At 43.7% G+C, this 121,896-nt stretch overlaps 4 protein-coding genes across 8 annotated transcripts; 2 read left to right on the top strand and 2 right to left on the bottom strand.

The window, feature by feature from the left end:
- Window positions 1-4,454: 4,454 nt before the first annotated feature.
- On the bottom strand, window positions 4,455-14,942 carry mlycd (malonyl-CoA decarboxylase). The gene is made up of 5 exons (XM_056417788.1): window positions 13,973-14,942; window positions 9,845-9,957; window positions 9,179-9,335; window positions 8,603-8,755; window positions 4,455-5,420 (listed from the first exon to the last, which is right to left on the bottom strand). The coding sequence occupies exons 1-5, from the start codon at window positions 14,633-14,635 to the stop codon at window positions 4,875-4,877; spliced, it is 1,632 nt and encodes a 543-aa protein (XP_056273763.1). The 5' UTR covers window positions 14,636-14,942; the 3' UTR covers window positions 4,455-4,874.
- Window positions 10,717-41,039, top strand: zgc:173742 (DNA topoisomerase I, mitochondrial). Of its 3 annotated transcripts, none has more exons than XM_056417786.1 (22): window positions 10,717-13,795; window positions 15,751-15,882; window positions 16,153-16,332; window positions 16,650-16,792; window positions 18,634-18,688; window positions 19,347-19,387; window positions 23,254-23,376; window positions 23,561-23,648; window positions 23,757-23,905; window positions 24,021-24,136; window positions 25,482-25,603; window positions 28,267-28,389; window positions 28,530-28,717; window positions 29,277-29,421; window positions 31,434-31,577; window positions 31,985-32,170; window positions 34,744-34,812; window positions 37,808-37,922; window positions 38,497-38,624; window positions 38,772-38,872; window positions 39,421-39,570; window positions 40,094-41,039. In XM_056417786.1, the coding sequence occupies exons 4-22, from the start codon at window positions 16,671-16,673 to the stop codon at window positions 40,194-40,196; spliced, it is 2,268 nt and encodes a 755-aa protein (XP_056273761.1). In that variant the 5' UTR covers window positions 10,717-13,795; window positions 15,751-15,882; window positions 16,153-16,332; window positions 16,650-16,670; the 3' UTR covers window positions 40,197-41,039. The 3 variants fall into 3 exon arrangements, with proteins under 3 accessions (XP_056273761.1, XP_056273762.1, XP_056273760.1); XM_056417787.1 differs by lacking the exon at window positions 10,717-13,795 and adding an exon at window positions 14,584-14,657 and having other exon boundaries at window positions 15,751-15,829; XM_056417785.1 differs by lacking the exon at window positions 10,717-13,795 and adding an exon at window positions 14,584-14,657.
- On the bottom strand, window positions 40,618-43,076 carry hsbp1b (heat shock factor binding protein 1b). The gene is made up of 4 exons (XM_056417793.1): window positions 42,933-43,076; window positions 41,768-41,834; window positions 41,492-41,618; window positions 40,618-41,149 (listed from the first exon to the last, which is right to left on the bottom strand). The coding sequence occupies exons 1-3, from the start codon at window positions 42,975-42,977 to the stop codon at window positions 41,497-41,499; spliced, it is 234 nt and encodes a 77-aa protein (XP_056273768.1). The 5' UTR covers window positions 42,978-43,076; the 3' UTR covers window positions 40,618-41,149; window positions 41,492-41,496.
- A 107-nt stretch (window positions 43,077-43,183) lies between these two features.
- On the top strand, window positions 43,184-117,956 carry si:dkey-246g23.2 (solute carrier family 66 member 2). Of its 3 annotated transcripts, XM_056417792.1 has the most exons (6): window positions 43,184-43,534; window positions 46,364-46,619; window positions 48,348-48,481; window positions 81,471-81,687; window positions 105,605-105,697; window positions 117,876-117,956. In XM_056417792.1, the coding sequence occupies exons 2-6, from the start codon at window positions 46,411-46,413 to the stop codon at window positions 117,883-117,885; spliced, it is 663 nt and encodes a 220-aa protein (XP_056273767.1). In that variant the 5' UTR covers window positions 43,184-43,534; window positions 46,364-46,410; the 3' UTR covers window positions 117,886-117,956. The 3 variants fall into 3 exon arrangements, with proteins under 3 accessions (XP_056273767.1, XP_056273765.1, XP_056273766.1); XM_056417790.1 differs by lacking the exon at window positions 117,876-117,956 and having other exon boundaries at window positions 105,605-109,771; XM_056417791.1 differs by lacking the exons at window positions 43,184-43,534; window positions 117,876-117,956 and adding an exon at window positions 43,570-44,133 and having other exon boundaries at window positions 105,605-109,771.
- The last annotated feature ends 3,940 nt before the right edge of the window (window positions 117,957-121,896 follow it).

Raw genomic sequence — 121,896 nt, 5'->3', positions numbered from 1 at the left:
TTCAATCATTTCATGCCTGGAGTGTCTTTCACCCTCGGGTGATGCCACCACTACTTCTGTCTGTTTACCTCTTTTTCATTCAATAACCTAATCCGATACAAGACGTCAGGTCAGCTAATACTGACTAATTGCAATGGATGAAGAGAAGGGGAGGGGGAGAGCGGAAAATGCCATCAGCAAGCCAAATTAGTTTTAATTATAGCCGATAACCAGATATAGCAGATCTGTCAATCTCCAACTCGCTCCGCAACTGAGACAGAATTTCGAAGAGGGGGAGAGGGGGGGGGCGGGGGGAGAAAATAAAGTTATGTTTGAGGTATCGGAATTAAGACAAGCAAGGAAAGTGTTTCTTTGTGTGTGTGTGTGTGTGTGTGCGTGTGTGTGTGTGTGTGTCTGAGTGAAACTCTGCTGCCCTCTTAAGGTTACATCTTGCATAAAAATGGGAAGATCTAAAAGGCAGCATGTGTCCCTGCAAGAGTGTGTGGCAATGCACATGTGGAATGTGTGTGTGTGTGTGTGTGTCCTGATTGCTCGTAAAACCGTGAAGCCCTTTGAAGACAGACCATGGGATTGGATGGGCCGTGGGTGCAGGGGCGGGTCACCAAGGGGCGGAGAAGGTGGAGAATGGTGATGATGTGAGGTGAGAAGCATGAAGGAGGGCCAGCGACAGCAACCAGGAAGAATGAATTCACACACACACACACAGATCAGTCAATGGCCTGCAGGTAAAACCAACCTTTGTGAAGTTTGTTTCCTCCCTCCAGTTTTAACTGAAAATCCCCCTTTCCACACATCATCACTTACCCGCAAACACGGCTGTGAATAGACCACACGATGACATTTAGAGAATGTGTGCAAAATTCCGCATCATAAAAAATGACTCATGCCAAAGAAGCGGGATGCATTGATTTCCCTCAAATGTCAGGAGAGAGGGTTACAATAAAATGCCTCACCCTATAACATTTCAGCGGACACATCCTTCAACCTGCACTCACGCCTTAAAAACCAGCAAGTGCTTTGACTTTGAACCACATAAATGACTCTTTCTTATTAACAACACACCACACACCCTTTACTGACTTTACGTTACTGAAAAGTAGGTCGGCCCGTCGTTAGTTATACGAGCTGTATTTAACATTTACCATTAATGTCAGCACTCTGTCTTGATTTAGTGGAGCATTGTCCATTCAACACGGACCCTTTTAACGTGTTGATGACCACTGGACTCGTAGAAAGGCTTGTGTTCGTAACACCCATTTTACAACTCAATAAACTCAACAATCAGAGTCTACATCTTATGGAATTAGACGTTCTATACGTGACCGCAGATAACATACATGCATATACCTGGCCACTCGATACTGGGCCACTTGTTACCGTATTCTACGCACAAAAAAGCACATAGATCTGGAAAGCCTGCGTCTACGTCCATCATCATTTATTCCAAACTGTTAAAGTGTCTATTATGCCGTTTAAAGGCCCCTACATCTTGTTTCTATAATCATCTGTCTGTGAGTGATTGGATCCTAACATCTTCTGCCAAAGTTGAAGCTCTTTTGGTTATTTCACAGAAGAAACTTCCATCCTCCTTACCAGGTTGAAGTTCAGGTTGAAGCTCTGGTGGGTATCAGGGGATGTCTCACACTGTTGATCACCAAACAGTATGTTTATAACTTTTAAATGAAAGTATGATGGCAGCTTCTTTCGTTGGCTAATCAAATCCCACGACACACACACAGTCCTGATGTAACAGATTGGCACATTTTAGGGTTGAATACTATTGTCAACAATATCAAAGCGTGTGTTTTCCCCCCCAAGCGTTATCTTTGATTGTTGCTCATTCATTCATAATTCTTTAATGTTACAAAACACATAAAATGTACGTTAAGCGTGGTTGAGGTTCGGTGGATTTTCTATCGCAATAAAAAGTCACAATTCCTCTTTCTCTCAGTACTTAGCAAAGGTCGCAGCTCACTGCACGTTGGCTGGAACAAGTTGATGGTTCCAAGAAAATGCAGCTGACGTGGAAGTTTTCCATCTAAAAAGTGAAACACATTCTCATGTTTTGTTTTCCTTCGTGACATTTATTTCCTGTCATATTTTCCTTTGAGGCCACCAAAGGTTTTCCAGATCACAGGGAATGTTGGACCCACTTGGTTTGCTTGTGTTCTGCGCCAATGTTTATTTTTTATACCAGTGGTTCTCAACCTTTTTTGAGTTATGTACCTCCTGTGAAATATTTCTTTCAGCCGAGTACCCCTGACCAGTGCAAAGCATTTTGGGTTGAAAGAAAATATGTAATACGCAGCATTTTGCATATAAAATAGAATATTTACATTTCCGTATATGAACTTACACTAATATGTTATTGAATATATATTAAATAACTATTTTCAAAGGATTTCTTTTAATGAATGCTCATTTTAAATATATTTAAAACAAAACTCACGTAAGGGCCTTCACGTACCCCCATTGGAGAACCACTGCTCTATCTATACCATGTAATACAGTCAAGTGCTTCAGGGCAATGACATGAGAAAGAAGCATTTCATTTGGGAGAAACACACAACTTTCTGAACTCTTTGATCAACAGCTCAGTGACTATGAATATATAGAAATCATTTTAAATAAATTAAAAAAATATAGTGGCCAATTAACTGTGTCAAATGTTTTTGGGAATACCGCATCTCACTCACTTAACGTTTTTGTATTATTGACACATTTCCAGTATATTATGAAATGCTAGTATATCAGTTTAACGATTCAGCTTAATAGCCGAAAGGTCTTTATGTCTCAGACCTTATCGGGGGGAATTAAACATGAAAATGCCACGGCCGCCACTCTCCCATCTCATTGCGGCCTGTCGGGCCGCTGGTAGGTAACAAATGGATTAGCTTTATTTGTAAGTCAATTTCCTCCAAATGAGACATAAAATGAAATGCACCACCGCCAGGCACACATGCACTCTCCTTAATAATTGGATCATCTGAATTACTGAATTATTCCAAGACCAGCCATGAATTTCCAGCTTCTAATCCATTGTAATCTGGTCTTGTGCTGCTTTTTGGAAAGTATTGGCTCAAAGACATGTCAGACAACAGAGCGCTAAAATATTGAGCGTGGCTGTGAATCCATTATCAGCATGTGCTGGGCTGGAAATGTGACAACTGCTATCTGATTAGATGAAAATGAAGACTGGTATAAGTACACGCTCCGCCAATAAGAAAACCATTGATCAGTGAATATGCGCCCGGACATGTCTCCACACAACGCTCTCACACGGCTCTCTCTTTTACTGCCATTTGATTACAGATCACCATTTTAAGTCCTTATTTGGATTCCATTCATTTTCAAATGGTCTGCATTCAACACAAGCAAAGTGGACCCGTCCTTGTAAGCATCCACAGAAGTTTGTTTTTATTTCATTTTGTGGGACCCCATGCATTCATAAATCATATGTCAGTGCTGAACGGCTCTCGCTGTGTGAGCAATTTGTCTTTTTACACTTCCGAAGGGAAACAGCTGACTTTCTACCATCAAAAAGTAATTACTTAAAGAATAGTTTTTAAAAGCTGCTGGACTTCTAACCCAAAGCACTCGGTCAACGCCATCGCTCGTTTCTAGGCAACGGTTACTCAAAACAAGCCAGCAGCGAGCGTGGCATAGATCATGGTTGTTTCCCTGGCAACCCACGGACGCATGCGCCATCCTCTGTGAGACGGTGTAGCGGTGTCGCTCTCTTATGTGTCCCCGGGCACACGGGGGGGGGTACGCGCCCCTTATCGTCTTCGATGTCTCCAGATACACGTTTAGTGTCTGTCAAGGGCATCCTTTAAACAACTCTCCTCTTTATTCTCCTCCCGCTTCCTACGGCCATCAATCTATCCATTTACTTCAGCTTTATTTCCCACTCCATTAGTTTCTAGGACACAGAGCAGCACAGGGGGAGAAAAAAAGGGTGGGGGGGGGGCGATACAGATGGTGTGGAGAGGGGAAAAAAAATAAAAGAAAGTTTGGCTCCTTGGAGAGATAAAATGTCATTTCACAGTCAACTTGCTCTGATATATTATTTCACAACAATGGCGTGTGGGCTGGGATAAGCGCTGCTTGGCACCTGAACAGAGCAGTGAGAACACCAGCGACGGCTCTCTGGAGACGTCGGAGGTGTGTGTGTGTGTGTGTAAAATTATCCCAAAAAAATGAAGCAATGTGAACGAGGCACCAGGAGGGTCCAGGCCAGTGGATCAGAACGAGGACAGTCGAAAATGCCGTTTCGTTTAGAGTTGTGTCAAATGAAATATCTCTTCTCTTTGATTTCACGCCTTGAGTGTATTGAGCTTTAATGGGAATAAGAAGGGGCCTATAAACCCTTTTCAAACCCTCCCTGAGAAAAAGAAGACACTCAAACTCTCTCCCCTTCAGCAACACGTTTGCAGTGAGACAGTTCAGCCAAATGAAAGAATCTAAACGTCATTTATTCCAGTAGCGGCACCCCCTCATTGCTCCGGTCTCACCATTACACACACTGTTATCCAGGAACATGGTAACGCGTTGATAGATGCCTCGTGCTTCGTTAGCTCCGGTTTCTCAGCCTGAGAGGCACTTACGCAATATCAAACAGCTCCCGCCAGAAACCCAATGAGGCAAGCAGCCTAACTTAAGCATTCAGAGGACGGGATGAGAGTCGTCATCTGAGAAATGTTCCAATTTAAATTTAAAAAGTAATGTGAGCTGACGTCCATTCAGTGTCTCTGAAGTTGTTTTAATAATATGCCAAATGTGAAATCAATACGTTTGTCAGTTGACGCAGACTGACGATAAAGTGCCAGCGAAGCGCACAGATTTGTATTCGAGGGTTCGTCCTCGTCTCCTTCTCAGAGTTTGCTGCTCTTCTGAAATTGGGACACCAGCCCGAGCACCTGCTCCGACGCCGCGATGACCTTGTTCTGCAGGTAGAGGGCGCTGTTTTTAGACGTGTCGTTCAGGAAGTACCGATAGTTCACCATGACGCCGCAGGAGTTTTCCACGCCCCTGGGGCTGGTGTCGGCGTTCCAGTTGAGCCGCCACATGGTGGCGCCGTTTTGCAGGTGGAAGTTGGCCACCGGGTTGAGAGCGTAGCCCCGCCTCTTCTCCCCGTAGAGGTACCAGGCGCACAGGCGCATCAGGACGGGCTCCAGGGCGCACGCCAGGCGCTCGGAGCGCGTCCACTCGCTGGTGGCGATCAGCTTGCGGAGGGCGTCGGCGGCCGCGGACCCCGGGGCCGCGCCGGTGGCCTGCTCCACCTCCTTCCACTCCTGCTCAGAGAGGAGGTCGGAGCCTCGGCCTTCCTTCTTGCACTGGCTGAGCAGACCCTGGAGCCAAGAGGAGAAACCCGGGATCGGAGACAGGCTGGAGAACTGGGCCATGTGAGGGAACTCGCTCTGGAAGACATGAGAGGGGAGAGAGAGAGGGGGGGGGGGGTCAGGGAGTTAACCCTCAAACGTATGCTTCAAGACATTGTGAGAGTATTCCCAGAGAACTCCGAACTTTGCCTGCAAATCCTGGTGAATTAGGAAATTTCTCAGAGCAGGCAGGGAGGGACAGAAGGTGCAATCGGTTCATCACACAACAAGCTATGTAATAAGAATAATGCACTCTTTGTGAAGAAGCTCAAAGCAACTATAGTGAAATGGATGGTCCTGATCCGAGGAGTTAGTCTCTAGTCACACATGGTGTAAACATCTCTGTTGAATAAGCGGTGAGCCACTTAAAAAGGAGCCCGCAGATACTCTGAAAGCAGACCTACTTGTGCCTATTGGACCTATTCACTTACTGATATGTATTTTATTCACCATGCTGGTAATTTTAGTACTTCACAAGGACCACCTCTGTCATAGGAAGCGTGATGGATACGGCCCTGTCTATTCCACTCGGCCCCCCAACTCCTGCATGTAGCCCAATCTGTGCTAAATATGGAACGGGTCTCTAAAGACATTCGTGCATTTCAGAGTTACAAATATTCTTTTTGAAATCCCCCATTTGGAAACACAAAGTCGCAGCATCATTTGCATGCATGCGGAGACGCTTCGACACAGAAGATCGCCTCAACTTGCTTTAAGCAGCTCGAAGAAGAGAGGAAAACAAAAGGGAAAGCAGGGAAAGGGACGAGAAGACATTTGATTTGATCTTCAGCAGAAGGCAGAGGGCACACGCTTTGCAACGCTGGAAGTCAGGGAGATGAACACTCCGCCTCAGTATCGGAACACAAAACAACATTTATTGTTGTTTGCGCTCAGTCTGCAGCCTTCAAATCAACTCCATTGCTTCACGACCATGCCTGGCTGATGGAGATGGATGATCCCTCCCTCCCTCCCCTTCTTATATCTCCTCAATCCCTTGCACTCTCACCTTTAATACCGGTCCTCTTCCCTCACTCGCCTCTCTGCCATGTCTCGACCACACAACACCCGCCCACACATCTCACGACCCCCCCCCCCCTTTCCTCTACCCATTGTTGCACTCAGCCGTCTGGGTTGATAAGTGACTCAGCGATGTGGCAGGCAGACGAGTGAAAGTCACGGCAGATAAAAGTGGAGGTGTCAGACAACCCCTGGAGGGACACGCTGCTTTGCAACATTGTTTTTTTTTCTTCATCATCCTTGATTTGGCCCTGCCTTGACTTCAGGATCCAGCTTTCTCACTTCCGACGGGACTGAGGATGAGGAGGATGGAAAAGGTGAGAAAGGATCATGGAGGAAAGGATACAGAGAAAAAGGAGGAGCATTGCCAGACGTGTGCTCGAGGATCCAATCTACAAAGACAAGCAAGACCTCTTCCCTTCACCTTAAATCACGGCTGTGACCTTTTCTTTTCCATTCTATCATCCATCCATCATCATAGTGGTCCCTCTGTGGCTGCGCCTCTGTCCTCTTCACCTTTACTTTAAGTCCCGTCGGAAAGCCCAGCCCTCTACAGAGTACACGTTTGTGTTGTGTTTTCGGCGAGAACCTTGTACTTACACTGTTGGGGCCAGCTGCTTGACTCCCGCTAGGGTCATGACATAATGACTTGAACTGATGGGAGTGCTTTGAATAAAAGAATCCAGAAAAAGGAAGACGCATTGAAAAGCACCAAACAGTATTTTATCCTGCATTAAAAAGCCAAAATCCTGTAGCAACATTTTACAAACAGAATCCGTTGTACAATGTTAACAATTCTTATGCTATAGAAATGTATGAATTCATCTTTTTTTAGCTGGCTCTGGCTTGGTACCAAGAAAGAGCTAGATCGTGAAAAAGCCTGTTAAAACTAAATTCACTGTGATTTAAAATGTCTCACTAGCTGTTAACAATAAGTACAAAATATCAACTTTGATGAATCGCCATCTTGGTTTTTCATTTTGAAACCAAAGACAATATAACCTACTTTCCACTGGACACAAATAGCCCCTCATACTAAAGCAGAAAATACAACATCTGCTGAGCTCACTGAACCGCATGCTGCTATTAATAAAAAGGGCAATGAGTGAAAAGCTGGCACCAATCAAAACAGCCCGTTGTTGGAATAACTAAAGTGGGAGCAGCTTAAAGCTTTGAAACCTTGTTTTCTTTTTTATGAGGATACACTGTAAAGAGCTACTTCCCATCTGTTGGAGTGGCTTCTGATGTTCCTTTCAATCATCCAATCGTTTAACCAGAGCTCGCTGGAGTGGCCCGACGTGAAGGGCTCTTCTGCGCTTATTGACAGGGATGGATGAGATTTCATTACTGCCCGTCTAGTGTATAAAGCTCTGTCTGTGTATACGCAATCATGCGTGTAAAAGCAAGTGCTGGAACAAGTGGGATATTTACGATTCAGCACTGGGACTCAAATGAAAACTTTTGAAAAGCAATCAAACAAAAGAAATCTTGCCTGGCACGGCTTCATTTCTCACTGGAATACCGCTGTGCCAGCTGTGCCGCACCTGAAGGCCACCGTAAAGCCTTTTAATTGAATTCCGCTTGCCAGTCGTACAGATGAAACATCCTGTGGAGGAGACTAACAACACTCTTTGCTACTACACCATAGGGGAGGAGCTGAGGAGCTGTGCAGGAGTTAACAGCTGTATCCATGCACTGTAAATGATAAGGAGGGATGGAGCTTCAACAGGAAAGGGTGGTGTAAGCGCTTCACAGATAAGTGTATTGTATTTAGAGATAACCAAGGTTTACACAACCTCACCTTGTGTTTTATCAGAGCCAAGTCTTCATAGGAATTCAAATAGAAGGGATTATATTACAGTATTTTACAATGGCTTTACTTTCAGCTACAAGCACAAAATATACGTATGAAACAAGCTGAAACTATCGGTATCAAATGAGGCAATATACAAAACGGGAACGTTATCAGAACATCGCAGTATTATTATGTTCACCATTGTTGCATTTTGAAATAAAAGGGTAATTTCAACAAAGATGACAGCATGTGCGGTTCATGCCGAGGTCGGGGTTTGAAACGATGGAGAGCAAGAATACATTTTGAAAACTTCAATTAGAATAATCAAATGCAGCAACATCCAATCCTCGTTCCACAGTTCTGTTCGCTACACTACATCCCCCCCCCCCCCCCACACACACACACTCACCTGTAGTCCACGGACCACCCTCTTGATGAGGTAGTTGCCCAGCTCCACCCCCTGAAGGCCAGCCTGGGTGGAGGAGATGGAGTAGAAGACGGCTGCATTTATCTTATTCACATCCTCCTCGGAGTCAAGAGTGGCAAACTCGCGGACGATACTCTGAGGGAAGAAAGACATTGCGGTCGGGTCACACGGGCAGGTTGTGCGTCGCTCATCCAGATACGCGCCTGTTCTCAGTGTGGCTACATCGCTGCAGTCTCCTGTCGCTGTGCCAGAGCTGCTGGAGCCAAACTGTGGGTGTGATGGCGGTACTTCACACCATGGAATATTCTCAAGCTGCAGGGTTGTCAAAACCACCTTTTCCTCACTGTAAATAACAAGTAAAGGAAGCCAGCGCCGTGGAGGCTGCTCCCAGAGGGGCTGTGCAGTTTAAAGGTCTCTGTATTGTTTTTTAACACAGCAATAATCCATTCGTCAGCTGAGAAGAGGAACACAGTCGTAAATCCCGGATGTTTAACTATCCCCCGGGGTGAGGTAAAGTGAGACAAACCGTTACGACAGCCTGCGGCTATTGATTCCCACCTGAATGTTGTCAGAGATGTCTTCAGTGAGGGCCACATAGAGAACAACCAGGGGCTCTCCTGGCATGGCGGCGTGGGTGAAGGCATAACAGCGGCGGTGCGGCCCGACTCTGCGCTTCAGGTCCGTCCAGTTCCGTATCGGATGCACTGCCTCATACCTGGGCAGAGGGCCGACGGAGAGTCTTTCAGGTTTCATTTCACTACTGTTGCTACACCGGTCAATCTCTTCATGTTGCATAGTACATGTGCAGTTTACAGTGAAAATTATTTGTACATTTTGAAAACACCGGATCCTTGATTTCAGACGAGATGACAGAAGCAGGATTTCAGATCGTTTTGCTCATGGAAAAACTATTGCTGGCAGATTAGGAGATTTAGTTTCAATGCCACCTCCGGAGGACTTTGTAATGTTTCCAGCTGAAACAGGCGGCGTAGAGCTAGTAGGATAACAGTTGGATCTTACATTTGTGTCATGTGTAATTCTAGATAACCCCTGTTTGGGTTGATCTACAAAAATATGGTATGGTCCGTTACAGTCTGATTGGACAATCGCTATTCAAGTGAGGAGTTTAGCAAATGGTCCGTTTTCAGTGCTGTGCTGTATGATTTCAGTGTCTGAGAAGAGGCTGCGATGAACCGAAGGAGGGGAACACATGACCGGCCTTACTGGCTGATCCTCTGCAGGATATCGCAGGGGGACTGCCAGGTGATTCTCTCCAGTCGGAGCAGACCTACGGAGAACCACTCGGACAACAAGCTCTTCAGCGTGCCGTTCAGGTCCTGGGGAAAAGCAAAAACAGTTGAGGGTTCATAATTAACATCCACACCCAGCAGATCATTGGAAAAAAACATCACATCATTTCCTTTGCGGCTCAGCAGCCGGTCTATCAGAAAAGAACCGCTGAATGGTGCATTTGTATTTAGTAATATAGGAACTAGATATTGTAAACAAATAAAACCGTTGTAAGCGGATACATCCTGTGATGAATTTGGAACATAATGTTATGATCTCTACATCAGCACTTTGCTTTTGTCATTCTTAACCATCTTATAAAGGAAATAAATGTGTTGAAATTACATATTTTGTAGGACTATTAAAAGAGGTGGAGGAACACAATCCAAACATCCTCTTTTATTGAGAGAACTTACAAGCGCCGTCATTTTGACTGGCTTCCAAGTTGCTTAAGTTTGTCCGTCAGCAATAAAAATTCCAGACCGCTATCTTACACACGGCCCCCCCGAGATGTTTGGATGCTGTTTTCACATTATGAGTAGTGATTTGTTTGAGCTCGCGATGGGTGTAGAGGAGGCACTTCAATAAACAACTTGCCATTTCAAGGCAGGCCTGTCCTCCTGCAAAAGGTCAGACTTCATTTAAAGGAAATCTCTTGCGAACACACAAACCAGCACACACACACACACACACACACACACACACACACACACACACACACACACACACACACACACACACACACACACACACACACACACACACACACACACACACACACACACACACACACACACACACACACACACACACACACACACCTTATATTGGCTATTCCTTTGGATGACTTCCCTTTGGGCTTACTTTAATGCCAGCTTGTCAGTCATAATAATTGATAATAAAAGCAAGCTGAAGTACAGTCATGGTGTACAAGCCATAACAACCCAAACTAACACAATTTGAAAAGTCTTCCCCTCATATTTGCATTCGTCCCTGCATTATTCATCTCTATGGTTCAGAGGTCTCAGGCTGGAACATTCTGTTGAGTGAGGAGCAAATCAAAAGTTTGAAACTACTTGTGTGTGTGTGTGTGTGTGTTTTTTCCTCTAACCTTAAACTACCAGAGGTGAAATAATCTAGAAAATGGCCAGTAATCCCAGCAGATAAACAACCCATGCGAGTGCAGCTGCTGCCTTGGTAGCCAATTCTCTCCCACACAAAAGGAAGGCCAGACTGAGATGTGTCTTCCTGTGACCTTGAGGAAAATGAAGTCTTTTGAAATGGAAGGGTCTAGCATTGGAAGCCTGGAGTAAGGAGAGACACGGAAGAAAGGAGGGAAGGGAAAATACAAAAATCCTGCACTCCATTTGAAAGAAAATAAAGCAATACGTTGTGACACTGGAGCAGTATACATGCAGTGAGTGCTGTTGCAAGCTGATACAGCCTCTGTTACCTTGAGCTACAGTTATATTGTGATCATACAGAGCGATGGAAACGACCGTGCCTGGAGGGAACAGTCCGTCTAACCTCGGCCAAACGACCACCGACTGCCAAAGTGTTTACCGGTCAAACTCAGAGTGCGCCAATACTTTTACTCCAGTAGGCTGCGTGCCACTTGTCAGCCGAGCAGTCTGTCAGTGGGGGAATAAATAGCTTCACTTATACTCTGTGAACTCCTGAGGAGCAAACTAAACCAACGTCTCAGACTTGTCTTTACATCTTTTATCCACTCAGTTTGGACAGATGAACAAGCATGAGCATCAAGAAATCAATGATCCAACCAGAAGAGACTAATCTGGAGTAGATGTCAACGCTCTTGCAAGAACCAAAGTATCTGCAACCTCGACAAAACTCTCAAACTTCCTTTCATTAGTTTGAAATTGTATAATGTGTCCATGTCTCTTTGTGCTACTTTGATTTTCTGAACCATTGTGGACAGAAAGTTGTGCTCTCCTTTGGTATGCACTTACAATCAATACGTAAATGTACTAAAAGCTTCATATTTATCCAGACCTTTTCCCTTTTTTTAGCTCAATCAATTGCGGCCGCAACAAGAAAAGATTGCTGTGCACCCCCAAGACCAAGGTGGCCGGCACTCAGTACGAGCACACTGTAGGTAGCATGGACCTTTTTAAAAGATACAAAAGGTCACAGTAGGCCTTGGTTATTGAGAATAAATGCATCTGAACCACATTTCAACAGGAATAAAAGAGGTATTGAGCTGCAGAGGAGAGGCCAGACGTCCTCTGGCGATGGTGCAGTCAGGGTCTTTGAAAATCATATCAAGCTCTATTCCAAAGCCCCAAAAAACATAAACATTGATTGCAACGTTGACAGAAAGCTGTTTTCTCTCAATGCCTAATAGGTATCCGAAGACGGCACATGTCATGGTGATCAGTGAGCTTGCTCTAAATGGTCCACGGATGATGTCAAGCAGGGTAGTTTTAGTTTGACCATTACAGCTTTTCTATGGCGAACACATCAGTTTTGTTATCTTGATTATTGCATCCCAGCACAACAACTTCACAAATCAGCAGTCTGCATTTATTCTAATGTGTTTCAGAAAAGTGGACACGGCATGTATGGCAGAAGCAGTATTTGCTTTGGATTAAGCTACTAAATCCCCAATTGTGTTTTCAAAATAGAAAACCAAAGTGTCTAACCTTCTCAACCTGAAAAAAGAAATTGATAAAAAGAAAATCCGGTTTCATCTCGAGGGCAACTTAATACGATGGGCTTCAACGACAAGCTGTACTCCTAATACATCTTTAAACAAGAACGGGCACTCGGTAGAGCGCATACCTTCGCATATCACAAGATTGGACATTGAATTATGAACATTTTGGCATTAGTTGCATGCCAATTGGATAAAAATTGACCGTGCTATGGTAAAAAGAAGATGTTGACCTTTTCATGACCTTGACCTTTGACCCGATTGATCCTAAAATCTAATCAAATGGTCCCCGGATAATAACCAATCATCCCACCTAATTTCATGCGATTCGGTTGAATACTTTTTGTGTTATGCGAATAACACGCATACAAAGAAATAAATAAATAAATACACGGCGATCAAAACATAACCTTCCGCATTTTCAATGCGAAGGTAAAAAGGGCCAGTCTTTCAAATTACTCTATTCACTGAGTGAGTGAGCATCTATTAATAGCAAAACATCTACAGTATATTTTCTTTTTTACTTTGTACTGTGCTTTGGGAAAAAGGAAATCTAGGCCGGTCTCCGGTGATTAACCTCCAGAGTTCATTTGTATTCATGAACAAACCCACACAAAAGAGCAACAAGCCTGCCATCTAAAATATACTCCACTTAGTCCAAGGTGCTCATAAAAACCTGTACATCCAAGTGCTGAACTGAATTATAAAATGTCCTGAACATGAATGACTGACGAATGAGACTCAAAATGGCCACAACATGTAGCTTTATAAGTTACGAATATAAATTGCCAAAAATGGGATATTGAGGGGGAAAGCCCATGGGGGCCATGTATGTGTGGTGGAATGATGTTTAATCACGTGTAATAAAAAAAATGTTTTAGCATATTAATTACATGCTTGAATTATATTGTCTCTTCATGTATAATATGACATATTAGTACAGAGTCTATTTTAACACCAGAGCATGAGTAGGTGGATCAGTTCAGCAAAGTGGAGAAACACACACGAAGGAAGCCATGAAATTGAGATTGGCATTGTCTTGTGACAAAAAGCTTGGTATTATCTATGTGTAAAGACGCCCTAAGCAATGAGGAAATAAATCAGATTGAGTTCCTCCAGTTGATTAGGACGGTAATCTGGGACAAAGTCGTTGACACAAACTGAGTAAATGTGAGCCATGTGATCGGAGCAGGTGTGCCTACGTGAGTTTTGTGAGTAGCTACACTCTCGCTTTCTATAATGCTGTTAAAATACAGCACGTACAATGGATCTAAATGTCTGAACAATACGGTTCAGCTGTTCAGGCCAGATACATCAAAATGTCTAAACGCGAACAGCACTTCTTGGCTCATGCGAGCACCCGTAGATAACGTAAACAAAAGAATTACCCTTATGTGCGGGCTCTCGCTAGCTTTGGTTGAGATTATTTCAAGCACGTCGGCTCGGAGGTCCACCAGGAATTTCACGCCCCCCTCGACTCTGCTTATATGGTTCAGCAACTGTTTGTAACGGGGAGTCAAGCCGTATCGCAGCCGGTCTTCAACTTGCAAAACAGTCGCCAAGTCTCGTAGCTGAGTGTCCAACAGCCTCAACGCGAGCTCCGAGACGCCCTTGTGGTCTACTCCGAAGTCTTGCGACAGCTTCGTCAGGAAGCCGAGTTTGTCTTCCTTGTTGAGACTTCCGTAGAAGTGCATGAACTCCAAGCTTTTTGACTCGGGGGGAGGCGGGTATTTGTCTCTCGTTTCGTATGTGGGTAACGGTGCGACGACCCGAGCCAGTATCTCCTCCATGCCCGTGACACCGCCACGAATTGGGGTCGAGTACAAACGGCAACTTTTGACGTCTGAGGCCTTTAGCGCTACTTTGAGGACAGCCCGGCTTCGCCAGCACCACACGCTGCTTCGAAAAGCCCAGTTCGTAGGTCGGAATATCATGCTCAGCTGTATAGGGACCCGCGGCCGCCCGTGACCAGTGAACACGCAGGAGGGAACCGTTTCCGGGTCTCTTAAAGAGACAGTACAGCTGTCATGACCACAAACCAGAAGGTTCATCACAGGTAGTTTGAACACAAAGGTAAAAGCTCCCTGGTGTAAAGAGGTGGAATTTACAGACTCAGAATGAAAGGAATCGACTACGTATCTGACACTGAATTTGTAACAATTTGCATATACAAAAAGTGTCTAGCAATTACGCTGGCAGTCAACACACAGTTGGACTCTTTCACATTCTTAGCCAATATATGTGACATGACTTTTATCCATGTAACAAATTAAATATAAAGATCAACGTTCCACTTGTTGTAAAAGTTGTTACTTCCAACATGATGGTCAGTTTTCCATTGTGTGTGTCTTTAGCAACTTATTTGTACTCATACTGACAACAGAGTTGATGGTTAAAGACTAAATACAACTTATTTATTGATTAGAAAAATATATTCAGAAATCATAAACAGTTTTTGTACTCATCGAATACTTCGTTGGGATTTTGTGGAATAAAGGCTAATTTCTAAATCTGATTCTGAATCTTTTTTTCATGTGGCCATGAATTATTGTTTATTTTGTGTTTATTTTGATCTATTTTATTTCAAGATCAGTAACCTCCGAATTAAACAACAGATAACAATTCATTTACCATAATATTAAAATCTAAATGTCTGAAGACAGCCTATGTGCAATACTTAACATCCAAACCCCAATTACCATTATAAATGGTACCCATAAGAATGGAATCAAGAGAGGATTTTAAAAAAGAAAAATGATCTCATCTTTTTTATAATCTGTCGCTGAGAAATGGGAGTCTGCTTAAAAGAAGGATAACAATATAAACATTAAACCTTTTAGAAAGAAAGGTATGTTCTTAGATCAGGCAAATAGCTTGTCAAGAATGTCTTCTGATTTCACAATTCAGCATTACATTCTTATTATTATACTGCCACCCCATATCATATAGTTTCCTCATTTTGGCTCATGGTTTGTTCCCCATCATCGACAGCCACTGTGAAATTATTTCTGGAGCTGATAGATAACTTTCTATTGGTCTGTGAAAATACAAAAGAGAAGTATACTGCACCGACAACCTTTTTCAGTCCGCTTTGAGTTTCAGAATAAAAGAACATATTTCAGAATTTCAAATGCTTAGAGTTTTACCACTGATGTCCCCTTTCCAGAATGTTTTGAGCAACAGTCAAGTGGAGCCTGACTGCAGTGATCCTCCTCTCTGTCTGGGATGAAGTGGGACTGATGGACGTAAGCACGGGCTACAGGAAGATAAAGTAATAGAGAGGATGTGCTACCATAAGGTAAACCAAATAACTGGAGTAAATAGGTTTGAAGGAGGTCAATACAATGTATTACTCCATTATTTAAAAGAAGCTATTTAATATTTTTCAAGACTGTTTTTTATCACACACGCTCACACAGTCACACAGGTAATAATGCATTCTACTTTTTAAATAATAAAAGGCCACGGAAAGGCAAAACAAACGATGATACACGTTTGGCCTCATCCAACTAATTTATATTTATAGTTTAAACTGAATATGCTTTTAAAACTTGACTCATGTCGGCAGGTAACAAAATACGGTGTAACACCACCTCGGGCACGCCCACCTCTCAACTCCCGGAACTTCTTCAACCAATCAGAGTACAGCTGTAGTCGACGCGTGCTCCGCTCAACCCCGGAGGTCAACGCCGGGAAACAACGGGCGAGTTTCCGCTGTGTCCTCCAAGTGAATTGAACCGCCAACAAAGTTTGTACTTTTACTCAATACAGTTTAGTATTTGTCGACACTACAAGTGGTGCGCGGATCCTACGTATTGCAACGTTAGTTTGTCGTTCGCTAGTTAGTCATGTGACGCTCCGCAAAAACGTGGCATAAGAAATGTGTTTTAGCTAAACTAACCTGGAAGTTAACGTTTGCTGTTGTTCTCTTCCGGTTTGCGAGCTAGCTAATTGGCTAACCTGGGGAACATTCAACGCTTTCCAGGCTGGTTCTGATTTTTACAATGTAGAGGTTAATGTTGTTGTATCTTTTGCGTTAACTGACTCATTGCCTGTGCCGTACAGAGGTAACACTCCACGTGAGAGATGGCTCGAGAGAAGGACGCTAAAGAAGAAGGAGAAGGAGGGGCCAAGCCAAAAGCAGTGAAGGTGAAAAGGCCGAGTGACAATGAAAGAGCTGGTAACCGGGGAGATGCGAGTAAGAACAGGTGAGGTGCGCGTGCACGTGAGAAAGAAAGTAAAGGTCGATATAAAAAAATATTTTCTGAAAGGCACCGTTTAGCCAGCACTTGAATCACAGGCCATCAAAAGCCATTTTCGAAAGTTATAGTTACCCCTGTCACAGTTGGCGAGTTAAAGCAGCTCTCTTCCGGTAAATGCTGACGAGCCAACGGCAGCACAGCCAACATCTGTTCAGCATCAGGCCACACACACACACACGAGCTGTGCTTTGCATGGTCCTTGTGAGGAGATTAAGCCTTTTGGGTTGTCGATATGTGTTAAAAAAATTGTTTTAGGTGAACATTGCATTCCTGCGATGGTGATAAATCATGTAAGAGTGAGGGGTGTGTGTGTGTGCTATTAAAGCACAGACACATTAAATAGTTGTGCAGGCCAGTGGCATTGAGCGCATGCATTGCATTCACGGAGTACAGTGGGTACTCCCATCTTCATATGAATATATTAATTTTTCCTTATCTGATGCATTCATTACCATGCACATGTGAGCAGACAAATGAATGTGGAGTGATCTGTCATTGGCTCGTGTAATTGATGGGAGCAGCGAGATGAAGAGACACCTGAAAGTGCCGCTGGCAGCCGAGCAGGCAGCTTTCTGTTGCAGCCAGCCTCATGTTATTTCATGGCACACTGACTGAATTACTGATTAAGTTTCAATTGATCCTCATCAGCTACAAGACTCACGGAGCACATTCTCCTGAGCATGAAAGGGCCTCTTTCTTTAAATGTCGTAACTGCCATAGTCTGATGTACAAAATGGGAAATGAATATAACTGGGGAATAATTGCTGCTCAACTCCATGTAACATGTGGACGTAAAAGTTGGAACGGTCAGAAGTAAAAGGGGAATAATCTTGAGACACTGCTTGTCTGATTGGTTGCATTTTATAATGTTGTCCTAAAAGGATACTAATCGTATACAGACATGAGTCTAACATCGAGCTCTCACCTTAGAGCTACAGCTGGTAACTTTAATGAAAATTACCTTTTGCCGACACTATATCTTGACAGTACTATATGAGAACAAGAAAACAAGTCTGCTGATCCGATATGAATCAAGATTCTGTTAATGTAGGATCGCTGTAAAAAATATCACATATGGTTCGTAGGTAATATGAACTTAAAACATAGTTTTTCCAATCTCTATTGGCATCTGAGGGCACATACCTACAGTGCTCGCGTGTGTTTTTCAGTCACTGTGAAGACGGCATTGCAAGATCCATGTGATGACCGAACGTGACACCGGTAATGGTGATGAAACCGGTAAACCACCCACCACTAGTACTGCTTATTTCTAATTTTACAGCCAGTAGCAGTACAATAAACTATCTGTCTGAAAACATATGACGCAAGAAAAAAGGCTATGCACTCCCATAATATAATATTGATTAATATTGGATCCACGCTGCCTAGTTTGACAGTGTGCTCGGCGTGTACGAGCCTCACGAGCAATGATTGACACTTTGCTCGATGGTTCTTGGCTCTGATTGGCTGTTTTTCATCAAGCCCCAGTGGAAACTTGTAAATACCATTAGGAGCCGTAAGAGGCAGAGAAACTTGTTTTTCTCCCACAGATTATCCGTCTCATGTATGACTTTCAAAATATAGTGACAGTTGGAGCAAATATGACATATTTCTTCTTTTTTTATGTTAGCAACTGGAGCTTGAAGTGCAGCTCAAACTATTGAAAGTGTAAAAGGGAAAGCAGCATCCTCACTAATTCCGCATTATTTCTCTTAATTGCTCATGTCATACAAATACTGAATCTGTAACGCGCCTTTTCTTTTTCTCATTTTCATCCTGATGAGCAGCTCAAAGTCAACTAAAGCTACAGAGAAAACTGAAAATGGAAAGTCTCTTAACAAGGTAAACCACTCATGTACTCTTCTGTTCTCAAAGCTGCACAGGGCTACATGTGGCTAAAATCTGCTCAGATGTTTAGGCGGAGGCCAATTTAGAAACCTCTCAATGGAAATTCAGTATGATCTTGGCCAGGGGAAGGATCGTGATGGACATGTGAGTCCGTCCATAACTCGTGGCCTGTCTGGAATTAGCACCAGGGGGAAGATTCCAGCCGCAGTTACCCACTGACCCCGGTGCAGACTGTCGCAGCTGCAGTATGTGCAACAGCTTGTCCCACCAGGCTACTACCTCGGTGCTGTTGGACTCCCACTTTATTGTCAGGGAATATTTGCAAGCATATCAACACTATATGCAACACACACCCATGGAAGTTATTATCTTCCTCGTGTCTTAATTCTGCCTGCTTGTAACCAAGAGCCTCAGATAAAGGGCCTTTGCATATCATGTGAACATGTTTCAAGATAGAAAATATGATATGCAACAGATGTGCATACATGTACTCGACAGAGGATACGACATGACCTCCTTTTGATTGTATGAATGTTTAAAGACGTTGTGCATACTTATTTTTATGGAAGCATGAACCGAGTTACTGTGCGTAGTTTCATAGGTCTTCTGTGTGCAGTGCGTTACACATCTGCTGTTGAACTCCTCCCCTCAGGTCAAGACACCTAAGACTGAAGCACTGGAGTCAGCCAGCAGGTAAGGATGAAGTCATAATGCAAGTAGACCGTACCTTTTTTAAGGCTGTGATAGTAAACTGACAAGTGGAGTTGGATTGATTTCTAGTTTTGCCGGTCCGCTGAACAAGCTTAAATCTGGAGCTCTCCTCCCTGCCCCTGTTTCCTACAGCAACCAGAGGGACACAATTAATAGGCAGTAACATGAAATCTGTTAAGTTTCTAAGTGATATGACAACGTTATTAGTATATTACTATGTTTTTTTATTAACATGACTAACGTAGCCACTAATGTCTGGAATTTAGTGCAAGGCAACATGAAGGGGATGAAATATGGAAGTTATGCACATAGCTCATGTTGTGGATGTTCACAAGAAAATTAATGTGTTTTTTAGTGGGGGCAGATGAGACGCAGCAGATAAGTCACAAAGAAAACTAAAACTGCCAATATGGCAACATTTTAGATTTGAAACTGGTGAGCTGAAAAACAAGTCCCTACAGTCTCAAGAGCGGGCTCTCACTCTTATGTAATGCTCGGAGCAGCTGCTGAGTGAAGTGTGTGGGATTTTTCTTCTGTATACCGGTCTGGACCGGTGTTTGGCTGACTATCTTACTGCTCTGAACATTTCTACACAGGCCCACACTTATTGAAAAGTTATCATGGAGCCAGAAAACCTATTTTTTCTCTTTCCCTCCTGAGGTGATGGAAATGAGTCCTTGTGTTTGGATGATGAAGGGCCCTGGATAGAAACCATTCAAATGTTTTCATTTTTATAAGAAATTGTTCTTTAATATCTGCATGGAAGACGCATGTCGGCGGCTTGTGAGGAAAGTAATCAATGCGATTGCATGTTTTGTGTCGTTTGGCACTCGGCGGGGATTTGCAGGCCAAAGACCTGCTGTGTCAAATCTGTCTCTCAGTTGGGTTTCTACAGAGTATTAATGGATTGTTCCCCAAATGTTGACTTAACCCGACCCAATATGGAAAGAGACTTTCCAAAGGAGACTATTTTGCTAAATTGTGCCATAATAATTCCCTTCAGGGTTTTCTTTTTATCCCGACAGAAAGGCTCAGGTGGCAACTGTGCAAGTTGAGTGGGTTTCATGCAGGGAGGAAATGTAAGGGCTCTCAGCAGAGTTAGGGAAGAAACATAAGGCTATTAGAACCACGGACCGTAAATGTCAATGGACGCAGTGACCCACCCTCCTTTTGTATAGCTTTTCATGGATTTTGCTCAGTGGTGCATGATACCAAAAGAAACATGATAAATTCTACTCGCACTGTTTTTCCTTTTCTCCACATTAAGCAGTTGAGCTGAACAGATTGGCAACAGCACATACTTAAGTTTGCAAAGTAAACAAAAAAGAGAACTAGGTCTTTACAACACTTAATTTGATGTGTTGTTCATAACATTTGAATCCTCCAGTCGTTTTAATTAGTTTGTACATGTCTTTTTATTCTGTCTAAATCCGGTATTTCTGCACTGTTACAGATAAAGATCAAATTAACATTATTAGTATTGCATTACTTGTGGAATTTGACTCCATTGGTGGCTGCATAGGAATGTTTCTAACTTGTGTGACTCAAACATTTCCAATAAACATTATTAACAATAATAACAAAAAGCAAATTTCACTGATGCCTAAAAACAGTTTGGCCACAAACGGGAAGCATGCGTCACATGACGAGTTATACTGATTAAATACAGTTGATTTTTTATAAATATATATAGATATACCTGATGAATAATTTTATTTGGCTAGGAGATTTCCTTTTTATTTTTGGTGATGTCATCAACTTTGATGACAGACATTTGAAGTTTCAATCGAAAAAATCCTAAATTCAAGCTTTCAATGTAAAAAAAATAAGAATAACCGAGTGGAGCCCTAAAGTAGTGATGTGCGTGATGTTAGTCGACTGGTTGATTAAACGCTCGTAAGCACCAGAAATACTTTTCGCTGTCTCAGCTGTAGCTGCAAAGGAGCCACCGGCTCCACTCTGATCTGAACGAGGATACTTCCGACTTCCTTCCTTCCTGCCTGTTTAAATTTTTTTTTTTACTATTTCAAATGGCTCTCGCAATCAATATTTAACCTTTTACATTTTAATTGTGCAACAATGTTGACCGTTTACTGAGTGTATGTATTATCTTTAACCAAATCGACTCGTGTGCAAGTTTAAAGTCGGGCACATTAGGCATCGGGACCATCCCTACCCCAAGCAGAAGAACAAGGACAGAGTTGGACGAAGCGTTCTCCCATATGTGTAATTTGTCGTGAATATAAATAAAGCTTCTGGCTCTCAAGTAGCTAACCTACTGCGGCGGTTAAGAGCGATGACTATCAGCATGAATGGGATTGTGACACCTGCAGGCAGGCAGTTGGGCAGTAACATTGACGTGTCATTCAAAATCCCTCCATCACTCATGGGAGCTGGCTCTATTATGCAAAGGTGACTTGCTGCAACCACTTTACCCCCTGCTTTAGTCCACATTCTCCCGTACTGGCTGTAAACAAAAAGGCAGTGCAGTTGAAAGGTTTGTTAATGGTTCGTCAGCATGACTGACGTCTTGATGGAGGACGTCGTGCCGTTGGGAACAATGGCTCTTTGCATGGGTGGACCTGTTGGCGTGCAGGTTCTGCCGTGGACAACATACGACTGAATATAACACGGTTGAGTTTGTATGACAGTTTAACCTGACAGGCTGTATAAATACAAGGGTAAAGCAAATGTAAGTAATGGTATGTTTGATTTAGAGACATCTATAAGAGTCAGTGATGGTATGAAAACAGTCAACTTGTTCAGTTTTCTGCGTTCCTTGAATATGTACGGATGCCATCATTCTTTGTATTCCTTACTCCTGCGCTTGTCCTACTGTAATACTGTCTATTGACGCTGTCTTTTCTTTTTAATCATTTTTTTCAGAAATGAAAACTAAATACTACTTATAGCTTCTATTTTAACTGTTGACGTCCAAAGATATATTTCCTCTCGAAGTAGAACAAAGGTCCCGTCTCATCTTTGCTCTGAACCCGAACACGTACAGAGCTTGCTGCAAAACCCAGATGGAGTCAGAGACCAGGGACGCACTGAGAGGGCTCATTACTCTCACTCAGGAGACATCAGGGGTCATACTGTAGAGAGAGAGTGCATTAGGCTCCTACTGTGTGGACAGGGTAGTTGCTATTATAGCGTCTTGTAATTAAGATTCAGTAAGCCAGTTTGACGATTACAAGCTTACCATTATTTACATTTCCCCCTTTACTCGTTTGTGGAAAAGAGAACACTGTCATTTATTCGCAGTGGGGACTCTTTGTTTTCTTAATCTGATAATTTCTCTACCCAGTATTTCCTTAACTCTGCAGGGAAACCCAAGCTAGCAGTTGTATAATTATTTTTTAGAATTTATAATTGCTGCAATCTTGTCATTATCATTACTGATTTTGAAAATGTAGCTTGATTACAATAATTATGTGTGATTTCTTGTGGTCATTGTGTGGTTGAGGATTCCCCCCCCCCCCTCTGTTTCGCTTGGCAGGTTGATTCTGTCCTCATCCTGTAGTAAGAAGTGTAGCAGACAGCAGTAAAGAAAAAAATACACATGTTTGAAAAGAGGAATCAAATGGGGTCAAATAAAGAGGGTTTTATAAACTGCTATTGCAATGAAAAACTCAGTCTTGTGAACGTGGGGAGGAAAGTGGTGAATGTTGCTTTGCTCAGCCTAACTACAGAGCGGAGGTCCACTCTGTGCATCGACATACGGAAATAATTGTACCTTCAAAAGACAACAAAGCCGACTTCTGATTGGGGCAATAAAGCAACGTAAAGATGGAAAGTTCACTCCACTTTATAATGACTGACCGTCCCCACTTCTTTTTGTGGTCTAGGGAGTCTCTGAAACAGGAACCAGAGGATGATGACTTCGCTGCAAAGGAAAAAGGATTGAAAAGGAAAAGAATTAAAGATGAGTCCATGGAAGGACCTTCACACTCTGCTTCTTCACCGACTACGTAAGTCAGCACTTTTACCCATGGATTGGCCAGAAAGGAGAGCAAGTAGGTTTTTACCTAATATTAGAGTACGGTTTACAAAGTCTTTCCTGTAAATCATGTCAAATGTGGACGTTTCTGCAAATTCTTTCCCCATATTGTGTTCGCTATAACTATTCTCTGCCCGTCCTCTGGGCCCCTGCAGCTCAAAGAAGAAAAATAAGCGACATGGGCAGGAAGAAGAAAATGACAGAGAAGCTCGGAAAAGGAAATCCAAGGAAAGAAGAGAAAAGGTAGATCTTTGTCTTCCATTACTCCTTTGATATAATATACGTTGGCTGGAAATGTGGTTTGTGATGGGACTGTTTGAATTAACATCTCACGTGATTTTCTCGGGACAGACGGTAAAGAAAGAGGAGCAGACGGTAAAGAAAGAGGAAGGAGAGCATCCAGTCTCAATAAAAGCAAAGAGGACAAAAGTGGAAATTGAGGAGGCAAGACAGTTGAAGATCAAAAAGAAGGAGGAGGAGGAGCAGAGCCGCTGGAGATGGTTTGGACATGCGCACACACACAATCAAACACAAACGACAGGAGGGAAACTAAGAGCAGCAAGCGTCCCTTTCTCAATTGTATCCTCATCTTTTCACTATCTTGCTTTCTGTCAGGTGGGAGGAAGAGAAGTATGAAGATGGGGTGAAATGGAAGTTTCTAGAACATAATGGACCATGCTTCCCGGCCGAGTACCAGCCTCTGCCAAGCAACGTTCACTTCCTCTATGACGGTCAGTTGAGCGGAGGAGTTGAATGTGTCGAAGAGGGGACGCAAATGGGTTTAAAAGAGGTTCTCGCGTATGTTTTCACTCGTGACTGTAATTAAACATAAAGGCGCCGTTTAGACCATTCAAAATAAATGAATACTGCGGCAGCGGGGTGTGGTTGGGCTCAGCTGCAGAGTGGATGGAGCGGGGATGCGGTTCAGGGTCGTGCAGCTGCCTCTGTACGGTCCGAGACTCACAGGGCTCCACTGTAACGCTGCGCCCCGAGCCTCGGACCGTACAGAGCAGGCAGCAACACTGGTGCTTAGGGTTCACAAAACCTTTTACTCTTGTATCACGCAATATGACAGCTGTATGGCAACCAACTGATTAGACCTCCATTCGCTCTGCAGCCGAGCCTAACCAGTAACCACAAATACATTTCAAGCACTAGTAACATCACCTTTTGACGTTTTCTGTCATTCTTCATTTTTACTTCTTCATGTGCTTTATATAACTTCCGCATGAAAGCAGAAGGCTGTAAAAACTAAAATACATATGGAAAGCTTTCAAATTAAACAAAACTGTTATTTAAATAAATTGTTTAGCCAGAAGTAGTGATCCAAAAAATAAAGATGTGTTGATGACAAATAATCAAAAAGATGGATAGCAGACATCAGGTCAATGCACCAAACATGTAATTTAGATTAGGTTTTTACAAACATGGGAAAGGTATCGTGTGTTTGAAGTTGAGGGAAATGTCTGGAGTGTTGGATTGCATTGGTGTCCACAACTAGTCAAAAGACCTTCTCCCTTTTGTACACATTTTAAAATGGAATTGGCAAACTATACGTTAACCTAAAAGTAAACTGCTTTTAAATTATTTTAGAATGATGTCGATTACAACGTTTCAGATGAAATGAAAGAGGTCTTTGAAGTGGGAAGATCTAACGGTTAAAGCTGTACAGGCACACCGACACACACAATTGGATCTTCTGGACATTTAAAGGTGTATTGGGTCAAACGCTGATTGATGACTGTGATTCCTTTTGCTTTGTTAAGCAGTCGAGCAGAAACGGTGTCCTACGGGGAGTTGGTTTGATCTATTAATTCCTGTGCTTCATGTACTTGTTTGTAGCTCTCTCTCAGTAGTGGGGCTGAAGGTAGCTCTGTGTCCTTGTCTCTATAAGTCATGCATTAGTCTGACAGGACTCTAGAGGAGCTGAAGTGGCTGTTAAACTGTGGGATGTAGATCTCAGCTTCTCAAGGTGTGTGTTTGAGTTTAATTTCGGACAAAGGGGCCATAGCGCTCATTGAGAGCCCCGCCGTGTGCTGTGGTGTTGAACTTGAGCTCCTGTCGGTCTGTGTGCAGGTAAGAAGGTGAAGCTGAGCCTGGAAGCTGAAGAGGTGGCGTTTTTCTTTGCCCAGATGTTGGACCACGAGTACACCACCAAGAAGGTGTTCCGGGAGAACTACTTCAAAGATTGGAGGAAGGTAAAGACAGACGGAGCCTTGGATATATTGTCAGTTTTGCGAGGGTAAAAAGCACCCCTAATAGTGTGGTGGTTAATGAAATTCCTCTACTGACAATATTACTGTAAGAAAATAATGCTTTGAAATTATCATCCCAAAAAAACCACATTCGAGACAAACGGATAAATATGTCGATGGACTGGATATGCAAATGTTGCGATACCCATAAGTAGTAAACTATATATAGGCAGTTAGGACTATTTTACGCAAAGGTGTGCTGAGATAAATCATTCAGATCAATCAACTAGAAGTGTGAATCTTCACTCGCGTCACAACAAGCGGTCAGAACCCTCGATAGTCTGAACTCCCTTTTTAAACAATTTTTTTTTTAGAAAGAGCTTTAGAATAAATCTCACTCCAACAGTCTGTAATGTAAAAAGTTGTATCTGTTCAATACCAGTACCTGTGTGACCCACCGTGGCACATAAACATTTAAAAAAGAAACTGCAGTGCTTCACGCGTGTGCTTTGGGGCGACACGAAGAAGGATTTCACCTCACAGCTCTAAGACGGGGCACTGAATGGCGTCTCACAATGCAGGAATTAGCTTAGCAGCTCGTTACTGAGTTACCTCTCTGTACTTATAGCTCTTCTACTGTCACGTGGTTCTCCCAACGGGTTAACATCAGCCCCTTTTTTTTAAACCTTATTAAATCAGATGATCTAACATTGGGAGCAAGAACGACAAGCCAGCAGAAACAGAAGAGGGGAAAGGAGAGGAACAAGTGGACAGGCACAATGCAGTAAAGACTTGACCTGAATTGAAATAACACTAAACTCCTGGTTATGTAAACACTTATTTTCTCAGTTCTTGCAGCAAAAGTCAATATTTAATATGTAATAATTTCCCAAATTCACATGTTTTTATCTAACAGAATGTCCTGCTACTTGTTGGTGTCAAGTCTTTAGAAAACAACATTTCAATGGGGTCATGAGCTATTTACTCTCCTGCACGCATCTGTAGCTTCACAGGTTGGATAAGTTAGCAATCTGACGGCAACATAAATTACATTTATATAACCACAACACCATCATATTGCTGCTTTTTTGTTTAGTTTTTTTGATACACTACAACAATGCAATGAGGCAACTGCCAACATGTTTACATTCGTAAATTCATATACGTTTCTGTTCTCATGGACACTATTGCCGAAGCCTAACCCCTCACTAACCCTCGAAGCTGACACCTCTAGCTCATAAGTTTATCCATATTAATTCAAATTAAATCAAGTAAAATTGACATTTGCATGAAACCAAGCCCCTTTGAAAAGTTTCAAACAAAAGAGTCCCGTGCTTTACAGAGTTTTGTCAGATTTCTAAATGTCAGCCGTCGTGTCCTTTGTCTGCATCTCTACTGATGCTGCTATTTGACTCAAAAAAAAACGTAAACTACAGATGACTTCTAAGTGCAGTGTTGGTTGTTTATATTCCAGCTTGTAAAGTGTGACAGGTACCCTGGCGTCTGTACCCTGGCGTCTGTACCCTGGCGTCTGTACCCTGGCATCTGTACCCTGGCGTCTGTACCCTGGCGTCTGTACCCTGGCGTCTGTACCCTGGCGTCTGTACCCTGGCGTCTGTAACCCTGGCGTCTGTCAGGATGTCTGTCCTGCGTGGAGAGAGAACTCCGTGCCAAGCCCCAAGTCCTATCATGCAGAATTAATTTTGCGCTGCTTAGTGCTCAATGCACTTGAAAACACGATTTGTGTGAAGGCATTGATATGCTAATCCATACAAGTAGCTCCCCTGCATATGAACAAATCCAATTAAACTGTTATTATAGCCGGAAAACCTCTCCCTCGCTCCACTGCCCTCAGTGCCCGCCCACAGTTGGGTGTCAGTCATCCTTAGACACGGAGACTGACTGCGTGTCTGTTCTGTCAAGAGTGTTTCTGAGAGGTGCGTTTGGTGCATGTGCATAAATTGGTTGTTTAAGCCACTGGTGTTGTCATGACATTTTGGTCCCGGAAACTTCCAAGATAAAACCATAAAGTCTCCAATGAATTCCTGCATATCGCTGCAATGTTCGTGACCTCGCTTGTGCAATAACTTTTAGAAAGTTGACGAGTTAAAACTCAGCTGCCCTTCAATTAACTGCTTGTCCCGCCTTCTCTATGCGCTGGCCTTTCATAACAATGCCACTTCTCTTCTGTCCACTCCGCCTCTGTAAAGATGAGTAATTAATCGTACGGTCACTAATCTGCTTTTAACGCGCTTTTCTCGTTTGTTTATTTTATGATGCTTTATTGTGTGATCTGCTATTTGACAGACAAAGATTATGTACTCTATTAATAGCTCTTAGCAAATATAATAAAGCAGCACTGTGTGCAGACCCTTTGTCTATTCTGCCTTCAGTTCAATATGTTCCCTCTGCACAGAAGACATTTTTTAATCTGCACACCTTTTCTGATCAATATGGAAGACTTCCATTAAACTTTGGATAAGTAGTGGAAGAAAGATGGATCTTTAAAATGGTGAAAATGCTCATTACCAAAAGCTTTTGACTGAATACATTTGTTATTGATTAAAATGTGTCTTCTTATCACGGAAAGCTATCCATGTTTTTATGCAGATACAATTTACTCAAGAAGGGATCATCACACTTGGGATTTGTTTGTGTCTGTTTAGGAAATGACCAATGAGGAGAGGTCGCTGATTAAAGATCTCGACAAGTGTGACTTTGGAGAGATCCATGCCATGCACAAAGCCAAAGTGGAGGCCAGGAAGAATATGACCAAAGAGGAGAAACTGGTAACGTACCGCCGTCTTCTTTTCTTCTCCTCGTCTGCTATATCATTCGATTCTTCCTGTTCGCGTCTCAAATTCAGCTTGGATCATTTTGGTTCAAAAGATGAAATTATGAAATTTAAGTTGTTTGATTTCTGTTGCAGGTTTTGAAAGAAGCCAACCAGAAGGTTGTGGATGAATATGGCTACTGTCTGCTGGACCACCACAAAGAGCGTATTGGCAACTTTAAGATTGAGCCTCCGGGGCTGTTCCGGGGTCGGGGCGAGCATCCGAAACAGGGCATGCTGAAGAAGAGGATCCAACCAGAGTATGTCATCATCAACTGCAGCAAGTGAGTGTGAGGGGCCCAAACTGTACGCACAGATGTGTGACCACGTAGTGATGCACAAGTAATGGCTGCAGGATCTACTCAAACTCCCATCCCCGTTGCTGCTAAAAACCCAGTGATAACACCTCCAGAGGTGACCGAGCTGGAAGAGCACCGTGCACTAAGTGTTTTTAAAAGCTGCAAGTTATAAAGAAATCTTTTCAATCTCTTGAAAATGTGCATCACCACGTTTCCTAGTACGAAGCAATGAGTATCCATATTGAAAGCCGCTCAGTCGATTGTGGCGCCCTGCTGCAGATGGTGCGGGGTTTGGATTTTGACTGAATGTTTGCTTTAGTAACTTCAGAAATCCGCTTTGTTAAAGCAACATAAAAAAATGAAAGTTTGTACTTGAATTCATATCACACAGCTGTAGATTTCAAACGTATCCATTTCTGGCGCTGGTGTCATTCGTTTATGTTTATGTAGCATCTACTCCAATGCTGTGACTGCTCACACACACACACACACACACACACACACACACACATATTCTGTCCTGTAATCTCTCTTTAATTGACAGAGAAGCCCGCATCCCTGAGCCGCCTGCTGGCCACCGTTGGAAGGAGGTTCGACGTGACAACTCTGTGACATGGCTGGCCAGCTGGACTGAGAACATCCAGGGCTCCATTAAATACATCATGCTGAATGCCAACTCCAAACTCAAGGTAGCTAAAGTAGTAGTCTGCTACTGTTTAAGTTTCACAGACACACACGCCATAGCCAGTTCTGGGCTCAATGCACACTTTATTTTAAACCGTAGTTTTAGTTTCTAAGTTGTTAGAGCTCAGGCCCAGGCTGTGTTGCTTGTGGCTTTATTCAACTCGCCTTAATGCACCACCAGTCAAAGGTTGCCATAGCAGCCTCTGTTCTCAGCTGCTTGCCACACAACAACAATTTAATATTGACAAAAGTGTCAACGGCTTATGTCTCTCAAGGCAACTTTTACTAGGAATTTAAGTAGATTAGATTTAAGTAGATTGTTTTTATACCACGCTGACATGAATGTAACCCAATCACCTACTGAAAGGTAGAAAAGAAAAAAACACACTTATAGTCAACCTTGAAAAATGGTCAACATGGGTTGTGTTTCAGATGTAAAATGTTACGTGCTTTTTCAACACTACTGAGCCTTCTCTGCACTGTTCTTGTCCTATTCCATGCGCAAAGCACCATGGGCAAACAACACCAATAACAAGAGAACACGTGTGTATGTAGGCGCCAGGTTTGGTTGAGAAACCAGAAGTAAAATGAAATACAAATTTTTTTCGGTCTGCAGACTCCGTTTTGATCCTTTGTTATCTTCATCTAAGCGACTCAAAGCATCTGATCATCTTGCCATTGTTGGAGCTAATTCTTTTAGTTCTGCGTGTTGTCTGCAATTTGGCAAACAGAATTGTGTGGCGGCCTCGAGCACACTGAAATGAATGATGCTGAGACAGCCTGCAATCCAACGGAAATTAAAGAGATATATTCAGTTAGAATATAAACTTCAAAATTGAATCCGTCAAAATGGGCAGTGCACGCGCAGATGGTTTGTTAGACAGCACCGTCTTAGACTCCGTCATTGGAAACGGATTGGAAATGAGAAGGGACTTTCAAAAACACACTTGTCGGCTGATTGTCTGTCAATCAAACTCTTGCTGGAGACGGTCGAGAGACGAGCAAAAACATCCTCTTTTTTTCCCTCTCAATTCAGAAATAGTCGCCAGCGACGTATAACTGATGCTATTGCAGCGTCCGCCCTTAACCTCTTCAGCAGCCGCCATCCTCGGTGTAAACGAACGGTTGCCTCTGTCATTCCACCCCCGCGGCTCCTCGCAGGATGCTAATCGGTCTGAAACACTGAAGTTTATACACTCAGGCAATTACTTTACGGCTGAAAAGATGGATTTTTTTTGTGCGATCCTGGGATATTATGAGAATCTAGCTGCCATGAAGGATTCGTATTGTGAATGTGGTTCTTTTACACACAAAGAAAGTTCAGTATATATTTTTACAAAATGTTAAGCAACAGTTTGTCAATCAAATTCAGAGGCTTGTTGTTCCTCTACCGGACACCGTCGCCCTCAGACCTCAGATCTGTGTTGTTTACCTTTTAACTGTTTTTGTAGGAGATTTGCAGTCCTATTATTGTTTTGGTTTCTAAAATATGAAAATGCCATCATGGCATTGTTTGGAGAGTAAATTAAAAATGTGACATCCTGTCATTATTCCCCCTCCATTTATTCGCTCTTCTTTCGTTCAGTCTTTCACATGTAAAGGTTAAGTTATTCCACTGTTGGTCCCCATGACAATATGTGCGTGTGTTCACTGATGGTGGGTTTAATTGTGTCTTAGTCCCATCGCCCAATCGACAATATAGACTGTGCCAAACGGGCAAAGAACATGTCGCCAATAGAGTTGTGTCGTTGTGTGATATTGAGGCCTGCATTCATGTCATGATTACCATTTTGATTACTGTTTTAATCGGAGGCCTTTCAAGCAAAATGTTACATTTAGTTTCTTTAGCTCTTTGTTTCATGTTGGCTTTTCTCCTCTTCCCTCTCTCTGCCGTTTCCACTATTGTTTTCCCTCCTTCTCATTGTCTCATTTTCTGTATGTTGGCCCCCTCCTGCTGTATCTTTTGTTGACGCCGCCCTTCTTTCTGCCTTCTCTCCATACTTCTCATCCTACCAAGGGGGAGAAGGACTGGGAGAAATACGAGATTGCCCGAAAACTGAAGTTGTGCGTCGACGACATCCGTAACCAGTACGGCCAGGACCTCAAGTCCAAACAGATGGTGACGCGACAAAGAGCAGTGGCCCTCTACTTCATAGACAAGGTCTGGGTCCCAGCAGCTGGTCGAGGAAAAAGGTTGACGTAAAGATGCAGGAATTAGCGGACCGAGTTTTTAACACGTTTGCACACCAGTGCTAGAAATGAACTGCTGTCAGTTAAACAGATTCTCATTAGTGCTCAGGTCTGATGCCAAGAGCCATGTGAACGTGTTGGAAATCAATGGCATGCGTCTTGCTTGCCTTTTATTGTCTTCTCACATAGCTGGATGGAAGATCTTTTGCAATGAAATAGGATGTTATGTCGGCACTCCACGCTAATTATCTGCATCTAGTAAGATTATAGGTCGTGAACTCTGTGACCTGGAAGGATGACGGTCAAAGTACCGGCAGAGTGCGTGTCGATTTGTGCATTCATCTGTTTATTTATCTATTTTCTGATCCCCAAACAAAGCTGGCACTGAGAGCTGGTAATGAGAAGGAGGAAGGAGAGACGGCCGACACGGTTGGTTGCTGCTCGCTACGCGTGGAGCACATCACCCTCCACGAGAAACTGGAAGGCAACGAGTGTGTGGTGGAATTTGACTTCCTCGGTAAAGACTCCATTCGCTACTACAACAAGGTCCCCGTCATCACCAAGGTAACGGAACAACGACACCAGAAGCACTTCCGCACCCCGCTTCCATGTCTTCGCTTTGACCGGAAGAAATCGGTTCTGGAAATACAAATAGTTGATCAAAGTCAACGGTTTATTTGCAGAGGTTTGCTTCTGCCAACATGAGGGCCGTTCATTGCAGAACAAAACCAAATTATTTCATTATGATAATCTAGGTTTTGCCCTTTTGGGTCACGTCCGTGCGTATCGACATGCACACAACCTGCAGCAGAGGAAACGGACATCTCCTCTGGGCACAGTCGTACATCGGATTCCTGTTTTATTTGTCTGTTAGAACTGTTGATCTGTCCCTCTGCTCCCGTCGGCGCCTCTTGGATCACATGTTGGTGACCAACATGAGGTCACTTTGCGTTGGCCTGTACATCTGAGCGTCATAAAATGCTTCTACTCCATAAGCAGTACTTTGTTGTCCTATTGGAGTCATCAGTTCGTGTTAGACGTTCACTTTGTCGCGTCTCTTATGACACGACGGTTGGGAACAGTTTGTCGAATCTCAGAATCCGCTTTAATCCGCTATTTTCACTGTTACCTCTTCAAGTTGTTTTATAGGTTTTTTACATTGATGGTAAGACGACGTAGGTTTTGGCTGACAAACTTGTGATCGGCATTGTTTATATTTCTGGATTGATCCAAATAATTAGCAAAGAAATGGATAATAATGATGATGGGAAACAAACTTAGAGTTAAACAACACAGACGTGTCACCATGCATGTGTCGCCTTCAGAGGAATAACACAGGCCTCACCCCGACTCCATGACATCACAATGGCCGAGCACGGCACGAGTGCGACAGAATCCAACTCTTCAAGTAAACTCAGTGTTTTACATAAACGCACTTAGTTTTAAAATTTGTAGCCGTTGAAGGGCGGTATTCACAGTGCACATACTGTTATAACAGAAAGCCATAGACTTTTCACAGTGCTCTCTCTTTTCTGCAGTAAAGTATACGGTTAGGATGTTACAGTTCAGGTTCATGGCTACGTTCTAATTGTGATTGGTCATTAATTTATAGAAAATATGTTTTTTTTGCCAAAAATATTTATTTTCACAGTCTTTGATGGTAAAACGTGTGGCAAGTTCAGGTCAGTAATCTTCCTCGGCTTGTGTGGCACAGTGTGTGTCGTAGCTTCAGTAATAATAGTTAAATGATCAAGTAGGGTGTATGTATGTATGTATATATATATATATATATATATTATAGGTTACAATACAAGAGAACCAAATATGTCTGGAAACAAACAGCTGTCGTGTGTGTGCATTATGTAAATGTCCATCCCCTCCTCTGGCCTCCGCTATCTTCTCTTCCAGAGATTGGGGGGAAAAGAAATGTTCGCACCTGACAACCAAAGTGTTTTCTTTCTTGGCAGACTGTATAATTATTCAAATGAGTGCATTCAAAAGCAACACATTAGCTAGAAATAATTAGTCCCTTGCATATTTTAGCATCAATTCCCAAGGAAATCAGTGGGATTGCTGCTAAATGTCACTTGGAATGTCATAATGAAACGAGCATGGACGGAAAGGGATTTCCATTTCTAACCATCATTTAATCTAATAATTGTGGCTTATATGTACTGTTTAATGCTATTTGCTGCTTCTGACAAACATCATCCTGCATGCAGCGAGCATCGGGCACGACGGGGGAGGAGTACAAAAGAACGTCGATGACGGGGAGCAAAGCTATGCATACTGTGGGGTGCCAAAACTGTATGCCCCATTTGTAGTTCATTGAAAGAAAAAGTAAAGTCATTGATTCGGAGCTGGAATGGGGAGTAGCTATTCCTGCTGCAGGAAGGGAGCCATTGCTAATGCGCCTTTCCCAACCATCGATGCCTCTATAAAGACTGATTAGCACCTCAGTGCATCGCTATTGTTGCGAAACAAATCCCTACTCATCACTCAATTTGTAAGCCGGTTACAGCATTGAATGACTTTATGGAATAGAGGGACACCTGCAGATGCATAAACACATTGTGTTGGGTTCATTCAGCCTGCTGAGCATTTCTGTATGCATGTGTTTCCATTCTAAACACACGCTTACTTTGGGGTCTCTCCTGCTCTGAAACACTGATGAACATTTCCATCCCCAAAACACGTGTTCTTTATATTTTGCAGGATTGTTTTCCTTGGGGAACAGTATTGCCATGCAAATCAGTGGGTGAATATTTCGGTGTGTTTTAAAAATGCATCTGTTGCTATTAATTTGTGCCGTGCATATTTTCCACGTTTATTAAGGAGAGCGGTGCGTCTGCGGAAATGTCAGATTTAATTTGACCAATTTTACTCCTCTGTTCGAAGATGGATAAAATCAGACTCCAGACACACACAAACAAACTTAGTCACTCACTGATTATTATAATGCATTTATTTAAGTGTAATGTACTGTGTTTTTCACGATGGATACATTGAATGCCACTCCTATCTAATTTAAATCCAATGTTTAAGATTGATATACAAATTGTAATGTTGGCATTTTATTTCTGGCGCCTAACTGGTTCTTACAATGCGCATGATACATTTTGTCTACGTCTTTTCAGGTTTTTAAGAATCTTAAGCTGTTCCTGGAGAACAAACAGCCTGGAGACGACCTCTTTGACCGCCTCAATGTGAGTGTCTCAATAACTACGAACAACAAACAGTGTTTACTAAATGATTTGAGTGATTCTATTACGATTATTTTATCTGCTCCCAAATTAGTACTCCGTTTCTGGGGTTGTGTAATAACTGTGAAACGCTCTCCAAAAGTGTGTAATATTAGAAGAGAAGGCAGAGAAACATTGTGAAAGCAACATATCTGTATTTCCTTTCTGGCGACAGGGCTGCAGTAAAGGAAAAGCAGGGACCAAATTGCAAGGTTTAAGAGATGAGATTGAATGAGCCAATGCTGTGGAGAGATGAAAGAGGCACATCGAAGAGAAGGGTGTTGGGGGCAGGCAGACGGAAGGCAGAAAATAAGTCTCAAAAAACAGAGGGGAAAGAAACCGGCAGATAAAACGGAAGCTGCACTCGTGGAAATTGAAGGTGAACATGCTCGGCGGATGAATTATAACGCATAAAGAAACCTGCTGTCCTCTCAACCTCTTCCTCTACCAGCAGGCAGCAGTTGTCCACATGGTTAGTCCACCGCAGGGCGACGTGGGGCTCTTCAGGGGGCTCAAACGGCATGATCTGTCTGTTTGAGACTGAACCCAAGGCGAACAGGCCAGCCTGACCCGTATTCAGAATCCCTCAACACGCAGGTTTGTTGTCAAGGCGATTGGGCGCCAGCAGCTCACAGCCTGGCAGTCTTGGGTTAAGTGCTCCGATTGCGAGGAAATATCTTGTCTCGAGAGACGCTCGAGAGAGACATGATTGCAGGGAGGAACTTATAATCGAACGGTCACTCTGGAGCAGGGGGGGGTTAACAAAACGGAGTGAGACGGAGATGCAGATAAGAAAGCGCGAGGAAGGTTTGAGAGCCAGCCTCGTGTATATCTGAAGATTGACAGGTGGGAGAAGGACGCTGCGATGGAGCAATTGAAGGAAGGAGTGCGGTGCCTCTGCTCTCTGCTCTCTAGTGTGTCAAGAAATGTCAAGGCGTGTTAGAGGTGAAATGGTAATAGCGGCTGTGGGCAGGCCTGATTGGCACCCACAAAGGCCAGGCCACTGAGAGCAGAGGGAGGGAGGGAGGGTGGGGGGTGGGTGGGTGTGCAGGAGGAGACGGAGCGGTAGGAATGTGACAGCTGGTCCAGGTGACGGGAGGTGAGGAGGGAGAAGGTGAAAGATGGCTGTAAAAGGGTTGGAGGTGAAAGAGAGGGAGGAAAGCTGGAGGGAGAAAGGAAAGTATCGAGTTGACAACCGGGCAACAGCTGCGAGGCCGAGACGAGGATGAGGAGGATGAGGAGGACGATGGGAAGAGAGACGGAAGCTGAGAGGTGAAGCTGCTATCCTCACATGGCCTTAATGTGGAGAGATGGTGGAAAGCAAATCAAACAAATTAGGACTGACATGTAAATAACAAAACATGAAAAGGAGAGCAGAGTTAAATGACTCCAAGCCCGATTCACTTTACATCAATTAGGCCTCCGCGGGGTTTAGAGCTAAATGATCTGTACTGGTGTCCAGGGCTGAGAGCTCCTACCGACACAGAGAAAGTCTGAGTGTCTTTATTTTCCACCATGTGGCATGGCAACGGAAGAGAGTATGCAAAAGAACACAGAGACAGAATTAATGTTTTTAAGGCCCCGCATCGGCACCCAGCTGTGGCCGCAGGCCTTCCGCGTACCGCTGGTCCATCGCGACGCCCCAGAAACGCCTTTCTACAAACGGCCATTTGGACTCGAGGTCGGACTCAGTTACATTGACCTCACAAAACACGTTTTGGGCTCTAATTAAATAATCAATGTGCTAATTATGACAATTTCATTGAAATATTTAAAAGGATAACATGAAGCGATGACATTTTGGATGGGCGTGGATGTTAAATGCAACATGGATCCATGAGGAGGTTTTCTTCTGTAATTGTCTCTCTTTTAACTGCACAACAGGTTTTCTGTTATTGAAAATAAGCTCCATAAGAGTGTTTTTATGTGGCCTGTAAGCATTCAGTGTTTCAAACATTAAAGCCCAATTGTAGTGGATAACATTTCTGAGGGAGAGTGCACACACACACACACACACACCATTAGAGCTACAGTAAACACATTGTCATTAACTAACCTCAGAGGAGAGGAGAGGAGAGGACCTATCATACTTGCCCCTCAGACTTGCAAACGCCTTCATTAGCATTGCAGGAGCAGAGGTAGGTAGCTCATTAGCAAGGCAGGTGTGTGTGTGTGTGTGTGTGTACCAGTGCGCCCTCCAGCATGTCCATGCACATGTATGGATAGATGAGAAAAAAAACCTTTCTAATGGGGTCCTGGAGGGAAGCGCATTCACACAAGTCTGCGCCCGCCCGCCCCCGACAGGCGGGTCCTGACCCTGCTCTGATTAAACCGACCACATCATTATTGTAATCTCACCAGGATCATCAGAATGATGAAGATTCTACCGCCGGAGCTGCGAGTTCACCGGCGAGCTCATCTGGATGTTTTTTGTGTGTCTTCTTTCACTTCACGCCTGTGAGCTTTCATCTGCGTTTAGAAAGGCGTGCCTCTCAAGTCCATGGGTTCACGCCTCCTATCAGTCTGTGTACAGTGAGCCTCCGTGTTTGTTTCTCCTTGGTCGCAGTGCGTGCCCTCACACTGTTGGCTCCGTTTCATCTTCTCCCTGTTCGGTTGAAGCTGCAGCCATCTGACAGGAGCTCATGGCTACCTCACCGCGGCCTATGACGGCTCTTAACTTGTTATCCTACCGACTGAAATGTCAGAAGGGAAATAATCCTCTGATCTCTTTTAATGCTCTGCTCTAATGGCTGGTGATGATAATGAAGGCAGAGATGGTGTTCTATGCGTTGTATTTGTTATTGTCCAAGACAGACACTTTCCACACTGCGGTGGCACAGTGCCACCTAGTGGTCGAGGTTTGAGTCCGTCGGTCAAAAGGTTTCGTGCCATTCGTTGCAAAAGCACACTGATGTGATTGTGTTGTCTCTCTTTTTGTTCTCCCCATTTCTCTTTGCAGACAGGCATGCTGAACAAGCACCTGGCGTCTCTAATGGCCGGTCTGAGTGCCAAGGTCTTCAGGACGTACAACGCCTCCATCACCTTACAGCAGCAGCTCAAGGAGCTCACAAACAGTAAGTGCCAGACACTCGCTGCGCTATGAAGCAGCTCGACATTACATTGCATAAAGCAACGAATCAGGTGTCGGTATATTTGAATACCAGGCTGGCAGCCCCTCCCTCCCTCCCTCTCCCCCGCCCATCAGTCTTACCTGACTGCTTGCGTCATGGGGTCTTATGATAAAACTGCCCCACTTTTGAGGTTGTTAATTTATTTTTAGCTTGCTTGATTCAAGCTTGACACCAGTCAGCCGTTCCAGCCACTCCAGGAGCACATTATCACTGTGCAGTGTGCCCAGTGCTGTGCGTCTGCCTCACTCTTATCACGCTCCAATTGGCTGCCTGTGCCACCATTTCTCATTCAGAGATAGAAGTGTCACTCTCTTCTCTCTGGATTGCCACTGAGAGCCAATCTGCAGGATAGCATGTGGTTGTACCCCAGGAATAGTAGGTGAAGCTCATAGATAAATGAGTGTGTGTGTGTTTCAAGGTCAAGAGTAGACACCAGCATGATCTTTATCTCCGGCCGGAATTGTGTTTCGTGGAATTTTACTGTTAAAACACAAATAACTCATCTGTCACCCTCCAGAGTCTGACAATGAGCCAGAGAAACTGCTGTCCTACAACAGGGCCAACAGGGCAGTTGCCATTCTGTGTAACCACCAGCGGGCGCCGCCAAAGACCTTTGATCAGTCTATGGCGAACCTTCAGGCCAAGGTAAGGACTCGGTTCCTCTGAATCTACAGTGTCTTGAAGCAAGTCAGTGCATCACCTTTCCAGACCAATCAGTGACATTTTAACGCAACCCGTAATCCATATATATATATATATAAACAAGCCTATTTCCATATGTGCTCCACCCAGATTGATGCTCGAAAGGAAACACTGGCCCTCGAAAAAACGGAGCTGAAACAGGCCAAGAAGGAGGCGAAGACCAGAAGCAGTTCAGACCCCAAGCTGCAGAAGTACGTGTGACAATAGTGCTGGAACAAAACAAAACAATTCTAATGATGACAAGTACCAATAGAAAGGCACCGGCAGGGTTAAGTGCCTCCAAACAAGAGATGACTGCTTCGCAGTGAATAATGAGCCGCAGCTAAACGCCGTGAGAAGGAAAGTTCTTGACCATGACATTGTGTTAGTTGTGGTGGCCGCCCTGTTGGTAACTCGCTGAGAGGAGCTTCCCTGCGGTTTCTCTTAGTCTTTGTGCTTCGAGCCAAAAGGCAATTAAAAACACAAGTTAGTTGTGCGTTTTTGTTTCTGTGTGTGCCTTTTATATTCATGATCGAAATGTTTGCTCACTGGATAATCCTGATGAAGAGAGCATTATGTCGTATTATAAAGTAACACATGACACCTTTCAGTGAAAGAATGAAAGCCATTTGAGACGACGCAAAAGGGAAACCTATGCTTGGTTCTCCAACCCACACGTTGTTCTATTCACCTGGCCGTGCTTGTCCCGACTGTGGAAAGCGTTCGCATTGAGAGACCGCACCTGTGTGTTTCCCGTCAGTCTGGTGGAGCGCAAGAAGGCGGCCGTGAAGCGCTGCGAGGAGCAGCTGCTGAAGTTGGAGCTCCAGGCGACCGACAGGGAGGAAAACAAACAGATTGCACTGGGCACCTCCAAGCTCAACTACCTGGACCCGCGCATCAGTGTGGCGTGGTGAGTGGACCGGCCGAACCAACTTTTGACATTCTCACAAATAGCAGGAAGCTAGTCGACCCTTGTCAATAGAGAATCTTTCTTTGGACTCTTTGAAACCATGAATAGGAATAAAATGTATCTGCAGCAGCATAACTACGACTTCAGATAAACAAAGTTACTGTTCAAATCTTTTAATCAATGCTGTTCTATCTGTAGTTTTTCTCTCTTCGGCAAATGTTACTTTTACCTATGAGGAATGTATATTGCTTGTATTTCATTATTTCAGGTTGTTTAATCTTCAAACAAGGGATTCAGTAAGAAATAATCAATGCAATACTAATTATACAACCATATTAAATAAGGCTTTTAAAATAATGCTATGGCCCATTAAAGTTTGTTCTCTTATATTTCTATTGATTGCTTTTCAAAATGCTTTTTTATCACAATACCTTTTTTGGGGGAGATTTGGGACCCGTCGGAAGATGAACTGGTGGTTGGTGTATTTGCATTATTTACTTCACCATCGCTTTTCCCCCATTAGGTCCAAGAACACGGAGGTACCGATAGAAAAGATCTACAATAAGAGCCTCAGGGACAAGTTTGCGTGGGCCATCGACATGACGGAGGAGGACTTTGAGTTCTAACTTTGATGAGTGGATATTAAAATGCAATCAAGGAACCATTCACTTAACAATACATACAGAACTTTAATAATGCATTCAGAATATGTTCACTACTAATTTTTTACGTTTTGCTGACTGCTGTTCAGTTCCGCTTGATGCTTTATTTTGTTGTTCATTTGTTTCGTTTGCACTAATTTGAATAAAGGTTCCTGCTGTGCAGTTAAGTGACACTTTTGAGCACATTGTTGCAATAACCTCTAATATCGACCGTCGACAGTAAATTCCAAATTTCCCAGCCTAGTCTTAACAATTTATAATGTATTGAAATGACAGTTGACGATCTAGACCCCCAAAAAATGCAACAGACATTTCAGACTCTGGCTTTAAGAAATATACATACAGAAAAACAATGAGCACCTGGGAATTATATTATATTTTCAAATTCACTCTGCACCTGGCCAAATATTTATTATGTAATACATGACAAAGCATTGTATTAAATGGCTTTAAGAAGAACATCAGTTGAAATTGGAACGTGTCCCACAGCTCGGCCCATCGGTGCCGTTTTTAAACAACCACAGGCGTCGGGTGGGCACGGTGCCCACCCCCGTGTTGGTAGGATGGATCTCCACTGGCCTGAGCCTGCAGGTCGTACTCGGCACTGGCCAGGACGAAGCTGTCCCCATCAGCCATCACTTTATTCATTACGATCTATGATGGCGGAGAAATAACATCTGGGTCGCTGCATAAAGATCCCTCAAGTTGCATCCTGCACCTGTTTCTGAAGAGCACATCACACTATCCTATTACAAATGAAGTTAAACTTCTTAATGTAATTACATAACTAACCGTTTATTACAATATTCAATATATAAAAGCATTTCACACGACTACATCAAATCAGTCATTTTCAGGATCGTAAAGTCTGCTGCTCCTGAATGTCGGACCGACTTCACACCGAGATCCTCGTGGACCTGCGGGACAGAAAACAACGAAGTGAATTCACTTCATGAATACATGCGTGTTCATTTATCCACAAAATAAACGCGTGAATAAAATGATCAACTGAGATATGCAACACTTAAAAACAAATGAAAGTCTGAGCTGAGCTTCTGATATTCAATTCAGTTTATTTGTATAGCCCAATTTCACAAATTTGTCTCGGTAATATATGTATATATTCTTAGGATTCATGAGTCAATCAGGAAGAGGGACACAACCACGGAGTTAGAAGCGACCTGGAAGACGTGAATAAAAGCTATCTGGGTTTACCGGTGCTGCACCGCTCCAGAAGCTGGATGGGGTCTATGGCTCACCTTCGCTAGGAAACCTGACCCTCTTTAGCCTTCTCCGTTGCCGCCTCAATCTCCTCCACGCCAGCCTGGGTCATCAGGTCGCCGATGTTCTTCTCCAAGTCGTCAATGCGTGTGCTCATTTCATCAAGTGAGGAAGCGGTTAAGGCATAATCAACAAAAGAACGCAAAGATACTCCTAAATGGTTCAAATTGTGTCCAGACATCAATCCATCATTACATTAGATTAGGAGTCTGCACCACAAAGGCATTTTATCAATGAGCAATTGATTAGGATATTCCTCCCGATGATCTGGTCGGACATGGTCTGGAACTTGTCCTGCATCTGTTGCAGCAGCGTCTGGACCTGTGAGACACGGATCAAATACTGGCAGTGCAACTATGGCGTGGCTGCTCAGTGGTGAGCAGGGTCATCCTTCAAAATCAGAGGATCGGCGGTTCGATCTCCGACTCGACTGCTAGTCGATGTGTCCTTGGGCAAGACACTTAACCCCAAATTGCTCCCATGGTTGTGTCTCAGGTCTATGAATGTTAGTTCCTGCTGATGGGAGGGGCTACGGTTCCACCTGCACATCGGTGTGTGAATGATGTCATGTAGTGTTAAAGTACTTTGAGTGGTCTCGAGACAAAAAAAAGCGCTTTACAAGTCCAGGTCCATTTATCATTTCCCTTCGAAGCCACAAATGAATCACTCTATGCATTAGAGTTGGTCCACTGACGATAACAGCCACACGCTTCATTTTGAGTTTGACGCAAGAGCATTTAAGTGATGATGCCTTCAGTGGACTGAGGACTACTTCTGGCACTTGAACAACATCTGCACTCCCACTCTAGTGCAGCATGCCTGTGGTCTGTGAATGCTTTTATAAAAGCAGCAGTACAATGATAACAGAACTACATAGTTTCCTTGACGACAGTGTAAAAGCTCCGTTTCAATGGGCTGAGTCCTTAATTCTATGTTATAATCAACTGAGATGAAAGTACAACAGGTTTGTGTGCTTCTGTATTATTTATTTATATACACACATATATATATATATATATATATACACACACACATATCTGGCAGTAAATAAGTAGAGACAACAAACTAATATAGGGAAACGGAGGAAAAATAAAACTTGTGTGTGTGTGTGTGTTATGTCACGCTGTGCGCGTTACTCTGTTGTGATGTCATGTAGAAGCCACACTGACCACTAACGTTACATAACGTGCATAACAGAAGGTCACCACGTCGTGACCTCAGTAAACGGATTGAACCCGTTGGATTATTAGACTAACACATGAACACCATGTGCTGCTTTGCTACAGTCTGGCGAGCCTTCACCTGTGAACGAGGAATGCTAACGGGGTGCTAGTTAGCTAGCCTCCGCTAGCATTCCTATTGGCGTCCTTGCTAAGCGAGGCTGCTGTAGCGAACGCTGCCATCTCGATCACAACTCACCACGTTGGTGAGGTCCTGCACCGACTTGGGGTCAGTCTCGGCCATGTTGTGGTGGGAGTTATTATCAGCGGACAAACAGAAAGTCTCCCCACTGTGTTCACTATGAGGCGTGGAGCTGTTCGAGATGGCAGCCCCTGGAACCGCCCATCGCGCAGTCAGCTGTTCCGGAACACGAAGTCTCGCGAGAGCTTGGACGAATTTACTAAGTAACGTGGAATATGTAGTTTTTTAAATGAGCAGTGTGTGACTTTACTTTAGTAGTTATAGTGTTGTTAAACTCTTTTGGAGAAGAGCACGCGCCGCACGCGCTCATTGCATTTATTCAGTTGTGTTCGTCTGCTTCCTCGTCACGTGTTGAACGTTGCCATATAGCTAGTAACGTTAGGTCTGAAAGTAATAGTGAACGGTGTGTGGGCGTGCGTGTGTGTTTATCCGTGCGCGAGTAGTGTATTTGTGTCCCGATGCGTATTCACATCTTGACTGCGAGTTGTGATCTGAAAGTTGGAGCTGCCAGGGACCCCAGGGTGCTGCGGAGCTGGAACACGCCCGTGTGAGTGTGCGACAAGGTGGTTTTGTTCTGACAAGGCGAATGAAGGCGACTGGTGAGTAAAGTTGTGTGTTGCTGCTGCATTAACAATCTTAAATCACGCGACCTAGAAGGACACAGAACTGCACGGGGGGCGATACACAACCCGACCGGTAGGCATGTAGCGTTTGTTTGTCGTGAGCGCGCTTTTTTTTATTTTTTATAAACAAAAACAATAGCCTTTTAGAGCAAAGATGCAGATCTCTCAGATTACTTTTTATTTGTATTTAAAAGAGTTATAAACACACACAGCGCGGTGCACTCGACGTGGCGGTGAACATGTGCTCGCAACGTAGCAGACGCGGTGTTCGCCGTGTCTTTGTGTGCTCCGGCTGCAGGAGCCCAGTAGCCCAAAACGGATGCCCGTCGGTTCAGGCATGTCAGTGACCCAGCCCCGTGGAGATATGCTCCTCTTGCGTAACAGCGCGCCCTGTTGCGAGACGTGGCCCAACTCACTGCCGGCTGCCGGGCTGTCCTGCCGGGCTGTCCTGCCGGGAGGAAATAGCTGAAGACACCTCGGATTGTTAAATACTTGAGTAATGTTTAACTGTCAGGAACCTATAAAAAAAAACACACAATCACGTCCATGTGTTGCGTTCAAGGACCGCTCTGCAGGTTTGCATTCCCGAATACTCTTTGTTTTTAAACGTACACGGGTAAGTGAGAACCAGATCCACCTGCCGGGTACCATCCCCCCAAAAGCAGCCAGTTCTTGGCTGGACGATTGATTTCCTTCTGCCCTTGCTTCCAGCTGAGTTATGTGAAATAACAGATGTCTCACGTGTAATCAGACCCTGCTCCTCTTCTTGGAGGACTCTCGGTGCTCCTAGTGCAGCTCTGCATCCCGTGATGTGTTGACTTAGACTAATACCAGCAATCAGTGTGATTTAAAAACCACTCAGAGAACCTGCTGGTGTTATTTTATTGTTTTATGACTAAAGTGTCCTTTGTGTGTTATTAACTACGCCTCAGCGAGCGCCTCATCAGCTGACACTGCCTGCTCACATAATGTGAATACATACAGGACTGTCTCAGAAAATTAGAATATTGTGATAAAGTTCTTTATTTTCTGTAATGCAATTAAAAAAACAAAAATGTCATGCATTCTGGATTCATTACAAATCAACTGAAATATTGCAAGCCTTTTATTCTTTTAATATTGCTGATTATGGCTTACAGCTTAAGAAAACTCTAAAATCCTATCTCATAAAATTTTAATATTTCCTCAGACCAAGTAAAAAAAAGATTTATAACAGCTGAGTGTTTGTCAAGGCTCAGGAAACCCTTGCAGGTGTTTCGAGTTAATTAGACAATTCAAGTGATTTGTTTAATACCCTACTAGTATACTTTTTCATGATATTCTAATATTTAGAGATAGGATATTTGAGTTTTCTTAAGCTGTAAGCCATAATCAGCAATATTAAAAGAATAAAAGGCTTGCAATATTTCAGTTGATTTGTAATGAATCCAGAATGCATGACATTTTTGTTTTTTGAATTGCATTACAGAAAATAAAGAACTTCATCACAATATTCTAATTTTCTGAGACAGTCCTGTATACTGTTAAGTTACACTGTTGTTATTACACAACCACAAGAGGAATCCTACGGTCACGCCTCACCAATTCCCTTTTATTCCCACTATTTGCTGACCATATGCAGGTCCTGCTTCTGTGTCACGCAGCATCAACACACAGGCTCCGACACCAAACAGGTTTTTCCACGTGCCAATCCCATTGCTGAGGAGCTGTTAATCTGTATTACAAGACCACATGGTCTCAAATGTCATGACTCCCTGTATTTGTGCTCTGGAGAAAGAAAGGAATTACAGACCTTTTGATGTCATTCTCCCCTCAAGAATGCCTGAACTACTCAGTGCTGCATGTAGGCCGCTTAGTTCAATTGTTACACAATTGAACTAGAGCGAAGATGCAGTGGCGTGTTAGTGAGAGAGAAGTCAGTCAGCAGGAGGAGAAGCACACTTACCTTTTTTATCTCCACACCCCCGTGGCCTCTAGTACTGACACCTCCTCGTCCTCATCTCCAGCTTCACTGGACATCATCGTCTGTTTAACCTTTCCTTGCACTACACTTGCACTACACTTGCTCTCTCTCTCTCTCTGACTACTTCTATTTACATGCTGTAACCACCTCTGCCTGTACAGCGTGTACTACACAACAGCTTGTGTGCATGTATACCGAGTGCTCACCGTTGAAGAAAGTAACACTTATATTAATACTTAATAATTAGCACCAGAATTACAAACAAAGTTAGCAGGCAAACCAATTGTGAATGTTTTTTAAGTTTTATCTTTCGAATGTTTTACTAAATTAATAAAGCAATAATTAATAACAAAATGTAATGAATTACACCTGTTTTTATATTATTTGTATAATATTTTCTGGACGAATTTGATAGAAAATGTAGGAAAAGAGAAACACTGTCCCGCCCAACCTAAAACTGAGATATGTTAAATTAGATAAATATGGACAGTCTGCACTCACGTGGTATTTTAAAGTTTTTTAAGGCAAGATATGGAACCTATGTATTGTATTGTTGGTGCTGCTGTGCATGTTGAAGACTGATACACATATAAATGGTCCAGTGGGCTCTCTGTAACCTCAAGAATGAACTCATAGTTTTATTGTTTTAAACCTGTGCTTTTTTCCTGCTGTGACATGTATTCAGGAAAAGAAAAAGCCCATTGGTCAAATGTTTCATCCACATTTTTATTCTCAGGGATATTAATTTTAAATTTATAACTGAGGTATTTCATCTTCATATGTGTGTGTGTGTGCTGATAACTGGGCCCAACTCCCATTTCATTCTTTTCGTTTCTTCCCAGGTGCCACCTTTTGACCCCCTGGACCCCTCTGAGTTTACCTCTGTGCAATGGATGTCGAGGTGGTCCTCCAGGAGGAGGACATGCAGGACTCGTGGTCGCTGCTGTCCTTCATGGCGTCCTGCCTCATGGTGTTCGGGGGGGCGCTGCCCTACGTGCCACAGTACCAGGATATCCAGAGGAGCAGCAACAGCGACGGCTTCTCCACCAGAGTGTGCCTGCTGCTGCTCATCGCCAACATCCTGCGCATCTTCTTCTGGTGAGGAGGGCACAGGTCATTGCTCCGACTGGAAGGACGAAGAGGGAACGTCATCAATTCTTTATAGAATCCAGTGGGAACATTGTATTATTTATGAGGTCTTTCTGCGCTGCTTATAGCCTGTATGACATGTCCTATAATGGAAAACCCATTTGATTGAATGATATAGTATTATGCGTTAACTGTGGTATACACATAGCTTGTTTATGTGTTGTTGTTATCTATAGTGCAAAGGCCATATATATATATATATACAGTGCATCCGGAAAGTATTCACAACGCTTCATTTTTTCCACATTTTGTTATGTTACAGCCTTATTCCAAAATGGATTAAATTCATTATTTTGCTCAACATTCTACACACAAAAACCCATAATGACAACGTGAAAACTGTTTTTTGCAAATTTTTGCACATTTATTAAAAATAAAGAACGAAAAAATAACATGTACATAAGTATTCACAGCCTTTGCTCAATACTTTGTTGGCTGTGTGCTTCGGGTCGTTGCCCTGTTGGAAGATGACCGTCGCCCCAGTCTGAGGTCCAGAGCGCTTTGGAGCATGTTTTCATCGAGGATGTCTCTGTACATTGCTGCATTCATCTTTCCCTCAATCCTGACTCGTCTCCCAGTTCCTCCCGCTGAAAAACATGCCCACAGCATGATGCTGCCACCACCGTGCTTCACTGTAGGGATGGTATTGGCCAGGTGATGAGCAGTGCCTGGTTTCCTCCAGACATGACGCTTGGCATTCAGGCCAAAGAGTTCAATCTTTGTTTCATCAGACCAGAGAATTTGGTTTCTCATGGTCTGAGAGTCCTTCAGGTGCTTTTTTGCAAACTCTAGGCGGGCTGTCATGTGCTTTTTCCTGAGGAGTGGCTTCCATCTGGCCACTCTACCAAACAGGCCTGATTTGTGGAGTGCTGCAGAGATGGTTGTCCTTCTGGAAGGTTCTCCTCTCTTCATAGAACAACGCTGGAGCTCTGTCAGAGTGACCATCGGGTTCCTGGTCACCTCCCTGACTAAGGCCCTTCTCCCCCGATCGCTCAGTCTGGCTGGGCCGCCAACTCTAGGAAGAGTCCTGGTGGTTCCAAACTTCTTCCATTTACGGATGATGGAGGCCACTGTGCTCATTAGGACTTTCAATGCTGCAGAAATCTTTCTGTACCCTTCGCCAGATCTGTGCCTCGATACAATTCTGTCTCGGAGGTCTATAGATAATTCCTTGAACTTCATGGCTTGGTTTATGCTCTGATATGCACTGTCAACTGTGATACCTTATATAGACAGGTGTGTGCCTTTCTCAATCATGTCCAATCAACTGAATTTAGCACAGGTGGACTCCAATCAAACATCTAAAGGATGATCAGTGGAAACAGGATGCACCTGAGCTAAATTTTGAGTGTCATGGCAAAGGCTGTGAATACTTATGTACATGTTATGTTTTCGTTTTTTATTTTTAACAGATTTGCAAAAATTTGCAAAAATCAGTTTTCACTTTGTCATTATGGGTTGTTGTGTGTAGAATGTTGAGGAAAATAATGAATTTAATCCATTTTGGAATAAGGCTGTTACATAACAAAATGTGGAAAAAGTGAAGTGCTGTGAATACTTTCCGGATGCACTGTATATACATACACGTGTGTGTGTGTGTGTTGACTGTAGTGTATTTGCTCCTACGTCATCTGTAAAGCCTGTGACGTGGTCGGTGTTTGCGTGGCGTCTTTGCAGGATAGGGAAGCAGTTTGAGCTCACGCTGCTGCTGCAGAGTGTGGTGATGATCATCGCCATGTTTGCCATGCTCCACCTCTGCTGTACGGTCCACAACAACAACCGAGTGAGCACCAAGCAACGCCGACTTTCAGGTAACTTTAAGCCTTGTTCCCAAAGCATCTTGACCGACAACAAGCAGCATAAACAACCACATGGCGTCAGTGAGAACACACTTCAGGGTGGTAAACGACACATGGACTGCTCTGTGTCAGCAGTTGAGGCGTCAAGTGTTTCAACTGCTACTTCTTGCCAAAAGATGGTGCCATTGGAAAAGCTGAGCAGGAAAGGCTGAGCCTCACCTGACGGCCATTTATCTGACATCCACCTCCTTATTATTTATTTGAAAAGTTAAGTTTGACTCCTTGTGTAATTCAACTGTGGAATCGGTATTAAGATATTTAATGTCCTATGAATGTATTAGCTGCTGTAATGTCGCACATGAGATTGTGTGTGTCTGTGTGTGTGTGGATCATAAATTCAGGGTGAGGGAGAATTAGAGATTAGACGGAGATGGCTAAAGATTAAGCATCAGCATCCTCTGTGTGTGTGTGTGTGTGTTTGTTAATGTCTGTGCAGATTAAGGGAGCCCATCCAAGAGTGTTTTCAGGGACACCCTTCATGGTGATAGGCTGCTGTCTTTTATGGGTTTTATTTCTTTCCTTTTTTTACAGGCGCTCGAGTTGATTGCTTTTGCAAACGGGCTGGCAGGAGCTCAATCGGAGTCCAATTTTTAGAAGATAACAGCCTGCGGAATAGAAATTGAAGGATTGGATCTTGTAGTGCTCTGATCATGCAGAGCAAGGTGCGTTATTAAAGACATGAATTATGATCAGGGTTTGATTCCGTGTCGAATTCACTCGCGAGGAGGCGAACGTTTCTTTGTGAGGCAAAAACACACTGCGGGTCAATTTGCGTCGCTGGCGGCGGCCATTGTTCTCCAAAGTGATTTCCCGGTGTTCGGGGCGTCGTATCTTTGGCTCGGCAAAGGGCCGGTGGCATCACTCACCGTGAGCCCACGCTTCAACTCTTTTCATGGCGAATATAATCACTCGCTCCGACCGGTGGGTAAAGGGTTGCGGACGACGTCCAGAGGCTTTGTCTCAGTCTGTGTGTTGTTGTCACACTGGACAATAAGTTGAGCCTGAGAGACAGAGACGATTCAAAGGGATGCAGCTCAGGGTCAAACCGCGACACACCCAAGTTTGTCCGTTATGACCCCCGGCTACTAAAATACAGCCAGATCACCCTCTCACATGAAGTCATCCCCCCCCCTCCCCGCTCCTTCTCTGAAAGGATGGGCCCGAGGTCCGGTTTCGCAGAGCTCGGGTACCACTGGGGATGGAGGGGTCAGGACAAGAATAGATCAGAACACTCTTTTCTCCAACGCTAAGCCCTTCCAACAGATCGGGGCCATCTCTCTGCGACGTACTTTTCCTCTCGCCGAGATGCATTTGGCCTGATTTTGAACTATTTTCTGAAGATCCTTCACGCCGAGTTCTCTCTCCCGTCATTTCTCTGCCCTTTCTCGTTCTCGTCTCCCGCCTCCCGTCTGTTTTTCCCACCTTCCTCCGCTGCTCTCCTTCTCTTATCTCTCTTCATTCTGTCCTTCTGTTGCTGTCTCATCTCCCACCTCTTCTCCTCCTCCTCCTCTTCCTCCTCCTCATACCCTTGACTTCTTCTTTCAGCACTGATATCTGAGACTGAAGTGTGCCATACCAGGGTTATCTCTGATCCAGTGGCCTGCCTGCCAACACCTGTTCCCTCCTTACTGACCTCATTTTTCATTTTCCATTTTCACCAAAGACACACACACACATGAGAAAAGCACTGATTTAATGAACAAGTGAAATTAAGAATTGCTTGTCACTTCTCTGCATCTCCCGGATACGCCACCACGTCCTTTTCTTGTAACATTCTGTTGTTGCTGGTTTCCTCAGCCTCCTGCTCTGGTTCCTTTCCTCATACGAGCCATGTGTGTGTATATTTCACAAGGTGGTTTTTTCCATATTTTAGTGATTTATGTCTGGAATTTTGTTCAGTCGATCACCTCAGGGTGTTCAATGTGCTGCCAGCTGCATCTGGCATGCTGCCTTTATTCATCTGGGGTTCAACCAAGCTTCTTTCTTTTCTTTTTTTTGTTGCAAAATACAGCTGGCTTTGTGATGCTAAATGCTTTGACATAGGCTGAATACGCTGAAGAGAATCATATTCAGGCTGTTTTCACTTCGAGTTTTCCTGCTGGGCTGCTTGTATACTTGTTTCCATCCAGGGTCAGTTGACATGATGCTTTCCTTTCATAACGCGGAGGTGTTTACCAGCGTTGCCCGGAGACAATGCTGCGATGTATGCAGGGACTGAACACTGTATGGATGGCGCCATGCTGGCATGCCTGAAAGGAGAGTGGTCCACGAGGAAGCATCCTGGGAGAGTATTGTTGTGTTGCATCTAGTCAGGGTTGTAATGTTATCTCACTCACTCATCGGTGGGGTATTTCATCTTCACTGTTTTCTTGTTGACGATGCAAGAACACCAGCAAGGACGTTATCAGGACACAGGAGTTCTTCTTCTGCGAGTACGCGTTGCATTCTGACTGGAACCGGTCACGCAGCCTCGTCAGGTTGGACAACGCATAGCTGGGTCTCACATCGTCCCTCCCGACCAACGGTATAACATCTACGATGCTTTTCAAAGGCAAAGTGAGAGGGCAGATTGGTTTTTTATTTCCAAGCGTTGCCTTTTTTTTATCCGCTTCAATCTGGTGGCTGTAAATACAGAATGAAAGGTCAGCAAAAAGGAGACTGTTTGAGGATTTTGTTACAATTTAACTCTTCACATTGCCACCAATAGATGTACAACTCCAAAAATAAGTAGATATTCAATATTAAACATATGTCATCTCTGAAGAATATATAGGATTTTAAAGAACACCGATGTGTTGCTGGTTTGTAGATGAACATTGGAGCGTGGCTGCTCTCCCCGCAGAGTCGTTGTCGTGGTCTCTCCGTTGAGCCGACTCTGAGTTCTGACTTTGCAGTGACTCCCAGCCGCCGCCCCGGGGTGCCACATTAACAATCATGGCCTTATGATACAGGGATTGGGAGCTGGTCGGGGGCCGAGGGGAGAGATTATGTTCAAAGACAAATGTGACCCCGGGCTCGGTGCAATGACAGTGGGGATTATCTTTGAACAAGTGAGCGTGTGAATGGAGCAATGACCGGGGAAAATGAGTTCTGTACATTATTTACGTTTCAAATTTGAATAGAAGTTATGAGTTGAGTTGCAACCAGAGTTCATTTCAAAACAAATGACGAGTGGAACAACATCCTCCTCTACTGGTTGGAGTGGGTCAAGCACAACCTGCGACAACACTTGATCTCAGCTCTTCAGGAGTCCATGCATATATTTTGCATGCATATTAATATCACGGTTAATAATGTCTTACCCAGCCAACAGTAGCTGCTCCCACCACTTTCTAAGTCCCTCAATAAAGAGCCACACTTGCTCCACGCCATCCTGTTAGTGAGGACCAAACTGAGCCCACCAGACCATGAACACAGGGAGCGATCGGGCCTCTTGATAGCTGCTGTTGACCCTGCGGTCATCCTTAAATCCGTTAGCACTCAAGTGGTGAAAGCAATTTCAATTTGCTCTTGATAACCTTTTCGGGAGAGGTTAGACGCAGCAGATGCGTGATGGGAATCATTAGAGGAAGCACGCTCAGCCGGAGGATCATTTGTAGTCTGTGATGATACAAAATGAGCTATCGCTGCTTTTATTCATAACATACGGTATTTCCTCACAACTTATTGCCCCATGAATTCACATCATAACTGTTCTGTACGGTGCGGTGAGGCTGCCATACTGCTGGGAATTAATTTGAGGACCAATTTATTTGATTTGGAGTACCGCTTTATAAATATAAGCCTGATAACTACGGCTCGGTGCTTTTCTTCCCTCAAAGACAGCTTGAAGACGAGGGAAAGCTGAATAATGAATTTCTTCACTTCCAAACTCTCATTAAGACTCTTTCTCGTTGGTACCAAGGCTGTACTAATAAATCAAGAGGGAAAAAAATCATGTGGTTGCCAGGAGTTCAGCCAATATAAAAAAGCCATGCGAACTGCTACCATTCACTCACGCGACCTAAGGAAGCGGACTCCGCGTCTCTCTGTCGGCATCAATTTAAAAGAGGCTGCAAGGGCTGTCTCGGTAGGAGCTGGAACCAAAGCCAGACTCGCCTTTCATGCCGAACTGTCACCAGCACTCGTCGGCTTGAGCGCAGAGGAACGGGCGATTTGGACGATGTGAGCACCATTCTGAAAGTAACAATGAAAGTGGCGCCAGCGATTCGACCTGAAGCATGCGCAGTAGCGTTGGCGAATCCATTGAAACAAAGGGTAAGCGCACTACTGCCTAAGCCACGAGTGGCCGGCGCATAGTGTCCCACGGTAAAAGTTAGGGTCTGCTGGCGCTAACTCCGGTCTTGGAACGCAGATATGGTGAGCTAAGGCGCCGGTCTATGGGCGGAGTATGGCGGTCTTGAGGTGAGCGACACCATCGTAGAAGCGGAGAAGAGGCCAATATGGCATGGCGCAGTGTGAAGTCAGGCGCCCAGACGCGGACTGTCACAAACTACGGAAACTACGGAGCAACAATGGGGCATGACCCCTATTCAGCAGGGTGCTAGAACAAAGGCAGACGGCCTGAGGCGAGGTTTGGCAGCGGTAGCTCAATAGACACACACCGGAGGGCTTCAAACAACACAAAGCTTGCCTCAGTTACAACACACAGGGGCTGAAACGAAACACAACAACAGAGCCTGTTCTGCAGACGAGCCAGGTGTGAGGTCAGCACGACCTGAACCTCTGTCATTCATATCTGGCCAGTAGGCTCTACATCGCGGAACCAACAACAGCAAACCGTGGCCTCAACCATTCTCCCGCTGCTGACCGACCCTGGACCGCCGCCTTCAGCCAGTCCACTGTCCCTACTACACCCGGTGGCCCTCATATGTACGGTGGCCCTCACCTCCGGATGCCCTCACTGTGCTAACCATGGTGCGCCTTCCTACATCCATATTCAACCTCTCATGCCGTGGCTCCTCCCTTCATGAGATCCACTGATGCTGCGATGCTTCTCAGCTCCATGGAGATCATGTGACCATGCTTATCTACTGGTGACACTCCACTCTATTGCCTAGACTGGCTTTCACTGACTCTGTCTCATGTTAGTTCATTAGTCCCTCAGACTGACAGTCACTCTGGACAGATCTGGACTTGCTGCTGTGGGACAATACACCACCTGTGTCCGCTGGACACTCAGGGGGAGCACCAGGACTGTCAGGCCAAGTGGCAGACACCCAGCTCCTGCACACCAGTCCACAGACTCCCAGGGTTCTCCCTCAGCATCCTACTCCCTGTACCCTACTGTGTTGGTGTCACTTCACTCAGCTTTCAGGCCACAGGGGGTCGATGGATGACACAGTGGTGGTGGGCCTGATCTCCTGAACCTCCCAGCCTCAGACACTGGATCAGCGGGCTGATCTGAGGACAACAGTGCCCTGACCAACCTCATCACTCACAACCTCAAACTAAGGAGGACACCTGAACTACCCAGGGGCCTGAGGCAACAGAGGGTGACACCCTACCCTGGAGGATTGCTGAGTATACAAGAGGGTGCAGAGGGGTGATACGCGAGGATGACATCAAAACTGCACTCTGACACGGAGACTTGAGGAAATACCTGGTGAGAAAGGTGGGAAGGCCTCAGGGCGCTGATCAGAACGGTGAAATCTAAAGTTTCCCAGCGCGAGGATCTGACATCGTCTCACTCTGAGGCTGGTAGGAAAAGGCAGCCGCGCTGCTCCAGAGCAACTGCTCTGCTCTGGGACAGCAGGCTCAGCTGGCCTGTCTTGCCTACTACCGCATGCTGTAGGCGTCTCACCGACCGCCCCACAGCCTGGCAGACACAGAGCCACAGCAGCAAGAGGATTTCTCATCCCTCCAAAGGAACCTGGCGCCCCCTGCAACTACTGGTCAGGCAGGCGCCCAGGCAGGTCAGAAGCAGAGCCAGAGAAACTGAGGGAGTTTCTTTCCTCACATCCATCAGATTGTCAACTCGACTAGGCCCACCCATGTCACCCACACACCCACCCACACCACACACACACACACACACTTCTGTAAATTATTTGTTCTTTTTTCACTTTTTTATTGTGTGTGTACTTTTTGCATTGCACACCCTGCTGAGCATTATTTCCTAATTTCATTGCACACCCTGTGTGTTAACAAATAGTGTATGAAGAATCTTGAATCTTGAATCATGAACTTTCTGTCTTGCTCACCCTCACCCTCAAACCGTCCCGACCATGCCGCCTTTCTCCTTTCCGCCGCAAAACTGTCTCTCCAGAGATTGCGGCGGAAGGACCAGGTGGCTGAAAGCGACGAGGCTGGCAAAGCGGGCTGCTGCTGATGGCGAGCGTGGGGTATGGTGAATCCAATCAATCCAAGCAGGTTGCGGAGGCGCCAGCGAAGTTAAATGCGAGTCCTTCGCGGACATAGCGAACACCATAAGACCCACCGGTAAAGCCAGGGTAATTCTAACTCATGCCTTGATAAATATCCACTCGTTGACACGATTCCGGAGTGCTGCTACCCGGTCAAAAAACCTGCAGTTGATCTGTATGGGCAACATGGGCGAGCCGAGGCAGCGGTCTATGGACTGAGGACGGGAAGGCCAAGCCAGAGAATTGCGGCAGCGGATGAAGACAGGACTATCACAGGCGAAGAAGGCCAACCCCCACAGATGGAGTGAGATCACAGACTACCAGAGCAGACTGAACTCATTTTATGCAGCGCAGAGCATCCCTAGCGGACGACCTGAACTCACCTAGGCAACAGGGTGTGCACAACCAGCAGCTGGCTAGAGCGCTAACAAACACCGTTAGCGTAGCTGAGTGAGTTCTCGCTGGGGAGGGAACTGCCTCTCTGCTAACTCAGTGTGTGTGAGCGTACAGTCTGAAGCACAGATGAGGGATGCACTCCTTCTCTGGCACCGAGCACTGTATGAGAGCTGACCACTAACCAGCTGGCTCAGGCTTCACCTGTGTTAACCTTCAATGGTAATTCTCCCTGATGGTCCCTATGGTCCTCCATGAGTGTCTAGAGATCCAAACCTGTCTGGCTTGCCCAAGAATGGTTCTGAGCATGATCCACTCACCTCCCGATGAGGCCCATGACCGGTGGCATCTCGAGGCTGACTACCATTGGTGTGGACCACCCAGGTGGCTTCACAATTCCTCCATGGACTTTGCTTTAATGCCCGCTTCCCAAACACTCCACATGCATTCTGACTCTTGCCAGCCACTCACAGATCTGGACATGATGCTGTCTTCCAGTGGGGCTATCCTTTTCTTCACAGTTCAGCTATCAAGTTCAGCACTGACACCATGGCCTGAGCCAACTGGAGCTTGGACTGTGGACCCTGGAGGCAACAGTGTTCAGGTAGGCCACAACACAGGGTGGGCAGACACCTGGACACCTGATCCCCCACCACAGGTACCCCCCAGACAGCCCCCCCCACCCCCCCTCCCAACACCCCACACCCCCAGGTTCGTCCTCAGCCCCCCTACTGTACATCCTGGATGACACACTCTGTGTGCGTATGTGACAGTGGTGGTGGGCCATCACCCCCACAGATGAAGGCCTACCTGGAAGTTGTCTTGCTGATCTGTCACTCTGGTGCCGGACAGGAACCTGCTATGATGTGTGTCACCTGAGCTAAGCACTGATTGTGGACTTTGGACACAACAAAGGGCAGGAGTGCCACTACTCAGGACTGGGGATAGGAGGGGAGAGGGTGGAGGGTGGCGGGTATGGGATCCTGTGGAGGGTGGCACGAGGATCTGACATGGTCCACAGGCACTCTGGTGAAGGCTTGAACCCAGGCACTCTACCTCCTCAGGCAGCTGAGAGAGAGGATCAGTCCTTCCCAGAGGATTTTTGTTCTTCCTTCTCTGGAGCTGTAGGGGCCTGAGTGGAGACAGCAGGAAGCCTCACACAACTGCTCCGCTCAGGGGCTGAGCTCAGGCTGAGCGCTCTCGTTCGGCTGAGCTGCACTCCTGGGTCACCCTGCAGGACTTGCAGAACCAGAGCAGCACTTGTTCAGGAGGTGGGGAACCAGAGAGCCCAACAGACCCTTTCACAGACTGCCCAACAAGGCAGCGGTCAGGCTGCTGCGGTCAGGCAGGCGCCTCCAGAGAGAAGACTGAAAGAAGAGAGGAGAGGCGGAGTTTCTCAGACCCCTCAACTCCACAGGACCTCGACGACACCAGACCCACACAACTGCACACTCTTAGGCCACACACACACACACACACACACACACACACACACAAAATATGTTGTTTTGTTGTGTTGTTTTGTGTGTAATGGTTATTGCTGCATTCCTGCTGAGCATTGCCACTTTCATTTCACTGCACACCCTGTGTGTGTATGTGACAAATAAAACATCTTGAATTTGGATCTTGAATCTTCTACCAGGCTGCACCCGAGCATGAACACTTACTTCCCCGGCCTGGAGGCTGCTTTTGTGTGCCGAGTACAGTATTAGTGCGTTGTGACCTTGACTCGGCGTACCGCTTTGAAGGTGAAGCTCTGGGCATTGTTCTCGGATTAATGTGTGACCTCTCACTGCATTTGAGGAGAACATCTGGGCTCCATTTGAAGGAGGGCCCTGTCCATCCGTGAGTGTGTTTCCTCGTGTCTGATAGGCTGGCATCGCCCCGTTCTTTTGCACTTGCATAGATTCATGTTGCATTTGTCTATGAATGACTAAATGGTGCCGTGCAGGGTATGATGGTTCTGCCCTCACCCTTATCTGCAAAACTCAGGCAGCACTACTGCAGCAAGACAAATCAGGTGTAACAAGCACACACACACACACACACACACACACACAAAGACAGACACTGTGCAACCCAACCAATTAAATTTACATATTCTATGACACAGAAAAATGTGCTTATTCGTTCAACGACAAGAGTTTAATTAAACCCCGGATAACCGTCTATTTACAAGTCAAATGAAGTCAGGTAGGCGAGAGTTGTTTTATGAGTCGAGCGTTTTCGATTACTGGGGCAGCATGTCTTTTTCAAAACAGAAATAATACACCATGCCTCGAAGGAAGGGAGTGTTTATCGAGATCATTCTTTTGCTCCGATAGTTCTCTCCCGAGCTCACACGAAACGTTTGACTAAAAGCGAAGCTACGTGTTCCCGTCTAATACATGGAGCCGTTTTCACAGTCCCATCCCTGGTGTGTCTCCTAAATGTTTGATGTATTTGGCAGTAGCAGCCGAGGCATGTTGGTGGATATTAAAAGCAGAAGATTGAGGACTGACTCTCCATTTCGTCTGATGACGGCCCTCGAGGGCTGTTTGTTGTCTCGTCTCCTAAAAGGGGTTTTCCCTCTGCGAGGACTACTTCTAAAGTGTGAGTGTCTTTGTGTGAATGACTCCAGTCTCTGCTTAGGTAGATATTAATTAACTATATCTAAACTAATTAGTAGTTTGCTGCTATTTCGAGACTCCTGAACCTTTTTATGTTATTGGTTATCCTCTACGACAAGTCAAAAATATCAGTGTTGTGTATTAATATCTCAGTGTACCTCCCATGTGAAAACGTAGTCATCTATCTGTCGTTTCATTTTGTTATCCTATCCCCTTCCTGTGGTAATTCATGTGAACGGGTCTGATATTTGACCCCATGGCTTCTGTGTTCACTTAATTTGTTCCTGCCCACTCTCGAATCTCAGATGACTAACCTTCCCGCAAGCACATAAATGCACGGATTTGAAAACTTTTGATGATAAATAAAGTAGTTAAAAAAAAAAACTTTCATACTCACTGTACACCCACTGTGTGTGTGTGTGTTCCGACAGTGCTTGCTTGACTCCTCTTTCCTGTCATCTGTTAGCTGTGTTGCACCTGAAAGAGCGGGAAAAAGAATCGACGAAACTGAAACATCCACATTCAGTCTCTCTGCACAGTTCCATAGGGTCGCTTGTTTTATTGAACATGATTAAATGGAGGTACTTTTCATCAGGCCCACCCGGTTGAGAATAGAAACTTGTTTTTGGCTCTCCAATCAGAGATTTGATATTGAGAAATGGCTCAGCCTCTCTCTGAGGGTCTGCTCCGGTACCTTGAGGTTATTTATGGATGGAGGTTAGAAATCCTGAACTTGTCTTTGCCACCGCTGAACTGGAAGAAACCATTCTTTCTACAGATATAAAGAAGATTTCTCAGTTACTCCACCGAAATTCTTTTAATTATGTATCTAGATAATAATAAAATAGTTAAATATTAAAGAAAAGAGAGAAAAACTCCCCCAGAGCCAAGAGTGTTGCCCTCGAATAGTTAGTTTTGTCCAAATAAAGGTTAAATTCCACATATATCACTTTTAAAATGATGACAGCACAAATGTTTGTAGGACACAAGAGCTGCGCTCCGGTCACTCCACATGTGTTTGGCATGGTAATCATGCTAGTTAGGATTTCGCTGTATAATATTTAACATTGAGTTGTTGAGTGACATAGAAGTAATACATGGATATGATAAGAGTAATAATACATATTTTACTTTTTGTAGTGCTGTGTCGTATCAGTGTCAGCGGCCACAAATGACTAGATTAGGTCACGCTCCTGTGTTGCTAGTTGTCGTTTATTAGCATGTTGGGCATGCACCCTGCAGCGATGCATATCGGCTGAACTGCATCGTCTGATGCAATCCTTTGAGGGTTAATGCACGTTAGTCCTTGACTCCACAATGTCAAGGAGCCGGCATGATAAACAGATCCCTGGGAGGCTTAACTCATTGTTCCCTCATTGAGTAAAACCTGAATGAGTTGTGTTGTGCTCTGACCACACCCCATGTAATATAATAATACGCATGCAATAGAGTCAAACATAAAATTAAAAACCCTGGCGCTCTCATTGTGCAAAAACCCTTTCTGTATCACGCTCTTATCCTCATGTATAACAGCCCAGCCTCACAGTAAGAATACAACATGACCGCATACAACTCTCGGCAAGAAACCATGTATCTTAATTGGTATATTTTCTTTATTTTAGTGGAGAACTGTAATTTAGCGGTTTGTTTTCGTATACTTGTCATGATTTGCCAAACACTGGATTACCCAACACAAGCTTGCCACGACATAAAAACCTACCCTCTCGAAAAAAGGATGTGAGGATCCATTTTCCAGAGGAACAGGAACTTGCAACACACACACACACACACATGCAAACAAAGCTAATAATGAATCAGAATCACAATAGGAGGCACGTTCAAGTGGGCTATGATATGATAAACAGTTTTTAATCTTCATAGCTGTTAGAATAATCCTAACTGAGTTCATTTAACATGACTTTTAACACAAGGCACCGTATTGTTCTGGACACCCTACAATTATTTTGTAACTTTAATTTTTGAAACTTTCCTTTTTGCAAACAATACGTTCTTGTTGACATCTTTAACCTGTCAGTATCTCAGGCTGTAGTTCCCCGTATCTTTAAATCCTCCATCATCATACCAGTCCCCAAAAAACCAGACACACCCACCATAAATGACTTCAGGCCAGTGGCACTCACACCAGTCGCCATGAAGTGCCTAGAAAAACTGGTCCTCACCCACATCAACCACACGGTCCCGGACAATGTCGACCCCCTCCAGTTTGCCTACCGCCCCAACCGATCAGTGGATGACGCGGTAGCAATAGCTCTACACCACACTCTGCAACACCTGGAAAGCCGCAGAACGTATGCCAGGATGCTTTTCCTGGACTATAGTTCTGCCTTTAATACCATCCGCCCGGGAAAACTAATCAAGAAGCTGACAGACCTCGGCGTCCCAACTCCCACCTGCAACTGGATTCTGGACTTTCTGACAGAAAGACCCCAGGTGGTGAGAATGGGAGGACGGGTGTCCACCGAGCTCACAGTCAGCACAGGATCCCCACAGGGCTGCTGCCTGAGCCCCAAACTATTCACCCTGTACACCCATGACTGCACCTCCACCCAGGACAACACCATCCTCATCAACACGCCGATGACACCACCGTCCTGGGGCTCATCAAGGGAGCGGGGATGAGTCGGGCTACAGGACCCTGGTGAACAACATCCTGGTCTATGGAGAGGAGAACAACCTCATCCTCGACACAAACAAGACCAAGGAAATAATACTGGACTTCAGGAAGAACCCTCCCCCTCTACAGCCTCTCATCATCAAAGGGACTGAGGTGGAGAGGGCTGACGGTTTCAGATTCCTGGGAATGCAGGTGAGATCTGACCTGAGCTGGACTCTTCACACCACAGCCACGGTGAAAAAGGCCCAGAAAAGGCTTTATTTCATCAGGATGCTCAGGAAAGCTGGTCTGAACTGTCGCCCTCTCACCCAGGCCTATAGAGGACTGATAGAGAGCATCCTCACCGCAGGCATCACTGTGTGGTATGGAAACACCACACAGGCAGAGAGGAAGGCTCTGCAAAGAGTCATAAGGACTGCGGAGAGGATCACAGGGACACGACTTCCGTCCATGGACTCTATGTATGTGCAGCGCTGTCGGAAAAGAGCAGAGGGAATCATTGGAGACTCACTTCATCCAGCTCACTCTCTGCTCAGACACAAACACTGCACATACAACCTGAGACACAGCAGAGCGGACAGCATCGTCACCCACAGGACACGCTTCTTCAACAGCTTCTTCCCTGCCTCAGTCAGACTGATGGCGCAACAGAACTACTGAGAAAGAGGCACTCCTGAAACTGTGAAAAATGTGCAACACTACAATCAGTGCAATAGCCCCACACAACCTTCCCCCAACATCTGAACATGTGCAATATCCCCATATCACTGTCCCCTCCCCCTCTTTCTTTCCTTTTACAAGCTAGGTACAGCACTAGCCTACTTATTACTGTTAATACTGTAAATACTGCATACACTTTACCACACTATGTACAGTGTGTTTTTTGGACAGTGTTTTTTAAAATATGTTTCATATTTCTATTATTATTGCGGTTACTATTATTATTATTATAGTGTGTTTGTTTTGTACCTGTTGACTCGGAGAACCCTGCAAAAATAATTCCGATGTGTCTGGACTGCTGGTCTAGGCACAGATGGCAAATAAAAAACCTTGAACCTTGAACCTTGTTGGAAGGAAAATAAATATGCAGCGAATCTGCTTTCCTGTCTGTCCTAATGTGATCAATCTGACGGTCGTCTCTCTATAGATATTACGATAGAGCAATAATTTAAGAAGTGACACAGATTTATTTGTGTTGGGAATCGTGTATTTAGCTTCAAAGCAGCAGTCTGAGTAGCCACGCTTTGCCACTGCTCCTCAGTTGACTCTGTCCATGTCTCGTCTTGATTAGAAGAAGTATCGTTGGACAAAATGTCCTTACAGGGAACCTTTCACCCCCCCCCCCCCCAAAAGGTTCCTCGGTATCGAAGCAGCAGAAACACCTCGGCAGCCGCCCAGTCTCTTTCTCCGCTCCGCCCCTTTTTGTCATTCTTTAACTTCATTCATTGACTCTTCTCTTCTCTCTCCAGTGGTCTTCATCTTTCTTCATTTCTTTTCTGTCCTCTTCTCTCTGGACACTGATGCGACCTCACAGCTAGACCATGCGGGCTGACGCTCAGATCCAGTTCCATCTGCATCGTGTTGTACAAGCAGGGCCTGAGCATCAGGGCGTCGGTCATCTACCAAAGAGAAAAAATAGTTGATTTCAAGACATGCCCGGACGCATCTGGGAGAAGTGGCGAGCTATTGAGCATCAATATGTGATCACATCCTGAGGTGTTTTATGAAGTTGTTAATGAAAAGCCCAGTGCCTGTTGTTCAGGGTGAAGTCTACACGACCCTTTTCTTACTGATCTGATTACATAACTGAACACACTGGTGAAGGAGGCCGGCTCTATTATTGGCTGCACACTGGACTGTCTGAAAAAAGGTGGTGGAGAGGAGGACAATGAATAAATTATTATCCATATTGAATAACCCGGACCCCCCTCTCCAGCTCCTACTGCAGGGACAGATACAGGAGATCATTCCTGACTTCTCTTCTGGCCAAATCCATCACACAACTGCACTGTTACTCTGTTGTTTGCTTGTTTGGTTACATCTTTGCACTATTGTTTTGTTAGTTAATTTAATTATCTATCCATGCATCCATCTATAAAATAGAATATATATGTTGTGACTATATCATCTACAGTAGTTAACATAGACTTGTCTTTGATGACACAAGTTTAAATAAAAAGCTCAATATATAGATATAAAATATATAAACTCTGAGCAGCTGGTTTGGTTTGCCATGGCTTCTTCTGATTTATTTGTCTCCAATGTGTCGAGAATGTTAAAAACAACAACATTAAAAGCATTGAAATACTAAAAGACAAAGACAGAAAATATATCATATTGATTGTCAGCTGTTGGTGTCAATCAGTATGATGCTTTTCTGTATGTGTTTACTCTTGAGAACAGAACGTGTTGGTAGCCGTGTTAGCCCTCACCCGCTAATATAGCTGTACAAAAGATACATGGTTAAACAATCTCAATAAAGTGACATCGCTATTATCCCTGTGTGGCAACTACACACACACACACACACACCAGCTGCGTTGTGAGGAAGCTCAATGGACCTGTTATCTAAATAATTACTTAATGAAGCACCGCTGCGCTCATTACTCGGACCTGGTGATGAGGTAATTGTACCCCGAGGACGAAGTCGAAGTGTTTGTGTGTCGGTGTGTTTGTGTGTTTGTGTGTTTGTGTCTCATCCTGTGAGAGACGAGGCCACAAGAGATACAGATATCCTCTGTTTCCTGCAGATAACCAACAACCATCATGAATCACATCCTCTGTTACCGTGTTGTTACCATGTTGTTACCGTGTTGTTACCGTGTGCATGTGCTGTCAGTGCCAGTCGTGTCAATTACACAAAACTGGTTATTTCGGTGACCGTTTTCCCTGTCTATCATTCAGAGTTGGAGCCCATTCCCAGCACTGACTATGCCGGGGGATTATTATTATTAATATTATTATTATTATTATTATGATTATTATTATTATTATCTTTATTTAAAAGGGACCATGTACAGTTAAAACATAAATGTCACCATTTGATGCACTGTACCAGAGTGTAGCTTCAGCTAATTTGCATCTGTAGTCCCCTGACAGACCTAACAACATAAAACATAAAACAATAACAACCAATACTATTTACAGTATTAAAAACCATTAAAAGTAAGTAATACACACCATTAAAAACAAGTAACAAAAACCATTAAAGGTAAGTAATACACACTGTCAAAAGTAAGTAATAAGAACCATTTAAAGCAATTAATACGAGTCATAATAATTTGTGTGGATGTGTTCAAAGATATACCATGAGCCACACTGAATCAAATCTAGCGTGTTTATTCATCGGTAATGTAGAGACAACTTGATCAAACGAAAGTCTTCCTCCTCTCGTGTCATCTGTCATCTGCAGTTGTTGAATCTCACGTCTCAGTTATGTCGCTCGGCTTTGTCGTATAAAAGCGTCAGATTGTACTTAGGAACACACTCATCCGAAGTGTGGAGCCCACATGGGACACTATGGATCCCAGAGCACTGGGGAACAGGATTAACTGGATACATGTGGTTTCATTAAACACCGCCTGTGTGGCCGTGTGTTTGTTTATATTCATGGTATTACAAAATATGTGCCCAAAATAAATCTACTTATTCAGGCTGTAAAAACCAAACAAAGCAAATGTAAGTTAAATGGGAATTCCCCTTTTAGCTAGTTTAAATGTCACTTTAACGATGTTTCCACCCACCAAAAATTCCTCTTTTATTCACAATAAGCTGTTAATATGGCTCATGAAAATGTATATTGTGTATTTATATTCCCACATCCGTAGCTGTGCATATTACGATTAACAGTAAGCGACCCTAAGAACCTCCTCAGCGGGGTCCTTGAGTCCCACGTCGACCTCATTCTTCATTCTGCGGTGCCCTAACGAGTCGTTTATTACGTCAAACTACGGGAAATTGAAAGGTATCATTTATGCTTTTTTAAGTCAAAATATGTTTTTTCAAAGTGTTCCACTGGTTGTGAACACATCCTCCCTCCTTCATGATTTAAGAAAAACAACAACACTTTCTTGAATAGGTCGGTTGCGATATTTGCGCATATCCAAAAACCTGTAAATATCCAAGTCTTTATTAATGCCTAAAAGTCTCTATCCAACCAGAAACGTGGGCTTTTCTTTGGGTCATGCATCTCTACTCCGGCTTTGCAAAGTGTTGACTAGTTGGTCGTTAGCAGCCACCAGTCTGAGCAAAGAATCCGTTGAATACGCTGCGCTATGTCCAAATAATACCCCACATGTCTTATGTGGAATATGATGCTCGGATGAACCACATCCAATTTTGAATATTGTCATATTCGGCATCCTGGTGGGATACGGGTGTGCATGTAAACATGGCCACGGCTGCATCTGGAAAGATTTTGACACGATGTCACTCTGCAGCTAAGAGTAGCTGACTTTGTGGTCTCGTCCCATTATCTTTCATTTACACCTGCTTATCTCTGGAAGGAAGAAAGCCTCCCTTTGATAACGAGTCGGCCCCCGCAGACCCCAATAAATAGTCCCCGTGCTGGGTGTCCTTATCTGGACCCACCGGCTCTTCCATCTGGTCAACAGCTGATTATTGGAGCAGATCACCTTCACCCACAGCCAGGCTTAACTCTGACTTGTGTGTGTGTGTGTGTGTGTGTGTGTGGTTGCCACTCGGACATAATGGGGCGAGAAGGAGAAACGTGTGTCTATATGCACACCATGAATTATTGTGTGGTATTAATAGAGCCCGATGCTTGGTCTCTTCCATCTCTGTCCACCTCCCCGTCACCTCCTCCAGTCCACCCACCTCCCCCATCCCGAGCACCAAGGTCACCACACCACTCTCCGTCTAGCTATCCGTCAGACGCACGGCTCCATCGTCCTCTACACCAACTCTCCGGCCTTTCTGAGCTCTTTCACGTCAGCCATAATCAAAGTTGCCAAAAGAATAAAACTTGTCGCGTTTCCTAATTGTTTCTGTCTCTACGGGAGGAGCAGCATTGTGTAAGTGGTCCAGACCTGTCGTACGAGTCGCGTCGCGATCGCCTGCCTCCCTCCACCTGGGGAAAACCACTTTTCTTTAAATAAATAGTTATGATGCTTTAAAATAGAAATAATTTAGAATTTAAATGTGTAACAGATGTCAACTGAAATGCTTAATCATTTATTTGTGTTAACCATATAAATATGGCTAGCTAATCTACTGTATGTTGCTGCATTCTGCTCGGGTCAGGATGGTTTATGCCTCACATACTTCATAGTATTCATATCCTCTGTTGTGCTGAGCTAGGCGACATTCATAATAAAGCTGAGTGTAAATATGAAAGTGGTGCATATCCTCGGTGAGACAACAAACAAGACAATAAGAAAACACGAATATGCTGTAATAATTGACCTCAACAATCTGCTGAACGTGATGCTGCCATATTGTTCCACCACACACAGACTTTAAAAAGGGAGCAGTTGATTGACTACAGGAGGCATTAAGCGTCTTTGGGTACTCAGAAAAGCGCTATAGAAATCTGAATTATTATTATTATTTGTATTATTGCTATTGATTCAATTTTTTCAAAATGTTTAAATGTTGTCAACAAAACATTCAGTCTCCTTTATAAATATGTGTTCTATTTTGCTTGCAGAAAGCATTGAGGTTCTTTTATTTCTAGGGTCCGTCAGACGTCGAGCCACGCCGCTGCCTGTCAGCGATTTTAAGGTGACTACGCTTGTGAATGTGAAAATAGAAGCGATCCCCCAACCTGACCCCAAACACCACGACGACTGCTACATGATTTGTATTTGTAGTATTCAACGGCAGGACCTCAACCTCGGCGGCGTGACATTTTTCTTTTTTTCCCTTTTGTCAATGAAACACAAAAAAGTTCACAATTTAATTTGATAAAAAGTCCATAATTTCACAAAAGGTTTGAAGTAACTAAAATACTAAAGTGTCACCATTTTAACCTTCGCATTGAAAATGCGGAAGGTTATGTTTTGATCGCCGTGTATTTATTTATTTATTCATTTATTTATTTATTTGTATGCGTGTTATTCGCAGAACTCAAGAAGTATTGAACCGAATCGCATGAAATTTGGTGGGATGATTGGTTATTATCCGGGGACCAGTTGATTAGATTTTGGTATCGATCGGGTCAAAGGTCAAGGTCAAAGGTCATGAACAGGTCAAAATCTTGAATCGCATGACATTTGGTGGGATGATTGGTTATTATCCGGGGACCATTTGATTAGATTTTGGGATCAATCGGGTCAAAGGTCAAGGTCATGAAAAGGTCAACATCTTTTTTTGACCATAGCACGATACATTTGTATCCAATTGGCATGCAACTAATGCCAAAATGTTCATTATTCAATGCCCAATTTTGTGATATGCGAAGGTATGCGCTCTACCGAGTGCCCATTCTAGTTCTTTTCTGTGAAGGTCCATGTCTGGGTACAGGTGTGACATTTAACACCGCAGGTTAATCAATGTCGGTGATGAAGCATGCGGCCCTCTTGTTTTGCTATTGCTTCACGTACGCTGTAACGATGTTAACTTTCACAAATACACGAAAAAACACTTAAAACATTAGATGCTGCTGAAAAAAGTATTCGTTAAATACCGTATGACGCTTTTTGGGGTGTTGGTTATGCAAACAATAACATCTCATGACCGCACACCTCCTCCTGAGCCGTATGCATTCATCACGTTAAAACAAAGTTTGTCTTCAGAACTCGTTGGAGCACGAGATTTCTCAAAAAATGACGCCCATTGATCCAAAAATATTATAGAAATATTGAGTCAAAATTGGTCAGCGTGTTGTGGATGACAAGAGAGTGACTCGTATCCCTGTTTTCTCCATGGGTGTACTCCATGGCCAAGGCCAGGGAACAGGCTTGACAAATAAAGGCTGAATAATACAGAATCTATAAATAGACCCTTTAAATATGAAATGCCACCACACATGAGCAGAAGGTGTCATGGGGACATTTGTATGAAAAAGTCCTTGGCACAAGGACATTTGTTCCATTGTTCTGCTGCATTATCCTGAAATTGCAGGACATAACAGAAAAAAACCATCCTTTGTCTCACATTGTGAGACACCCTGAAAGCTGAAAGCCAGCGCTCTCCAAGTCAGCGTTTCATTTGTCATCCAGCGTGCCGGAGGAGAGCGAGAACAAATGTGTCACAGTTCACATCGCGACGGGGCTGCATGGTGTCATTACCATCACGGGCCCTAAAAGATGGACTCTCCTGCTCACTGTCGGCTCGGCTCCGGTGCGCCGCTCCGACGTATCAAACGAGCTGCCGGCGCTGCAGGTTTGAAGGCGCTAATAAAAAGTGAGGCCTGGGATGTTCTGCCTCATCCGAATGCCCTGATGTTCCCTCATTGTTCTGCTGCCGGTGAACATCAGTCGGCCGCGTCAGCGCCTTTTACGTTTCTGAGAGCACCATTGTTCATAAAGAATCGTTCAAAGTGAATGGTTTTGTGAAACTTGAGTGTTACCATGACTAAGTGTCTGTGATGTCATTGCTGGCAGCGATGAAGGCTTCAGTGTTTGGTATAAGTAGATAGCGAGCTCATCAAGCAACCATTATAATAAGAAAACATATCTGCTCTCTCATCACAACCTTTGAAAAAAACCTCACAAAAACGGAAGAACAGAACTTTCACGTCTAACTTTGACCTTGCTGTAGACGTAAAAACCCGAAACGAGCCGAGAAGTTCCCAGCGAGACCTCCGTGGTTCCTCGAGGCCAAAACACCTGCAGCCCGTCTCGTGTGATGTGGAAAGGATTTGATCCAGTTCGGGATTTAGCTGACGAGATAAAGAGGCTTCTACAGTATATCATCCGGACAAATGGAGGATGATGGCAGGAAGAGAGGGAGGAGAAGTTGAAGGGCTTTTTTTATCTCTGATTTCCTCTGCCGAATGGAACTTCCAGCAGTGGATAGATACGGGGCAAGAAAGAGTGCGGAAAGGGGAAAGGGAGGACGGGATGTGATTGACAAGTCAGAGGGTCAATGAAAAAGAGCGATAAAGACCGCAGGAGAGCAGAGGTCTTCTCGGGGTCAAGTGTCCCAGGTTTGTGTTTCAATACAGTGTGTATGGAAAGTATTCAGACCCCGTTAAATGTGTCACTCTGTTTCATTGCAGCCATTTGCTAAAAATCAAAAAAGTTCATTTTATTTCTCATTAATGTACACTCAGCACCGCATCTTGACAGAAAAAAACTGAAATGTAGACATTTTTGCAAATGGCTGCAATGAAACAAAGAGTAAACATTTTAAAGGGGTCTGAATACTTTCCGTACCCACTGTATGTCTTGCTACCTGAGTTGTTAACGGTGATGTATTGTGAATATTCACTTTTTCACTGCTTGTGCAAACACATTCGTGTGTGGAGAGCTCAACCCCACGAACTATGATGCAAGACCAGCCAGTCAGGTTTGGCTCCCTTTCATATGTCACATGCAGGTTCATTAGAGTTTACACACGTACTTTTTATTTTTTTGTATCTCCACCCACGGCTTGAGAACTGCCTTTTACATATTTATGCCGCAAGCCAATCGGAGCCGACTGGGCAGCTCAGAGAGACGTTCACTATAACGGAGCGGTGCAGATGTGCATGATGAGGAAAATAAGTTTATTTTATAATATGAACCTGGAATTGAACCCTTCAAGTTCAGCTTTTCGTTCAATTTTAGTTATTTATGGCTATATAATTTCATCGTTTGACTTATCACTTATTTAAATGATGCTGTAATGATGCAATTTCCCATCTTGGGATAAATAAAGTATTCTAGCTATCACTATTTATCTTCATTATATTATAATGTGGATAATGATTGCAAATAAATAATTAATTGATGCTCTTTGCAAAAAACAAAAAAAAAATAATTCAGTCAATTTTTAATTAGAGTTACACTCATATTCAATGAGCAATCTTTCTGGATTATTGCCTCTCACGAACCTTTGAGAGGACACACAAGCAAACACACATACCTGTGTAGATGCAGATTGCGTGGTACTGAGGCCTTGAACCTGGCTGGATGGAGTTGTTTTGGGGGGGAGAGGTGCGTACTGTCTAGGCCCCCCCCCCACCTCCTCTTTTATCTCGGCGCTGCAGACGCCTGCCAATGACTTTCTAGGACCGAGTGTGGATGGAGGCGCTACAGCGCGAAGGAATGTAATTCACGGTGGATGTGTCTGACAGTATGCCAGGACTGTCAATGGGAAGAAGGAAAAAAAGCTGTTGTGAGGTGTGAAGACGTCATGTACCGACTTGTACTGATAGATGCTATTCTGACGGCACGCGGCCGGGCCGTCAATCTTCCTGTCGCGAAGGTGAACGAAAATATATGAATGGACCTTTTCCTGACTGTCTCTGTCTCTCCGTTGACGGGGAGCAACGCAACCAAGTGGCAGCTGCCACGCCGTGACCGCTGAAGAGTCCCCAGGCAGGGAGGCAGGGAGGCAGTGTGGCGGTGACTCGGCTCTTTGTGTTATTACTGTGGAATACACGGGTGCGTCAGCGAGGTCGGGCGGTCACAGCATTGTTGTTGTGGGTCGCCGATGCCAGCGGAGTTCATTAGTTAAGCCTCGCCTGGTTCAAGAGGGGTAAAGGAACACACACACACACACACACACACTCAACGAGGAAGCAATCAGCTGTGGGGTAAACACTGCCACGGTTCACCGGCAAGGTCGAGGCTGCCCGCTCTCACAAGTGCTGCTGCGGCAGAAGCTCGGAGGAAAAGGTGTTCTCGATGAAAAAATTATATTTTTTGCTGCAAGCCGACCAGACCATGACTAAAAGACCTTTTTCTCTTTCTCTTTCTCCTTCTCACGTCATAGTTTCTCTCTTTTTCCCCTTGATTTTTGTTTTTAATTAGCTGCAAATATATGCAAGTAACAGTGGAACAAATAGATGAATTAGACATGTAGTTATTCTAATCATACATAATCATGTTAGTTAAAGTCTATGGTAGTTATACAGTAAATGCACAGTGTATATAGTTGATTAAAATCAAAATGATATTTTAAAAGTCATTATAAATTCTGATTTTTTTTCCTACTGATTTCCTCTCAGTTAAGCGAGGCCATGTGGCTCTGTATGTGCTGCTGTACATCTGTTGACACAACGTCTCCACCGAGCTAATACTGACACGAGACGTTCTGCTTCAGCAGGCTCAGCGTCTGCAGGCTCACGGCCCAGATCCTCTTAGCCGGAGCAATCCGAGGGAAACGCAATTAATTTGTCTTTCTCCCCGGGAACATCTTTGAAGTCGCACTGCCAAGGTAATGCAGAATTAACCAGAAAGCTGACGCCTTTAACGTCTTTAACGCCTTTAAATCCGGCCGACACGGTGTACAATCCTCATTGTGCCTCTGCTCTTACTTATAGCAGCAGTTTTTATTTGATGGTTTTAGTGAAGGGACGCTCGTTACATTAATTCAATAGCAGTTGTTATGATCGAGGCAGTGGAATCGTGGCTACAAAGGACCAGACTGTCATTTTAAAATGGAATAAATGTGCTACAATTGCTACTGTTAATTTGATTTGTGTTATTTGTGGAGTCTTGTTTGTGTTTTTCTCTGGTAAGCTTGAAGACTTATATTTCTCTGGCTCATGGTCCTGGCGTGGTGTTAGGCTTCCCACCATGTGGCTAGAGTTCATTCAAACCTCTGTTGAATGGACACAGTGCCTCACCACAAGCAACTGGAACTGTTGACTCGTGAGTGTATCACTTGGATGTTTATGCCTGAGTGACTTTTTGTAATGCAAATAATATTATACCAAACTAATGATCCAGATGTCCCTGTGAATAGATGTGCTATTAGAAGATCAGAGAGGCTTTTTAATGTTTTAATTTAGAAAAGCTTACAGAGACCGCTGCAGTGCTGTCCCTCTGTGGCTCTTACAATTAAGTCTATTTTGTTAATTTTCCGCACTTAAAAGATAGAAATAGAAAACTTGTTAATTTTCCGCACTTAAAAGATAGAAATAGAAAACGTACTCACGACTGCAAACCCCAAACTGCATGTAAGATATGTAAGTTGAAAAGATAAACAAATTAAAATGTGTTGTACTCCTGCAACATGCCACATCACCCCTGTGGCAACACATACAGAAACTACTATTGGAAATCAATGAGTTACAGTAAATCAAATGGACGTTGTGATGTGAGTGTGTGAGTGTGTGCCTGTGTGAATTTAGGCATTTCTGTGTAATATAATGTGTACATCTTTTAAGATAAGATCCGAAATTTGAATATCTCAGCAAAATGAGAAGATCCGCCTGAAGTATTCATCAAAGAGACTTCAAAGCGTTATATTAATCCTGCTTGTATGAATGACCTTAAGGACATTGTCTTTTTCACTTTTCCACTGCACTTGTTTATCACTTTCTTCCACATTTTTCAATTATTTCGCTTGAAAAAGTTGCCGCTAATTAGTGTGATCTACTTTTTCTCTACATGTGTTGCACACTTGGACATATGACATCCAGGCGTGTATGGTTTTTGAATGGTTTATATCAACTCACGGAAACTGAAAGCACAGAAACAGAACACACTCAGCAACATCACTGCAGACTTGCAGGCTGTGGATCTATCTGGCTAACTACTTTATACATATACATACAAACAACACATTGGCTTACACTATCACTCTAACTACTCCATTCACCCTGGCGACATTCTGCACATTCACACAACTCTCATTCTCACAGGTTACAGGTGGTTACTACTGTTCCTCACTCGCTAGCATGATGACGACGACATATATACCCACATCACATCACATCACCATCACATTCAACTCCTACATACATTTACATATTACCTATTATATTCGGATTACTGGACGATGATCCTGTCGCTACCTTTTATATAGTATCACGCTTACTGACCTGAAAGCACAGAAACAGAACACACTCAGCAACATCACTGCAGACTTGCAGGCTGTGGATCTATCTGGCTAACTACTAGCGGAGGTTTTTTTCGCTTTCATCAGAAAGGACCCTGAGCTGACCTGAGTGCCTGTACCATTGTTAACCCTTCACACACATGCCACACACACAGGAGAATAATGACACAATTAACAATCAATAACAATACAAATACAATAAAATAAATATCAATGTCCAGTGTTACTGAGGGCCCCACACATGGCTCGACGATATTTCTTTGGAGCTTTTTAATTTTATATTTTGGCAGCTGATTAAGAGCCCATTCTTGTGGGTGAGATGTTGCCATTCTGTGTGATTTAAGGTACGGAGGAGCGAAGCTCTGGAGAGCCTAACCGTAAAGTCACACACAAACAACCCCCTGTAACGCACGACTGGTCTCGTATATGTTGGTTCTCCACACCGAGCTGTTGCCAGTCTGACATCGTGCAGCATCCTCTCTCCACTAAGAAGCATTGAAAGGGTTAGGAGGGAGGAAGGGAGGGAGGGAGGGTGTGGAGGGGCGACGGATGCAGAAGATTGGGAGCTTTTTTAACCCTTTTGGTTCATTTTTGACCATTCAATGTTTAACCCTCCTGTTACCTTACCTTATTTACTGACACATTTTTTTACCCCAGGACCCCAGCTCAGCAAACCTCCAGAAAAGAAAATTAATTAAATTTGTTTTTTCCAAAAAGTGTGTGAGGTACTCTTACCTTAGGTCAATTTGACCCATTCAATGTAATAACCCTGTTACCTTTTATATTTATATTTAATATTTTACTTGGTCAATTTGACCCCAGCAATTAAAAACTCAGAAAATTATTAGAATTAATATATTTTTTCAATTAAGTGTGAGGTACTTTATGTTTGTTTGTTGACTACCTAAATAGCCCTTTAAATATATAAAAAAGTTGATATTTCTTCTATGTTTGACTGATGAAAGCCTGGGGTCAAATTGACCCCAAAGAACACCGACATTAAACATTGAATGGGGTCAAATTGACCCTAAGGTAACAGGAGGGTTAAGGAGATGGTTCTTGTCATCATTGTTGGTTTTTAATTCCAATTGTGTCGGTTTGCTTTTAATTAGGTGAGCGTTGAAGTGTGTGGGTTGTTCTGGGCCCTGCACCTACATCATTTCTCAAATAGAGTCGAGTCATAAATTCTCATGTTTGTACTCGTAAATTAACAAAATGCTCTACGATAGCAGGCAATTGGGTAATGACGTGTGCTCTGCTCTCGAGTTAAATATGAACTAGTTCAAGAGACTGAATCCTCTGGGAGGGCAATTTGTTCTTGTGTGTTTCATTAACACAGTAAACTAATGAGTGGACATTAGTTTACAAGCTTTTGTATGAGAGAGAGAAAGAGAGAGGTGCAGGACCCTCCCTCAGACCCTGAGAGAATCCTTTAGGACCCTCCAGTGTTCCGTGGGTGCAGAGTCTCGTGGTGTCCCTATTATATGCTTGTCAAGATGGGGTGAGAGGAGTTCCTCCCTGGTGATGTTCATGCGCTGCGCAGCCGTATTCATGAGCTGAAAAGTCAGAGGCTCAGCTCGTAGATAGTGTGAGATCGCCTCTGACCAGCTTCTGGATCAGTTTAGGATAATGTCGTCAGTTATTCCCGCGTGCTTCCTGATCTACTTCTACTGTTGAAGTAGGATTTTTTTTTTTTTACCATTTAGAATAATTTTTAATAAGTCTATTAAAATCCTGCGTTTCCTACGAGAATCCGCACCTGTTCTCAGCTGTGACGAGAACTTTCACACATCACAAAATTCACGGAGGATGCTCCGCAGGGCTGAGTCTTCCTGCTCGCGGTCTAGCGCTGCTGAGTCAGCACGTCTCGGAAGCTCTCTAGCTGTCAGCGTCTATCCTCGTCTCTGTCTCGCTCTCCTCTCGGCGCCACTCCGAGCTTCCTCTGCTCGTCCTGCTGGAGAATACTGCGAGTTTATCCCTTTGTACATCTACGGGACTGACTACACCCCCGCCCCCACCCACCCATCCATCCCTTGTGTGAGGGTGCTATTAAGCTCTAACAAACGCTGAAACTAAGTCTTTATACAACACATGCTAATGCTGTCACAAGTGCAGGCCTACACCTGAACACACACACACACACACATTAGTTGATTGACTTATTCTACCTGAGTAACTTCACATCTTCCCTGAGTAACTTTATACACAGTTATTGACCTCCTTCCTCCTCGCGGCTGCTCCCTCGCCCGTTTTATTAATTGAATTGTCTGATGTGGCATGGGCTTTGTGTAAACAAAGGGTCCGCGTGAAGAAGGAGTGTCTCGCCCCCTCCTACCGGCAGCCTCCGGGGTCTTTGAAGTGCATCCCTGACCTCGACAGGCAAGGAAAAGCAAGGAAACGATAAAAGGAAGATAGTGAGCCGGTCAGGGAATGGGGGGAGTTGGGGATGATGCATGATAAATATAGGAGGACAAATAAAACAGATGACTCCATGAATGATGCATCGCTTTCTTTCCCCATATAACTCTTCTGGGCAATTTGATTATGCAGGTAAACATTCAAGACTGAATAAGCGAGAGACGAAATGGGAAAAGAGAGAGAGAGAGGGAGGGAGCGAGGAAGGGAAGTAGAATAAAAGGAGGGAGGAGCGGGTTTTGCTTTCTGTATGGAAATAACTTTGCTCGGTAAAAGGACAAGAGGGTTTGTGTGTGTGTGTGTGTGTGTGTGTGTGTGTGTGTGAGAGAGTGTGTGTGTGCGCGCTAATGATAAGCAGGAGAGAGGCAGGGGAAGCTGAATTAAAAATGGAGGGATGGAATAGGAGAGGCTCAGCAGGAGGCTTTTATGCACTGATGAGTTGTCAGTAGTATTGAATACCACTCCTCTCATTGTTGCCGCTGTCAGCATGTTTATTCTTCCCTTCATTCAAAAGGAAACGGAAGGGCTTTCATGTTGCCGATAAAGGGCAGCCTCGAAGCCTCGAAGCCTCGAAGCCTCTCCTGAATCGCCGGAGTCTGAGGCGACTTGGGTTTGATGTGTTGAGTAACGGCAGCAGCGAAGAGGCTCTTCTGGAACGTTCCAGCCTCACTCGTCTTCAGCTCTTTGGCTCCTGTCAGTATCGCGGCTTGTGAGGACAGGCATATGTCACGCCCAGAGACTCCATATTTGTCAAGTATTATGTCTGTGTGAGAGAGCTGAGAAGTGCGCTTGTGTGTGTGTGTGTGTGTGTGTGTGTGTGTGCGTCTTGTATCTCCTCTCCCAGCCCGCGTGGTGCTGTCAGCAGTGGGCGTCGTGCCTTCTGTGTCTCTCCGTAATAAAGCCATTAATCACAAACATGCCCCGCTGCACTCGCTGCAGGACGTCTCACTCTGGCTGTCCCAGCATGCATCTGGCTGTCCCAGGATGCAACATCTGACGCAGCTCACTGGAGCTCGGCCGGCCCCGGTGTCGGCTGTGTCTGTTTGCATGTGTACAGTATGTGAGGTGATATTGATGAATTAGGCTCTTTTTAAATGCTGCTGTTGGGCGTTTCCTCAAAAGTCGACTCCTAATTTTGAATTTCACCTGATTTCTGTACTTTTGTAGCTGTGAACTTTGATAGGATGCATCACCAACTCTGAATAGGAATACACTTGATTTTGTTGAAAAATGAAATCAAAATTATTTTCACATGCGATTTTCCAATTTCAAAACTATTTATTTTTTAAGAAGACGAATATAAGCCTACAAAAGACATCATAAACATTATATCATATGATGTCACAAATATCACACACATTTAAGAGACCATGCAGCAAATATTACATTTGAATCAACTAGTCTATTAATAGTTTAATTGTTACACTGATTTATGTTAATCCAAGTCCTGATCAAACTGGTGCTGGAACGTTTGCTCATTTTTAATTCAATTCAATTCAATTCAGTTTATTTGTATAGCCCAATTTCACAAATTACAAATTTGTCTCGGAGTGCTTTACAATCTGTACACATAGACATCCCTGCCCCAAAACCTCACATCGGACCAGGAAAAACTCCCAAATAACCCTTCAGGGGGAAAAAAAGGGAAGAAACCTGGAGGAGAGCAACAGAGGAGGATCCCTCTCCAGGATGGACAGATGCAATAGATGTAATGTGTACAGAAGGACAGATTTAGAGTTAAAATACATTCAATGAATATGACAGAGTGTATGAATAGTTCATAGTAGGCATATTCCACGATGGAGACCTCCACGATCCATCAGGCAGATGGCGGTGGGGAGGAGGAGGGGGCGGAGTCTCAACAGGACAGTGGCGTAGTCATGAGCAGGAATTCCACGACCCAGACGATCCATCAGGCAGATAGGATCTATGCCGCCTCATAGGGTCCGATGACCCCATGAGACGAAAGTCAAAAGGACTCCGGGGAGAAAGCAGAGTTATTAACGTGTGATTGAGAAATGAAAATTCATCCTTAAGGAGAGAAAAAGAGGAGATAGGTACTCAGTGCATCCTAAACGTCCCCCGGCAGCTATAAGCCTATAGCAGCATATCAAGGGGCTGGACCAGGTGAACCTGATTCAGCCCTAACTATAAGCTCTGTCAAAGAGGAAGGTCTTAAGTCTACTCTTAAACGAGGTGACTGTGTCTGCCTCCCGGACTGAAATTGGAAGCTGGTTCCATAAAAGAGGAGCTTGATAACTAAAGGCTCTGGCTCCCATTCTACTTTTTAAGACTCTAGGAACTACAAGTAGTCCCGCATTTAGTGAGCGAGCTCTCTAGTGGGCAATATGGTACGACAAGCTCCTTAAGATATGATGGAGCATCACCAATCAAGGCTTTGTAGGTTAAGAGAAGAATTTTAAAAGTGATTCTTGATTTTACTGGGAGCCAGTGCAGAGCAGCTAGTGCAGGAGTGATGTGATCTCTTTTCTTAGTTTTAGTGAGAACACGAGCTGCAGCATTCTGGATCAACTGAGGGACCTAAGAGATTTATTAGAGCAGCCTGCTAATAAGGAGTTGCAGTAATCCAGTCTCAAGTAACGAACGCGTGAACCAATTTTTCTGCATCTTTTGAGACAAGATGTGCCTGATTTTGAAATATTACGTAGATGAAAGAATGCAGTCCTTGAGATTTGCTTTACGTGGGAGTTAAAGGACAAGTCCCGATCAAAGATAACGCCAAGATTCTTTACAGTGGTGTTGGATGCCAGGGCAATGCCGTCTACAGAATCCACATCACCAGATAATTGATCTCTGAGGTGCTCAGGGCCGATTAAAATTACTTCGGTTTTGTCTGAGTTTAACATCAAGAAGTTGCAGGTCATCCATGTTTTTATGTCTTTAAGACATGCTTGAATTTTACAGAGTTGGTTGCTCTCCTCTGGTTTTATCGATAAATATAGTTGAGTGTCATCTGCATAACAATGAAAATTTATGGAGTGTTTCCTGATAATATTGCCCAAAGGAAGCATGTATAAGGTAAATAAAATTGGTCCAAGCACAGAACCTTGTGGAACTCCGTGATTAACGTTGGTGGTTATCGAGGCGTCATCGTTTACAAATACAAACTGAGATCGATCTGATAAATAGGATTTAAACCAAATTAGTGCCGTGCCTGAAATGCCAATCGACTGCTCCAGTCTCTGTAACAGGATGTCATGGTCAATGGTGTCGAATGCAGCACTAAGGTCTAACAAGACCAGGACAGAGAGGAGTCCTTTATCTGCTGCCATTAAGAGGTCATTTGTAATTTTCACCAGTGCCGCCTCGGTGCTGTGGTGTTTTCTAAATCCTGATTGAAATTTCTCAAATAAACTATTATGATGTAGAAAGTCGCACAACTGATTTGCGACCACTTTCTCAAGGATCTTGGAGAGGAAGGGAGGTTAGAGATCGGTCTGTAGTTAGCCAATACCTCTGGATCCAGAGTGGGCTTCTTCAGGAGAGGTTTAATAACAGCCACCTTGAAGGAGTGTGGTACGTGGCCTGTTAGCAGAGACACATTGATAATATCTAATAGAGAGCCGCCAATTAAAGGCAAAACGTCTTTAAGCAGCCTCGTCGGGATGGGGTCCAAGAGACAGGTAGACGTGTTAGAAGTAGAAACCGTTGAAAATAATTGGTCACGGTTGATAGGAGAAAAACCCTCCAAATATACACCAGGGCATACAGCGGTTTCCAAGGCCATTCCACTTGAGGACAGATTGGCACTGGTTATGGGCAAGAGAATATTAATCTTGTCCCTAATAGTTAAAATCTTTTCATTAAAGAAGTTCATAAAGTCATTACCACTAAGGTTTATAGGAATGCTCGGCCCCACAGAGCTGTGACTCTCTGTCAGCCTGGCTACAGTGCTGAAGAGAAACCTGGGGTTGTTTTTATTTTTTTCTATTATTGATGAGTAATAGGCTGCTCTGGCATTACGGAGAGCCTTCTTATATGTTTTAAGACTATCTCGCCAAACTAAGCGGGATTCTTCGAGATTAGTTGAACGCCATATGCGTTCAAGCTTTCGTGACGCTTGCTTCAGTTTGCGGGTCTGAGGGTTATACCAGGAGCAAACCTCCTCTTCCTCACTGTCTTCTTCTTCAGAGGGGCTATCGAGTCCAGTGTCATTCTCAGAGAGCCTATGGCACTGTCAACAAGATGATCAATCTGGGACGGACTAAAGTTAGACCAGGAGTCCTCTGTTATATTGAGACGTGGTATCGAATCAAATACAGAAGGAATCGCTTCTTTAAATTTAGCTACAGCACTGTCAGTTAGACATCTGGTGTAGAAACTTTTGACTAACAGTGTACACTCCGGTAGTATAAATTCAAAAGTTATGAGGTTGTGGTCTGACAGAAGAGGATTCTGTGGGAAGACGTTCAAATGCTCAATGTCAACGCCATAAGTAAGAACAAGATCAAGCGTGTGGCCAAAGCTGTGAGTGGGTTTCTGTACTCTCTGACAGAAGCCAATCGAGTCCAACAAGGAGATGAATGCAGCACTAAGGCAATCATTATCAACATCCACATGGATATTAAAATCTCCAACAATAATAACTTTATCGGTTTTAAGAACCAAACTTGATATAAATTCTGAGAATTCAGATATAAACTCTGAATATGGACCTGGTGGCTGGTACAGAATCACAAATTGAATTGGCTGTAGTGTTTTCCAGGTTGGATGTGAAAGACTAAGAACAAGGCTTTCAAATGAGGTGTAGTGTAATTTTGGTTGAGGATTAATTAATAGGCTCGATTCAAAGATGGCTGCTACTCCACCTCCTCGACCGGTGCCTCGAGGAATGTGAGTATTAATATGACTTGGATGAGTCGATTCATTCAGGCAGACATATTCTTCATGGCTCAGCCAGGTTTCAGTTAGGCAACATAAATCAATGTGATTATCTGATATTAAATCATTCAGTAACACAGCTTTAGATGACAGAGATCGAATATTTAGGAGACCACATTTAATAGACCTATTTTGTTGCACTGCTGAAATAATTGTGTTAACTTGTATAAGGTTATTGTGTACGACTCCTCTTCTGCTTACTTTTGATTTATTTAATTGAAGTGGCCGTGGGACAGACACAGTCTCTACTCTAAAGTCAAGGGTGGGTAACTGCTCGAATGGAAGAGCAGAGAAGGGTGTTAAACTACAACTCTGCTCCCGGTTCCTGATCTGAACCCTGGGTTGTCATAGATTAAGTCCGGTGATCAACTTGGTCATATTCGCAGAAATGAGACGCGCTCCGTCCAACGTGGGATGAATGCCGTCTCTCCTCATCAGATCAGGTTTTCCCCAGAAAGTCTTCCAGTTGTCTACGTAGCCCACATTATTCGCTGGGCACCACCTCGACAGCCAGCGGTTCACAAAAGATTTGTGAACAACAGTTTTGATTAATCAAAGCAGTAATTTAGCACCGAAAGTGCCAATCGTTCTCTGGTTCCTCTTTTTTTAAATTATCACACGGGTTCCTTATTTTAGAACATTTTACAGACCAACCGGCCAATCAAAATAAATATAATCAATAGATTTAATCACCAATAAAATAATTAGTTGCAGATCTCAAGATGCAACAGAAGAGAAGGTTTTCCTGACCTGTCTTTGAGTTCAGCGTTCGTCTCTCATATACTGTAATATGAGAGAGCGAGAGAGAGAGAGAGATCCAAGGACAAGTCCGGTGCTTCGCTGCACGGCTCCTCAAGCTGACTAACGTGCTCTTATCTCGCCATCAATCCCCTTTCGCTGATGTCAGCAGGTTTTCCACGGCTCCACAGTCATGCATAAGCAATGAGAGACTGTCGATCATCTCACATTAGGAGATGGCTAAGTCTAATTCAAAATCAGACTCTGACTTCTCTGTGCAGTCAATGGTGACGGCAACCTCTCCCATTCAAGCTGAGTCGTGTTCTTTAGCGAACACAGCGTGGTATTCATCAGTGAAAATACACAAATGACAAACAGAGGTTTGACGGTGGGAAGATAGCTCGCAGCCCAAGGTAATACACTTCCTGAGGCCTCAACAAGAGCGTCATTATTCCCAAGTAATCGAAATGTAAGAGCTCTCGAGTGTCTCATATATCTTTGCTCCGTTCACTTACGCATGTGCACAGTTTTGATTTAAGAGAGCTGGCTTTGCAGAATTTCTATCCCTCCTTTAATGGAAAGCTCTTTCCTTATTGTTCCCATTACATCGCACTTACAGGCTCCACCTCCCACTCTTGCACTTCTGTTCCCATCCACGCATATACTGTAAAGACCTCTTCACCCTTCTGCACTACAAACTCTCACACACACACACATACTTCTTTTTTCGTTTAACTCTCCAGGCTCTTCTGTCTGCTTTATTCCCTTTAAATCCATCCACACCTTTCCTCAATCTCCCTCCCCGTTTCCTCTCTCCTCTACCTGCCGCATCGACTCAATGTAGTTTTTTTTTTTCCAGACTGTAAGCAATACCGATAACAAGTTGTTATCGTCTCTCGTGTACCCACTTTGTTCTCTCCGCTCTCCAGACTTGGACTTTCGCTACTTCTGGAAGTGGAGCGCGTTCGAGGACTACCTGCTCTTCTGCTTCGGCTTCACCGTGCTGTGCGCCGTCGTCACCCTGCTGCTGCTGGACTCCGTGGTGTACGTGGAGACGCTGGGCTCCCTGGCCGTGATGTGCGAGGCCATGCTCGGCCTCCCGCAGCTGCTGCAAAACTTCCACAACTCCTCCACCAAAGGCATGAGGTGAGGCTTCGGGGTCACGCAGAGCCGTGCAGAGCGCTCACGCGTTGGCGTACGGTGGCATACCGCCACGGGAATTCATTATGGCTCACTGGAAAGTATCCTCATTAACCTTAATGTCCAGGAAGCCAAATCATTTATATTCTTCTGAACAAAGTATGCTTATGAGGCCATTTATAATCATTAGAGCAGAGAGTCAATGTTTGGATAAGCCCAGTTCTAAACAGCTATCTATGCATTTCATTGACAAGGCTAAATACATTAACATTCAACAGATACAAGTGGAATGCATACAGTCCCTCATTCAAGGCCTAAACTACAATAATGGAAGAACACTATATGGAAAAATAATGTTGGTAATGATATGAAATGATCTGCCCTCTAAAATCAGTGAAAAGAATCAGCTTATCATCCGGGAAATGTTGTCAATCGTATTATTACATACAACATGTGGAGGCCTGAACTGGCATTAAAGCTTAAGGTCACCTTGAATGGAAAGATGAAGTAGAGGATGGATGAAGGGGATAAAAAAAGGAGTAGCTTGCATTTTGAAAGTTTTTCTTGTTAATGTTATGTCATCGTGTACAAAGGTCAATGTGTACGTTGATTAGCCTCTCAGGTAGAGGACTGACAGATCAAGTACACCCCTAATGGCACGAAGCCTCTTTCTAATTGTGATCATTAAATCCTCATTAGGTCTTGTCAGTGCAAAAACCATACGCACAGTGTGCGTGTGTGTGTGTGTGTGTGGGGGGGGGGGGGGGGGGTTGGTGTAGTCACATGCTTTGCAGGTCACTCATCCCTGAAAATAGCCTGGATACAAAGATATTTAAAAATATAAAGCATCATATTTCTGAGACGTTTCAGGTTTTCTCTCCAACAGAGCCGCTGTTATTCAGTTTTCAGTAAATATTCAGGAAGTACAGACGTCAAACATGATGATCCTAAAATTAGGATTTTGCTTTGACGTCAGATGGGATAAACATCTCCCCCTCGGGTTGGGAGGGGTTTTGTTTTCTATATCTTGAATCAAAGTTCTTTCATACACGAATGCAATATGTGAAAATAAGAGTTTACAACGGCTGCAACCGATGATTTATTTAATTAACAATATGCAACAAATAATTTGTTAGGTTAACCAGGTAATCATTTTCTCCATTACATGTCAGAACATCGTGTGAAAAATGCCAATCACAATCTCCTCCCCCTCAAAATGATGCAATTGACTTTATTGTTCCAAACTTTGAAGTGTTTGTCATTGTTTAAACAAGACGAAACATTTATAGCCTCGGTAGCTTCTCTGTGCGGCTAATGACGACGCTTACATCCTCATGTATATTTTATGTAGGTTCAGAGATTCACTGATAAGACGGGCACTTAACACAAAGTGCAGCTGCAGCTGATGGAATCGTCATTAGCTTTGACCATAAACCAAAATATTGAACATATTTATTAGAATACATCCTGACCGTGACATGAATGTGTGTACACATTTCTTCTATCTGTCTGTCTGTCTGTCTATCTCTTTATCTATCTATCTATATATATATATATCTGTCTATATATCTATCTATCTGTCTGTCTGTATATCTATCTATCTATCTATCTGTCCGTATATCTATCTACTGTATTCTCCACATGCTGCAGGGTTTGCTGTATTTAAAAAATCTTATTTTTAAAGTTCCCGTGTAATTGCACATAATATGAATACGTATGTTTTCTTTAGTTAATCTTCACCTATAAATATGTATTTTATATTAATTTTTGAGAATGATCAGTTGATATCTACATTTGGAGGGGATCCTCCTCACAGTAGCTTTTATACTGAAACATGCTGTCTGTTACGCACTCAGACACTCAGTGCGTTTACATGCAATCGAATTATTAGCCCAAATGGGACGAAATCGAGATTATCCGTTTCATATGGCTTTTAATTAGGACTATATGTGATCCGATAGTCCCAGATTAACACCCTGGATAGCTCGGTCCGTCAGTTGATAATTCGACTCGCGGCATGCTGACTCTGAATTCGATTCAGCGGACTGCGTCTTCGCATGCTCGAGATCCGTCCCTCCTCCCTCCTCCTCCATGTCGTGACCCGGAATCGAAAGGCGATAGTTGTCACCGGCAACCTAGCGGCAGAAAACAAACAAATAACCGGTCGCTGCCGCCCGCGTTGCCTAAGCGCAACCGTTGCCCCTGAGATAGGAGGTGCGTGGCATGGATGTGCCGGCGCGTCAAAGCGGCGATGCGACCGAGAAGTGTGCGGGGTGCTGAGCGATTAAATATATCTCTTCTGCCTGGCGATATACGTACCCTGGCGCCTAATTTTCAGACTGAGAATTATATCGGTATAATTATTAACTATGATTTTATTAGTTGCCGATTTTATGCGACCTCAGGACGCGGTGCCCTCTGGCGGTATGAAATGATATTTGCTCTGGCTCTTATAGAACACAAGGCCACCACACATTTCTGGACCGACTGACGAATTTATGTAATGTGTATTGAAGGAGTTGAACATACTGAAGTTCATAGTTCTTTCTCGAAATGTTGATATTGTTGTTGTTGGTGGTGGGGGTCAGTGGTAAACATATCACCACGAGTTGTAATGAAAACAAGCGCCACTACCCTATCATTGTCCGGATGTGACCTTTCGGCCAATGATTCGAATTACTCACTGCCATGTATTGGGATAACATAGATCCAAAAGATAGCATAGTCCGACTAAAGCAAAGATTGATTATGCATCATGTAACCGCACTGACCGGAAGTAGGACCCAATTACCGCGACCGGAGACAGAATAAAGTATTTGTAAGTACTTTAATTTTTGGTTCAGTGAACAACAAAATGAAAGCTGCGTGGTGAGGATCAAAAAAACTTTCAAGAGCACAACTGCCTTGACCTGATGTGAGCCGACGGGCAGCAAGGAACACTGGAGACAGGGGAATTTAAGCACATAGTATTAAGACTGGAGTGGGACCAATCAGGGCGGGCTGACACTAGTGAGCATAGGAGACAGGTGTGATGACGGGTGAAAACAATCGGAAGCCTGGAATGAGAAAGCGAACATAAATGACATGAAACTCTCTAGCATATCATCGATTTTGCAACAGTACCCCCACTCTAGGGGCCAACTCCCTGATAGCCCAGGCTGATTCATAAAAGTGGTGGATAAAGGTCTTGTCTCTGATACGTAAACAACTATCCAGCTTCTAGCCTCAGGACCGTAACCCTTCAGTCTACAGGGTGCTTGCCCCTCCTGTTACGGACCTCCAGTAGCTTACGGACCTTATAGCGTGCCTTCAAGAACATGGGGGCGGTGGAGGCTTGAGGTGGTCCTCTGCAGTGAAACGTTGGGTCATCAGTGCGGCGTGACGCGGGTGGTCTTTGGTAGAGAGCCGACCTTTTGGCCTGGACTGTAGGAGGCGACCCTGCGATGGCGATCACCAGCAGCCTTCATCGACTGAACTTCCGGAGAAGAGACTGGCGAGCACCAGCCCAAACTCTCCGACAAGGTCTGATGATGGCATGTGCGATGGAACCATCACCTCTTCCTGCGTTGTTAGGAAAAGTGGGCTGAAATTCATTGACACAATGGGATGGAGAGAGACCTGTGGCCGCCGTGGGGAAGGGATTGTTAATGGGCAACCTCGACCCATGTGAGGTGGTCACTCCAGGTGAGTCTGGTTCCGGGAGGCGAGACAGCGTGGCGTAGTCTCTAGTTCTTGGTTCAGGCGCTCCGACTGTCCGTGCCTGACTGAGGGGTGATATCCTGATGACAAATTTGGTAAACTTTCCCTGTAATTCGACCAAGCTCTTTTCAGAAAGGCGAGGAAATGAATTGTGGACCCTAACCGAAACAATGTCATTAGGAATCATGGATCCTGAATCGTGATTCATCGCATGACCTCTCGGTGACTTTGGCAGAGAGCTTAGTCAATGGGATGAAGTGAGCCATCTTTGTCGATCAACCCTGTTAGAACCGTAGTCACCTCTGGATGAGGAAATCCTGTCACAAAAATCCGCCGGAAATGTGTGACCAAGGGCGATGGGGAATCGGCAGCGGCTGGGTAAGCCCATCTTAACTTGAGATGAGGTCTTATTACATGCACACACCGGACAAGCCGCTACATGCTGGCCACATTTTTTCTTCTGGATGGCCACTGACGTTGTTGAATCTGAACATTGTTCACTGCTCGGATGGCACAGCACAGATGATGGAAGCGGTGGATGACGCTTGGGTAAAGAGCCTCAGGAACAAACAGCAGATTGTTGGGACACTCGCTAGGTGCTGGATTCATGACATTTGCCTCTTTAGCGATCAGCTCACTTGCCGGGAAAGGCTCCGATCACCCGGTTAAGTGGAAGGATGGTCTTGGGCTCTACATGCGATGGTTCGGGATAAGTAAGGCGAGACAAAGCATCGGGTTTTTGATTCGAGACCGGGGCGAAAAGAGAGTGTGAAGTTGGATCTACTAAAGAAAATCACCTGGCCTGGCGGGGTTGGGGCAACAGCCTTTCTTATATTCTAGTTCTTGTGATCACAGCCCCTGTCCAGACTAAGCGGTTGCTCTACCCTCTGGCCAGTGTCTCCATTCCTCGAGGCAGCTTTTACAGCTAACAATTCCTTGTTTCGCGTCCATAATTCCGGCTCGTTGTCCTTCCCGCGACAGGTAAGCCTGTGGATGCATCTTATTGTCTTCTGCAGAGCGTTGAGGTTAATACTCCTCCAATTCCTCATTGAAGCATCCACCTGGAAAGCCATAAACTGGCACAGGGATCTGGAATGGTGATATGGAGCTGATGAATCTATCTCTGAGAAGTTTAGAATAAACCTAGCAGCCTTTAGAATAAACCTAGCAGCCTTTAGAATAAACCTAGCAGCCTTTAGAATAAACCTAGCAGCCTTTAGAATAAACCTAGCAGCCATTAGAATAAACCTAGCAGCCTTTAGAATAAACCTAGCAGCCTTTAGAATAAACCTAGCAGCTTTTAGAATAAACCTAGCAGCCTTTAGAATAAACATAGCAGCCATTAGAATAAACCTAGCAGCCATTAGAATAAACCTAGCAGCCATTAGAATAAACCTAGCAGCCATTAGAATAAACCTAGCAGCTTTTAGAATAAACCTAGCAGCCTTTAGAATAAACCTAGCAGCCATTAGAATAAACCTAGCAGCCATTAGAATAAACCAAGCAGCCATTAGAATAAACCTAGCAGCCTTTAGAATAAACCAAGCAGCCTTTAGAATAAACCTAGCAGCTTTTAGAATAAACATAGCATCCATTAGAATAAACCTAGCAGCCATTAGAATAAACCAAGCAGCCATTAGAATAAACCTAGCAGCCTTTAGAATAAACCTAGCAGCCATTAGAATAAACCTAGCAGCCTTTAGAATAAACCTAGCAGCCTTTAGAATAAACCTAGCAGCCTTTAGAATAAACCTAGCAGCCATTAGAATAAACCTAGCAGCCATTAGAATAAACCTAGCAGCCTATAGAATAAACCTAGCAGCCTTTAGAATAAACCTAGCAGCCTTTAGAATAAACCTAGCAGCCTTTAGTATAAACCTAGCAGCCATTAGAATAAACCTAGCAGCTTTTAGAATAAACTTAGTTGCTGATTTTGCAATCAGGAAATGCAGCCGTGTGCCCCCTACGATTCTTCCTTAGTGTAGTTGACTTTTGTGACTTTTGGTTTTGGGTGGGTAATCCGATAGTTCTATTTTTCTTATTAGTATTTATTCATTGTAACAACAACAGCAGCATTGATAATGAAAATATATTCACAGTTTTAAAGATTCAACTTACAAACATTTGTGTCTGTCTAAGCTTGCTTTACATAGAGCATAATGGCAAATGGCTGTTGCCTATGGGCTTATGGGGCTTTAAGCAGCTTTGCTTCAGTTGTGTTGACATTTAACGAAATATATTGCCAATGCCATTATGGAAAATAAAACATTATTATTAGTGCTGTGAAAAATAACGCGTTAACTCAGTTAATTCAATTACAGGTTTAACTAGTTTTTTTTTTTTTTTAACGCATTTAACGCATGCGCAGAATGAGCTTCCAATCCGTCTGTTGTTGGTCGTCGGGACGAAAAAAAAGTCACTTGCAAAATGAGCTTCCAATACACCACTTCAATCTGAACTCTGTCCGCTCTCATGCAGACGGTCTGTTCATCGGTAATGATCCTTCCGCAGGTTCACCTACGGAAACCTTGTTACGACTTTTACTTCCTGTAGATCAGGGTCTCAACACGCCGATCGCGACCTGCCAGTCGATCGCGCGTAGTGCTGGTAGATCGCATGACATTAAAAGATTGGCCCGCCCCTGGCATGTTCTCTAGAGCACGTCTTTGTTCTTTATTAAACTAAACATCTGTTGTTGAGCGTATCTCCACAGCAGCATGTCATTTCTGTCTCTTCGCTGCATTAACACTTATCGATCTCCGCCTCGCACCACAGAGCTCCGCGCGCGCATCGACCGAGCAAAAAAGTCACTTGTCAATCTGTCCCGTGTCCTGGCGGTGAGGTTTCAGCTTTGCAGCGGTGTCCCGCCGTCCCTTTCATCACGGCCCAGTTCATGAAGAAAACCCACACAGTCAGTTTGCCTCAGCAGCTGCTAGAGGAAGACTAGAGGCCTTTAGATTGTATCATGGTGGAGTTCATGGTTGACAAACAAGAGAAACATGTTCTGTTTAACCCTCCTGTTACCTTTACATTTACTAACATATTTTACCCTCGGGGTCAATTTGACCCCAGCAATTAAAACCTCCAGAAAATTATTAGAATTAATATTGCTTCCCAAGTTTAAGTGTGAGGTACTTTATGTTTGTTTGTTGACTACCTAAATAGCCCTTTAAATAAATAAAAAAGTTGATATTTCTTATGTTTGACACAGTGAAAAACAGCCTGGGGTCAAAGAACACCGACATTAAACATTGAATGGGGTCAAATTGACCCGAAAGGTAACAGGAGGGTTAAACATTCTGTTTAGGATGAAGATGTATTAATGTTCCATATGGAAGAAAACTGCTAAATAACTGCTGAGTTGCAGCACCATTGTATAGAAGAATGTATAAATGTATATATCCGTCTTTTGTCATAAATCTCTATGTTCTCACAAAATATACCGAGAATATCGGTAATATGTGATTAATCATGATTAATCCACAAAAACCTGTGATTAACCCGATTAAAATTTTTAATCGTTTCACAGCCCTAATTATTATATTGGAAGGATTGTGAGTATCTACATGGATGTGTTTTCAAATGGACTCAAAATTGCAGGATGTCTTACTATATTTGCTTACTCCACAAATAAGAATAATGCATCAATACATGCATACAGTACACACAGTACAACCACAAGACTAGACTCAGCAAAAACACCACAAATTCCCCCTCTTCCAATCTCTACCATGTCCTGTAGAATGTGGGTTCTCAACACACTATCTCCTGACTTGTCATGCATGGCAATGCAATGGCTTCGATCGTGTTAAATATGCCCTGGCAAACACTATTATACTGGATGTGCTCTGCTTGTAAGCAGGAAATGCATGTACATTCTCATGCCATGTATGAATACGCGCACATATCTCAGAAAGAGAAACACAAATAGAATTGAAGAACTCATTCCTGAATGAACTAGTTGCCGCTGTGACTGTGAGAAGTAAACATGCACTATTGTTGGTGATGGAAGTGATTGGTAGAGATAATCCAGTGATCTTGTCAAATTGTATTTCGATGATAAAATCTCTCGGCCGTGTTTCCATTACACTTCCTGTTATCAGATCCCGTAAAGACTAGGTTTTTATTTTCTGCACGCAACATAAATATTCAGGATATTCAATGTGACACCATATATACACACATTTTATATACAAAATAGACTATTGTTACTGTGGGCATGTTAGCATTGTTACTGTGGGCATGTTAATCTGCAGATCAAAGCACTGCTGCCCTCACAGAGGCCCTAGCATGACAGTAGACACGTATTCATCAATAAAGTTCATAGATAAACGTGATCTAGAATTATCAGAGGTATTATATCATTCATTCAGTCCAATCAACCCAGAGTAAACTCCTATATTGGTCTACATAGTACGTTTTTGCCTTATCTGTAATGTGGAAGCGTCACATTTCCACGTGTATAAATGATGTGTCCTGGTCATTGTTCCAGAAATATGATCGTAACGCACCTCGGAGCATCGCTCTGGCACTGTACCGAACAACAGTCAGCCACAGTGGCAATAGAGGAACTGTTGTTAGCGTCTGCTTCACAGGTACTTTTGACAGTACTTATCATCAATGCTCAGAGATTATTGCAGCAAGTGTAAACTGAGGTTAGCGGTTCAGTAATTTTGCTGAATAGCAAAATCAGGAGTGGGAAAACACTGTTTATTTGATAGTACAGAGATCTATTCTTTTTTTTAAAATCTTCTTCCATATATTGATGCCATATCTAGAACATTGTGCACGTGTAAGACATATGCAGCCGGTGCCCTGACCCTCGCCTCCCAGATATCCTTCTGGGACACACAACTCTGGTTCAAGTGCTTGGAGGTCATTGCCGTTTCTGCACGGTGTCCCTCAGGGCCAAGCCGGAAATGTCCCAGAGGTAAGATGAATGTGAAACCACCATTAGGCTGCCATAGAAGGGACACGGTAATAGGACCAGCATCAACGCTTAAATGGTGTTACTCAGAACTGAGAGCAATAAATAAGCTGCAAGCTGGGATGGTGTGAGAGTGATGGCGTGACATAGAGAGGGAGCTGAATGTGCAGCTGCGCCCAATAATACCACAGGTGTGTATGTATATATTCTATTCTCTCCATCAATGTTGGTAGTTTGGCATTTCATTCATGACAATAAAATGCAGTAAATTTAATTGAGAGAGGCACAGTCTAGCAGAGGAACGGAAACTAACAAAGATACATACCCATTGAGAAAGAAAGTCATTCTGCTTTTGTCAGCAAAGCTTGCTTTTCAGTCATCGGGACAGACGGGCTGCCACCATCAGTGTCCCCTCCGCTGTCACCCAGCGACACAGTGAAGAATTGGGAGGAGAGAACTGGAAAGGAGGTGAAATACATCACCGTTTAATGAGAGGGGAGAGAAAAACAGGCAGCCAGGCACAGTAAAGCACATGTGTTTGCGTAAACAGGCCGAACAGGTGACGGCATAACTCGAGGGCTAAGCGTTGTCAGATACCTGCAGTGCTTAATGAACTCAACAGCTTGATTCTTTGAATGAAGCGCTGTGTCCCAATCCTGAGTGTTTGAAACAATGTGAGGAAATAGTGGAAATAAGCTGCAGGGCTGAATGTGCAAAGGAGTTCATTCATTCACTCACAATTATACACAGCGGAACGCTCCCCAGGAAAGTCTGATCTGATGGTTTAGCTCCTTTGCTCAAGGGCTGTGATAATGTGGAAGGGCTGGTTGGTAGTTTGCACTTCACAGATTAGCACTTCAGTGGCACTTGAATGGAACTTAGTTATGATATTACTTTATTATGGTATTACTTATGGTATTACTTACTTCTGGTTCTACTTACTTATGGTGTTACTTACTTATGGTATTACTTAGTTATGGTATTTCTTACTTATGGTATTACTTATGGTTCTACTTACTTATGGTGTTACTTACTTATGGTTCTACTTACTTATGGTGTTACTTACTTATGGTATTACTTACTTATCATAAGTAAGTAATACCATAAGTAATACCATAAGTTATGGTATTACTTATGGTATTACTTACTTATGGTATTACTTATGGTATTACTTACTTATGGTATTACTTATGGTATTACTTACTTATGGTATTACTCATGGTATTTTGTAGTTTGGCTTTCTTGAAGAAATGTTACTTTCTTTATTCTTGTCTGTTCATGCTCATGGTAGTCACTAAATGGCGTGTAATGTAATGTTTTTTGTGTCGGCCTACAGTAAGTATTTATAAGATATGATATTGTGCCAGGGTGACACAGTCGTACCAACTTTTGTTGCACTTTTTTTCATGGAATTAATCTGTATCTTTTACCAATGTGTTCTCATAAACTACTTGCGCTTACTTTAATTAATCTGTAATTCTCATTAATCGTGTATTTTCACCATTTGTATTTTGATACATACCCAGATCAAGAACTTTAATAATGGAGACGTAAAAGCGACATGTGTGGCCCGAGGTGCCGTAGTCTGGTTGTGTACATCAGGATCATCCCATAAACTTGAGATCTTTATTTTATTTGATTATTACACATCCTAGTGTGAGCTGAGTGGAGTTACTGGGTTACTCATGATCAATTACATAAATAATGCGTAATTTTAAAATGGGAACTTGTGTGGTTAGTGACAGGATCGCCCACTGTTGCCCAGCTCAACATACTGAAGAAGGGCTCTGCCTAAAAATGTACAGGAATTTAAAATGTATCGTAAGTGATGTGATTTAAATAGCTTATTAAAATACATTGTAGGAGATTGTGTAGCACTGCAGAAAGTGCTTCAATGTTTTTTCTGTAACCATTTTCGGGAAAAAACAGCTACGATAAATTGAAAAAGCCATCCGCATTAGGCCTGACCATCTATTCTGGCTTGTTTATGTTCCCCGAAAGAAAGTTCTTAAAATATCCGTAAGCAAACACTGTCTCATACTCCTTCTGCTCCTCACCTCCCCTCCGCTTCGTTTGGAGAAGTAGAATCCATCTTTTTCATTGTTTGCCGGTGTGCGAATCGATTAACATGCATAATTCATAGTTAGTGGTTTAAGAGCAGCTCAGCTTCTCTCCAATTGGGCCCTTTGATTTCCGTCTCTCTCTCCGCCTCCCGCCCCAACCCTCTCCTCTCCCCCCCCCCCCAACCCCTCAGGGAGTGCTCCAACCCTGATAACTCTCAACTCTCCTCACACACCCGAATGTGTGGGCCCACATGTGGATAAAACGATATGCAGGGGTGGATGCACATGCACACACACACACACACACACACACACACACACACACACACAGACACAACTGCAGTTGCCCTGACAAAGAGATGGACAAGAGGATCGAAGCTCCTTGAAACTGTCAACGTCATCGCTCAGTTGTCGACAAAAGCCAACGTTGTTTCTGTAAACTTTGCATGGCATCTCTGTCATGGCATTTGTACTCATTCTGCATGAGTAAAAATCTACGTATGTGGATATACACTTATTTGCATGGGTGCAGAAAGATGCTCGAAGTTCACTTTATGTCTGCAAGAAACCTTCAGTTGTATTTATTTTGAGTGGCCTTTCCTCCATCCATCCATCCATCCAGTGTTCCCTTGGCAGCGACCAAGCCGGGACAAGAAGATAAGGAGACAACGGTTGACAGGAGGAGAGGCAGAGAAGAGAAGTTTGGCTGTGGAGGAAGATTTAGGAGCAGGTTGAAGACAGGTGGGGTTAAGAGAAGAAGAAGAAGTGGTGGGATGTTGACAAAGAGAGAGAAAGATTGCTGCCGATAAACCAGCTCGGGGCTACAGGGAGGAGAGGACTGTGGGCAATTTTCAGGGAGGTCAAAAGATGCAAAGTGGAGATTAACCTGAATGGAATAGCTGTTCTGATGAAGGAGAGCTGCAGCGATACGTCCACAAGCTGCAGTAACAGTCGGCCGGTTGACCTTCTTATCACTATTGTTTAAAGTGTTGATCAATAGATACAGTCTGGGACCTGTTAGTTGTCTTGTGCATCCTTGTGAATCAGAGGTATGTGGTTGCTTCAGGAAGAATTTTAATTTAAAGTGAAGATGTACTGTAATGTTAAGGGATGCAATTTCTAATTATTCTAGCAATTTAAATAAATATTTTGTGGTAGGATAAATCAATTAATGTGTTGAGTCTGTAAATGACAAACGTCTAAACAGATGTTTAAAAATTGGGAATTTTCAAAACTGTACAAGTTTTGAAATAGTTATCTTTTTTTTTAAAAGAAGGTCAACTGAACTGTAACCACTCGGTATGGCTGTCTGGTATTTTTGCTCCAACAAAATGACGTCACTGAATAATTGATGGTTGAAATTGTCTTATTCATCAGCTAATTGTTGTACCACTGTACCTGTCGCTTGAACCATCCAGGCTGTTAAGTCAACTCTGCATATCTCACCTAATAGAGTATTGGACAGTTTTATTCTACAGCACTTGATTTACTGCATATCCAATAACTGGAGCTAATACAGAATCTAGTGTCTTTGTTATGAGGCACAAAGTAAGGGTCCAAAAGGATGGCACGCTGGACTGGTGCCTAAAATGAAAGTCAATATGTGCAGAATAGGACAATTCAAGAGGATAGATGGACTTCACCACAGCTTTGGCACTGACAAACAATTAGATGAGCTTTATGGTTATTTTCGACACGCCACAAGATGCTTTTTCGCGAAGTGACATTTAAAGATCAGGCAACTTTGATCATATTTGGGCCGTGAAATCCCTAAAAAGGCACAAACCACGTTGATGTCCTTTTAAATCTCTCCCCCCCCCCCTTTTTATGTCCCTCTTTCAAAATGTCTCTGAGTCCAGCTTCCTGTAGTCGTGTTGCTCTTGCCCCCCCCCCCCCCCTGGCCGCTTAGAGCAGCTAATAGCTGGCCTGACAGCACTCGTTCAAGACACAGCACCATTGCTGCCTGGCCCACACATACAGGACAGTCGTCCCACCATGTAATCAGACCCCCTCCCCACGCCTCCTCCATCGCTCTCCCCTGTTCTGTCACGCGACCACAATCAGGGCGCCTTCGTTTCTAACCGCTCTCTAGATTTATCGTCCAGCTGTCCAGATGTGTTGCCATCCATCTCTCATCATTTCCCTGATCCCTCCGTCCTCAAGATTCAAGATGTTTTATTTGTCACATACACACACAGGGTGTGCAGTGAAATGAAAGTGGCAATGCTCAGCAGGAATGTGCAAGGGCAACAAGTACACACTATTTACAATAAAAAACAACACAATATTTACAGTAAGTGTGTGTGTGTGTGTGTGTGTGCCTAAGAGGGGCAGTTGTGTGGGTCTATGTGGGGGTCCTGGTGAGGTCGGAGTTCACAGTCCTGATGGCCTGAGGAAAGAAACTCCGTCTCAGTCTCTCTGTTCTTGCAGCGTGACTACGGAGGCGCCTGCCTGACCGCAGCAGCTGAAACAGTCTGTTGTTGGGGTGGTGAGGATCCTTCATGATCCTGCCGGCTCTGGTTCTGCACCTCCTGGTGTACAAGTCCTGCAGGGTGGGGAGTGTAGTTCCAATAGTGCGTTCAGCCGAACGCACTACTCTCTGCAGAGCCTTCCTGTCCCGAGCGGAGCAGTTGCCAAACCAGGCTGTGATGCTTCCTGTCAGGACGCTCTCTACAGCTCCAGAGTAGAAGGACTGAAGGATCCTCTGGGAAACTTTAAATTTCCTCAGCTGCCTGAGGTGGTAGAGGCGCTGCCTTGCCTTTCTCACCAGAGTGTCTGTGTTTGTTGACCATGTCAGATCCTCGTCATCTATCTCCGGGGCTCCCGTATTTTTCTTTCCATCCTTGAAGTGCGCAGCTCACCATTTCACCCTCTCCTCTCTCATCTCTTGCCACTTGCTCAGATGAAGGCGTCAGGTCAGTGGTAATCGATGGGAGACTTGTCCAGGCTGAGCTGAAATGAGTCAGTGTGAGTGCTTCTGTGTGTGTCTGTTGTGTGGTGTGTGTATGTGTGTGTGACACTGAGCGAGTCAGTCAGAAAGTCAATACTTCTCAATCTATACCGTGATAACTCTTTCTCCCTGGGGACACTCAAAGCCTCACTCGAGACCAAGTTCAAGTGTTTGTTCTGTGTGTCTTTCATCACCTGTCAGCTGAGGCCCACGTCCCACAGTTAATGGTATCTAGGCCATGAAGGAGCGACATGAGGCTGGCATGACAAACACAGGGCCTGTAACATGTGGTGTGTGTGTGTGTGTATGTGTATGTGTGTGTGTGTGTTTCTGCCAGAGACGAATGATCCCAAACTGGCATGTTGTCTCTCTCCTGCTGCACTGCTTCGTTAGTACAGATGACCCCGCCCCGCTTGATTAGATTGCTAATGACTCATCCTCATTAATGGTGTTTGCCGTCTCTTGAGCAAAGAAATTAGCCATCTTGGGAACGGAGAATTTGTGAGCGTGAGGGCGGGCGAAGGAGAGGAGGGAAGGTTAGGCCGGGCCAGAGAGAGACGGAGGCTGGGAGGAGCAGGAAGAAGAAATGGAACTGAAGATTTAACACTAAATGCGCAGTTTCGCCGTGACACATTATTTCCAATGGGGAGAGCGGCTGCTCTCTTGTGCAGCTGTGTGAGCCATAAAGCTCTGTAGGAGTTCAGCTTAATTAAACTTCTGCTGGATTACAGTGCTATTCGTAAACCCATTGTTTTACATGTAATGTTCGTCACAAGTTGTTTTGGGGAGAACTTGTCCCAACCAGCTTCATTATTTGACTTTGTCATGGTGTGCAGCTGGAGCTTGTAAAAGTCACCGACTTTATTCCCAGCGACAGAGGCAATACAAGTAAAGATGACAGTTTAGCGGGACAATGGAGAAAAGAAGAAGGCGGCGCAGTGAAAGGAGAAAATGTGAGGAGAGAGATAAAACGAGAAATCCATAATTCAGCAACCGCTGCTCTCTGCAGAACAAAACACTTCAGTGGAACGTGAGGCTAGTATTTCCCCTGAGGGATGCCGGCCGCTTACAGAGAAAGAAGAATTTAAAAAAACAATTTAAATTCTTGAGTATACTCATGTGAAACCTTGGAGTGTTTACACTGAAGGTTTAGATTGTCAAGAGAGCAGAACACATCAGTGAGACTCCAATGTGATCGAAACAAGCGCTCCTCTTCAGGAGACGTGGAAATAGCCTGATTCTTGCTCAAATCTGAGGTGGTTAAACTGGAGGTGGGAGGGTGGAAGAGGGAACTTGGGAAGGAATGGTGTGTTAGTCTTGTTGGTTTGATGAGGTAATAAAACAAAGTGTAACCGTAAAGAAAAGTCTCGGAGACGGTCAGACGGACTCAGTCATGTCTTCCACGTGTCAAGTGTAGCGAGAAAATCACTGATGAACTTTCACATTCACTTTTCTTTTGAAAGAGGAACAATACTTTGTTTTATTTATTTATTTATTTTTAGACTGATATACACTATAATGTGTGTCAAAAGCATATAAGAACTAGAACGGGCACTCGGTCAAGCGCATACCTTCGCATATCACAAGATTGGGCATTGAATTATGAACATTGTGGCATTAGTTGCATGCCAATTGGATACAAATTGGCCGCGCTATGGTAAAAAGAAGATGTTGACCTTTTTATGACCTTGACCTTTGACCCGATCGATCCCAAAATCTAATCAAATGTTCCCCGGATAATAACCAATCATCCCACCAGATTGCATGCGATTCGGTTTAATACTTTTTGAGTGATACAACTAAATAAATAAATACACGGCGATCAAAACATAATCTTCCGCATTTTCAATGCGAAGGTAACAACTGCAACATTTCAATGTTAAGACGGGATGTTGTCTTTCCATTTCAGAGACGTGAAGGTTGTTGTCCAGAGGAACCCTCTCTACCACCTGGTTCTTGATGACCCGCGGTTTTAGCTCTCTGGTTGTACTGCTTTAAGTTCTTTAGTTTTGTTGCTGTTCAGTTGGCCGACAGAACTCTTTCCTGTCGTCATCAGAGGAAATCGGTGCCACCGAACTTTGTTCACTTCAGTGATTGGTGTGTAATGAGGAGGCAAGTGGGGAGAGGACACACTACCAAGGAGCGCCTCTGCTGATGGGGAAGGAGTTTGAAAATCTATTGTTGATTTTGACAACCTGTAAAATAAGTCCAAGACCCAAAACATAGACTGGTGGAAGCCCGAGCTCTGAAAGTTTGTTGTGGGAATGTTTTATTAAAAGCAAACTGGATGCAGTCTGATTTTCCCAGCTGCTCCTGAACGCATCATCTCACTCTTCCGGTAAGCTCTGGTTGCCAGCTCAACAGCGAGCATGACTTCTTCTTCTCTCCCTCCCGCTCCCTCTTGCTCAGTGTGTCTCATGTATAGTTATCCCCCTGCCTCCCTTAATGATAACGATACATGCAACAAGTGTAGTTTATTTGCTAGGTTGGAGGCAGGTCTAAGTGGGTTAGATGCGGCTCCCGCTATCGAAGCACAAACAGCTATGCTAGTTAGCCCGCCCTCTCCCGTAGCCGGCGCGGAGCTACAGTCAGCTGTTAGCTGTTCCCGCGGTAACCGTGCAGCCGGATGGTTGGGTAACTTCGCAGGAGTAGTAAGTCTACACAGAAGCTCGCTGTGCACCAACCACTTCACGTTTAAACCAGTTCTCCCTGCTCAGCGACACACTGAGGAACACACCCTGGTTATCGGGAGCTCGATAGTCAGGAACGTGTAAATAGCGAAGCCGCGGACCACCGTCGTGTGCCTCCCGGGGCCAGAGCGGGCGACGTGGAGTCTTGTTTGAAGCTGCTGGCTAAGGATAGCGGAGATACAGTCAGATTGTAATACACGCGGTGGTAATGACGCCGAGCCCGCCGGTCGGAAGTCACTAAAATTAATGTGGAATCGGTGTGTGCTTATGCCAAGGCGTTGTCGGACACCGTAATTTTCTCTGGCCCTCTCCCAAATTTGCAGACAGACGAATTGTATGGCCGAATGTCGTCTTTCAACCGCTGGCTGTCGAGGTGGTGCCCAGCGAATAATGTAGGCTACGTAGACAACTGGAAGACTTTCTGGGAAAACCTGGTCTGATGAGGAGGCGGCATTCATCCCACGTTGGACGGAGCGCGTCTCATTTCTGCGAATATGACCAAGTTGATCACGGACTTAATCTATGACAACCCAGGGTTCAGATCAGGAACCGGGAGCAGAGTTGTAGTTTAACACCCTTCTCTGCTCTTCCATTCGAGCAGTTACCCACCCTTGACTTTAGAGTAGAGACTGTGTCTGTCCCACGGCCACTTCAATTAAATAAATCAAAAGTAAGCAGAAGAGAGTCGTACACAATAACCTTATACAAGTTAACACAATTATTTCAGCAGTGCAACAAAATAGGTCTATTAAATGTGGTCTCCTAAATATTCGATCTCTGTCATCTAAAGCTGTGTTACTGAATGATTTAATATCAGATAATCACATTGATTTATGTTGCCTAACTGAAACCTGGCTGAGCCATGAAGAATATGTCTGCCTGAATGAATCGACTCCTCCAAGTCATATTAATACTCACATTCCTCGAGGCACCGGTCGAGGAGGTGGAGTAGCAACCATCTTTGAATCGAGCCTATTAATTAATCCTCAACCAAAATTACACTACAGCTCATTTGAAAGCCTTGTTCTTAGTCTTTCACATCCAACCTGGACAACACTACAGCCAATCCGACTTGTGATTCTGTACCGCCACCAGGTCCATATTCAGAGTTTATATCTGAATTCTCAGAATTTATATCAAGTTTGGTTCTTAAAACCGATAAAGTTATTATTGTTGGAGATTTTAATATCCATGTGGATGTTGATAATGATTGCCTTAGTGCTGCATTCATCTCCTTGTTGGACTCGATTGGCTTCTGTCAGAGAGTACAGAAACCCACTCACAGCTTTGGCCACACGCTTGATCTTGTTCTTACTTATGGCGTTGACATTGAGCATTTGAACGTCTTCCCACAGAATCCTCTTCTGTCAGACCACAACCTCATAACTTTTGAATTTATACTACCGGAGTGTACTCCGTTAGTCAAAGTTTCTACACTAGATGTCTAACTGATAGTGCTGTAGCTAAATTTAAAGCGATTCCTTCTGTATTTGATTCGATACCACGTCTCAATATAACAGAGGACTCCTGGTCTAACTTTAGTCCGTCCCAGATTGATCATCTTGTTGACAGTGCCATAGGCTCTCTGAGAATGACACTGGACTCGATAGCCCTCTGAAGAAGAAGACAGTGAGGAAGAGGAGGTTTGCTCCTGGTATAACCCTCAGACCCGCAAACTGAAGCAAGCGTCACGAAGCTTGAGCATATGGCGTTCAACTAATCTCGAAGAATCCCGCTTAGTTTGGCGAGATAGTCTTAAAACATATAAGAAGGCCCTCCGTAATGCCAGAGCAGCCTATTACTCATCAATAATAGAAAAAATAAAACAACCCCAGGTTTCTCTTCAGCACTGTAGCCAGGCTGACAGAGAGTCACAGCTCTGTGGGCCGAGCATTCCTATAAACCTTAGTGGTAATGACTTTATGAACTTCTTTAATGAAAAGATTTTAACTATTAGGGACAAGATTAATAATCTCTTGCCCATAACCAGTGCCAATCTGTCCTCAAGTGGAATGGCCTTGGAAACCGCTGTATGCCCTGGTGTATATTTGGAGGATTTTCTCCTATCAACCGTGACCAATTATTTTCAACGGTTTCTACTTGAACACGTCTACCTGTCTCTTGGACCCCATCCCGACGAGGCTGCTTAAAGACGTTTTGCCTTTAATTGGCGGCTCTCTATTAGATATTATCAATGTGTCTCTGCTAACAGGCCACGTACCACACTCCTTCAAGGTGGCTGTTATTAAACCTCTCCTGAAGAAGCCCACTCTGGATCCAGAGGTATTGGCTAACTACAGACCGATCTCTAACCTCCTTCCTCTCCAAGATCCTTGAGAAAGTGGTCGCAAATCAGTTGTGCGACTTTCTACATCATAATAGTTTATTTGAGAAATTTCAATCAGGATTTAGAAAACACCACAGCACCGAGACGGCACTGGTGAAAATTACAAATGACCTCTTAATGGCAGCAGATAAAGGACTCCTCTCTGTCCTGGTCTTGTTAGACCTTAGTGCTGCATTCGACACCATTGACCATGACATCCTGTTACAGAGACTGGAGCAGTCGATTGGCATTTCAGGCACGGCACTAATTTGGTTTAAATCCTATTTATCAGATCGATCTCAGTTTGTATTTGTAAACGATGGCGCTCGATAACCACCAACGTTAATCACGGAGTTCCACAAGGTTCTGTGCTTGGACCAATTTTATTTACCTTATACATGCTTCCTTTGGGCAATATTATCAGGAAACACTCCATAAACTTTCATTGTTATGCAGATGACACTCAACTATATTTATCGATAAAACCAGAGGAGAGCAACCAACTCTGTAAAATTCAAGCATGTCTTAAAGACATAAAAACATGGATGACCTGCAACTTCTTGATGTTAAACTCAGACAAAACCGAAGTAATTTTAATCGGCCCTGAGCACCTCAGAGATCAATTATCTGGTGATGTGGATTCTGTAGACGGCATTGCCCTGGCATCCAACACCACTGTAAAGAATCTTGGCGTTATCTTTGATCGGGACTTGTCCTTTAACTCCCACGTAAAGCAAATCTCAAGGACTGCATTCTTTCATCTACGTAATATTTCAAAATCAGGCACATCTTGTCTCAAAAGATGCAGAAAAATTGGTTCACGTTCGTTACTTGAGACTGGATTACTGCAACTCCTTATTAGCAGGCTGCTCTAATAAATCTCTTAGGTCCCTCAGTTGATCCAGAATGCTGCAGCTCGTGTTCTCACTAAAACTAAGAAAAGAGATCACATCACTCCTGCACTAGCTGCTCTGCACTGGCTCCCAGTAAAATCAAGAATCACTTTTAAAATTCTTCTCTTAACCTACAAAGCCTTGATTGGTGATGCTCCATCATATCTTAAGGAGCTTGACGTACCATATTGCCCCACTAGAGAGCTACGCTCACTAAATGCGGGACTACTTGTAGTTCCTAGAGTCTTAAAAAGTAGAATGGGAGCCAGAGCCTTTAGTTATCAAGCTCCTCTTTATGGAACCAGCTTCCAATTTCAGTCCGGGAGGCAGACACAGTCACCTCGTTTAGAGTAGACTTAAGACCTTCCTCTTTGACAGAGCTTATAGTTAGGGCTGAATCAGGTTTGCCCTGGTCCAGCCTTGATATGCTGCTATAGGCTTATAGCTGCCGGGGACGTTTAGGATGCACTGAGTACCTATCTCCTCTTTTTCTCTCCTTAAGGATGAATTTTCATCTCTCAATCACACGTTACTAACTCTGCTTTCTCCCGGAAGTCCTTTTGACTTTCGTCTCATGGGGTCATCGGACCCTATGAGACGGCATAGATCTATCTGCCTGATGGATCGTCTGGGTCGTGGAATTCCTGCTCATGACTACGCCACTGTCCTGTTGAGACTCCGCCCACTCCTCCTCCCCACCGCCATCTGCCTGATGGATCGTGGAGGTCTCCATCGTGGAATATGCCTACTATGAACTATTCATACACTCTGTCATATTCATTGAATGTATTTTAACTCTAAATCTGTCCTTCTGTACACATTACATCTATTGCATCTGTCCATCCTAGGAGAGGGATCCTCCTCTGTTGCTCTCCTGCAGGTTTCTTCCCTTTTTTTCCCCCCTGAAGGGTTATTTGGGAGTTTTTCCTGGTCCGATGTGAGGTTTTGGGGCAGGGATGTCTATGTGTACAGATTGTAAAGCACTCCGAGACAAATTTGTAATTTGTGAAATTGGGCTATACAAATAAACTGAATTGAATTGAATTGATGAGTAGTCTCATCACTCTGTATGTTAGCCTAATACTGCAGAATAATGTATGGAGGGTTCAAGTTACAGGACTACAATCACTTTTCCACAATTCCACCGAAATGAAAAAAAAGTAAAACCTACATTTCTTCTTTTGGGTAATGACTATTTTTGACAAAATGAGTAAACAGACAAAGAGACACACACACACATATACAGGACTGTCTCAGAAAATTAGAATATTGTGATAAAGTTCTTTATTTTCTGTAATGCAATTAAAAAAACAAAAATGTCATGCATTCTGGATTCATTACAAATCAACTGAAATATTGCAAGCCTTTTATTTTTTTTTATATTGCTGATTATGGCTTACAGCTTAAGAAAACTCTAAAATCCTATCTCATAAAATTTTAATATTTCCTCAGACCAAGTAAAAAAGATTTATAACAGCTGAGTGTTTGTCAAGGCTCAGGAAACCCTTGCAGGTGTTTCGAGTTAATTAGACAATTCAAGTGATTTGTTTAATACCCTACTAGTATACTTTTTCATGATATTCTAATATTTAGAGATAGGATATTTGAGTTTTCTTAAGCTGTAAGCCATAATCAGCAATATTAAAAGAATAAAAGGCTTGCAATATTTCAGTTGATTTGTAATGAATCCAGAATGCATGACATTTTTGTTTTTTTAATTGCATTACAGAAAATAAAGAACTTCATCACAATATTCTAATTTTCTGAGACAGTCCTGTAAATACAGATTTCTGAACACGTGATTGTATTTGTTCATCACAGTTTGCAGTCGGTCTGGGTTGGTCATCACATTTCGATACCACATGCAGTGTCTGGATTTAGTACATGCACAGATTTGTTGAATAATGATGTCCTCGGTTTCCACGCCAGGGATTGTTTGCCGCAAATGTTCGGGTTCCTCAGCGTCCCTGGAGGCAGCCCGTGGAGAGTCCGGGGGTTTGACACGACTCTGCTAGGAGAGCTCAAGGAGACGACGGGACAAGCGGTCCCCAAAGACATTAGGCTGCCTGTAGCCCCGCACACACACACACACACACTCCCCATATCCATCTCACAGAGGTCTCCTCCCCGTTCACAGAGGTCCGTCTCGTCCTCCCTGGTGGCTTGGCCGTCTCACCGCATGCTAGATAAATGCTGTCCTCTGCAGGCTCTCCGTCTTCTTCTCCCTCGCCGCCCTCTGACCTTTACGTTACGTCTCATTGATGACTGATGGTCCTGCTCCGTCCCCAGGCCCAGTCAGCCCTAATAAAAAGAGTAAACTCATTATTGTATTCATCCCTGTGGGACTTTGCTGTCCACATAGCATGGATAGAGGTGGGAGGAGAGAGGAGGTAGAGGAGGAGTGAGGCCACAGACTGTGAAGGGTAATGCCCGATGTATAGTTATGTGGCAAAGCAGAACATCTTCGGGGGTTTGTGGAACTCGCAGAGAGCCAAAGAGACGTGCCGCGCACCTCCTGGAAAGATGAGCCGCGAGGTTAGTTTTCCAAAACAACACCTTTTATTAATTATCGGCACAGGAGCTTCTCTTCATCGTCAAATTCTTCCATCGTTTTTTTTTCCAGCCATGTAATCGCATTGGGTCAAACTTATGTGGAACTATCGAAAGGCACCCGACAAAAGGAGTTGGAGACCACAGGTTCCACATCTAAAACTAGAATGGGCACTCGATAGAGCGCATACCTTTGCATATCACAAGATTGGGCATTGAATTATGAACATTTTGGCATTAGTTGCATGCCAATTGGATAAAAATTGACCGCGCTATGGTAAAAAGAAGATTTTGACCTTGACCTTTGACCCGAACGATCCCAAAATCTAATCAAATGGTCCCCGGATAATAACCAATCATCCCACCAAATTTCATGCGATTCAAGAAGATGTTGACCTTTTTCATGACCTTGACCGTTGACCCGATCAATCCCAAAATCTAATCAAATGGTCCCCGGATAATAATCAATCATCCCACCAAATTTCATGCGATTCAGTTTAAAACTTTTTTTGTTACGCGAATAACACGCATACAAATAAATAAATAAATACACAGCGATCAAAACATTACCTTCCGCATTTTCAATACGAAGGTAAACCATGACATGCTACATGAGAGGAGATGGAGCAGGAGTTTAAATAAGGTTAAAGAGTTAAAGAAACATGGGGCTACACGCCTCGAGACAGCAACACAAAAGGCTGTGGGGGGGGGGGAGGATAATAGAAGAAAAAAAAGATGAAAGATGAAAACAAGACAGAACGTGATGACTGTAGGAGGACAAGAAGCAGTGTTACAGTTTCAGAGGACTCCCTGGAGGTGTCGTGTTGTCATCAGGCTGCTGGCACGGCACATGATTGTCTTTAAGGAGCAACGACTTATTTTTGGCTGATCGGCTGCTGTTATTTTACTTTCGCTGCACTACTTTTACATTGGGTTCTGATGGACGTTCATGCCAGGAAGAATGCTTTGTAAAAGAAGAACTAAATAAAATGAATAGTTTTACACTTTGGTAAATAATAATAATTCGGACTTCTATAGCGCTTTTCTAAAGACCCAAAGACGCTTTACAAGAGACAGACAGAACAAAACAAAAAGTTAGCAGACAAGACGAACAAACGGGAACAGTAACGTGAAGAAAGGAAAACAAACGGGGAGACAAACTGGAGAAGCTGTATGAGTCGTATCGGGGTAAGGGATTAGCAGGTGAAGGCGATTTGGAAGAGGTGTGTTTTGAGGGCTTGCTTAAATAATGGTAGGGTGGGAGCCTGACGGATGTGGATGGGGAGAGCGTTCCAGAGGGGGGGTGCAGCTGCCGAGAAGGCCCGGTCACCCCAGGTCCGACGCTTGGTCCTGATGATCTTCAGAGTGTTTGTGCCGGCGGACCTGAGGCAACGGGTTGGAGCGTGGAGGGGGAGGAGGTCTGAAAGATAGGGAGGGGCCATGTTGTTTAGGGCTTTGTACGTGATCAGTAGAAGCTTGAAGTAAATGAGCTTTTTTTCCGAGAGTTAAAAGATAAGAGCCAGCAGACTGTGAGCTGAGCTTGGCATGAATACTGGAAGCGAGGAAACAGCTTGTTGTGAGACAATGGACCCACCAGTCGCTCACTAACAAGGTAACGAACAGCTGGCAGCCCTGAAGCTTAACATCAAATTGTCGTTTCTGCAGTTTTGACGATATTTCGTGCCGATTGTTTCTTTTGGACTCGCTCAGCTGTTTCCAGTCTTCATCCTGAGCATCTTTCCCAAATGGCAATGCTTTTCCTTTGATCTAAAACTCCTGAGCTCTGTTCTCACACCTTCCCCTCTCTGTGTCCCTTCTGCTCCAGTGTGAAGATGGTGCTGCTGTGGACGGCCGGGGACGTCTTCAAGACCACCTACTTCGTGGTGAACGAAAGCCCGGCTCAGTTCTGGGTCTGCGGGTCAGTTCAGATCATAATTGACGTGGCCATCCTGCTGCAGGTGCTGTTGTACAGCCAAGACACCCGGGCCAAACTAGGCTGAACATGACTGTCGCTTTGGGCAACGTAAAGAACCGGCGCTTGTGTGTGAATTTCAATGAGTCTAATTATTTATTTTTTAAATTTCAAATAAAATCAGCTGCAAAGTTGATTGAATTATCAATTAGCTTCAAGAACACGTTGAAATACATACATACATAAACGGGATCATCAGACCCAAATGATGTCCCTTCAAGTGCAATTAAGCAAACCGTTTTAGCCTTGATCAAACTAGTCATGCATCAACAAACACACCTTTGCCTTTGACTTTTTATTAAGACAAAGTAGCACTTTGGAGCCTTTTTTAGCATTTTGTACTATGTATTTGTATGTTCTCTGTCTCATTACTTGGATCCTGGAGTGTAGTGCACATGGAAGCCGAAAGAGAAACATTGCACACAGATCTGTGCAGCTGTACTGGCATCTACCCCCAGTTCACACACACACACACCTTACTGAACTCTGTGCATGTGTGTGTGTGTGTGTCTGTGTCTCTCTGTGGGATTTTCGTGTGGCATTCTTGATGGTTGGTCTGTGCAGCCGAAATTGATTTTTGCATCACCAAGCCAAGACCACAACATGTACACCAAGTAATTGTAAGAACAAAGTACATGACTCTGTGTTATGGCTCTGCTTTGTGGTTTGATTGCAAAGCAGTGCAGGTCTTTCACCATATGTATGAAAAAAAGTAGAAGGAAAATAATGAAAACATGTGGCCATGCTGCAATGCTTTGTACTGCACCTCAGTCACAACATATTGTGTCGACACCAAAGAACATGTTGGACTTGTGGTGTTGTCTTTCTGTCTCATTGTCTTCGTCTCTTTACTTTACTGCCTCTCTTCCCTTCATTGTGTGTTGCCTCTTTTGTTCTTGTTCTCTGAGACAGTGAAAGAATGATTTTAATCAATATAATCAGCAGGAATGTTACAGTATATTTTACCTTGATTTCTTATCCAACATTTAGTGCACTCATCACTGCTGTTTTTTTACTCTTCGGGAAGCAATACTTTGAAATGTAATGTAACCCAGTTAGACCGAATATCATGCTTCAAGAAATGAACCTGAAGCGACTGTATATGAACATTATTGGTGTAGGAAGGGGGCTTAAATCTTATGTTTAACCTTTTTTAATGGTTCCCCCCTCTTCATTATTTCACAATATTTCAAAATGATTGAATACTATTGAACTGATACAACTAGTTTAAAGTAAGACACCAAATTTAAAGGAGCATTGAGTACAGGGATCTTTTAGCAGAAATGGAGTATTCATAACCGTGTTTTCAGAAGTGTATAAACACCTGAGACAAAGCTTAGCTTAGAATGAGCCCCTCACATCGACAGAGGGAACGGGTCCTTTTCACGGAGTACGCCGCGTTGCACCGCCGGGTTTCTAGTGTAGCACAGAGCGGACAAACCAACCCCTGACTGTGGGGTTTGTGCGTTACCTGAAGGACAAGAGAGGGGGGAGTGACTTGCTGCAACCTCACTGCTAGAGGCCACTACATCCGACTGAAACACTTTTATTTATAGCTTTACCCTCTGTCAGCTTATTTGAAAGGGCTCGTAGTCCTTAACTTGTGACCACCTGGGCACAGCTGTGAGGCTACTGGGGGACTTGAGCTGTAACGTCTTTAACCCATCCCATCGTCAAAGTGAAAAGAACAACAATCCATGAGATCGGACTGGTGTATAAGGTCCATTACATCTCTTGTGGCACATTGTACAACCCACACAGTGACTGAGTTTCATAACATATCTCGTTATTTATGTTATGTTATGATTAACTATATTAAGGGAGGGATAAAATATAATATGCAGAGTGAAAAAACTAAAGTTAGACCCAATCTGCCCTCCCAGAGAGACAAACTACCCTCAGCTTCGTAAAAAGAAAACATCCGTCCCCTTTTCCAACCCCAGATTATTGTTCTAAAGTCCCTTTGGTGACAGTACTTAGTTTCCCTTTCATCGCGTGTTTAGTTTTCTATTGAAACTACCAATGCAGGATGACACCAATCAGGACCAGCGGCTGATCAGTAGTCTGCAGGTTTCTGTCGACTTCACCAAGGCATGATTTAATGGAGTAGTCGAGCTGCTATACCTGCTCATTAAGTCTTTTGCTCACATTTGTAATTTAGCAGCCAGTTTGTGTCCGTCTGTTAATCTGAACCTGTTTCGAGTTTCCTTTCATTTTAAATGACACGTTGTTCCGGTTGTTATGGTACAGACGACCTCTTCCCAGCTGCCAGTATGCCTCCTTCAGCCAGAAGATAACATGAGTAAAGGTAGCAGAATTTCATCTCATGTGTATTTTAGTATTATCCTCAGGGTCAGTTTGTAGGAAAAGAAATATATATATATATACGAATGAGAATCTTTATTAAAAGTCAGAATTACTTTTGCATAATTTGACAATTTATTTTTAAATATGAAGGTGACTGAGTATCATGTGATATATCACCTCAGCTATGATGTGTTTTTTTATTTTGATATGTCATTATAATCAAGCAATAGTTCGGCATTTTGGGAGTTGCACTTTTTTTCTTCAATATCACTCGTGTCTGAACTCTGAGATGAAGCTACAGTCGGTTAGCTTAGCATACGGTCTAGAAATGGGAAAACAGCCAATTCAATTGAATTGAATTCAGTTTATTTTATAGAGCCCAATATCACAAATTACAAATTTGCCTGAGAGGGTTTTACAATCTGTACACATACAACATCCCTGACCTTTGACCTCACATCAGATCAGGAAAAACTCCCCAAAAATGGAGAAAAAAAACTTTCACATGGAAAAAAGGGAAGAAACCTTCAGAGAGCCAGCGTGGCTCTGTTCAATGATTATTAAAGCAACACTTCCAGGATGTTAGCTCCTCTGTGGAGGCGCTGGTCAGCTGGACCTGTGCGTGTTGGGCAGAGCCAGGCTCTCTGCTTCCTGTTAGCTAAGGAAGTGATGGCTTTTAATACTCAGAGGGAAGCCGGTCTTCTTGTCAAACTTTCAGCCCATTTCTCAAAATGCCCACTTATTGCTTAAAGGTTGATAATCTTGTCGAAAGTTTTATTCTAAGATGACCGGCCAAAGGAGAATATAACCAAACCTAAAGAAGAGAAGCTTTTCCTTCTGTGTTTGAATGTGTGTGTGTGTGTGTGTGTTTCTGTATGTGTACATACAGTTGCTCTTCTGCTGGTGCTGTAAAGCATACAAACATACACATGTTGGGATGTGTCAAAATGACATTTACAGATGTGTCCATGTTGCTGATCTACTTTTCTGATGCTGCACGCTTTCAGCTCTTTTTTGGTTCTGTTGTGTAATTGAACTCCAATAATCTGATTTTACATCTGTTAGCTGCCATATTGAAATCTGTATGTGTGTTATTTTATGTGCCCAGCATACCACCATTGTATTAGAATTGCATTGTTTCTGTATTCAATATGCTCTTATCACCAGATGTGTATCTTTATATTGTCTCTCTCAGGAGAAGCTCGGTGGAACATTTGGGCTCCTTCAAAGGAGTCGGTGTAACATTTGGGCTCCCTGTTGCCTTTTCTTCTCAAGGGCAACAGGGCAGATTATCACACACACACTGCCTGCATGTGATAATCCCTCCAGCAAATTCACCGTGTTGCCTTCCCAGTGCAACACTGAAAATAAATATGTTTGTCAGGAGAGACGCTCACCTGATGCCCAACATATATAATGGAACATGAAAAGAAAGATAGATGATCAGTTACAATAAAAAACCTCCATGAAAGGATTTGTGTCAATGTTAGTTACTGTTTTAATCTGATGTTTCTTCGGTTGTGTATTACAGGATCTGATAAACAACCAACATGAAATTGCTTTTTCAAGTATTTTAAAAGAATAGCACATCAATTGAACATCATGTGACAGGATGAAATGTGACAGGATACACTGGTGACATTACAGATGGAAATTGTAGGCATGTGAAATTTGTATCCTGATATTTTCTCAAATATAAACAATTTATATTTCCGCATGAGGTCTTGTGTTGTTACTGTCGGTGTGTTTTGAAATGAATGAAAAGCTTAGATCTGAGGAAGCTGCTGCAACGTACAGCTAGAGTTAGACGAGACGTTGAGCCAGAAGCTGAACTAAAACCTCATGTGAGCTCCTTCAGTTTGATCCTGATCAACCAGGAACGTCACACCTCAATCATAAGGAGAACCCAAATATATATGTTTATTTACACCTGTATATTAATCTTTGGAACACAACAATCCCCACTGCAGCTATCGAACACAGCTGTGATAGAGTGTGTGTGTGTGTGTGTGTGTGTGTGTGTGTGTGTGTGTGTGTGTGTGTGTGCGTGTGTTGATTGATACCAAATCAATCATGATGAAAGTCAGACTGGGCCTGCTGATGTACACCGGCGGAGGGGGGTGGCGAGGGGCATTGATAGGAAAGGGTTAATTAATCAGGAAGTGTATTGCTTTACACCGACCATCACAAGGTAAAACCACTGACAGGCAGCACTGCAGTATGGGTGGTAAATTATAAAGATGGATAGAGGAGATAATGGGCGCTTCTCGATGGTTTATAGATGAGTTGGACGAGGACAGTGTGCTTCACCTGTGCGTGCCTTCACTGTACTCATCTCCTGGTCTGGCTTGTCCAGCCATTAATAATAAGTTGAGTACTAGTCCGTGTGGAGCCTCTATGTACCTGATGGTAACGCGTCGTAACGGTGTCATACAGTGGGTCTGATGCTTATCACTCTTCCGACACGTGAGTTTTTTCCCTGTGATGTATTCAAGATTTTTTGATAAAGGACCCGTCTGGCCGCCTGCACATCGTCTTTCTGTCCACTCATCCGTCAGCAGATCATCCGACATGTCCGTCTGTACAGTGGCTGGTGTTAATGATTGATGTGGTGGGCTGAAATAGTCCACCTGCACTTCACGTCCGTGACGCCGCGCTCCATGTATTAATGATGGTGTGGCGGTGTGCACTTTTGTCACCATGGTGAGTTTTCCAAACTTCAGTCACAAAGCCATTTTAGTCGATGTCAGAGCTCTGTACAGATCAGAAGAACATGACTATGACCAGGATGGAGGTCTCAGGTCCTTAAACAAACAAGTTTCAGTGACATGGTTTCATATCAAGATATTCATTAAATATAGTAGATAGAGTACATAAATTATGTATATATTGCTTAATATAAGCATACCAAAACAAGCAACTAAACCAATAATCCAGCCTATGTATAATGTTAATACATAGGATGGATTGTTGTATAATGTTGATACATAGGCTGGATTATTGTATAATGTGTATACATAGGATGGATTATTGTATAATGTTCATACATAGGCTGGATTATTGTATAATGTGTATACATAGGATGGATTATTGTATAATGTTCAAACATAGGCTGGATTTTTGTATAATGTGTATACATAGTCTGTATTATTGTATAGTGTTAATACATAGGCTGGATTGTTGTATAATGTTGATACATAGGCTGGATTATTGTATAATGTTCAAACATAGGCTGGATTTTTGTATACTGTTCATAAATAGTCTGTATTATTGTATAGTTTTAATACATAGACTGACATAACTCAAATACCATTTCCATTGAATTGCAATAAATAATGTTTAATCATAGCTTCATTGCAGAGAGCTCCCTTGCGCTGCATCATCTTTGACTGCTATCGCATCTCTTTAGAAGAACAAGCTTGTAATACCCAATAAGACGACACGGTTTGGAGTTCTTTAAGGGAACAATAAATTAAACTGATATTGCAGTTTAAAATACGATTTTTTTAAAGCGAGGTCCCATGTATTGAAACTATTTCAAACCTAGATTTATAGGGCTTTAAGTGTTATCGTATTAAGCACATAGTCAAAGAGTGCCAACAGTGAATGTTATAAATCTAACTGAGTGCTGCGTCTTTTATCTCAGGAGCAGCTCTGAGAATTTTACAGATATAAATGTAAATCACAGCTAAAATAGCGTTAAAGCTTTAAAAAAAAATCGTTGTCACATTGTAATACAACACAAACACATTTAACTGTTAATTATTGCAATAAGCTGCTTCCTAAACCATGGCCAACACATGATGTGACACAGCTTTACTAACATATTTGACATGGGAAGACTGCCATCAACAGCTACAGGTGTAGTTACTCCACTGAACCATTCATCCCATAGCAGGATAACCTTCTGCTATAATCAACAGCACCCAGATATATTTGTTTTGTAAACATCGATCCAAATGAATCGCTGTGCGAGCAACTTGGAACATGGACGTCCTCCATCTGCTCGCCAATAGCTGCAGTTCTTGGGGGCTGCTGTCTTCCCGCCATGTTTTGTTTACACAGTCAACATATGGAGGCCGAATCACCGCTAATGAAGGAGAAATGAACCGGGGGGAGGGAGATGGAAAAAGAGATCAAACTCGTCTCATTTTTGGGAAGCGGGCAGATGGTTTTCTAATAATGGGCCCAGGTAAGCAGCAGAGCCACAGTGAGAACAATGTGTCTCTTATATTGTCATAACAACTCATTAAAAACTTTCTACAGCTCAGTTCTAGTTGGAACAACTTCTGAGATTGACCTTTGACCCCAATCGATGATCAGAAGGTTGATGACGGGGCACAGAGAGGAGGAGAGCCTTTACTCTGAACACATCTTACACCAGATGGTCTTCCAATCCAGGGATGTTTCTTAACCTGACAGTTGGAGCACTTAAATGTGGGGAGGCGGGGCAGGAAATGTTTGCAAATCATTTGCATGAATTAATGTACAGAACTGGGAAGTTTATAATATTATAATACATATCCCTGTTAGAGAGAGGATGGAATGAAAGCACAACACACAGTTCATCCAGAATGCTGCAGCTGGACTGGTCTTCAGCCTAAATTCACCCACACCGCTCCGCTCCTCCGCTCCCTTCACCGGTGACCGGTGGAGCAGCATCCGCTTCAAAACATCGGTTCTTGCGTACCGTGCTCCGAACGGATCGGACCCGTCTACATCCTGGACATGGTCAAGTCGGCTACACCCAAGCATGTTCACTCCGCTCGGCAACGACCAATCGACTTGTGACTCCGTCACTGTGAGCTAATCACTCGACGTAAACTCGCCCTGGCTCCTTATTGGTGGAACGAGCTCCCCACCGACATCAGGACAGAAGAACGTCTCGACATCTTCCACCGGGAACTAAAACACACCAAAAACAGATCAGCACTTCAGTGGCACCTAAATAGTATTATTTATGGTATTACTTATGGTATTACCCATGGTATTACTCATGGTATTGCCCATGGTATTACTTATCGTATTACTAGTGGTATTACTCTTGGTATTACTCATGGTGTTACTCATGGTGTTAACCATGATATTACTTATAGTATTACTAGTGGTATTACTCATGGTATTACTCATGGTATTGCCCATGGTATTACTTATAGTATTACTAGTGGTATTACTCATGGTATTACTAGTGGTATTACTCATGGTATCACTTATGGTATTACTCTTGGTATTACTCATGGTATCACTTATGGTATTAGTCTTGATATTACTTATGGTAGTACTCATGGTATTACTTATGGTATTACTTATGGTAGTACTCATGGTATTAGTCATGGTATTACTCTTGATATTACTTATGGTATTACTCTTGATATTACTCATGGTATTATTTATGGTATTACTTATGGTATTATTTATGGTATTACTTATGGTATTACTCTTGATATTACTCATGGTAGTACTCATGGTATTACTTATGGAAGTACTCATGGTATTATTTATGGTATTACTCATGGTATTACTCTTGATATTACTTTTAGTATTACTCTTGATATTACTTATAGTATTACTCATGGTATTACTCTTGATATTACTTATAGTATTACTCTTGATATTACTCTTGATATTACTTATAGTATTACTCATGGTATTACTCTTGATATTACTTATAGTATTACTAATGGTATTACTCTTGATATTACTTATGGTATTACTCATGGTATCACTTATGGTATTACTCATGGTATTACTCATGGTATTACTTATGGTATTACTTATGGTATTACTCTTGATATTACTCATGGTATTACTCATGGTATTTTTGTAGTGTGGCTCTCTTGAAGAAAGGTAACCTTGATTCGTGTTGTTCTGAGTTGGTACTCTTGTGTATTGGAATGTAACAGAGCGAACATGAGGCACCAGAGGGAAATGCTTTTGTTAAATGTAGTGTGGCCAGATGGCTCTGGGCTGAGAGCAGCCTCACGGTCCCACAGAGCAGGACACTCGGCCCCCTCAGGCATGTCCGGTCATGACCGGCGAGGCACAGCGGCACATGATCAAACTCTCAAGATGGATGAGTTTTATTTCAAATCTGAACAGAGCAGCCTCTGATTTGGTTGCTTAACCGATATGTTGTATGTAAAAATGTGCAAATGTCTAATTTGAGGTCTTCGCTTTAGATAAAAAGAACGTCACATAACAAATGTGAAGTCTCAGTGTTTCGTCACATGACTCTATTACAGTCCAGCAGCCTCTCGATGGAGAGCCCTCGTGCATCCATCATGCTCGCTGACTGGATGGGGAATAAGGAACAGATTCCTTTCAGCGCTGTATGAAACATGGGCATCAGCGGTTAAAAGTAATGCAGAGCATCCATCAAAGAGAGTATTATTCTGCACACCTCCGCAGGTTTCTAGATACTTGGAGGTTTTTAACTTTTTCTCCATCTCAAAGAGAAGAGAGAAAAATGCCTGTGATGTGTTCAAAGCATCGTGGTCCCCAGGGTTTGTTTGATGCAATTACTCGTAGCTCTGGAATATGCCTACTATGAACTATTCATACACTCTGTCATATTCATTGAATGTATTTTAACTCTAAATCTGTCCTTCTGTACACATTACATCTATTGCATCTGTCCATCCTGGAGAGGGATCCTCCTCTGTTGCTCTCCTGCAGGTTTCTTCCCTTTTTCCCCTGAAGGGTTATTTGGGAGTTTTTCCTGGTCCGATGTGAGGTTTTGGGGCAGGGATGTCTATGTGTACAGATTGTAAAGCACTCCGAGACAAATTTGTAATTTGTGAAATTGGGCTATACAAATAAACTGAATTGAATTGAATCAGATTGTAGGGTCAGCAAATATGTTTGAATCTGCACTAATTTAAAGTCAACAACAGATAAAACGAATGTGTGTGATGAGAAACATGTCCCCTGCAGTTATGATCCCATAGGGAGTTATGGATGTAATGAATTAATCAAGTCATCTGAGCATGCCAAAAATGATTACCGATTTGTTTTGGAGTCTCAGGTCGTACACTTTACTGTTTTTGGAGTGTTTGTCGGACAAAGCAAGACATTTGGGCCCGGCTCATCCTGTCTTGTTCTGTGAGAGGAGAGGCGGGAGTAACTCACCATCGCTCCTCACAGCGAACACAGAACAAGAAGAGCTGCGCTGAGGGCCTGTCAATCATACATCCATGGTCCGAGTGGTCTTTATAGTTGTTTTGTATCAAATCAAAAGTAGCAGAAACAAAAGAAAAAGACTTACATCGTCACCTTGTCCTCACCGCTCCCTGGGAGCTGCTTCGCCCGGAGCACAGCATAGCCCCAGCTGTAGCCCTGCTCGGGGCCCGGGGGACAGCGCGCTCGGCAGACATTATTCTTTCCCCCATCCCTCCACCAGCCAGCTGTCACTCCCGGCGCTGGGGCTTTATTTGCCGAATACGAGCAGCCACAGTAAGCTGGCCGACGCTGGTCCCCTGGAGACGCCCTACGGACAAAACTAAAATACCAGTTGCTCCCCCAGCCAATAAAACACACAATCTCGAAGACATAAAGAGATTACAAGATGCTATTTTAACCGGCTCTCAGAGTTTCCACAGTTTGGTTGATTTTTTTATTTGAACTACAAACTACACTTAGTAGTTTTTATAAAACTCACTGTACATTTAGATTGTTATGGACCCGTTTGTAAAGGTGAATGCTGCGCCCTATTTGAAGCAGGTGGTTCAGTACCACACATTGGCACACACAGTTACCTCATTTAAGAGTAGACTTAAGACTTTCCTCTTCGATAGTCTTAAAGTTAGGGCTGAATCAGGTTTGCCTGGTCCAACCCCTAGAGATGCTGCTTTAGGCTTATAGGCTGCTGGGGGATGTTTTAGGATACACTGAGCTCCTCTCTCCTCTTCTCTCTCTCTCTCCTTATGGATGCATTCACGTCTCTTTATGACACATTACTAACTCTACTTCCCCCCCGGAGTCTTTGTGCCTTCTCGCCTCATGGGTCCTTTGGTTCCTGGCTGTGTCTGAAGCTGGTCCTGGCTTCTGGGCCTGCCATGGCCCTGCTGATGCTACTCCTCTCCACCTCCCTCTGTTTACATGGATTGTGGTTATCTGGATCGTGGTCCATGCCTCCTACTCATTATTCATACATGTATGTCCTATTCATTGAATGTGCTGTGACTATGTAATGCTGTTTATTCACATGACATCTATTGCTTCTGTCCATCCGGGGAGAGGGATGGACAGGGAACGTTTTTTCCCTTTTTCTTTTCCTGCGAAAGTTATTATTATTTTATTTTTTCCTTATCCGATGTGAGGTCCTGGGTCAGGGATGTCGTATGTGTACAGACTGTAAAGCCCTCCGAGGATAATTTGTAATTCTGCACAGGCAGATGGTGTATTGGCTCAGTACAGCTTCACGCAGCATGAGCGCGTATCGGAACGACCCATCAGGAAGAGGATCAAACCCGTCTGGTGGATGGTTTCATTGGCCTGTGACTCCCAGCAGAGAGCCAGAAAACAAAACAGAGACCAGAACAGAGCATCGACAGATGTTAAGGACATTCATACTGAGACAATCTATAAACTAGAACGGGCACTCGGTAGAGGGCATACCTTCGCATATCACAAGATTGGGCATTGCGTTATGAACATTTTGGCATTAGTTGCATGCCAATTGGATACAAATTGACCATGCTATGGTAAAAAGAAGATTTTGACCCTCCATGACCTTGACCTTTGACCCGATTGATCCCAAGATCTAATCAAATGGTCCCCGGATAATAACCAATCATCCCACCAAATTGCATGCGATTCAAGCAGATGTTGACCTTTTCATGACCTTGACCTTTGACCCGATCGATCCCAAAATCTAATCAAATGGTCCCCGGATAATAACCAATCATCCCACCAAATTTCATGCGATTCGGTTTAAAACTTTTTTTGTTATGCGAGGAACACGCATACAAATAAATAAATAAATACACGGCGATCAAAACATAACCTTCCGCATTGTCAATGCGAAGGTAATGAAGCTCTGTGTCGTATGCACCGACCTCTATAGGAGTTATTGGTCAGGGATGATGCCTGATTGTCTTTTTGCAATAGAAAGTGTGTGTTTGAGGTTCCTGCAGCCATTTTAACTGACAAGCTGAGTTGCCCTCATTTCACCAACTGTTCCCCAGTGGAGTACATATTGTACTTTGCTTCTGCTGACATCTTACATCTAAAGTCCACAGATGGCCAAATAGCTTTTCACATAATCTTCTCCCTCAGGTTTATTTTGGAATGATCAGTTCTGTGAAGGGGGGCCGCTTCTGTTATCTGTGAAGTGTTGCCAGTTTTTATTTCTGTTTGGAGTTTGTGCAACTGTGAGCCACCGATTGTGTGTTTGTGTTTGTGTTTGTGTGCATGTGTGTGTACATGCTGTCTATCATGACGGAGAATGCAGCACGGTTACGTGGCAAGACGACATGAGTTGCTGTTGTTACAGTGGAGCAAGACAACATGCCAGTAAAGGATGAGCAGCAAGAGAGACTCAACTGCAGGAAAGGGAAGATGAAAGGAACATCAGCTCAGTGAGGTTTAATGCAGATAACAACATTGTCCTTCACAGAGAAAGTGACTTAAATATACTTTTCCTCCAAGTGCTCTTTTGTTTTACTGGACTTTACTTTATAAAGCCCTCAAAACAGAGATTCAGCCTCCAACAAATGTGTAATGTGGCTTCTTCTTAGTACTTGAACCTGTATGGTACTATTGCACAGGTGCATGCTGGGTCTAGCTAACATTGCTTTCCTCTGCTTTGCTTTAACAGGTACGCGTAATCTACGGGTCGTCTGCCTCGCTAATGTTTTATTCTGATGTTGATTATCTGAGAAGTGGCAGGAGATGCACCTGCCGCTGTGTACGTAGTCTTTTTTTATTTTTATTGTCAGACATTTTTGTTCCATCTGGTGAGGCTCCACTGAGGAAGTCTTGTATCGCATACGACTGCAAAGTTCTTTCTATTGAAATTAATTTTTTTGTTGACTTGGACATAAGTGCTCATGTTGCTGATGTTGTTACACCTGTGTGACCTTCCCTCTTAACTTACCTATTTTTTAACTTAAATTAAAGTGCTTTTACTTTTACTCGAGTCAGATTTCCTTACTTCAACAACACTTTTTCTTGAGCACACTATTCTAATAACCTGCACTTATAATATAATCGTTGGTTGTAGCTGTCGTTCTAAATGACTTGATTCCTCATAAGGCCTCTAAATGGTCAGTCACCCAACACATTATTACTGCCTCTTGTTTCACTTCTTTTCCCCGACGCCTTTCCTCTCTCGCTGCCTTTTCCCCCCTGCAGATCCACCTTAAATGACTCCTTAAGGTCGTTTAATAGAAGAGAGTGCAGACCGCATGTCCCTGTGTCACAGCTGGCCCCCAATTTGAAGCAGAATTGCCTCTGGCTCAGAGAGATACTGTATGTGTGTGTGTGTGTGTGCGTGCGTGTGTGCAAGTGTTTTTCAGTCCTCTTTTGCCTTTGCAGCATTCTGCTGCTTTCTACATTCACTAGTTATCATGGTCACGCACGTAAGCACACTCCGAAACTCATCCACCCACACACACACACACACACACACACACACCAGCTGTTTTGTCTGCACGAAAAACAAAGTGCCTCAGCAAAAGCAGAAGACAGGGACAGCTTCACTGAAAACCTCATGGGCAAATTTAACATGAATGCCTCTACCCTTGCACAGCCATCCTCTAGTCAGGTGTTAGATCAAGACTGACAACATATATTTTGTTCAACAATCCTTCTCTTGCCCAATTCTTCCATTCCCTCAGCAATTAATTCAGGATGAAATTGAGGTCATATACCCTTAACGCAAGTGTTTCCATATTTTAAAATCGGCTAATTCCTTTACCTCTAAAACAAATTTATGTATCACCTTCCATGCTTCAATTTAGAATACAACCCCCCCCCCCCACGTGGCAGTTAAACTGAACACTTGGGCTCGGACTATTAATCTTATGGAAAGTCCTGCTCTCAGGCGAGGTCATTATAATGTCTTTAGATGGAATGAAGTTTATGATGGTATTCAGTGGGCCGCGTGTACCACTGAATACCATCCCCAGTCCCCCAGCTATCTGCTGGATAGGTGACGAAAGCAGGTGGGGCTAATGATGATGAGGAGGAGGATGCAGACAATAAACACAACCATGATGATGATGATGAGGATGAGGATATAGGTCATAACCTTCATTGCTATCGGCGCCAAACCGATTTCCTCCCACAGTTACCCATCAGCAAGATGTCACAGTCCACAGGGTTCACGCGCCATTACTGACGCTCACTGACTGGTGTGCAACCAGCGGTCATTTGCATGTTATGGTGCTGCATTAGCTTGATGATCTCGGGCTTAGCAGCACATCTCGCAGCATGTGGCTGATGGGGATGTAATCAACGGTCCTCTGTCCGATACGCGGGCCAAGAGCTCATCAACTTCTGCAAAGCTTCTTGTCATTCAAAGTAAAAGCATGTACACGCTCATTAAGCGCATCTTAGATAAGCTTATCTCCATGAAATGAGGAATAGCTGTTAAAGATGATGCTGGATATCACTTCTGAAAATGTAAATGTGGAGCTTCTAACGGGTTGAATGCAAATGATCGAATCGAGTGTCCGAGTGGCAAAGCCTTTAATCCTGGGAGGTCAATCTGGTGTGGTTCTATTCCTTCTGCTGCCAACCCTCGACCTCTATTGGAAAGAGTAACTCAATGAACACATGTTGTGCATTGTGTATAATAGATAAGATCTGAACAAAACAGAAAAGCCATATCGTATATGCTTCTTCACTTATTAATAACAAATCTGCTGACAGAATTCACTATATTAAGATGCCGCTCAACTAAAGCAGTGTGTTGTCTCCGTCCCCATTAATGCTCTGTTTGCCCTTGAAGGCAACACCTCAGCAACCACAATCGAATGGTGAAAAAGACTTATTAGAGGTATAAGTTGCTAAATGTAACACACGGTCTTTCCAAAGAGAAAAACATTAACAATCTTTAAAAATATGACATGAAATTCGCCTCTGTACAGTGAGATATTTCACAGTGAAATGGAATAGTTGATGGGGCTACAAGAGGGATTTAAATCAAATCCTTCCCATTTGATTGGACTGCTCAAAAGGGGGCGGGCTTAGGATTCAGCAAAACACAACAAACACCTCCCTTACCTGTTGTTTAGATGCAGGTGGATGAGGGAGAGATAAAAAGGAGGCGTTGCCAATTTTCAACCGGCTGTGTTGAAAAAATTAAATATGCATAATAAGCATAATCAATGTATTAAAACAGCTCAACTTGTATCCGTCGATCAGAAAGAAGCACGGTAAAAATCATAGTATGGTAATGCATGATCTTTTCACATTGCAGGCAGTTTGCTGTGTGTGTGTGTGTGTATGTGTGTGTGTGTGTGTGTGTGTGTGTGTGTGTGTGTGTGTGTGTGTGTGTAACTGTCCTCTACAGGAAAATAAAAACCCAGATTCAGATGTTGAGAGTGCTCTTGAGATCCAAGGTCAGCGGTGCCCTCCCCGGCTTCACCCTGAGGGAGATCACCGATGGCTGGAGGGTGAAAGGACAGAAGAGTAGATGAGTAGAGAGGAGAAGGAGGAGGAGGAGAGGCGAGGTGATGATAAGTGAATCTGACTGTGAACACTTGCAACGTGAGGCTATGTGACAGGCATGGGAGGACATATAAGATGGAAAAGGTGATGAAAAGAAAGAGGGTTTAAAGGCTGCAGAAAGGAGTGTGAGGATATTTAATATGCACGCTTCAGCTGCCTCCTCCACCTGCAGTTATGCCTCCTCATCATTCCTCAGAGTGTGCTCGGATGTAAAAGAAAATAGAAATAGGTGATGAAAATCTGTAGGTGATAATAGCTTTGCATCACAGTAAATGTTTCTTTCTAATAATATAAGGATAGAATAAGGCTGTGAAGCCTTTGATAGTGAAGTTCAAGTCCCAGTCACACCGCTCTCTCCTAGCTGACTGTACATGAGCGTGTGAGCGGCTGCACTGTCTAAGCGGATGTGTTCCACTGTCACGGAAACATTTATGTTGGATTTACAGTATTTTAAATGAAGCGCATGTGGAAATGGTTTCTCTATTTTCACTTTCTATATTCATGCCGATTCATTTACGATTGCTGCATTATTTCTCCATCAGTGCTCTGTGTCAGGTTTGCTGAGAGCGGTTTTGTGTGATCCACGGACGACCCCGATGCTCGCTGACTGACCTTGAGAGTGCTGCAGAGGAGCAGATACACTCAAAAAACCCGATTCAAGGCCTTCTTAGAGGGGACACATTTAAATATTGTTTGATACATTTAAATAAATAAATTACAAAAATAGATATTTATATTTAATGGGTGTAACACAAAATGTAGGAATACTTTCATTTATTAGATTTATTTAGGTTAGATGGTGTGCATATCAACTCAAAATAAATGTGTTTAATTGGGGACTACCCTTTGCGCATGCGCCAGCTGAAAATCAGTTGTTTACATGAGGTGAACACGCTTTCAGGGCTGCACGGTGGTGTAGTGGCTAGCACTGTCGCCTCACAGCTAGAGGGCCATGGGTTCAATTCCGAGTCGGGGCGGACCTTCTGTGTGGAGTTTGCATGTTCTCCCTGTGGCAGCGTGGGTTCCCTCTGGCTTCCTCCCACAGTCCAAAGACATGCAGTTAGGTTAATTGATGTCTGAATTGTCCATAGGTGTGAATGTGAGAGTGAATGGTTGTCTGTCTCTATGTGTGCCCTGGATGGACTGGTGGCCTGTCCAGGTGA

The sequence above is a fragment of the Pseudoliparis swirei genome, chromosome 6, assembly GCF_029220125.1.
Source record: "Pseudoliparis swirei isolate HS2019 ecotype Mariana Trench chromosome 6, NWPU_hadal_v1, whole genome shotgun sequence".
Taxonomy (NCBI): Eukaryota; Metazoa; Chordata; class Actinopteri; order Perciformes; family Liparidae; genus Pseudoliparis; species Pseudoliparis swirei.
This window is presented reverse-complemented; position numbering and strand designations above follow the sequence as displayed.

Bases quoted from the DNA above. Each gene is read 5' to 3' on its own strand.
- si:dkey-246g23.2 (XM_056417790.1), top strand. From the start codon at position 46,411: ATGGATGTCGAGGTGGTCCTCCAGGAGGAGGACATGCAGGACTCGTGG. The intron at 46,620-48,347 runs GTGAGGAGGGCA...GCGTCTTTGCAG, and splicing joins ATCCTGCGCATCTTCTTCTG to GATAGGGAAGCAGTTTGAGC. The intron at 81,688-105,604 runs GTGAGGCTTCGG...CTTCTGCTCCAG, and splicing joins TCCTCCACCAAAGGCATGAG to TGTGAAGATGGTGCTGCTGT.
- zgc:173742 (XM_056417786.1), top strand. From the start codon at position 16,671: ATGGCTCGAGAGAAGGACGCTAAAGAAGAAGGAGAAGGAGGGGCCAAG. The intron at 38,625-38,771 runs GTAAGGACTCGG...TGCTCCACCCAG, and splicing joins TGGCGAACCTTCAGGCCAAG to ATTGATGCTCGAAAGGAAAC. The intron at 38,873-39,420 runs GTACGTGTGACA...GTTTCCCGTCAG, and splicing joins TCAGACCCCAAGCTGCAGAA to TCTGGTGGAGCGCAAGAAGG.
- mlycd (XM_056417788.1), bottom strand. From the start codon at position 14,635: ATGAACCTTCTGGTTTGTGGTCATGACAGCTGTACTGTCTCTTTAAGA. The intron at 8,756-9,178 runs GTGGGAATCAAT...TTCTTCCCTCAG, and splicing joins ACATCTCTGACAACATTCAG to AGTATCGTCCGCGAGTTTGC. The intron at 5,421-8,602 runs GTGAGTGTGTGT...CATGTCTTCCAG, and splicing joins GGGTGGTCCGTGGACTACAG to AGCGAGTTCCCTCACATGGC.
- hsbp1b (XM_056417793.1), bottom strand. From the start codon at position 42,977: ATGGCCGAGACTGACCCCAAGTCGGTGCAGGACCTCACCAACGTG. The intron at 41,835-42,932 runs GTGAGTTGTGAT...CGTGTCTCACAG, and splicing joins TGCAGGACCTCACCAACGTG to GTCCAGACGCTGCTGCAACA. The intron at 41,619-41,767 runs ATATCCTAATCA...CCGCTTCCTCAC, and splicing joins CGACCAGATCATCGGGAGGA to TTGATGAAATGAGCACACGC.